The sequence below is a fragment of the Cricetulus griseus genome, chromosome 6 (assembly GCF_003668045.3).
Source record: "Cricetulus griseus strain 17A/GY chromosome 6, alternate assembly CriGri-PICRH-1.0, whole genome shotgun sequence".
Lineage (NCBI taxonomy): Eukaryota > Metazoa > Chordata > Mammalia > Rodentia > Cricetidae > Cricetulus > Cricetulus griseus.
This window is the reverse complement of record NC_048599.1, coordinates 72649683-72782978: the sequence shown is the minus strand read 5'-3', so window position 1 is coordinate 72782978 and position 133296 is coordinate 72649683. Positions and strand designations below refer to the sequence as shown.

Sequence of the window (133296 nt, the reverse complement as noted above, 5' to 3'; positions counted from 1 at the left end):
TGGTCTACAGATCAAGTTCTAGGACAGCCAGAGCTACACAGAGAATCCCTTCTTGAAAAACAAAACAAAACCAAAAACTTAAAAAAAAATGTTGTACTTCAAAACTGATATATTTCTTACTGTATCATTTAAATTCATGTATCATGAATTTAAAAAATTCAGATTAGCCAGGCGGTGGTGGCACAGGCCTTTAATCCCAGCACTCGGGAGGCAGAGGCAGGTGGATCTCTGTGAGTTCAAGACCAGCCTAGTCTGCAAGAGTGAGTTCCAGGACAGCCTCCAAAGCCACAGAGAAACCCTGTCTCGAAAAACCAAAAAAAAAAAAAAAAAAAAAAAAAAAAAAAAAAAAAAAAATTCAGATTTATTTACTTTACTTGGAATGTTTTGCCTGCATGTTTATTTGTGCACCATGTGCATACATGTTGAATCAGCTAGAATTGGGGTTATAGATGATTATGAACTGCCATGTAGATGCTGGGAATTGAACCCAGCTCCTTTGCAAGATAATAAATGGTCTTAATTGTTGGGCCATCTCTCTAGACCCCATAAAACATTTTTTATTATTTTTATTTTATATGTATTGATGTTTTGCCTGCATGTATGTCTGTGTGAGGGTGTTGAGTCTCTTGAAACGAGAGTTTACAGACTATTGTGAACTTCCATTTGGGTGCTGGGAATTGAACCTGGGTCCTCTGTAAGAGCATCCTGTGCTCTTAACTACTGAGCCATCTCTTCAGGCCTATAAAACATTTCTTGACAGTGATCCATAGTAAGAAATGTATTTCACATTCTGATCTAGTATATATACTATCTATATACATAGTTATATTGACATGTAATTAAAGATTTATAAAACATGAATATTACTGATATATTTTAAACTATTCAGATGATTTTTGTTTCATAGAACTATTACTTTCAACTAAGTTGATTCTATGTATTTCTAATAATGGTTGTGCATCAACTTAAAGGCATACAACAAAGTTTTCCCTCCATTATAGAAGATATACATACATACATACATACATACAAGTGTAGTGCTGCATACCTTTAATCCCAGCACTTGGGCCTGAGGCCAGCCTGCTGGTCTACTTATAGAGTTCTAGGACAGTGAGGGCTACATAGGTTCTGTCTCAGGAAAAAAAAAAAAAAGAGAACACACACACACACACACACACACACACACACACACACACACACACACACACACACGTACTCTTACTAGAAAAAAATGATTGAAGATAAAAATCACTGTTGTTTTTTAAAAATATTTTTAAAAAAGCAGGAACCTGCCATTTCTTCCTCTCTAAAACAAGTATTTAAACTTTTTTTCTGAGACAGAGTTTCTCTGTGTAACATCCCTAGCTGTCCTGGAACTAGCTCTGTAGACCAGGCTGGCCTCGAATTCACAGGGATCCACCTACCTCTGCCTCCCGAGTGCTGGGATTAAAGACATGCACCACTGTTGCCTGGCCTATTTAAACTTTCAAAAGGCTGATTTATGTATTCATTTAAAAATTGTTATTTTTAATTTTATGTCTCTGTGTGGGTATGTGCATGTGAGTGTAGGTGCCCACAGAGCCCTGGAGCGGGTTGTGAGCTTCCTGGTATGGGTGCTGGGAGTTGAAGTTAGGTTTTCTGTTAGAGCAGGACATACCCTTAACCACTGAGCCATCTCTTCAGTAAATAAATATTACTTTTTGAGACAAAGCTTACTAACAGAATTCTAGGCAGGCCTCAAATTCAATCTTTCTGCCTCAGCATCCTAAATGCTAGGATTATAGGCTCTTAGTTAATTCTTTAGACATTTGTTTCCAAATGTCTAAATAGTATTCTTCATTTTGCCAATTTTGCACATTATCCATTCTATAATAGAAAATGATGATTTAACTTTTTTCATGGAAATTAGAGCTTTCATATAATCCACTCAAAGAACTCTAAATCAGAATACTACATAGGCACTTACAAGGCTGTGTTTGATGCAGCACTACTCAAAATAGCCAAATTAGCTATACATAAAATAAAGTATGATTTTAAAACAGAACACCCTTCCAATACCCATGATATGGCATCAGTGTGTCTAAAGCAAAAAACAAACATCAATTCACATAGCTTTAATTTAAAGTGTAATTTTGATAAATGACTAACATGATTTTGATTCATCATAAAGACTATAGGAATATTTTGGTGGAAATAATTTAGCCTGTGTAGTAATAAAAATCACAATGAAAATGTAGTAGGCTTCTTAAATCATCACTTTATTTTATTTTATTTTATTTTTCTGAGGTAGGGTTTCACCTAATAACTCTGGCTGGCCTGGGGCTGGCTTTGAACACATAGAGATGCACCTGCCTCTTCCTACTTCATGCTAGGACTTAATTTTTCTTGTGTAACATTGGAATATAAGTAGTAGATATGATCTGTTAAAGAAAACACATCTATTTCTGATTAAATATGAGTAATATTTAGAACATTTCAAGGTGTAATGATGCACAGTTGTAATCCTAACACTTGGGATGGGGGGAAGCAGCAAGGGGATCATGAATTTGAAGCCTGTCTGGGCTACATGGTGGGTTCTAGCTTAGGTTATGTAGTGAATTCTGTATGCCATCTTGAACTACCTAGTGAGACTCTGTTCAACAAAACAAAAGTAACAGTAACAAATTACTGTTACTTAGAAAGTTTCTACAGTATAGAAAGCAAAATTAAACATAGGTGTAGGGTTTTTTATATTCTATTCATAATTATTTATTTGCCTGGTTCATTCATTAAAATGTGTTTTAACCCCACAATAGTCCTTTCATTATTTATTTATTTAAATCTGAGCTTATCTTTTTTGTTTTAAAGTTGAAGTTTATTGTCAGACTAAAGAGCCTGGGGAAAAATTAGTACCTTCCTTCCAATTACCCAATTGACAAATAGTCATTTTTACTTGTCTAGTCCCTCTAAACTCGGTGATTTTATTTTATTTATTTATTTATTTGTTTTTTTGAGACAGGGTTTCTCTGTGTAGCTTTGGAGCCTATCCTGGCACTCGCTCTGGAGACCAGGCTGGCCTCGAACTCACAGAGATCTGTCTGCCTCTGGCTCTGAGTGCTGGGATTAAAGGCGTGTGCCACCAACACCCGGCAGGTGTGGCCTTGTTAGAGGAAGTATTTCACAGTGGGAGTGCACTTTGAGGTCTCATATATGCTCAAGCCATATCCAGTGACTCAGACCACTTCCTGTGTCATGCAGGTCAAGGTATAGAATTCTCAGCTTCTTTTCCAGCATCATGTCTGTGTACACACCACTATCTTAAACCATGATGATAATGGACTAAACCTCTGAAACTGTAAGCCAGCCCAATTAACTGTTTTTCTTTTATAAGAGTTTTCAGGGTCATGGTGTCTCTAACTAGGTTATTAATGGGGAATAGTGATGCAGAACGAATCTGTGGGCCAATCTAAAGGAAAACCCAACAATTTTATTTGATTTATGAGATGAAGGGGGAAAGTGAAAGTGAGAATACAAGAGACTGTGATTGAGTGTATGTAAAGAAATGGACAAGAAGGCCAAAGGAACAGAGGGAGAGAATGAGAAAAGCAAAAAGCAAAGTTGTTGTGTTCACTGGGGATTTAAATAAAATATGTGACACCACTGAAAGAGATGAATTTAGAAAGAGTTGAGAAGGAAACCAAATCACAGATTGTGTTTCACTAAACATAGGCTGAAAAAATGCTCATGAATCCTTTGGCGATTGCTGAAGATGCATTGGGGAATCACTCACATCGTAGATATGTACTAGACTTTGGAGTTTGAAGTAAATTTAGAGGTAAAGTATTCCAGAACTGTTAGTTTATCTGTAGTCACATTGATACCTATTAACAGATTGTTAATTCACTAATTCCTAATCTGTTGCTTTTTAAATAGTAGTGGATCATTGACTTAATAACTGTAGTGTCTAGGTAAGCGAGGTAAATCCATTTAATGTCTAACCAATATTTAAGCTTTTTTAAAAAACAAATTTATTTTATGTGCATTGGTGTGAAGGTGTCAGATCCCCTGGAACTGGAGTTACAGACTCCAGTAAGCTGCCATGTAGGTGCTGGGTAATGAACCTGAGTCCTCTGAAAGAACAGCCAGTGCTGTTTTCCTTGAGCCATCTCTCCAGACCCATATTTAAGCTTTTCTAACACTTCCTATCCTAGAAGACACAGCATGACCAAAATAAATGAGCTCTTCTTTTCAGAAAGCAGGAAATATAAAGAAATAGTGCTTAAAAATTAGTACACGATTAACACATAAATTTGGATATTACTGAGTGTTGTAAAGATAAAGAAGGCAATGTGCTAATGGGTCAATAGGTGTGGTGCATACTGAAGTGACATTTAACCTGAGACCAGAAAGGCAAGAAGTTTACATGTTTTCATGTGGAGGTAGAGCTCTTGAGACAGGCAGATTGTCCATAGAATATAAACTGGGTATGTTTTCAAATTGAAAGAAAGTATGTTCATTGTCTCTCTACTCTGAACCTGTCATTAAGAAGACACTGGAGGATAAAACCATGAATGAAACAGCATCATGGACTCCCAGAACTAAGGGACAAAGACATCATCTAGACTTGGTTATACTACCAAGTAAAGTTGGGTGGCAGATTGATGATGCACTGTATAAAGTTATACTTACCAATTTCCTTATGTTATTCTCTCAGGGACTTTGTTGGGCATTTGTAAGATCTAGGACAGTAAAACCTTTTCTGGAACACATTTGCTTAGTTCTGTACTTGGAATTCATAGTTTTCACTTGCATTTTCAAAAGTACTTTGTCTGTGCTTCCATTTTAAGACTTAGTATATTGCTGGTTTCCCTATCTGTCTCTCCAGCCAGATTGTGAGCTCAAATTCCAGAGAAACTTTGTTGTGTTGTATATATTCTAGGAAGCTAATTAATATTTCTTTAATCAGCTAATATTTTCAATTACATGTTTTCCCAAGTTTATTTTGTGTTTGTATATATATAATATGTATGTGTAAGTACAAGTGTGTGTGTGTGTGTGTGTGTGTGTGTGTGTGTGTGTGTGTGTGTGTGTGATGGCATACATGTGGAGATCAGAGGACAACTTTTTAGACTTCATTCTTTCCTTCTACCTTTGAATTCTGGGGATCAAACTCAAGTCATCAGAATTGTATGATAAGTACCTTTATCCACTAAGGTATCCCATCGGCCTTACTCACTTAAAAACATTTATTTATTTGTAGAGGGTCTCCCTATGTAGACCAGGCTGCATTCTAACTCAAAGATCTACCTAACTGTGCCTCCTGAGTTCTGGGATTAAAACTATGAACCACCATGCTAATTACCTTTGTATTGTTTGAGGACCACTCTCATTCAGGGTGTCATTCTAGGCACACTACAATTTATATGATCAAATAGGAAATTGGTTTTGAAACTATTTTTGTTACCTGATCAGCCAGTAGTGAAGCCTGTGAGTCAATTAGCCTTTCCATTGATATTTTTACTGCATGCTTCCACTAAAACAGAAAAAAAAATAACCCCAGCTTTATTGGAGTGTGCAATCTGGTTGTTTTTAGTGTATTCACAGTTGTACAACTATCACCACAATCAGTTCTAAAACATGTCCTTCAAAGAAAACCCATGCTCATTGGTAGTCAGTTCTGAATCCACTATAATCCTCCTTCCACCTTGCTCTAGGCAACCATTGATACATTCTGTGTCTATGAGTTTGCCTATTCTGGACATTTTATGTAAATGGAACAAAATATGTCTCTATTGATTATATTCCTATAATGTATATACTGACTGAAGTCAATCAAAACTTTATTCTTTTCCATATAATATTGTAGTTTATATTAATTTCTCTTCAGATTTTTACAAGCTTCTGTTGCACACAAGCTTATTTCACCTTCACACAATACTATCATCATTTTATAAATCAGATGTAAGTTTACTCAGATATTTGCCATCAATTTTATTATTCTTGTATAATGTTTCAAACTTAAATCTCAATTGGTTTCATTCTTTTAAAATTATTTTGTGAAGGTCTGTCAAATTTGTTTCATTTTCTCTGAAAAAATGTGCATTTTCCTTGTGAAAACGTCTTATTTAGCTAGATATGGTGGAGGTGCACAACTTTATTTTTTTAATTTTTATTTATTTATTATGTATACAACATTTTGCTTCCATGGATATCTGCACACCAGAAGAGGGCACCAGATCTCACAATGGATGGTTGTGAGCCACCATGTGGTTGCTGGAAATTGAACTCAGTACCTCTGGAAGAGCAGTCAGTGCTCTTAACCTCTGAGCCATCTCTTCAGCCCCATTTTTTAAAAAGATTTATTTATTTATTATGTATACAGTCTTCTGAGGTGCACAACTTTAATCCCAGCATTTGGGAGGCAGAGGCAAGTACATCTCTAGGAATTCTAGGCTGGCCAGGGCCACATAGTGATACCCTATCTTAAAAAAACAATACAACCCCCCCAAAAAACAACAAAAAAAGGTATTTCAGAATTTCCTTTCTTTTTTTCATTCATTTAAGAATGTTTTTATTTTGTGTGTATGAGTATTTTGCCTTCACGTATATCTGCATAATGAGTATGCCTGGTGCTAGCAGAAGCAGGAGAATGTTGGACCCCTGGAACTGGAGTTACAGATGGTTGTGAACTGCCATGTGGATGCTGAAAACTGAACCTGGGTCTTCTGCAAGACCAGCAGGTGTTATGATAAAGCCCGAGGGGGACCTTGCGTCGGGGACCTTGGCGGATTTCATGGTAGGCGATGGTGATCAAGGCGGAGGGACAAACATGCCAGGCAACAGAGCTTAAATAAGAAGTTATATTAGAAAGGGTAGGAAGAGGGAAGAAAAGAGAGAAGAGGTAAAGACACACACACACACACACACACACACACACACACACACACACACACACACACACACACACACACACACACACACACACACACACACACACACACACACACACACACACACACACACACACACACACACACACACACACACACACACACACACACACACACACACACACACACACACACACACACACACACACACACACACACACACACACACACACACTCGGGGCGGGGGGAGGGGAGACAGAAGAGGAAAAGTCCTGTCTATCCCAGGGGAACAGTCAGAAAGACATGATGGGGTTGGGGGAGAGAGGAGGAGCTGGAATGAGAAGGGTAGGGAAAGAGAGGTACAGGCAAAGAGAAGAGAGCGTAAGTGGGCGGGTCTGTCTTTTAAAGGGGCCCTTTGTACCCGAGTGCAGACTATGCAACCTTGGAACCCTGGGCTGACCTGGGTACTGCCTGAGTGCATTCTGCCAGGTGACTGGGCCAGGCCAGCATAATGCCTGAATCCTTACAGCAGGTGCGTTCAATCTCTGAGATACCTCTTTAGCTTCCCCCCCCCCCCCCCCCCGCCTTTTAAATTCTTAAACATACTTTTCCTGAAACAGATTTGTAATTCCTTGAAATTCACACTTTTAAAACATACAGCTCAGTAGTTTTGTAGTAAATCCTAACTGAAAGTTGTACAACTACCACCACCACTATCAAATTCCAGAGCATTCTATCATCTCAAAAAGATACCATGTTCCTATTACTCATTCCTTGTCTCCCCTTGTGCCTGGAAACCACTTATCTATTCCTGTCTATATAGATTTGCCAGTTCCAGATGCTTCATGTCAGTGGAATCAAATGACACATGAAATAACACATAGCCTTTTGTGTTTGGTTTCTTTTCCTGAGCATAATGTTGTTGTGTAGGTCATCCATCTTATAGCATGTACCAATATTTTATTTTTTTATGGCACATACTGATCTACTATATACATATGCTGCATTTTTGTCATTTTGTTTATCCATTCATCAATAGATGGACATTTGAGTTGTTTCTACTTTTTATTTATTATGACTAATGCTGTGATGAACACTCATGCACAATCTTTTTTGATAGAGATTTACATTTTTACTGGACTTGTGCCTAAGGGTAGAACACTGAGTCTTGTTGTAGCTCCATGTTAATCTTTTGAGGGACTGCCAAACTGTTTTTCAGAGTGGCTCAATGATTTTATATTCCCACCAGCAATGCAAGTGATGTTTTCCTAGTCTTGACAGTACTTGCTAATCTCTCTCTCTCTCTCTCTCTCTCTCTCTCTCTCTCTCTCTCTTTCTCTCTCTCTCTGTGTGTGTGTGTGTGTGTGTGTGTGCGCGTGCGCGCGCGCGCGCTCATACACTGAGTAGCAGGGAGATGTTTGGGGGTTGAATCCAGGGCCTTACACATAGTACGTAAGCACTCTGCTATTGAGCTACATTTTTATTTATTCAGCTGTATTATCTTAATACATCTGAAATAGTGTCTTTTTGTGATTTTGGTTTTTATCATCTTAATGAGTAGTGATAGTAAATATATTTCATGTTGTTACTGGCTATATGTATACTATACTATACATATACAAACATATGCTTTGGAGGAAAATTTTATTCTAATCCTTTTGCTGTTTTGTCTTTTATTGTTTGATCATAGGAAGTTATTATATATTCAAATATATGCTTTGCAAATATTTTTCTAACTTTGTAGATTGTCTTTATTTTATTATGTTCTTTAAAGTACAGACATTTTAAATTTTTATGAATCCTGTCTACAAAACCAGATATCCTTATATTGTTCTTGTTCATTTTCTTAAAGGAAAATTCTAAGCTTTTTGCAATTCAGTACTTTGTTAATTACTTTCATTCTTGCTGTGGCCAAAATAGCTGACAAGTAACAACTTTACCAAAGGAAAGACTTATTTTGGCTTTTGGTTTGAGAAGATTCTGTACATCATGGTGGGGAAGGTCTCTCATATGGAGACAGCTAGGCTCCATATGTGGTGGCAGGACCTTATAGGATATATTCATTTTCACATGGCATTGACCAGAAAGCAAAGCTGTACTGTGATCCTCAAGCCCCATCTCACAATGACTCTCTTCCTTCAGCTAGGCTCTACCTCCTAAAGTTTTCACAAATTCATCCTAATAGTACCACAGCTGGGGACTAAACATTCCAACACAAGAGCCTGTGGGTAGCATTTCATATGCTATCAGTAGTGAATTTTTCATAGAGTCCCTCTATTAGGCTGAAATTCCTGCTTATCCTTAGTTTGTTGAGAATTTTATTATGAGAAGGTATTGGACTTTATCAAATACTTTTCTTGCATTTATTAAGATGATCCTATTATTTTTTTCCTTCATCCCATCAATATAGTTTATTACGTTGAATGATTTTTTTTAACATATCAAATCAACCCTGTATTCCTAGGATAAACCCTTTTTGGTTATGATGCATAATTCCTCTTGTGTATTTGGTAGAATTTTATTGAACATTTACATGTTCTTATTCCTAAGGACTGTTGATTTATGGTTTTACTTTCCTGTGAAATATTTGCCTTGTTTCAACATGAAGATAATATTGCATTTGTAAAATGAATTAGTAGTATGTCTTCTTCTCTATTGTTCTCTGAAAAGTTTTGGGTATTTATTCTTTAAATTTTTGGTAAAATTTACCAATAAACAATCTGGTCCTGAGCTTTTTATTTTGTGAGAAAATTTCTGATCACTAATTTGGTCTCCTTACTCTTGAGTAAGGTTTATGCATATTTTTATCTTGTGTCAGTTGGGAAGTTTATCTGCTTTGAGGAATTGCCCATTTATTCATCATACCTCATTAGTTGCTAACATCCTTTTTGATAGTAATGTGATGAAAAAAATGATTCAGTTCTCCCTGTGGGCATTTGACTAAGATCAGAGCAGTGTCCAATACTGTTAAGGTACTATTAATGTTAATCAATACCATTTTAATGCTCATTGTTTTTCATTAAAAACAGATGTTGAGGGCTGATTTGACTACCTAGTTGACAGGTGTTGGACCATTCTTTGGTATGGTGCCCCTCTGCCTTGAATGGAGGGTGTTCAGCAAAGAGGGTCCTTTTTAACAGCTGCTCAGACCTACAGCTGCTTTGGACACTCTATGGATGTGTTCAGTAAGCTACCCAGTGTGTGGCTCCAGAAGGCACTACAATTGTTCAAATAGCTTGGGCCAGGCCTTTTGCATTGCCAACCTCAGTGCACTTTTAGTTTTCCAGGGTGACCCAGCAGAAGACCTATATGGGGACTAACTACAACCCTCTATTTGCATGAAGGGGTGTGGAGTGACTGGTGCAAAACTCCCCTGCCACATACACCCTTACTGGCTACATAAGCAGACTTTTGACTTCCTTTTCAAGCCATCCTGGGACTACCATCTTAATGCTGTCTCCTGGTGGTGTATAATAGCTCCATTGTAAAGATTTTCTCAAGTGGTCTTGTTTCCTTTTGAACTTTGTAATTAGTAGAGCAGGCTGAGTTGGTAACATAGAAACAGAGGCAGCAGATCAGTAACTGTGGCAAAGGCAGCATGGAAAATGGTGGTAGTTATGTCTGTAAGAGTAGTGGTGGTAGCAGGAGGGGTTGTAGTGATATCTTGTTTATACTCTAACAAATAAAGCTTTCCCGAAGATCAGAGAGAGGAAGGAGCAAGCCATAGCCACACCTTACCTTGCTAGCTTCCCAGCCAAAAAGAGTGAAGATTCCTTGAGTACCCAGGATAATAGGAGAAACTTTATTTGCTTCTTCAAGGTTCTTTAGGACATTACCAATATGAAAACATTTAAAATTGTATTAATAGTTGGAAGTTTTTTTCACTTAACAAATGTATCTGAAATTAAGATTAAGATAAATGTTTGCTGGAGACTGGGAGAAGGGAATGTGGCAACAGAGGGGCCTGTGATAATGGTAGGATTCTGCATTTTGATTATGATCATAGTAACAATAAATGTGCACAGAAGTATGTATATATATAAATAAATCCATATATTACTGGTAAATTTTCTATTAAACTATGGATTGTAACCAATATCAGATATACATCTTAAATATTGTACCATTGTTATACAAAATGTTAGTACTGGAGATGACTGAATCAATGGTCCACAGGACTTCCCTGTATTTATCTTTGCAAGTGCTTTTGAACTTAAATTATCTCAGATTGAAAAATTGAAAAAAAATTCTTATAACCTGACTCATATACTTTATCAGTTGAGATGTTTAAGTGCCTGGGTTTTTAATAAAAGGCCAAAGGCCTCCTCTAATTTTATAGAGTCAAAAGTTTGCTAATTAGTGTGAACACTATCTCTGAAAAGTAGCTTCATGTGAAAGCAAAGTTTAGAAAGACAATGTGTGGCACCAGGCTTCAGGTGAAGGGTCAAGCCTTGCCTGCAGTTTTAGTGACCCAGCCTTCACAAGTTTGTTGTGTAGGGGCAGAAAGTGTGGTCTTAAAGGGTACTCAGGTACCAGAAAAACGCCTCAAGCCATGAGAAGTAGAATAGAGCTATTGCTGCTGAATGTCTTTCTATAAATATTGGAGTATGATGGATAGCAACATTGTTATTTAGTGTTGAACATGGAGGATTATGGGATAATGTTTTTATGGTAACTGTGGTTTTTCTAGAAAAACATAGATGAGTAATCTTTTTAAAGTTAAAACTCCTTTTGAATTGCAGGAAATGAAATAAATATTAATATGGAGGATAGTTTTGACACCAAATCATCATCATCTACCTTCACTCTTCAGAGTTCTTCAGAGACAATGACTTCTATTCAGCTCCTGGATTTCAGAACAAGTTTACTTGAAGCACTAGAAGAGCTGCGCATGAGAAGGGTGAGCCCCTTTTAAGCTTTTTAAGCTTTTAGATAGAAAGCCTTGATTTTTTTTTCCATTTTTTGAGAAGTCTAAACAACCTCTTATTTATAAAGAAAAAAATGTAGCTTTGTGGAGTTGGTTCTCTTCTTCCTCTCTACTTGGGTTCTGGAGATCAATCTCAGTTCAGTAGGTGTGCATGGCTAATACCTATGCACTGGGCCATCTCCATAGCTCAGTGAGAGAGACGGGGAGAGAGAGAAGAGGGGGGAGAGAGGGAAGAGGGGGAGACAGAGGAGAGAGAGAGGAGAGAGAGAGGAGAGGGAAGAGGGGGAGACAGAGGAGAGAGAGAGGAGAGGAAAGAGAGAGAGAGAGAGAGAGAGGAGAGAGAGAGAGAGAGAGAGAGAGAGAGAGAGAGAGAGAGAGAGAGAGAGAGAGAGAGAGAAAGGGGAGAGAGAGGGGAGAGAGAGGGGAAAGAGAGAGGGGGAAAGAGGAGAGAGGGTGGAAACAGAGAGGAGAGTTTGAGCTTAAAAATTATAAAAGGTTTTAGCAGGTGTGTTGGCTAGTTTTTAATGTCCACTTGACACCCCTAAGGTCATCTGAGAATTGGCATCTTAATTGAGATTGGCCTGTAGGCAGATCTGTAGGGCATTTTCTTGATAGACGTAGGAGGCCCAGCTCACCTTGGGGGATGTCACCCCTCAGCAGATAGTTCTGGATGGTTTAAGAATCTGAGCAAGCTACAGAGAGCAAGGAGGTAAACATCTGTCCTTCATGGCTTCTACCCTAGTTCCTGCTTCCAGGTTCCTGCCATTATGTCTTGCCTTGACTTCTCTTGACTACAGGCTATACAATTAAATGAACTCTTTCCTAAAGTTGCTTTTGGTCATGGTATTTGTGCTGGCTAATTTTATGTCACATTGACACAAACTAGAGTCATCTGAGAAGAGGGAACTTCAGTTGAGAAAATGTTTTCATAGAATCCAGCTGTAGGCAAGCCTGTAGGACATTTTTTAAATTAGTGATTGATATAGGAAAGCCCAGCCTATTGTGTGTGGTGCCATCCCTGGGCTGATGATCCTGGGTTCTATAAGAATGCAAGCTGAATTCAGGACTTTTGTAAAAGCTGCCAGTGCTCTTAACCTCTGAGCCATATCTCCAGTGCCTAATAAGTATTCTTTTTGTTGTTGTTGTTTTGAGGATAGTGTTTCTCTGTGTTACAGTCCTAGCTGTCCTGGAACTCTCTTTGTAGACCAGGTTGGCTTCAAACTCACAGAGATCTTCCTACCTCTGACTCCTGAGTGCTAGGATTAAAGATGTGTGCCACCACCACCACTACCTGGCTAGTATTTCTTTAACATTTGCAAAATCTTATATTCTAGACAAGGAAGGCAACATTCCTGTTCTGAAAATAAACTACAAGTGAGAAACATTATAAACTTTGTTCTAAGTTTTAAAATTATTGAGGGCTGGAGAGATGGCTCAGTGGTTAAGAGCACTGCCTGCTCTACTAAAGGTGGTCCTGAATTCAATTCCCAGCAACCACATGGTGGCTCACAACCATGTGTAATGAGATTTGGTGCCCTCTTATGGCCTGCAGGAATACATGCAGACAGAACACAGTATATATAATAAATAAATAAATCTTTAGAAAATTATTGAAATTCACTATTATAAATTTCATGCTATGTAAGCTACCTGTTAGTGTAATATTTTATATAAAATGTATATAAAGGTTATCTATTAGTGTAACAAAAATGTGTTTAAAGAAGAAAACCTGGAAATGGCTTGAGTAAGCTCTCTACAGAAATATTTTGATAAATTTAAAATGTTACCTTTCCTAAGTGACACAATTTCAAGACACTAAAACTTCATGTTTTATGTTTCAAACATTATATTTTGTTTGCTATTTTAAGCTTGAAATTCATGACTCTTTAAATGTATTCTGAGGGGCTGGAGCACTGGGTTTGATTCCCAACACCCATTAACAGCACATGTGATAACTAAAGCAGTTAATCCCAGGGAGTTAGAGTCAACAGATCAGAAGTTCAAGGTCATCCTTGGCTACATAGTGAGTTTGAGGCTAGCTTAGTTTGCATAAGATCCTGTCTCAAACAAAGAAAATTTTGCTATATTTAAAGGATAGTAAAAGAACAGTGCATGTATTTATTCAGTGTGTGTGTGTGTGTGTGTGTGTGTGTGTGTGTGTGTGTGTGTGTATGTGCATAGGTGTGTATTTATGCATATCACTTGTTTATATGTGTGTGTGTGCATATGTGTAGGGGCCAGAGGTCAAACTTAATTTTTTAAAAGTATGTGTGTACAAACATATTTTTTGAGATGGTTCATAGAGATTGCCTGCCTCCTAAATGTTGAGATTAAAAATGTGCAATACCATGCCCAGTTTTAATATATATTTTTGTTAATTCTTTGAGAATTTAATAACTTTACTAAAAAATGTATTTGTTATTTTATTTTACATGTATGAATATTTGCTTGCAACATGTGTGTACATGTATGCCTGGTGTCCCCAGCAAAGAAGGAATCAGATCCCCAGAACTGGAGTGAGACACCTGTGACCAACCATATGGGTACTGGGAATTGAACCTAGGTCCCTTGGAAGAGTAACCAGTGCTCTTAACTGCTGAGCCATTTCTCTAGTCCCTCTATATATGCTTGTATGTTTGGCCATCAACTGGAGTGTGTCCTATTTATGAGAAGCCATACCACTAAGGAAAACTTTGCCTCTCCTGGAGGCTATAGCTCCTCATCTAGGGGTGGGATTTCATGACTACTACCCTTTATATGTTGGGTTTTTGTCAAGCTTCAGCTTGTATATGATTTTACAACCACTGTGAATTCTTTTGTACAACCACCTTGTTATGTCTGGAAAACAGTTTTGCTGTAGTCATCTACTGCCTCTGGCTCTTATAGTCTTTCCTTTTCATTTTCTGTGTTATAGATGTCCCATTTAGGTCTGAGTACTCTGAAGTGTAGGCTGAAGTTTCTGTCCTACAAGCCACTTCCAAGTAATAAAACAGAGACTTAATATTAATTATAAATGCTTTGTCAGTAGCACAGGCTTGTTACTGGCTAACTCTTACATTTTCAATTAACACATTTTTTTTTATCTATGCTTTGCCATGTGGCTTGGTACCTTTTCTCAGCACAGCATATCCATCTGCTTCTCTCTGCATCTGGTCCTACTCCTCTGACTCTGCCCTTCTTCTTCCCAGCATTTTCTGTTTGGATCTCCCCCTAACCTTATCCTGTCCAGCTATTGGCCAGTCAGCTTCTTTATTAAACCAAACACAGAGATATATTTCCACTGTAAGGAATATTCCACACTGTGGTCTCATATTCTCTGCACCTTGTCAACTGTGGGTCTCATGTTAATTGCCATCTATTATAAAAAAGAAGCCTCCCTAATGACATTTGAGAGATGCACTAATCTATGGGTATAACAATAAATCATTAGGTTTAATACTATGTTCTGTTTGCAGATTAATAGCAGTAGGTTGTCCCCTATGGCACATGACCTAGCCATGTATTCCTGGCCTCAATAATGGTGCCAGGTATGGGTTCCATCTTGGGAACTGGCCTGAAACCCTAGAAAGGGGTTGGTTACCCCCATGACATTCATACCACTATTATACTGGTGGGTATGTTTTGTCAGGTTGGTCATTATTGTAGCTCATAGGTTTCATATCTGGGTAAAACTGATGCTTACTTTTCCCTTCTGGTAGTGTTCTTACCACTTCCAGCTCTATGAAAGGTTGTCATGGTCTAGACATGGGATGAAGATTTTGGGTCAATAGCAGTTTGATTTCTTCATGTTCTGTGACTCAAGTATGTGGCATCTTCAGCAACAGGGTCTTGCCATTGAGTTCTGGAGATTAACTAAGAGCAAACACTGCAATATTTGGTGGACTCTATGGGACTTCACTGGCCACCAACTACAATAGAAGTATCCCATTTCTGACAATTGAATTTTTGTTGGCCTGTGATTTCTAGTTGAAGCATCGTTGCCCTGCTATAGGGTAACTCCATAAACTCTTTTACATATGCATATGTTTATATTTAGAATGTTTTTTTGCAGAAGCAGTTTTCATAAGTCTTTAGTCTTAGTTATCCCTCCCTGTATCTCCTACTCTACCCTGCCTTCCCATCTCCCAACCTGTTTAATCCTTCCTGCTCTATTATTCCATTTTCTCCTTTATCTCACTGTTGTTCTTTCTTCCTTTCCCTGAGATCTCTGTGGGTATTTTGAATGAAACACATGAACTTATTTATTTTTCTTGTCACAGGTGGTGCTGTAGGCCTTTATTTATTTTTAAATATTTTATACAATACATTTTGGTCATATTCATTTCCTTCCCCCAAATCCTCCTATTCTGTACAGATCCAACTTCATATTATTTCTCTTTTAAAAAGAAACACAAAATCAAAACAAAAAATACACACACACCCCTTACAAAAAAGAAAGAAAAGTAAAAATGTGGAATCCATTTTGTGTTGGCCAACTATTTCTGAGCATGTGGTCTACCTTTGGGTATGGTTGATTATACCTGGTATCTTTGCATTGAAGAAAGATGATTTTTCCCTCTCCCAGGAGCTATCAATTATAGATAGCTTCTTGATTAGGGATGGGATCTTGTGCCCATTTCCTCTTCCACATGTTGGGATTCTGTCTGGGTTGCACTTGTGCAGATTCTGTGCAGTCTGTTATAGTCTCTGAGGTCATATGTATGCCAGCCTTGCTGTGCCTGGAAAACACTGTTTCCTGAATCTGTTATCTCTGGCTCTCACAATTTTTCCAGCCTCTTCCACATGGATCTCTGAGTCTTGAGGGGAGGAAGAAGCACACACTTAAAATTCAAATCTAGCACCCACAGATAATTTATTTTTCAGTTTTTAGTGACTAGTCTCACAATGTAGCTCTAACTGGCTTAGCACTTGTTATGTAGACCAGGCTGGCCTCTGTCTTGAAGGGATCCACTTGCCTGTGTCTCTCCAGTTCTGGGATTAAAAGTATGCACTACTGTGCTGGGCTAAATTGGTAATGATAAAATTTGAAAACAATAGGATGCTTTAAGTAAGTAAAGATATAAAAATTTAATAATCTGAATCAACAAAATAGTTCATATTAATCCATACTATTTGCATTTTAAAATTTTAACTCCTTTTCTTATTTACTTATTTTGAGGCTGTCTCCTGTGCTCCAGGCTTGAACTTGTAAAGGAAAGAATGGCCTTGAATTCCTGATCCTCCTGCCTCCATCTCTGAAGCGCTAGATTCTAGATGTGCACCACCAGTCCATGCTGGAGCTTGACCTCAGAGGGTTTCATTTATGCTAGGCAAGCTTTCTGTCAACCCCTCCAAAGTCCTAGATTAGATTTTGATAAATAACCTTTCAGACAGATCCATGGAATTACTTACTAGTAAGGAGAAGAGATGATCAATAATAGCACAGGGGTCACAAATGAAGGATTTGAGAGGTTGGCATGTGACTTGAGTAGGGTAGGAATTATGTTGAACTTTAGAACCTATATTGTATTGCATTGAAAACAACACAGAAATTCCTATTTCAATATGAAATCTATGGATTCTAAAAATTAGAAGGGGTTGAAAGTTTTTAAAAAAGATATATTTTTGATTCAAGTCAGTTGAATAAGGAGGATGAAAGACCTTTACCATGAGGCTTTAGAACATTAAAATATGCATTTACTTGATGTCCTTTTATAAACCATTTCTGAGTCTGTACTTTAAGAAGATTCAAGTTTTATAGGTACAACATGCCATGCTAGTTAACAACTGTGTTACTACATGCATTATGCATTATGATAAATGAATTATGATATGCATTATGCATTATGATAAAATTATAAATAAAAATTACTTTAAAAATCTGTTAAGTATCCAAATAGTAATGTCATTGGGTTCTATGTGAACAATAAATATAATTCAGTGGAATTTTGGATAGTCTGAAGTAACAATGATTTGCTAAGGAAACTGAGAGAAGTGTAGTGTAATCTGTAGCAAATAATTTTACATCACCTTTTGGTGCCTAAAGAAATCAGTGCATTACTATTGATTGGATTATTACAATCTGTAGAATACATACCTTTATTTTATATGGAATCTAATAAAGGGATACTAGCCACACTGCTGAAAGTAGCATTGTTACATACTTACACTTTCTTGGCATTTTAGCTTCAAGTTTTCTATTAAACTTATTTTTAATCTTTATTATTTAGCTTTTATGTTTTTCTTCACTCCATCAAGCAACTTTAAAAAGTTTTAATAAAAATTCCTATGAGATTGCCAGTGAAAGAAAATAAATTTAGCCAGAAAAATTCTATCTCCAAGTTCAATAAAGTATCCCAGAATATAGAATCCTAAGAGTGCTTATTTTTTATTAGCTGCCTTAGGACTACAAGGATTTAAGTGTTTTTATAAAAACAATAAAGGAGGAGTAATTTGATGGTTTATTTACTCTTTATAACCTTTAGAAAGTGTCGGGCATTTTTTTAAATGCTTGCTTCAGGCTGTAGTTTTACAAGATGGGCTGTGTATTGGTCAGAGCCTTTCAATTCTTGACCCTGAACAGATTTAGGGACCTAGCACATACAGCAGGCATGTGTTCAGGAAAACTGTAACTAGCTACTTTTACTCTCCTTTCAAATTTATAATCTGCCTATCTAAAATTGCTCAATTTCTCTGTGTTGTTTCATAAAATACTATGCAATTTTGTGTATATTTGCTTAGTCTAATTGGCCAAAAGTTGCTCAAGATAAATATCTCTAAATATTGGTGAAATGATCCAAAAGTTTATTTTTAAAATAGTATTAAAGAGGCTGTTTTTGTATTAACAAATTATTAGGAAAGTTTCTGATATGGAAACTATTAAGACATTCCTATTATTTAAACTATTTATTGTTGCTTTTAATTATGTGCATATGTGTGTGTCTCTTTGTGAATATGTCCATGTGAGTGCAGGTGCCAGTGGAGTCGAGAGGCATCGGATGCCCCTGGAGATGGAGCTACAGGCAGTTGTGAGCTGCTTGATGTGGGTGCTGGGAATTGGAACTCATGTCCTCTTAACCATTGTGCCATGTTTCAGCTCTCACCTCAGTTCTTAATTTTATGTTTTTCCATACAGCAACTATTTCTAATTTTTATTTGAAAATGTTCTTTCAAAATCAGAATATACTTATATATAGGCAAAAGGTCTTTAAAATGTGTGTGTGCAAACATGTGTCATGAAGTCACAGATCAGCTGGGCAGTGGTGGCACATGCCTTTAATCCCAGTACCCGGGAGCAGAGACAGGTGGATCTCTGTGAGTTCAGGGCCAGCCTGGTCTACTGAGCAAGTTCCAGGACAGCCTCCAAAGCTACAGAGAAACCCTGTCTCAAAAAAAAAAAGTCAGAGGTCAACTTTTGATAGGCTGCTCTCCCCTTCTATCATGTGGGTCATAGGGATTAAACTCAGGTCACCACACTTGTTCTGTAAGTGTCTTTACCCACTGAGCCATCTCACTGGCACTGATAAAGGGTTTTCTGACTTGTGTGGGCTATAAAGGATATGAAGGGTTTTTTGAAGCAGTGTATCATAACAATACCCATGTCTTATCATATCCACAAGCTCATAAAGATAACATAATTCAGTATTTAAGAAACTGTGGAGATAGATAATTTGGGGTCATGTACAAGCTCTAAACTTAAGAATGCCTGTAATCTCAGTTACTTGGGTGGCTGAGCCAAGAGTTCTAGACCAACCTGGGCAGTATAGCAAGATCTTACCTCAACTATAAAACAAGCAGACAAAACACTGGCTCACAGTGGACCTGCTGTGTAATGTTGAGTGTCATGGCTAGCTTCAGCTGTCAACCTGACACAAACCTAGAGTCACCTGGGAAGAGGGAACCTCAACAAATTGCCCAGAGTGATCACATTGGCCTGTGACCATGTCTGTGAGACATTTTCTTGATTGCTAACTGAAGTAAGAGAGTTTGCTCTACTATGGGCAGTGCCATTCGTGTGTTTGTAGACCTGGGCTGAATAAGAATGGTGGTGAACAAATGAGTAAGCAGCATTCCTCCATGGTCTCTGCTTCAGTTTCTGCCTTGAGATCCTACCTTGACTTTCCTTGATGATAGACTAACCTGTAAGGCAAATAAACCCCTTCCTCCCTGTGGTTAGTGTTTTGTAAGCTTGACACAAACTAGGGTTGACTGGGAAGAGGGAAGAGGAAAGAAGTTTCCCATATCAGATGGCCTGCGGACATATCTGTGGGACATTCTCTTGATGATTGATTTGGGAGTACCAGGCCCACTGTGGGTGCTGTCATCCTGGAAAGGTGGTCTTGGGCTAAGAAAGCAAGCTAAGCGAGCCAATAAGCAGTGTTCCTCCACAGTCTCTGCTTCAGTTCTTGCCTCGTTGCTTTCTTGGCTTCCCTTGATGCTGAAATATAAACTGAACTGAAATAAACCCTCTCCTCTCCCAAGTTGTTTTGAGAAAACAAACTAGGACACCGAGAAACTGCTTTTGCAGTTTGTCTCCTGGATCGATCAATATATACATAAAATGGAGAACAATATCATGATAAAATCTTACAATGTGCCCACTAAAAATAGTGTAACCACAGTGACATAGTGAAATCAGTATCTTCTACATTAAAAAAAGACTTTTTTAATTTTTAATTTTTAAGGATTTATTTATTGTATGTGTCTGAATGTTTTGTGTGGTGCTCTTGAAGTTCAGAAGAGGCTATCTGATCCCCTGGAAATGGAGTTAGTTGTGAGCCACCATGTATGTGTTAGGAACTGAATCCAGGTCTTAATTGCTGAGCCAATTCTCCAGTCCTCTTCTACATTTTAACACAACTGTTTTTGGAAGAAATGTATGCACATTGTGTATAATGCACATATATGTGTTTATTTATTTTTAGATAAGTCTCTCAATGTTACTCAACCCGGTCTTGAACTTGAAATCAGTCTGTCTCCCTCTTTCGTAGAGAAGTTTACAGGCATGTACTACCATCTCTGGTCAGTCAGTTTTAATTACAGATACATATTACTGCAAAAGATTCTAATGTCACCTTCACTTTTTATAGCATATAATGTTGGTATTTGTTGACATGCATTTTTTACTTGTTTCAATTTTAGAAAAACCCTGGTTATGTGTTAGGATTCACTTCTTACCTGTGTGAGTCAGAGAAGACCTCATTGGTAGCAGTTATTCATGAAGTATTCTTCCCTGCCCCTGACTGAGTTTAGAGAGTTCGTGCAACCCCATTATGGCAATGAGATAATAGGGCATTCATGCTGGGACGCTTCTGGGAAAGGTTATCTTTTTAAGACAACATTTTTTCTTTAAAGAAATTTCTATCTATTACTATGATGTGTGTGTGTGTGCTTATGCTACAGCATATGTGTGATAGTCAGAGAAAACAGAGAAAACGGTTTGTGGAGTAATTTCCGTCTACCTTTATGTGGATTCTAGGGATTGAACTAAAACCATCAGGTTCTAAGAGACTCATTTGCCTTTGCCTCCCAAGTGCTGGGAGTGTGTGCCACCATGCCTAACCCCTATCCAGATTTTAGATTACTTGATTGATGTGGGGCCACAGTTCTTTGCTGGTTTTATAAATTTAATTTGCAGAATGCCAGGTTTTTTCCTGTGAATGTGAAGGTGTGCCATTTCTGTCTCACTAGAAAGAGCTGGAACTAAATGCCAGAAGTTTTAATTTTCATAGCATTCTTTTTAATTTCAATTTAGGAAGCAGAGACTCAATATGAAGAGCAGATTGCTAAAATTATCATGGAGACACAAGAACTGAAATGGCAAAAGGTAAGTATTCCCCTCCCAGATTACCATCTTCAGCATCTATTTAAACACATTCCAGGGGCTGAAGAGATGGCTCAGTGGTCCAGACCACCTGCTGCTCTTGCAGAGGACCTGAGTAGGCAAAACATTTATACACATAAAATAAAGTAAATATTATATCCTAATATTTACTACAAAATTTTTATATTTTTTACATATATTTGGAGGTAGTGTAGCATTTGAAACATGGGCTCATGACAGTTACCACCAAAATCAATGATATTTGTTGCTTCAGAATTTTTAAGCTTTGTTATATAACATGGAGGACAATTCTGAAAATTTATGATTGTGTCTAACAAAAGTCATAGGAAATTAATGTTTTTGAAAGGTCAAGGCTAAGGTCATGTTGTCGTACGGTGTATCATGTAACCAAATAGAAAAAGTATAAGCTTATCTGTAATCTTATCTTCATTAAAGCATTCATGATAACACTTCTTATACCTTTCCATGAAATAAAGTTAACACCTAAAGAGCAAGGATTAAGTTGATGGTTCCTCTTCTTAGGGGTAATATCTCAGATTAACAATTCAAGTGACACAAAAAGACAAACATGATATGTACTCACTCATATGTGGATTTTAGACATAGAGTAAGGGATTACCAACCTACAATCCACACTACCAGAGAAACTAGTAAACAAGGAGGACCCTAAAAGAGACAAACTTTGTCCCCTAGAGAAGGGGAAAGGGTCACCATCCCCTGAGCAAATTGAGAACATGGGAAGAGAGAGGGGAGGGAGCTACTAGAATGAGAAGGGAAGAAGAGGAAGGATGCAGTGGTCATGAGGGAGCAGAAAGGTTGAGTCAGGGGAAGAATAGAAGAAAGGGTATGTGATAGGTAGGGTTTTAGTGGGGGGCATGGTAGGGGAGGAAGGGAGGGAGAAGGGAACTGGGATTGTCATGTAATTCAATCTTGTTTGTAATTCAAATATAAAAAATTTAAAAAAATATAAAAGTTTTATTAGGCATGTTTTATAAATGATATAATTGTTTAGCAGTACCTGTGTATAATTTATTCATAAGGCTATATATGTTTATATACATATTTTTACATAACCAAAAAAAAACAATTCAAGTTACAGAGTTTAATGTGACTAGAAATTATGGGAAATTTTAAGGTAAGGCTGGCCCACATTGTGGTACAGAATATGGGAGTGAGCAGGGCAGGATTATGTGAGGGACAGATCTACAGTCCTGTCCATAGAGAGAGAAAACCGGTGAATAAGAAGTGCAAATTGAACTATGAGTAGATTTTTAAGTATAAGTTGTGGCTGGTTTCTGAGTTTGTTTGAGACTTAGTCTTGCTGTGTGCTCTGGGCTCAAGGGATCTTTTTACCTTTCTGAGTAGCTGGAACTACAGGTATTTTCAGCTGTCCTGGTCATGTATCTTTTTTTTAGATAGGAAGAATCAACAGTATTTAATGCAGAATAGGAGGGGCTGGAAAGATTGCTCAGCAGTTAAGATCACTGACTGCTCTTCTAGAAGACCCAGGTTCAGTTCCCACTTCCCATATGGTAACTTACAACTGTTTGTAGCTCCAATTCCAGGAGTTACAATGCCCTCTTCTGGCCTCCACAGGTACTAGGCATGCAAGTGGTGCACAGACATACATGCAGGCAAAAAACTAAAACATAAAAAATTTAAATTTAGTAAATCAAAAAATTTAATATAATTCTTTTTAAAATACCAAGAGCATGCTTGGGAGTACTTAGGCTGATTCTGAGGCTTGTATAAACATAGAAGAGTAGCCTGGAAAGTGTTAGGGGAATTATGTAGTGGCACTTAGATCCTTAAACATAAATTAAATCTATAAAATAATTAAAATAGGGCCAGTGAGATGGCTCATCTGGTAAAGGCATCCACTGCCAAGCCTGGTGCTTGAGTTCAGTTCTCCCACTCCCCAGCCTGTAACCTACACACACACACACACACACACACACACACACACACACACACACACAAAGATTTAAAAAGTTAAAATAGTTTTGTTGTATATATCAATACATATTCGATAGATATACCATAATACAATCTAGAAAAAGAGCCAAATACATATGGCAAATTTAATTGATGATAGAATTAGCTTTCAAATCGACAGGAAGAATAGATTATTCAACAAATAGCATTAAAGCTGGATTACACTGGGAGAAAAATAAAGCTAGATTCCTATAGTACTTTACAAAGTTGTATAAATGAAGAAACTGGTCACACTGTTAGCAGTGTGAAAATTACTCTGCTGTGTTGATCAGAATATCATCAAACAACTGGTTAAGAACAACTCATTGTAGTTTGAACATTTTATGATTTCAAGGTTTCAAAAGAGGCACATCAGAAGGAGAGTATGGAGAGGATTTCTGGGTTTAGTCTCAAATACCTTTAGGTACATAATTTTAAGTTGGGGGGTTAATTAGGATTGGAAAGTCTGTGATGTGATGTTTTAAGATAGGTCAGGGTAACAACCTGAGGATCTTGAAGCTGTTTTTGAGAATGAAGCATTGATTTATAAACTAGGTATTTTACTCAAATAAACAAGTAGCTTAAAGCTTTTGCATTGGTCCAAAACAGTGGCAGTTTTATTGTTTTTTTTATGTTTTTATGAAAAACTACTAGGCACAGGTTTCCTGACACAAGAAAAATAGTGTTGATGTTGGTGTTCTCAGAACCTCTTAGTTTTGAATGCTCTGTTCTTTTTTCAAGTTTTTCACTTCTCAGTTCTTCTTCCCTTCTTCATCCTGACCTGGATAGGAGACTTATTATTTAGAATGCAATAAATCAAATCCACACTGTTTTATGAAGTCTTGGTAGCATGTATGATCAATCCTGGAGATGGCTGATTGGCTGATGGCTGTTTTATATATATATATATATATATATATATATATATATATGTCTTGATTGTTGGTTCATTAGATAGGACAGTATCTATAAAACAGTCCCATATTTGGACATGATAACATGGAAAAATACAAAGGAATCAATAGCTAAGAGTACCAGTTTAAATCAAGAGAACAGAAGCCATCTCCAAATCACAATTTCAGTCCTTTGTTGGACTCATCCACAGGTGGCCAAGAATTCAGAAAGCAATATTGAGGCTAATGATTAGAGATATCATTTAAGACAGAATGTACATTTAATCATTTGAGGTTTTAGATTGTCAATAAATAGGAAATAAAATATTTAGGCATGTATGAAGAATCAAGAACCTCATGAAGCACTGCAGTTGGTATATCAGTACTTATCCATAGCATAGGAATGGACTTTGGGAGCCCACTTCACATAGAAGGATACTCCCTTAGCCTAGATACAGGGGGGAGGGCCTAGGCCCTATCGAAAAGGATATGACAGACTCTGAAGACCCCCCCATGGAAGGCCTCACCCTCCCTGGGGAGCAGAAATGGTGGGATAGGTAGGATGTTAGTGGGGGGGAGGGGAGGAGGGAGGGAGAGGGAACTGGGATTGACGTATAAAACAATCTTGTTTCTAATTTAAATAAAAAAATGGAGAAAAAATTTTTAAAAATTGTGAAAACCATTCTTAGCTTACAGATCATACAAAACAGGTGTTGACCAAAGCTGGCCTGAAGGTCCTAGTTTCGTCGTCTTCTTTTTTTCTTAAGACCAAGTCTTACTTTGTAGACCAAGGCAGGCCTGGAACTGATAGAGATTCATCTACCTCAGCCGGGGCGTTGGTGGCACATGTCTTTAATCCCAGCACTCGGGAGGCAGAGGTGGGTGGATCTCTGTGAGTTCGAGGCCAGCCTGGTCTCCAGAGCGAGTGCCAGGATAGGCTCCAAAGCTACAGAGAGAAACCCTGTCTCAAAAACCAAAAAAAAAAAAAAAAAAAAAAAAAAAAAAAAAAAAAGAAAAAAAAAGAAAGAGATTAATCTACCTCTGCTTCCTTAGTGCTGGAATTAAAGGCACATAACAATATGCCAGGCACATTCTAGTTTCTTGACTCCTGATCTCGATCTAACTCTGTAGCCCAGGAATAAAAGCCATCTATATTATATTTTACTTACTGATCCATTTATTTTTTGATTGGGAGCTGTTTTTTTTTTTTTTGAAGACAGTCTGTTTCTACAATTTTTTAAAAAGCATTTTCTAGTCTTAAATCGCTTGGTAGCATAGAAACCTAGGCATTGGGGTGGTGGGGTGGTGGTGAAACCTAGTATCTGTTTATTTAGGAGATCCGAAGATCTATGCCCTGGATTTTAGATATTGTGCTAAAAGTAACTGATAATTTTTTTTCAATCATGGCTTCTAAGTATTTTGTTTTCTTTGGAGTCATTTCCAGAAGACATCTTTGAGTTTAAAAGTCATGTAGAAGAAATGTGCTAACATTCAGTGTTGATATGATTTTGAAACACATTTTATATAACCCTTAGAGTACTTTACTAGGTTTGTCTGAAGTAAGGAAATGTCTCATATTAGGAGAAATAGCCAGTTTTATAGGGCAACATCTAAGAAGTTTATGTGGTGAAAGGCAACGACTTTAGAGTATGTGGATATCACAGTCTTAGAAGTTGGAGGCGGTGGGAGAGCATGAGTGGTACTGAGATGCTATTGACCCTGTTTTTCCTTAAGACTGGTGATGTTGTAGACAGTGAGTTTATTAATCAATGACAAGGCATTACAAGGTTTTCTAATAAAAATGCTGATAAGCCAGGCGTTGGTGGAGCATGCCTTTAATCCCAGCACTCAGGAGGCAGAGGCAGGCGCATCTCTGTGAGTTCGAGGCCAGCCTGGTCTCCAGACTGAGTGCCAGAATAGGCTCCAAAGCTACACAGAGAAACCCTGTCTCAAAAAACTAAACTAAACTAAAATAAAATAAAATAAAAAATGCTGATAAAATGAGTACTTTGTCACTAGAGAGCCTGTTTAGAAGCACGATATCAAGAAATTATTTTTATTCTTAGAACTGAAGCTCCATGGCAAGAAGTTTCAGTCCATCCTGGGAAGAAACAGGCAATGATGAGAATACAGTCAGAACCCATTGTAGGGTTCATTTTAGGAAGCCCGTTTGTAGGAGCTGAGGTTAGGATTTGCAAGAATGACAGTTTAATCAGGAGGGTTCTGCTGACACAGGAAGGATCACCAGGGACAGCCTCAACAATCTTAGTAAAACTTCTGTTAGTGCTATAATTGAGTATGTTTCCAGTCTGTCCTTATTGTGTTGGGTAATTTCATGTAAATGTGTTTATGAAATTCCATTAAGGTCCTCTGGTGCCACCAAGTGTTTGTCTTGAAAGTGTCCTGAAAGATTCCTTGTGTAATTTACAACTACATTTTCTTTATAGCATGGGGACAATTGTGGGCATTCCAAAAGAGCCTTTAAAAATTTCTCAGAAGATTTGGTATTTGGGGTATTGCAGAGCCCAGGATCATTTATCATGAAGATTAGCTAGGGCATTTGCTAGAGCCTTTCTGTGCATATGGGTCCTCAGGAAGCATTAGAACATTGGAATGGTTGACTTTACAACTTGGATTCCTGCTGAAGTTCTAAATATAGATCCTCCTTTATTCTACAGTATTCTGAAGTCATGGCTATCTCCAGATGCATGCCTGATGATAATGTTAAGTCACTTCTCTCCTGATAATTGGCAAGCTTTGTTGAGTAAGATAAGCTCTGTCATCTTAATTAATTTACCTCTGTTAAGGAATCATAATATAGAAGTCAGTGGAAACTGTTGTAGCATGCCTGATGTTTTTCCTATATCAATTTGAAAACTTACTTACCAAAGAAGATTAAACATAGATTTAATTTAGGGAGACTACCTTAGTTAGGGGTTCTGTTGCTATCAAGAGACACCATGATCATGGCAATTCTTATAAAGGAAAACATTTAATTGGGTTGCTTACAGTTCAGAGGTTTAGTCCATTATCATCATGTGGGCATGGCAGCATGCAGGCAAACATGGTGCTGAGAAGGAGCTGAGAGTGGAGAAGGAGCTACATCTTGATCCTGCAGGCCACAGGATGTGGTCTGGGACAACGGACGTGGGCTTAAGCATGTATGAGACCTCAAGGCCCACCCCTACAGTAACACATTTTCTCCAACAAGGCTGTATCTATTGCAACAAGGCCATGCCTCCTAATAGTGCCACTGTGTGTGAGATTATGGGGGCCAATTACATTCATGCTATCACAGTGCCTAACCAGTTTGTATCATAGTCATTGCTTAGAGACTAGATCATTAGGATTTCTCCTTTGAATTATAAAGACTAACAGTCTTTAAAATAAAATTTAGCCCCATGTAGCCCTGGCTGGCCTGGAACTTGCTGTGTTTGTCAGGCTAGCCTGGAAGTCACAGAGATGTGCTTGCCTCTGTCTTCTGAGTGCTAGGATTAAAGGTGTACACAGCACTACATGTAGCTAAATTTTTTCATTTAAAACTATATTATATTTAAGACCTTATATATATATATAATAAATACCAATGTGTATATATGAATAATATATAAAAGTAGAATGAATACCCTCCCCCTCTGTGTGTGTTGTGGAAAGCTGTCCTCCAGGCACAACATGTCTGCTGCTGTCTTGAAATCACAACAGTGTGGTAACTGCATGAGGTCAACACAAGAGTTGGCCCCCAGTGGGAGAGCACATGCCAGCTGCTGATGTGCTGATGAGAAGGAGGTTCTGGCTTATCATTTCTTACTGATGGGGTGTGGTGAGGTGTAAGGAAAGAGAGTGCAATTATATGTGTTAAATAGCTCCCTCTGGTATCCAGAATTTTGGAACTCATGAAAAGAATTTAAAGAATTAAACATTGTTAAAAGAATTTAACAATGAAGAAGTAGAAAGTGAGGTAAAGTTGAAAGCAAGGGAATGAGGCATAAGGGAAATGGTGTGTGACACCCAGTTCACCAAGCTGGTTAGGGCTGTGTTTTCCTGATAGTTGGGAAGGAGGAAGTGGTTCTAGTATGGGTGTGTGGGAGTGTGTGTGGTCTTGCTAAACTCCATGGTGAGTTGTATGAGGTTAAAGAGGCTCTGGTGGATCTGGATTTGTAAATGCAGAAGTGATCAAGAGAGGATGAGAATAAAAAGACAAAAACAAAACAGAAAAAGGGCCAAGATTTGTATCAAGACAGCATATTTAGGAAAAAATAACAAGAAACCAAATTCAGTGCTTTTAAACCTCTGGAAGGCTTTTAAGCCCAAACAACAGTTCATTCACTACAGGAGTCAGAACAACAACAACAAAAACAAAAGAGGGGTGCAGGTAAAAAATGATTAGGGTTTCATAGACCTGGCTTGCCCTTTATAAAGAGGTCTCATTGTATATTGCTAACCTCTTTGAATGGCTTGCAGATTTAGAAAAGCATCTTAAATGTGTGCAGGTACACCTGAAGGAGCAAGGATGGGAAATCAGTGTGCACATGGTACAGGGCATAGCTGTGAGATCTTGGGAGTTTTGTAGTTGGGTAAGATGCAGTTGAAACTCTCCGGGCAGGCGTTGGTGGCCCATGCCTTTAATCCCAGCAGGTAGAGGTATGTGGGAACTCACTCTCTGTGAGTTCGAGGCCAACCTGGTCTCCAGAGTGAGTGCCAGGATAGGCTCCAAAGCTACACAGAGAAACCCTGTCTCTAAAAAACAAAACAAAAACCAACCAAACAAACAAAAAAGATGCAGTTGAAACTCAACCAGATGACTGAGAAAACCTTGCAGGGGTGCATGCCTTTAGATATAAAAGTATCAGCTAGGAAGTTTAAATGCAGAAGGTGTGTTGTGTGGTGGTAGAGGGTCCTCAGAAGAAAAGATTTTGCTGGTCAGGTAGGACCATGAGGCTCCACAAACAATGCAGACTGTTGCAACTGCTGTTGATTTGTGCCATAACCACATGGGCAAATTACTTCTGAACAGATTGCACTCTTTGGTTGCAGACCATGGAGAAAGAAAGCTGAACAGGGGAGGGAAGCTCCTTCCCTGCTTTTGTAGTATCTGTCGGAAGGTGCTGTGCAGACTGCTGGAGAGAATTATTTAATAGTTCTGAGTCCTGTGTGTTACCCTACCAACATGTCAGGCATGATGTGCCCCTGCTATAATAGTACAACTATTATGGATGTAAACAAATATATTTTGATTGTATTTAAGGTCTGCTTCACAGGAAGGGACACACATTTAGTTTTGTAAGCCATGGTGAAAACTTGTGGCCAGGAAGGACACAGGCACCAGCAGGGAAGCAGTGAAGCTATTACTGTTGTTTTGCTAGGTGAATATGATGCAGCTGCCTCTGCTTCCAGAGTGCTGAGATTAAAGGTATGTGCCACCACTGCCCAGCTTCTTTGTTCTTAACAGTGCTGGGATTGAACATGAGGCCTCATGCATGCTTGGCAGGCATTCTACCACTGAGCCCACTGAGCTGTATTCCCAGGAGGCCAACCTTTTCTCCTTCAAGCCTATTAAAAAAAAAAAAAAAAGAACAAAAACAAAATAAAAACCAAGAATGATTAATTTAAAAAGAAGTGTGTGGGGCTGGGCACAGTGGCTCAGGACTTAAATTCCAGCATTTGAGAGGCAGAGGCGAGTAAATCTCTTTGATTTATAGCCTATCCTGATCTGCATAGTGAGTTCCAGGACAGTCAGGGCTACATGGTGAAACCCTGTCTTGAAAATCTAAAACCAAACCAAATCAAAAGTGTGTGTGCGTGTGTGTGTGTGTGTGTGTGTGTGTGTGTGTGTGTGTGTGTGTGTGTGTTTGTCCCATGTGTGCAGCTATCCATGGAGGCCAAAAGAGCATTGGATCCCCTAGAACTGAAGTTCCAGGTAGTGGTTAGCTGCTGGATGTAGGTGGGATGTGCTGGGAACTGAACTCTGGAAGAGCAGCAGTATTTTTTGTTTGTGTGTGTGTGTGTGTGTGTGTTTTTTGTTGTTGTTGTTTTTGTTTTGTTTTTTTGAGAAAGGGTTTCTCTATGTAGACCAGGATGACCTCGTTCTCGGAGATTCGCTTGCTTCTGCCTCCTGAATTCTTTAGGCTCAAAAATATTTCAACTGTTTTCTATTTTATTTATTTCAAAGTTAAGGGACTACAGAGATTGCTCAATGGTTAAGAACACTGCTACTCTAGCCAGGCAGTGGTGGCACACACCTTTAATCCCAGCATTCAGGAGGCAGAGGCAGGCAGATCTCTGAGTTCGAGACCAGCCTGGTCTACAGAGAGTGCCAGGACAGGCTCCAAAGCTACATAGAATTGGACACATGGGGTTTCACCAGAAAAGGTGTGTGTGTGAGAGAGAGAGAAATGGGATCATGTAAGTGCAATAAAAAAAAATGTCTAGGGACTGGGTAGATGGCTTTGTGGCTAAAGTACTTGATGTACAAGCATGAGGACCTGAGTTTCGATTCTCAGAACCCAGCATGCCTATAATCCCAGCGCTTGGGAGGCAGAGGCAGGCGGATCTCTGTGAGTTTGAGGCTAATCTGGTCTACAGAGTGAGTTCCAGGACAGGCTCCAAAACAATACAGAGAAACCCTGTCTCGAAAAACCAAAACCAAACCAAACCAAAACAAAACAGAACCATAAAATCCAGATGAGGTAATGTATGTCTGCAATTCCAGTGCTCCTACAGGAAAATAGGGAAGTGGAGACTGGACAGTCCCTAGAAACTTGGTGGCCAGTTAGCCTGGAGTACAAAGCAGTGAACAAGAAACCCTGTCTCATATAAGGTGGACCAATCAATACCTGAGTTGTCTTTTGACCTCCACACTTGCCTTTGTGGCACACAAAGGCTTGTACTCATAACCCATACAAAGATAAGAGAAAAAAAAGTGAAATTATTTTCCGTGCTTTGGTTTTACAAAAAATAATTTGGTCAACTTAAAGAAGTAAATGTCATTGACCATATACACTTAGATAATAAAATTGGTTTCTCTGGAAATTCCAACCCCAATACTACAATTCTTCTTGTGTACTAGGGTTGTTAATTTTAATAAATTTAGATAGGATCCTTCCCTCCCTCCTTTCATTCCACCTTCCCTCCCTTCCTCCCTCCCTTTTTCCTTCCTTCTTTTCTTTCTTGACAGCTTAGGCTAACCTCAAACCATCTATGTTACCATGGTGGGCCTTGAATTCCTAATCTTCACCTCATTTATTATGACAGTGTGCCTCACTGTGTCTGGTTGTCATTAAAGAAAACTTCGAAGCCAGCTGTGTCTAGAGTCTAAAAATTTAAAAAGCAATGTATTTTTATTATGAAGAATCAAATGAAAGAAAATTTTATATATAATTCTATGACCAAAAGATAATTAAATTGGTTAAAGTCATATTTCAAGAGAATAAATAAAAATAAATGTGCTTTAAAATATCTTCATATTGATTATTTTATTATATGAGCGTTTTGTCTTCATGTATATATGTGCATCATGGGCATGCCTGTTGCCCACGGAAGTCAGTTCCTGGACCTGGAGTTACCAATGATGTGAACAGTATGTAGATGCTGAGCCTGGGTCCTTTGTAAGGATAGCAAGTGTTTTTAACCTCTCAGCTGTCTCCCCAGTTGCCTATGCTTAGCTTATTTTAATTGTAAACCTAATTGAGTTTTAAAGTCAGAAAACTTATTAAACTTTGTTTTAACTTCTTATAATGTTTTTTCTTTTCTCATAATTTTAAAAACAGGAGACTCTTCAGAATGAAAAGGAGGCATTAATAAAGCAACATAAAGAAGCAATGGGAGTTTTTAAAAATCAGGTGATTTTCATGATGGACTAACACTGCAATTTAAAACTTTCTATTTTTTTCTCTCTGCAGTACTATGACAAACTATTCTTTGCACACAGAAAGCAAAAGTGAGAGTGTTATGGAAAACAGGAAATAAAATGTTTATTTATAACTCACGGTAGTGTAGAGAAATTTGGAAAAAATGCTTTTTTGGTGATGTAGATATATCTGTCCTAAATAATTTTGATATGTGTTCATTCACCCTCTTTCTTTTGTAAAAGTATGCTATTATCTTACCTTCCCCATACAGCCTCTTTAATGAAGTCAGTCTGTTGAACCATGCATGGTTGATGGGTCAACTCACTAGTAACTAAAAACATTAAGAGGGAGATGTGAAGCCAGGCAGGGGGGCACACGTCTATAATCCCAGCACTCTGGAGGCAGAAGCAAATGGATTTCTGTGAGTTGAAGGCCAGCCTGGTCTATATTTTGAGTTCTGGGACAGCTGGAATAAGGATTCGTAAAGAGACTTTGTCTCAAAACCACCCCCAACGCCACCACCACCGCCACCAACCCCCCCCCAAAAAACCCAAAACAAACAAACAAAAAAACCAACAAAAATATAAAACCCAAAAGAAAGAAGGTGTGAAGGAGGGAAAAGAGAGGTAATCCTTATTTGCTCTCTGCTGAAGCCTCCATGAATAGCAGCAACCAGTAACTGAAAAATAAAGAAAACAAAACTAAACCATTTTGAAGAAATAAAGGCTATACCTTCATTAATTTGATTTCTATCATCTTTGACTTTCTCAGATTCATCTCTGCTTCTTAGAAAACATTAGCTTAGGAAAACATGCCCAGATACAATATCCTCTAGAATTTTTTCTTTATACCCACCCTTTTCATTTTTTCTTCCCTCTTTATCACTGTGTGGCATTCACAGCCCTGTGTTTATTTTTAAGTAAAGAACTATTGAATGTAAATGAATAGTGTGGGAAAGAGATAGAGACGTCTCAAAGAAAAAGTATTGACTATTTTGCTAAAGCCCTTAATGCTGCTTAGGATATTTTATTTTCTCTTTGGCATATTTACTTTCATCTTGCTGTTTTAAAGTGACATTTTTAAGATAATAAAAAGGTCATTTTTATTTCATTATCATAAGTATTTAATCAACCTCAGAATATAAGTACTGCTCATGTGAATACAAATGATGTGATTTCATAAAATTATACTTTTAGGAAATGATAGATGCTATTGCTTAGAAGTAGATAGTAAAATATTTAGACATTTAAGATTTCTGGAGAGTTAAACCAGACTTCAAAGGAATTATTGGTGTTTAAATGTGATTTAGCTATTTATGTGCTTCAGTGATTGCCTCTCCTTTGCTTTCATATATTTATATTTCTGAATGTGAGGACATGTTAGAATTGTATAAATTCAATATAGAAGTATAAAATGCTTGGTATTGTTACTGATCAGCAGAAATCACTAGTTTACTTACCTGTGTTTTAAACTTACCAGCTGCAAATGAAGATGTATGCCTTGGAAGAAGAAAAGGTAGCTATTAATTTTTAAAATATAGTTAAATAAATTTATCATCTCTGTTCACTATAATAGAAATGAGTGTCATTAATAAAATAATGGAGAACATTGATTGATTAAAATCTTACCAGCAGAAAGAACCTGAGGTCATCATGTTACTTGACTTTGATTTTATAATTGAGAATATTCAAGCCTAACAGATAGGATGACTTTACATGGTAAAACTGGGGCTAGAATTCAGGCTTGAATTTTCAGCTCCCAGATTAATGTTCATTCCTCCTGCTGCAGTGCTCCCTTCTACGAGTCATCCCATACTCTGGTGCAATGGCTCTCAACCTGCGGGTCAGGCGTCTTTGGAGACCACACAGCAGAGATCCTGCATATCAGATATTTTACACTGCTATTCATAACAGTAGCAAAATTACAGTTATCAAGTAGCACTGAAAATAATTTTATGCTTGGGGGTCACACAGCATGAGGAACTGTATTAAAGGGTCACAACATTAGGAAGGTTGAGAACTACTGCTCTAGTGCCTTTTCAGTGTGAGCACCTGCTTTAAATGTAAAACTCTTGAGATGATTTGTATCTGGTTGCCAGCTAACTGAGAGAGGAGTCATGACTTCTAACAAAACAAGAAACTTACCTGACACTAAATATTTTCTTATGCTAACAGTTAACATGTTTTATGCCAATTATGCCAATGAACATAGAATTTACAAGATTAATTTATACACATACTCTTTAAGCAAAAGACTTTTAAGGAAAACTCTCCCTTATTCTTATATTCATAATATAAATATACCTACATAATTAATTAGAATATATTTGCCCCTCTGCATCCACAGTTTTGTAGGCATGGTTCAATTTTAATTAAAAATACTAGTTAAGAAAAATTGCTTCTTTGATAGATATATAGATCTTATTCATGACATCATCTCATAAACTGGTGTTTTATAACAACTACTTATATAGAATTTATATTGTAGTAAGTATTATAAATAATCTGGAGATATTGAAGTATATAAGAAAATGTGTGCAGGTTATGTGCAAACACTATGTCATTTTATATAAACAGGTTCAGCATCCTTAGATTTTGGTATTTATAGAGGGACTCCTAGACTTTGTTCCTTATAAATTGTGAGAGATGATTTTATATGTAAGAATTTAATAACAATATAGTGTCTATAAGTTCTCTTAGAAGTGTTCTTATAAATTGGGTTGTCATAGTTAAAATACTTTATTTTATGATAATTATAATTATATAAAGGTTGTTGCAGTATTTTGAAGTTTAAAGGCTGTTAGACTTAAGTATACTTTGTTATGTAGATGTATGTTTAAAGTTTGTGAAGTATTATGTTAAAAATATAGGTTTTGGTTCTTGAGTTTTATTTTCTCTTTTTTTATTTAGACTAAATATAATATTGAGGTGTGATTTTTTTTTCTTAAAGGGAAAATACAAACTTGCTACAGAAATCAAAGAAAAAGAAATTGAAGGATTGAAGGAAACATTAAAAACATTGCAGGTAGAGTAACTTACTGTTTAAAAATAAATTTTCTATTAGCATTTTGTCAATAAAACACCATTCAACATGACTAACAAAGCTAATAATATTTATATTACATTATAATTTTATATAATACTTTTGCTTGGGTACTATAATTTGAATTTTTGTTTGATAAATATAATATATTAAATAGTATCTATATTTATTAAATAGAATACACATATTCATATAGTGTATGCATATTAAAGTAGCCTTCATTATTTGTTACTGTAATATAGGTGTCTTAGTTGGTGTTTTATTGCTGTGAAGAGACACCATGATCAAGGCAGCTCTTATAAATGAAATCATTTAATTGGAGGTTTATTTACAGTTTTAGAGGTTAGTCTGTTATCATGTTGGAGAACATGGCAGCACAAAAGCAGATATGGTGTTGGAGAGGTAGTTGAGAGTCGTCCTCCTGATTCAAAGGCGGAGAGATTGAGACTAGGTTTGGCTTGGGCTTTTGAAACCTGAAAGCTCCACTCCCAGTGACACAATTCCTCCAACAAAGCCACACCTACTCCAACAAGGCCACACCTCCTAATCCTCCTAAAATAGTGCTACCTTCTGATGACTAAGCATTTGAGCCTATGGGAGTCATTCTATTCAAACCACCACAATAGGTAAATAGCTGTAGTTTTTAACTTTTCATGTGTGAGGAAAACAAGTAAGGCTTATATGTTACAATTTATCTGTGGTCCTTAAAAATTAATATTCTAGCACTTGGGAGACAGAGGAAGGCTGAGTTTGAGACCAGTCTAGTCTACATAGTGAGTTTTAAGACAGCTGTGGCTACGTAATGGAGAGACCCTGTCTCAAAAAACAAAAAACAAAAAACAAAAAAACCAAAATTCTAGCATTAACTGAATGTTTGCTACATGTTATAAGTGTTACAGCTCTGAAGAAAAAGTTATCCTGGCTGTCAGAAGCCAGGCAATACCTACAGCTCTGAAGGAAAAGTAAGCCAGGCTATACCTATAGCTGGTCCCAGTTGGGGGTGGTGGTGGTGGTGAAAGTCTTCACCCGAAACTCATTCAAGAGATTTAATGGGAAGGACAAATCCAGGAGAGTGGCTGCCTCTGCCAGGTTGGAAAAAGGCAGCTCCCACTGAACAGGCACAGGGCTTGTATAGGACTCCTTAGGAGCTGAGCTGAGTTTTTCCAGGATGAAGATTTTCAGGGTGGAAATTGGTCGGATTTCAATCCCAGAGCTTGGACAAGCTCAGAGATTGGCTCAATTTTGTGCTCAGGGATTGATTGGTTTTTGTGCTGAGACAGAAAACCTCAGGTCAGGGGCAGAGTGTGTTTCCTTGGCTCTGGTTTCAGGGCCAAAGTGTGTTTCTTTCACTGGCGCTAGTTTCAGGGTCAGGGTGTATTTCTTTGGCTGGCTCTTTATCCTATACATGTGAAGTCCTGATTTTCTACAGGTTTAAAGACTAAGAAATTATAGCCTTTGCCATTAAATTGTTCAGTCTCATACTGGTAATTTATTCAGTATATGCTCATAGAAGGTCTGCTGTGTGTCAAACACTTTTCTTAGTGGGGCAGATAACAGCAGTGAACATAAAAGGGGAAAGATTTCTGCCTTGAGCCTACAAAAAATAAAATGAAGTCAAAACTGAAAGATTATTGCAGAAGATGTTTTCATGATTTCAAAGTATTACCATATAGACAGCATTACAAAGAGCAAATTAGAAGATTAAATATAAAACTGCTAATGTTGATTTCCTTAGGTTTAGTGTTACTGTTGACATAAGGAGCACATATCTGTGTAATTTTTTACAGAAAGTTTATATAAATCTAACACCGAAGAAACAATGAGACACTGTCTAAAAAAAAACACCAAAATTCTAGCATTAACTGAATATTTGTTATTTTTTGCAAATATAAAGACTAGGAAATTATAGTTTTGCCCCTAAATTGTCCTCAGTCTCATAGAAAATACAGAAGATAATCATAATTTGGGATATCCAATAAAACAGCTGACTTAGGATATAAAAATAGTCAATGTGAAGTAATAGTGGCACAAACCTGTAATTTTGGCACTTAGAAGGCCAAGGCAGGAGGGTTATGAGTATGATGTAATCTTGGGCTACATACATACCTTGTATCAAAAGAGAAAAAAATTATTGTTATGAAATAGAGTAGGGGCAGAATGCTTTCATGTAGAGAGAAACTATATGCAATATATGAACCTTGATTGGATCCTGTACCAAGGAAAGACCTGACCATACAAACAATTAAGGTTTCATTTGGGGAGATTTGGATAGGACTATTCTAACTAGTCTAACAACTATAAGAATTACTGTTACTATTTATATGGGTATAATTGGTATTAGAGTTATATAAAATAAAGTCTTTGTTCTTAGAAAATGCTTGAAGTATTAGGGGTGAAGTTTTATGATTAAAAATATGAAATATTGTTCAGAGGAATTAAATAAAGGATGAGATATGACATGATTATTGATTATGAGTCGGTATTTTTAAGACTTTGTTTTTTGTGTTTTGGTGAACTACTTTTTTCTTGCCTGTATTTCTTTATCATCACTGGAATTTTTAACTAAAATTTCCTCTAATTCATTCTTCATTTTAATTAGCAAATTTTTTGTTGTTGTTGTTTTTTCAGAGACAGGGTTTCTTTGTGTAGCTTTGGAGCCTATCCTGGCACTCGCTCTGGAGACCAGGCTGGCCTCGAACTCACAGAGATGGGCTTGCCTCTGCCTCCCGAGTGCTGGGATTAAAGGCGTGCGCCACCAAAGCCCGGCTAATTAGTAAATTTTGTTCTTTCATGATTTCATATGTGTGCTTATATATCCTGGTCCTGTTCTCTCCTACCCTCTCTTAGTTCCCTCCTACCCCAACCAATACTCTCCAATAAGTATCTTCCTATTTGCTAGTTTTGCTTTTGTTTAATGTCCCACAGAATTTAACTCAGGGCTGGTTATGTCAATCTGAGTTTTGAACTGACCATCAGAGCCTAGTAAGCTCACCAATGTTTACCCACCTGTATATAGTTCCCCTCTTCTCCTAAAATCTGTCAGTTGTCAGCAGATCAGCAGTATATGGCAGGACCCTGTGAGTTCATCTCCTGCTCCAAAGCTATTGTAGGGAGAGCCTGACTCTGTGATCTAGTGCTAATGTGCACAGCTGCTGAGTTTGTAATTGCTTTACAGGGTTCTGCTTACAAGATGGGATTTCACATGAACCCACAAATGCTAAAGACCTGATCTCTGTCTCCAAAAATCTAGGAAGAATTGAGGAGCCTTCACAGGCAAGGTTTCTTAACTGACCATTTGCTCCCTAGGGCACATCTTGCAGTGCCTAGAGCAGTGATTCTCAACTTTCCTAATGCTGGGACCCTTTAATACAGTTCTTTATGTTGTGGTGACCCCAACCATAAAATTTTTTTGTTGCTACTTCATAAATGTAATTTATAAATAATGAATCCTAATGTAAATATTTTTGGAGATATGTAGCTGGGTCCTAACAGCTCCCTTGGGGCAGGGGTAAGAAGGTGTGGTGTCAATAGAAGAGGAGACGCCATGTCAGTCAGAGGACATGTCAACTCAGGGCAGATGCTCCAAATTTTTGAAATCTTACACATCAAAGACAGCATAAACTTTAATGTTCACTAAGATTGTCTTTGGAATACCAGCTTGTGGTGTATGAACAGATTCATATTTTGTTAACCCTCCATGTCATTTCTCACCACTTACATAATGGGGTTCATTGTGACTCCATTTTATATCACATTAACTTTTCTTATTCCTCTTCCTCCTCCTTCTTCATTTTTCTTTTTCTCTCCCTCCCCCATTTCTTCCCCTTGCTTGCAAAGTTGAATCTGGGGCCAGGAGTTCTAATTGTAACCTCAGACTGGGATTCCAGATGGTGCTCTCTGAACTGGAAGCACCACTCCCCTTCCTCCTTTGCTTCCTGGTTACTTAGTTTTCCTCCTCTCTCGTCCTTTCATTATGTAATACTTTATCAGGTGCTGGGTACCAAGAATAATTGGATAGTACCTTTCATTGTGGAGCTCATAGCCAAAGGGCTTCTAACCACTGAATTATAAAACAAATAGAATCAGAAAACCATACATCCAAAATGAGAAAGAAATTATTTTTGTTCTGATAGATTAATTACATGTATTCCCTTTCTGTATAAGCATAGTGCCTAGTTGATTTTAAAGGGAGGGTTTACTTAACAAATGACTTTCCTTAAGAAAACAATATATCTAAAGGGCTAGATAACTTTTCTGATGTTTGTATATTACATATAAACTTATTATATAATGTGGCAAGACACACTCTTTTTGAACTTCTGGTTTCCTTTAAGTAAAATGAGGAAGTTGAATCATAAGTAATTCTCACAAAAGATCACATCTATAGAGTAATAAAGTATGTCCATTATCTACTCTGTAATAGGATTGAACAAGAAGAGGAGTCAGCTTCATTGACTCTCCAGAAGCATGATGAGTAGACTGTGATAAAAATGGATAGGGACTAAAGAAATAGATGGCCTCTATTGTGCGCTCTCTCTCTCTCTCTCTCTCTCTCTCTCTCTCTCTCTCTCTCTCTCTCTCTCTCTCTCTCTCTCTCTCCTTAACTTTAAACTTACTTTTCTGATAGACTATAAGACACTATTGACTCTTGCAGATCTGAAGGCATATTTAATACTTTCTTTTTCTACTATTGAAGCTTAATAGTCTTAGACATCAACCAATCACATTGATGAAAGAGAACAGAATTCTTGGAGCTGTATGTGTCTATATCGATCCATGAATAAGTCTTAGCCATTTGAATAATGTTTTCATCAGGAGGACAGAAGACATGTAACACAAAAGGTCCTGGTAGAAGTAAAGGTGGAAAACATCCTCATCAACAAATGATACCAGAACAACTGGGCATTCATGTGAAAAAATGGTTCTAGAAACAGACACACAGTTGTCACAAAAATAACTTTAAATGGATCACAGACCAAAATGTAAAATACAAAACTATAGTAGTTCTAGAAAATAATGTAGGAGAAAATCTATGTGGGTTTGGTAATGACTTTCTAGGTACTAGACCAAAGGAATGATTCATGCAGTGATTGGTAAACTGGGTTTCACAGAAATGAAAAGCTTCTGTTTTTCAAAAGGCTTTCAGCATAGTGAAAAACAAGCTACAGATAAGAAGAAAATATTTACATGAAGCACTCCTGATACAAACTGCTATCCTTCATATGAAGTTTTCTCTTAAAACTCAGAGGAAAAGAGGGACTATGTCATAGCTTTTAACAAAAACCTTTCCAGAGATACACGATAGATGACATATGCACATATAAAAAGATGCTCTACATCATACGCTATGAAGGAATTGCAAAGTAAAGTGTAAAACATAACACTATATTTCAATTTTAATAACCAAAATCTGGAATACCGAAGTGCTGCTGGCAGGGTTGGATAGCAACAGGAATGAACATTCATTGACATGAAGACAATTTGGCTGTTTCTCACAAAACTTTTCTTTTGTTAAAAAGCAAAGGAAATTTTGGACCCACTGCCAGTGGCCTCATATATTGTCCCAGCTGCACCATTGTCACCTATATTAAGGGAGTCTAGACCCCATTTGTGAGACCAGAGTCAGTGATCTCTCACTAGCTCAGGCCAGTTGATTCTGTGGGTTTCCCTATTATAGTCTTGACTCCTTTGTTCATAGCATTGCTCCTCCCTCACTTCGATTGTACTCCAGGAACTCTGCCCAATGGTTAGTTGTGGATTTCTGCATCTTCTTCCACCTGTTTCTGGAAGAGGGTTTCCCATTCTATATGGAGAGATACCTTGCTCAGCCTAAACATAGGGGTGTGGGGTGGAGAGGTGCCTTGGTCCTGCTTTAATGAGATAATGGGACAGGCTTAGTAGACTTCCTAGGGGAGGCCTTACCCTCTCCAAGGAGCAAATGGGAGGTGGCAGGTTGGGGGAGGAGTGGGGAAGTGAGAGGAGAGGAGGGAGGGGGAACAGGGATTGGAATGTAAAAAAAAATATTTAAAAATTTAAAAAAAAAAGCAGAGAAAAAAAATTAAAAAATAGCATGGAGCATGTTAATAATAGATACAGTGTTAATAGTAGATACTGTTTGTGTGCTGCTATAATGCCGGGTACATATCATTATCCGTTTGTCCAGACCCATAGAATGTTCAAGAGTGAACCCTGTTGTAAACTGTGGATTTCTGTGTCATTGTAGTTTCAGTAATTGTAACAGGCACATAATTTGTGCATGGGAAGGGAAGAGAAGAGGAGGGAGGGAGAGAGGTTGCTCATGTGTAAGAGCAGGGAATCTATGAGATATTTGTACTTTTCTCACAGTTTTGCTATGAAACCGAATATATATATTTAAAATCTTGAAAAAGAGACCTATAGCTCTCTGAGTGGAATAATAATAATTCTTATTACCAAAATATTTACCATCCTCCCAATTTCATGTAATTCAAAGTATTTATTTTTGTGAAGTAAAATTAACATTTTTCATCTTTTAAAAGTTTAAACTGTGATGGCTTCAGGTTTTACCTTCCCAATAATCTTCCTGTTTTCTCCTTTCCATTTTCATAGGAGATACATTTTGAATCTTCTTGGTGTGCTTACATGATTTTGTACTCTAACACTTTCTTTATCTCTGTGTGCTTGCTGTGTTTTATGCCATTTCTTTACATTTATCTTGTAGTTCACTAATTTTCAACTATGTTTTATTTGTCATATAACTTGTCCATTAAGTTTTTTATTTTATAACTGCATTTCTGTTTTATAGGAGTTCAATTTGGTACACTTTTAACTCTGCCTTTTTTATAGTGTCTTATACTTCCTCATGCTTTTTACATTGTCTTTTATGTCTTTAATCATATAAAATAATTTTATATCTTTGAGATTTTTATCTCTTATCTCTAATTATTGGGGGTCAAGTCTTCCTGTTTGCAGTGTCTGCAAACTGAGTTTTCCCCTTGGAGGTCTTTGTGTTTGATGTGTTTCATAAATTTTAACTTGCTAGCCCCTCTTCACAGGAAGTACATTTTCTGGTGAAATTATGTCATGTAACTTTTCCTGCAGAACTCGTTTATGATACTTCCTTCCCCCCCTGAATCTCAAAATGTTAGTGATCATCCCCTGTTTGTATACACATTCAGGGAGTGTGTATTGGTCCATCACGTGCTTTATACTACAGGTTTAGGGTTTCAGTTTTTCATGGGATAATTTTTATTTTTGAACTAGAGATCTAGTAAAAGCCAAGTTTCTTTGTGTTGTAGTGACTGACTTTGGAATTAGGAGCATCTCACTGTTTTATATGTACTAGCCTGTCTTCCCTACACCTTCCTCCTTTAGTTATTCTTGTCCCCCTAGTTCTACATCTACTTTCATGTCATATATACATGTGATTTCATATATCTGTGTAAAACATATGAACCACAAATGAAAGGAAACCTATGACATTTGTCTTTCTCAGACTGCTTTAGTTTACTTAATTTGATCATCTCCAGTTGTGCCCATTTTCCTGAAAACCACATAATTTAATTTTTTATAGCTAAAAATTCTATTTTTAATATATACCATTTTTCTTTACCTAGTCCTCTGTTGGTGAATCCCTACTTCATTTCATAACTTAGCTATTATGGATTGCTGCAGTATACGTTGATACACAAGTATCTCTGTCATATGTTGATATGGGTTTTTCAGGGTCAATACCCAGGTGCTATATAGCTGGGTCATATGGGAGATAGTGATTTCCATAGGATCTGTGTTGTATTCATACTGATAATATGCAAATGTTCCCTTTTGTGCACATCCTTGGGAACTTCTTTTTCTTTTCTTTATTTTATTTTTTTTTTTTTTGAAACAGGGTCTCATTGTGTAACCTTGAGTGGGTTGGAACTTGCTGAGTAGATCAGGTGATGGTCTTGAACTCACAGCCATCTGTTTCCCTCTGTCTTCTTAGTGCTTAGATTAAAGGTGTACACCACCATGCCTGAAATTATTTGTTTTCTAAATGACTGTCATTCTGTCTGGGTGGGATGGTATACATTTAACTTGTGTTCTCTGATAACTAGCAAGAATAAACATTTGTACTTCATCTTTTGAGAACCATTTGTTCATTTTATTAGCATATTTTTTTAAAAAACTTAGTTCTTTTTTAAAAAGATTTATTTATTATGTATACAGTGTTCTGCCTGCATGTATGCCTGCTGGCCAGAAGAGGGTACCAGATCTCATTACAAGTGGTTATGAACACCATGTGGTTGCTGGGAATTAAATTCAGGAACTCTCAAAGAGCAGTTTGTGCTCTTAACCTCTGTACCATCTCTCCAGCCCTTTATTAGCATATTTATTGAGTGGGTTATTTGAGTTTTTGCTAGTTTTTTGAGTTCTTTCTATAGTCTAGATACTAATCCTTTAAAAGATATATACACCTAACAAGGATTTTTCTCTCATGCTGTAGGTTGTAATTTTGTTGTTGTTGTTGTTTGTTTGTTTGTTTTTTCGAGACACAGTTTCTCTGTGGCTTTGGAGGCTGTCCTGAACTAGGTCTTGTAGACCAGGCTGGTATCGAACTCACAGAGATCCGACTGCCTCTCTGCCTCCCAAGTGCTGGGATTATAGGCGTGCGCCACCACTGCCCAGCTGTAGGTTGTATCATAACTCAGTTAATTGTTTCCTTTGCTGTGTAGAAGCTTTTTAGTTTTATGAGTTCCTATCAGTAGAGATGAAGACTGGTTTTTTGCTTTCATAGATATTATGTTTAGGCAATTGCATCCTGGTATTCTTCTAACCTGGGCTAAGGATTTAAAAGTGCTAATTATTCAGGTGAAAGTGGATTGCTTTATAGATACATAGGTAATTTTTAGTCTTTCATATGCCTCATTTTATTTATATAGTACTTATTTTATTTATACTTAGTATGGGTTTCAACTCTATTCAGAAACATTTACATATACTTTTGATTAAAATATGTATTACCTTTTAATGACAACTTTAAAACTTTTACTTTTTGTTCCTTGATAGTTTATTACATGTATATAATGAGTTTTAGACATTATGCAATTTTGGTTCTCAAGCATTATCTTTGCAGACGGCAGTATCATGTCATAATGTCATACAAAATAAATACATGTTTCCATTATTTGTATAAATGGCTGGCTGCTTACAATAATATGTATGTTATTGTATGTTCCCAGCATCGTCTCTGTTCACTCCTTGAGCTAACTTAAATCAGAGTAATCCTTAACAACAGCAAGCAGCCCATTTGCAAAAATCTAACCTCTGCCACAATTTACAAGGCTAACAATGATTTGCATTCTGCCATCTCAAGGCATCTTTTTCTATTTTTCTCATTTGCTTCCTTCTTTCCACATGAGCATTCTAGTTATTTGAAACCAAGGTTCAAGAAAAGGTTATTGACCGTGTTAAGGCCTTTGAACTTGTTGAAATATTCTTCCTTCTATCTCAAGACTTTAACCAAAAGTTGCTGTCTCAGAAGGTCTTTATTGACCAGGAAATTAAATTGCTTTTCCTGATTATTTTTCTTTAGCTTTTATCAATATCGATTATGACATGCATTTTAATTTACTTACATTGCTTACTGCTTTTCTTCCTCAGAATAAAAGTGGGCAAGCTTTTCCTGGGTCCATTGTTGTTACCCTAGTACTTATGTCAATGCACTTTTCCTTACAGGGGGCAGGTGTGAGGAAATGACTTACACATAACCTATTCTGTTGAGATTATGGCAACTGGCTAAGGCATTTGTTTCATAGTGAATGTGAAGCAGTTATATTATTTTTCTTAAAGTTTAACAAATCTAAGTATATTGAAGAAAATGAGAATTCATACATGGCTGGCTAGAGTTTAGCTTGGTCAGCTATTCTGGAGGACTAAGTGACAATTTTTGAAGACAAAAAATGTATCCAGTGTGAGCTGGCCTGCCAGAAAACTATGAAAAAGCAGAGTGACACTCCATTAAGGGGAGGCACAGAGAGGAAGGGCTTCTGCTGCTGTCTGAAAGCAGGGAAACAGAATGCCCATCATCTACTAGCCCCAGGGATTTGGAGATCTCGCAGCAGATGCAGAAAAAGGCAAATAGGGAAGACATGGAACCCCAGTCGTTCTGTGCCCTTTGCCTGTGTGCCTGGCACCAGGCCTGCCATACACCTGTTTCTTCCTGTAGTGCACACAGGTTCCAGCACGGGTGGCATTCCCTTTGCCCCGAGTCTGCAGCAAGTCCCCTGTGTTTTTCCTTCCTCTCAGGTAGCTTCTCTCCCTCTGGGACATTTCTGGGTGTGAGGAGCTGACTCCTTCCCAATCCAAAGTATTAGTAACTTTGTAATTTTTTTTTTTAAAAGAACAAACTTTAGAAATTCTTTTTGAAATTTATTCTATTAAAATGATGAACTACAAAATTTAAATATAATCACATTCCAGAACAATTCACAGTGTTAAAAAGCTGGCAACTAGTAAACTATGGTTAAACATTGGACTGTATAATTATTACAAGTTATAAGAGCCCTACAGACTGGGACATTTATTGCTATCATATTCCACTAATTCTCCTTTAAAGCACAAGTTCACTGAGGCCCAGAAGTACTAAAGTAGTCAGTACCCATTGAAGGTCATGAGACTCTTACTTAAAATAATTTTATTCCTGTGTTTATTTGTTCTTTAATATTTCTTTCAGTGAACAGTTAATATGAAGAATCAAACTCTACTAAATGTAGTTTTTTAGTTTTAGTTTTTGTTTTTTAGTTGTTATGTTTCTTTAACATGGTATAGTTCTTACCACTTACTGTCTGTCTACTACCACTGGACAAGAAAATACACTCTTATCGCCAGGGATCTGTTTCATTCATACAGTATCCCAGGAACATATGTAGTGATAGTAGTCCTATAAATATATTGCGAAATATATTTCAATGAATGTATTTTTTGAGACAGGATCTCAACTATGGTTTTTGTTTTGTTTTGTTTTTGTTTTTGTTTTTCGAGACAGGGTTTCTCTGTGTAGCTTTGGAACCTATCCTGGCACTCGCTCTGGAGACCAGGCTGACCTCGAACTCACAGAGATGTGCCTGCCTCTGCCTCCCGAGTGCTGGGATTAAAGGCATGCGCCACCAACGCCCAGCTAGGATCTCAACTATGTAACCCAAGCTGGCTTTAGCTCCTTCCAAATGCTGGGATTATAGGCACAAGACACTGAACTGGCTCGACTGTACTGTTGTTGTAAGGAAGAGAGTTACTATAAAATTTTTGAAAGAAATTCACTAAAAGTTGTAATAGAAGATAAATGCCACATTTGGTAGTATACAATTTATAGTAAAGAATTTTAATAGATTTTTCTCCATTTTTCAAGGTTTCTCAATATTCTTTACAGAAGAAAGTTAGTGAAATGGTAAGAAAATTATATAATATATATTTTGGCTACAAGATACACAAGATATATAGTAATACTGTATATAAATGTGACACTTTTAGTGAAAAAAAATCCTAGAAAGTTGATACTGGGCATTGTTCTGCCTGCCGAAATTTCAAAGTCATTATAGCTTAGATAAATTTTGCAAATTTCTTAGTGCATGCATATTATAAATAAATAAATAAAATATATGGCAAGTTCATCCTTTATTGTTCTACATTTAGATATGGTACTTGTTATTGTTTAAGTATTTGTTGTTTTTATTTTTATGCACATAAGAGTATTTATTTTACAGAATAACATTTCATGGAATACTTATTTGTTAATATTTTTCCTTGTAGCTGTATTTGATTCAGAAAGAAGTTTTTTGTTTATTGTTGGTTTTTTGGTGGTTTTAATTAAACAGGATTCTCAATAAATCTACTTAAATCTTCAGGAGGCTTCTTGGATGGGATTATGTTATTCCAATCTTCATTCTTTGGAATAGACTGTAAAACAAGTAAAATTAATTTTTGAGTATACTTTGGCTACCACATAGATAAGAAATGAAATTGCTGCTGTTACTTTGAATAACATATTAAATATTTTGCTTCTTGAAATTGTTTGAGGTATTAAAAATAAAAGAGCTCATAGGAAGATTGTTAGGCTTGATTGAATAAAAGATGTGAAAATTCTGTTGCTATTCAACTGGAGAGAATAAAGATAATATTGTCATACTATTTTAAACTGTGATTTTAATTAAGAAGCTGAAAAACTAGATTCCAGTTTATCTGTAAGTACCGTGACATTTGTGCTGAAAGTCATCTTCAACGCTACAGTGGTTTTACACAAAATATAGAGAAATTGAATAATGTGCCCTTTGGCCTGGGAGATAAGGCTACAAGTAAAGAATCAAAGGCCACAAAAAATGTATTTTATTTTATTCCAGTTTAAAATTTTATTGAACGGATACCCATAATCTTTTAAAAAAACACAGAAATATCTCTAAGTTTTTTGTTAATGTGTGAATGATAAGTTTATATTTTTTCCTGACAGTTGAAAGTATTATATCACTTTTCATTAAAATTATCTTATATATTGAGTACATTTAATATTTTATGCCCAGTCAGGGGCAATATTTTAATGTAAAAGTTAAAAAACATATTTTTCTAAACATTCTTATATATATATATATGTTTGTCTTATAATTCTTTATTATTCTTATATAATTCACATGACCTTTTCCTTATTCAATGTTAATCTTATTTTATGAAAGTAGTACATTATTTTCATACTATTTAGCACTAGGGCAAGCCAGGAAACAGGACAGACATTCCAATAGTGTCCAGAACTTGTTGAACATCAGAGTGTCCTAAAATAAGTAACTTAAAAATAGTATTGAGAAATTTTAATGATGTCCATGACTTCATTAGAGGTGAGCACGTAATTCCTAGTAAATGTCAGTCTACAGGGAGTTCAAGAAAATGACTTCCCTGTAAAGGTGGATTATAAAGGTGAAGCTATGCCCCTACAGAAACTAACACATCATGGATCAAACTATTTTTCTGGAAAAGTCATGGTCATCACCAATAAGAATGCAACAAAATATATTGGACATCAACTTAGCCATTACTACAAGTTGGCCACTGACGAAAATCCTATTGTATATAGTGTACCAAGTAGCTGATAGGGTACATAGTCAAAGTTACAGATGACCATCATGACTCTAACTGCTCTCTGCTTAATGATATAAAACCTTGTCCAATGCCCTTTAAGCTATGTTTGATCTCTCTTTTTGTATATTACTTTCCTTTAAGGAAAGACTTAGAAGAAAGATGTCTTTTTCTTTTTCAAATTAAAGCAGAGTTTAAGTGTTAAAAGCTTTGATATAGAGTATATTTTCTTTCAGAATAAAATGTTTTAGTTTATACTGTTGACCTGTATATATTTGTGTTTGTTGACAGTGTGTATGCTTTGTGCCCACCGGTTCAAATGGCCATATATAGCCCAGAGAGGTATAGGTACCCATGGGACTTAGAAGTCTTAATAGTATTTATTTATTATGACCAGTGAATAGTCTGGAGTATCTAAAAGGCAGAATTCTATCATGCAAATCAATGAAACTTCATTTTCCTTGGATTCCACTTTGGCATCAAGCAAAGGATTTTTGGAATAAGAATATTACAGTTTAATATGTATAGAGCTCTATGAATAAGGAGTGCCTGTGAAAGGAATCTCCAAACTTTGTTGCATTTTCACTAACAGGATTATTAACTTTTGTAGATTTTGACTGCCTACTTCTGCTTTTTAGCTGAAAGGTTAAGGAGACTGTTTGGGGATCATAAATTAATATGTAGTAGACAGTGTTCTCTTAAAAGCTGTGTAAGTATGAATTTAAAGTGAAAATGTTCTTGACTTGAAAATATTCCATTAGAATCCAGTGAAATTGTGTTAGATTTGTGCATATCTGCTACGAATTAGTGTAATTCTCTTGTGAATTAGTGGTATTTAAATATAGTTAATTATTTTCTATTGCTTAGTAATTGATAATAATGATGACCTAAGTGGATATAAGTTTTTACAAACTTATAGTAGTAGTGTTAACTCTTCTGAATAGGATTCAACTTTTACCAATTATGTCTCCAGTTTTGGTAGATTTTCTCTGGTATTACATTGTCTTCCTGTCATTGCAAAGTATTGTTCTTGGTCCCTATCATTCCACGTTTTATTACTTTCTTATTTGGGGGAGTAGGGGTGGAGCATTTGCTCACTTAGAGGTCTGAGGAAAACTTGTGAGAACTGATTCTCTTCTCCCACCATGTGGGTCCCTGGGATTGAACTCAGTTCATCAGGCTTTGTGGCAAGTGCCTTTGCCTACTGAGTCATCTGTCTGGCTACTTGTCATTATAATTTATAAATTATGTATTATTATTGTATCTTTGTGCATACATGTACATGCACATGGAAATCAGAGGAAAACTGTCAGAAATTGTTATACATGTATGCATATGTTTATTTTATATATAACTTTAAAATTACTCTTAAAAATAGGAACAAAAAGCCCATTTACACCATCTAGCTAAAGAAGATTATCACAAACAACTGAACGAAATCGAAAAATACTATGTTACAATAACAAATCAGTTTGGATTGGTGAAAGAGAATCACACAAAGTTAGAACAAAATGGTAAGTGCTATCTTATCTAGGTTTATATATATAGTAGGGAATATTTAAGTGGACTTCCTTATTATTAGTAAATTGAACTTACCTGATGCTAGTAATAGTAAATGGCAGTTAATGAATATTAAATTAAATTACAATTATGCATTGCATTAGGACTGTTTTCTTGTCCAAATAGGTGATACCTTTTTTGAAATGCACAATTTATATAATCCATTTCTAATATCTTTTATGTTACAGTACAAGAAGCAATACAATTAAACAAAAGACTTTCCACCTTAAATGAAAAACAAGAATCTGAAATAGACAGTTTAAAGAAGGTATGATTGACATATTAAGCAAAAACTATAGTCTAAAATAATTGGTCTTATAGGATATTATGGAATATTACTAGAAAACAGTTGAGTGGTTTTTTGGTAGAAGTTAGAAAATATAAATTCATAAGTGTTAGGTATGATTACAGCAAATATAATGCATTATTTCTTTAATTTATCATCAGTAGTATACATTCTTAGGGAAATAGAAATGCCCTGTAAAAACTTATTGTGTTAACTAGATAGTTTGTTTACTTTTCCTCTCTCCCTCCCTCTCTTCCTCCCTCCTTTCCTTTCTTCCTTCTTTTTTAAGAACTTGTATGTGCTAGGTAATATGTGGTACTGAATATAACTATGAATAATATAAAACATGCTCCTGCTTTAATGAAATTTATAGTATGTTTTAGTTTATTTACCTATTGATGTGATAAAATGTTCTGATAAAAGTGCTTTAAGGGATAAAGGGTTTTTTTTTGACTCACAGTCCAGTCCATCATGGTAGGGAAGTCAAGGTAGTAGGAACTTGAAGCATTTGGTCACATCATACCTACAATGAGAAACAAACCATGAAGAATGTTTGTTGTTGCTCAGTTCCCTTTTTTTTACTTATACAATCAAGGGTCATAGCCAAGGGAATGGTGTCACCCAAAGTGGGCAGATCATTTCTCTTCATTTAACCTAATCAAAATAATCTCCCAAAAGCATGGCCAGAGGTGAGTCTCCCAGATAATTTTAATTCTCATCAAATTGAGATCCTGGGGTCTCCATTGCAACTTAGGGTTCTTCCCTAGAGTACCATATAATGGCTTCTTAAGATCTCTTTGCACGGACTCTCATCCTGTCATTCATTGCCTGGCCTCAGCACTCTCTGGAATCAGGGATCTAGACACCATGACCCCTTCAATTTCGTATCTTTTAGGCCTACTAAACCAGTACCACTTGATCAATGCTGTCAAGTTCTGCTGCCAGATATGTATCTTGTCCTTCATGGACCACAACTCTATCAGCTTCTGTATGCTAACCCTTGGGAAACATTCTCCTGGGCAATTACTTTTGAAGAATAGGGAAATTGACATTCTCCCTTAACTACATCTTTAGTTCTGTCTCTCTCTCCTTTCAAATAAGTTTTTATTTTCACAACTTGGAGCTTTTGATGGGTTTTGTCCTTAGGACACTATTCCTATTGTGTGCAGAACTGGAGGATTTTTCTTCAATAGTGCTTATCTCTTTAACAATTACAGAATGAGTATGTTGATATCCACAAAACAACATGCTGTTTTGATTGATATTGCACTGAATCTGTAGTTCAAATTAGGAAGAAGAACTGACATCTTATCAAAATTGTCTTCCTTCCCTGGAACATGGATACTTTTTCCATTTGTTTAGTTTTATCACATGTCTTTCTTTGGGTTTTTTATTAATAGATATTAAAATATATCAATATAATGGGTTTCATCCTCATGAAACATTATAATGCACATATATGATGTGTTTTGATTATATGCAGCCCTCATTACTTTCTCTTGTTTTCCCCACACCACTGATAATTCTCTTCTCAAATAGTCTCCCTTCTATTTTCTTTTTTCACCAATGACTGTGAGGTTTGTTTGGGAGCATGGGCACCTTACTAATGGTTACACCACAGAAGATGTTTATTCTTCCTCCAGTAACCTTTTACTGGCTATAAATTCTCAGGTAGAGGCAGGGCCTTGTGAGCTCCTCCATGACAGGGTAATGGTTGCCCCAATCTTCTGCAAGTAATCACAGCTTCTGTAAGTTTAGGAGTTTGACAGCTATCTTATGCCTGGGAGTCATTTTCCACATGACTCCCTGCCCTTCTTCCAGGTCTTAATTCTTTCTACTCATTCTCCATGATGTTCCCTGAGCCTTAGAGGGGGTGATATACATCCCCTATTTATAGTCAAGCATTAATCTCGCACTTACTTTCATTTCTTTGGACAGTTATGCACTTTTGCAGTTACTGCTGCCACTGTAGAAAAAAGCTCCTCTGACCAAAGCTGACAGCAACACTAACCTATGCACATAAACATAGTTATTTAGAAGGCAGATTGCCCTTTTAGCAAAACAGCAGCTGTGGTTTTCAATCTTCCTAATGCTTCAACCCTTTAATATAGTTCCTCATGCTGGGGTGACCTCCATCCATAAAATTATTTTGTTACTACTTCGTAGCTATAATTTTGCCACTGTTATAAATTGTAATGTAAATATCTGACATGCAGAATATCTGATATGTATCCCTCAAAGGGGTCATGTCGAATAGGTTGAGAATTGCTGCTTTAAGGCCTGTGACCTCCAAACTATGGGTTTTTAGTACCAGCTGTGAATTCCCTCTTCTGGAGCAGCCTCAAATCCAATCAGAAGTTGTTGGTTACTTCTGAAACAGACTAGCCACTATTGCACCAGTGGGTACACTTTGCCTGGCCAGTTAGTAATATTGTATGCAGGTCATAGCTGAGCAGTTTTATGTCAGCTTAACACAACCTAGAAGGAACCTCAATTGAGAAAATGTCCCTGCTATATTGGTCTGTGAGCACAGCTGTGATACATTTTCTTGATTGATGATTGATGTGGGAGGGCCCTGCTCACTGGGTGGTGCTGGTGGTCCTCGGTGCTATAAGAAGGCAAGCTGAGCAAGACAGTAAGCAGCATTCCTCTATTGCTTTTAAATCCATCTGCCTCCAGGTTCCTGTCCTGAGTTCCCTGGATAATGGAATACAAACTGTAAGATGGAATAAACCCATTTCTCCCCAAGTTTTTTATGATCATGCTATTCTATCATACCAAGAGAAATTCTAAGACTCTCCCAGAAGACTATGTGTATCTTTTGGTACTCTGTGAGCTAGCCAGAAGGGAGGAGCTTTCAGTCCAGTTCCAGCATGATTTCTTGTATGTCTTATGACATAGTGTGCTGGCTAGTTTTATATCAACTCAATGAAAGCTAGAGTTATCTGGCAGGATAACTAACAGATAATGCCTTGTTGAGGGTCCTCTGTATTTGTTCTCATCTACTGTAGGATAAAGCTTCTCTGATGATGGCCAAGCAAGGCATTGATCTACCAGTATAATAAAATATTATTAGGAGTTGTTTTATTGCTTCATTCTTTTAACAGAACCATAGAATATGGTTTTCTGCTAGGTCCATGGCCTATCTTGTTTCAGGTTCTTGGCCACCTGGGGGTACTTTTTTAAAATAAAAAATTTTATTTATTTTTATACATTTTAAAAATAAGATAGAATTATATCCTTTATCCTCTTCCCTTTCCTCCTTCTGATCCCTCACAGGTCCCTTCTCTCCAACCTCTCCCATGTCCATCCCCCAATCTCAAATTGATAACCTGTTTTTTTCTGGATATTATTATTATTACATACAAAAAATACAACCTGATGAGTTTGCTTTTGTTGTATATGTGTACGTGGTTTTAGGAATGACTACTCTATATTGGATAACCAGCTAGGGGCTCATCCCTGGGAGAGGCTAATTCTCCCTCTCTCAGAAATCATTAATTACCTGTAATTCTTTGTCTTTCTAATATCAAGCATGATTTCCCTCCTTTTGAGTGGGCCCTGAGTTAAGCTAGTTTTTGGTTACCACCAATATGTGAATGCTATTTATTGGAACTTCAGTTACCCTGTCATGCTGGTTATTATTGTGGTTCATAGGTATTACAACTGGGTAGAACTATTAATTGCTTCCCTCCTTTGGTGGCTTGCATAATATTTTTCAATACCATGGAAGCTAGACTGTAGGAAGGGGGCTTTCAGGTTAGTTTCAGCTCTAATCACTTGAGTCTGATATCCTAAGTGTGAAGTGTCTTCAGCAATCAGGTCTTATCTTCAACCTCTGAGAGGTGACCAAGGGCAGCAGCAATCATCTATATTGTTTTAGGAGTCATTTGGACTACCCTGATTAATCATTTGAAAGGTTTCTGGTGCTTGGTACTGGGGTTTTGTTAGTCTGTGGTTCTTGTAGGGAGCTTTGTCAGCCCAAGTGACTTAATGTCCTTTAAGGTGTGTGTATGTATGCATGTGACTACATACACACTTATATGACATATGTGTTGTGTATCATTTTAGTTAAATATAAGATATGGTATGGCCCCATGTGTTTGAAGAGCCCATAGGAAGCTGCACTATTAGGAGGTGTGGCCTTGTTGGAGTAGTTGTGGCCTTGTTGGAAGAAATGTGTCTCTGTGGAGGTGGGCTTTGAGGTCTCATATGTTCAAGTTACCCCCAGTGTGACACATGAGAGTTTCCTTCTGCTGCCTGTGGATCAAGATGCAGAACTCTTATCTCCTTCTGCAGCACCATGTCTGCCTGCATGCCTCCGTGTCCCACCATGATGATAATGGACCAAACCTCTGAAACTGTAAGCAAGCCCCAGTTAAATGTTTTCCTTTATAAGAATTGCTGTGGTCATGATGTCTCTTCATAGCAATAGAAACCCAAACTAAGACATAAGATAATATGGTTCCTTGAGTCTTTATTAAACAACATTGGTATAATTTGTCACTTCTCTCTGCCCTCCTTCTGTATTAATTCTTCTAGTTGGAGACACTATCCTGCTTTTCTGTTGCATTAATCTTTTGAATTTCTTTTTGAAACTTACTTCCTTGTTTATTCTTGCATGTTATCTTTCTAATTCAAATATTAAGAGCTATTAATAAGAGTTTTTTAAAAGTTCCCTGTCTGATGATTCCAGCGTGTTTGCCATATCTGACTGGTTCTTATGCTTGTTCAGTCCTTTCAAATTTGGTTGTTTACCTTTCAGTGTACCTCCTAGGTTTTGTTTGGTCATGGTTACAGGGTAGAACTGCAGTGAGTAGACCTTTAGTAAAATGGTGGTGAGATGTCAGGGGAGAGGGGAAGATAACTAGATTTTGTCTTTTAGTGAACCTGTATTACTAATACTGTGAACTTTACAGTGTTCCTTCAATTGCCCCCTCCCCCTTGGGTAGGACAAGATGGCTGGAGAGGACTTGAGTTTGGTGTTTCCACTTCTTTTAGGTAGAATGGCCCTGATATATATCCTCTAGCAGGTTAGGCTTTAATAAAATAGTTTCCCAGAAGGCAGGCCTTGCTAAAAAGAGGATTCTGTAGCTTATTTAGAAATGGTTCCTTTTCTTTTTCTCCCTGAACAGGAAGAATATTCACTAGTATCCACTGTGAGTTCATGGTAGAGTTTCTAGAGGTAAAGCTAACAGGAGTAGGTCCACAGACCCTATCACTTATATTCTTGGAATTTCACACTGAACCTCCAGTAATTGGTCAATTACATTTAAGGTTTTCTTACCCTGGCATTGGTTCTTATAGAAATTGCTGCTCTGGTAGATGGAGATTCTTTGTGTTTGCCTGTCCATTCATTTCTAGGCTAGCAGTTTCTCCAGGATCTACCTTCTGTCACAAGTCTAAGAAGATCCATTGACTTTTTCCATTTGCTCTGCCTTCTACTTGTTAGAGTACTTAAGTACCTTACATACCCTTACAGAAACTAGAAGTCCCTCTGTCTGTATTTATAATTTTTGCTGAAATTAGTATTTTGTTAAGCATCCAAAGACATGGACATATGTTTTGAAGAATTTGGAGTCTTTCAGATGAACATTTTATGCTTTAATGCATAATTTAAACAAACAGGAAATTTGGCTCTTTTTTCTTGTCACTCCACTTGAAGAACAGCAGGACCTCTCCGGATAAAGATTGACATACTGTCGAACATTACAGCAGAGTTCAAAGACCATCTTATTTATATTTGTTACATTATACAATATTATTATAATATGTAAGTATTAGGTCTTTTAATGCCAGTAAATTAGTTTTATATTCTCTGACCTTTATTCTTATATCTGAGGGATTAAAGAGTAAAAGCACTAAGAACTGTAGAATACATCATAGTGAATAATCATATTTCTAGTCCTTAGAAGCCTTATGGCCAGGCATGATGGTGCATACCTATTATCCCAGCATTTATGAGGTTGAGGAAAGAACATCAGGTGTTCAAGGCCAGCCTCAGCTACATAATGAGTTAGAGGCAGTTTGGGTTACCTAAGATACAGTTTCAGAAGAAAAAAAGCCTTATGTGTAATTTAGGTGTGTAAGTGTTGCTTTGTAGTTTTGAGAATTTTAAGAATACATATTTTAATAAAAGAAATAAAGGGGTCGTCATGCGGTGGTGGTGCACGCCTTTAATCCCAGCACTCGGGAGGCAGAGGCAGGCGGATCTCTGTGAGTTCGAGGCCAGCCTGGTCTCCATAGTGAGTGCCAGGATAGGCTCCAAAGCTACACAGAGAAACCCTGTCTCGAAAAACCAAAAATAAAAAAATAAAAATAAAAATAAAAAATAAAAAAAATAAAGGGGCTAGGCATGGTGGTACATGCCTTTAATCTTAGCACTTGGGAGGCAGAGGCAGGCAAACTTTGTGATTTTGAGGCCCGCCTGATTTGCAAACTAAGTTCCAGAGCAGCCAAGGCTGTTAACACAGAGAAACCCTGTCTCAAAAAACAAAACAAAAGAAAGGAAGGAGGGAGGGAAGGAAGAGAAAGAAAGAAAAGGTATAATTAAAGATATTACCTAGAATCCCAAATCAAAGCTTTTAAAGAACCATTCATTTTCATCAATGTAAACTTCAAATGAAATAAGTAATTATCCAGTAGTTGTGAATAAGCGTGTTTTTAGTGATTATTGAATGACTTATTTTGTCTTGCTTTTACAACACTGAAATTAAATTTGGAGCCTCAAGCATGCTAGGCAAGTTCTCTACCATTGAGCTACACTGCCCCCTGACCTCAATTATTTATTTTAAAATTATTTTCCAATTAATTTTGGTTATAATATAAAATAATGGGTTTAATCTTGGCATATACATACATATGCATTATTATGCTCTTGTCCCCCTTCTGTCCCCTCCCTCTTTCACTTGGTACCCTTCTTCTAGTTACTCCCTATTATGTGTATTCCATGGCCCTGCTTCTTATTTCCCTTAAGATTTCTTCTCGGGCTAGAGAGGTGGCTCAGACATTAAGAGCACTGGCTGCTCTTCTAGAGGCCCTGAGTTCAATTCCTAGCAACCACATGGTGGCTCACAACCATCTATAGTGGGATCTGGTGCCCTCTTCTGGCATGTAGATAGACATGCTGGCAGAACACTGCATAATAAATCAATCTTTAAAAAAAAAAGATTTCTTCTCCACTCTCATGAGCCTTTCACTAGATCATTCACAAGCAAACATATATCTAAACACACTCATATACTTTAATTTTTCACATATAAGAGAAAACATCCAGTATTTGTGTTTCTGTGTCTGGCTTATTTTACTTAATATAAAGATGCCTAGTTGCCTCTATTTTCCTGAAGATGTTATAGTTCATTTTCCTCATGGCTACATAAAAATTCCATTATGTCCATTTTCTTCATCTATTCGTAATTAATGGGCATCTAGACTGGCTATTTTCTAACTATTGGAAACAATTGAGTAGTGCAGATATAAACGTCAGTGTGCATATATTTCTGTGTGTTGGCTTACAGTTCTTTAGGTATACATCCAAGAGGGGTATAAGCTGTAAGGATAAATCTTTCCGCCATGCTGCCTGAGCCCCTCTGCCACGTGGTTGCCCAAAATAACACACAGAGACTTATATTAGGTACAATGCTGCTGGCCAATGACTAAGATTTCTTATTTTCTAGCTCTGTCTTAAGTATCAACCATAACTATTAATCTATATATTTTATAAGACTTATCTTATTGGACACCAGCGACAGGCATCTTCTCTTGCTGGGATCACATGGTAGATCCAGAGGGGAGAGGAGGAAGAAGAGAGCGATTTCCTGCTTGTCCCTGCTTATATTCTGAGTCTGCCTGCTATGTCACTTCCTGCCTGGATCACAAGACTTCTCTTTACTACATTTCCCAGAATCATCCTCAACTCCTAGTCCCGCCTAACTTGCTTTCCTATTGACCAACAGTACTTTAATTATCAACCAATAAGACAAACATATACACAGAAGGACCTCCCCCATCAATAAGCTTTATCATACATTAGTTCTATTTTTAGGTTTTTGAGGAACTTCTGTACTAATTGCCATAGTGACCAATTATAACATCGGTAACTAAGGATTCATTCCTCTTTCCTAACATCCTTGCCAGACTTTGTTTTCTTTTCCCCCTCCCTCTTTTCTTTCCTTCAACAGGGTCTCATATAGCATAAGCTGTTGTGAACTTTGCTATATAGGTAGCTGAGGATGACTTTGAATTTATGATCCTTCTGAGTAATGACCAGGTGCTTAACACCACACCTAGTTTATGCATTGCTGAGGATTAAATCCAGGGCTTTGTGCATGTTAGCCAAGTACTCTACCAACTGAGCTGCATCCCAGTGCCCATTCGTTTTCTTCCTAATAATTATTCTAACTGGGGTAAGATGGCATCCCACCACTGTGTGTGTGTGTGTGTGTGTGTGTGTGTGTGTGTGTGTGTGTGTGAGAGAGAGAGAGAGAGAGAGAGAGAGAGAGAGACAGAGAGAGAGACAGAGAGAGACACACAGAGAGACAGAGAGAGAGATACAGAGAGATACAGAGAGAGTGCATAGAGGTCAACATTATGTATCTTCTTCAATTGCTCTTCACATTTCTTCCTTCCTTCCTTCTTTCCTTCCTTCCTTCCTTCCTTCCTTCCTTCCTTCTTTCCTTCCTTCCTTCCTTTCTCTCTCTTTTTTGAGACAGTTTCTCACTGAACTGGAGTGCAATGATTTGATTAAACTGGCTAGTCAGTAAGCTCCAGGGGTCTGCCTGTCTATACCCTGTGAGTACTAGGGTTATAGATGTTCTGGTTTTAATGTGGGTGCTATTGATTCAAAGTTGGGTCCTTGGCTATTTATATTTCTTCTTTTGAGAATTCTCTATTCAGTTCAGGAGTCCATTTATTGACTCAATGATGGAGTTTGTATGTTTAATTTTTATAGTTGTTTATGTATCCTTCATATTAATCTCCTGATGTGTAGTTAGTTGGTAGCTCTAGCCCTCCCATTCTAAAAGTTGTATTTTCACTCTATTGATTATTTTATTTGCTGTGTAGAAGGTTTGCCAGGCTCTTTAAAGGAACAGAACTGATGGAATGTATGTGTGTGCATATATACATATATATGTAACTTATTTAATATATATTACAAGGGGGTTTATTAGACTGGCTTAGGCTGTGATCTGTCTAATCCAATAATGGCTGTCCCCTGATGGAAAGGCCAAGAATCTGGTAGTTGTTCAATTCATGAGACCAGAACTCATAGAGACTTGCTGGTCTTTAGTCTACAGAGGACTCCTGAAGAAATAGGTTCTAATATCAGTGAAGGAATGCCTCAGCAGCAGGCGAAATGAACTTGACAGTGAGAGGGGAGGGCAAGCAGGCAAAAAGCAAAAGCTTCTTCCATGTCCTTTTATGTGGGCTGCTACCAGAAGGTGTGGTCTGCATTTAGGGTGTGTCAATGATCCAGTCAAGAAAATCCACCACGGAGTGCTAAGGCTTTAGTTGATTTTGGGTGTATTCAAGTTAATAAGTTTCTTAATTTCATTTCCTTCCATTTGTCAATTCCAGGCACAGTTCCATTGTTAATGGAGTTCTATTCCAAAAAAATCCTTACAGATATCTACATCTTAGAGTGTTTTCCCTGTGACTTATATTAAGATCTTTGGTCCACTTTGAACTCATTTTAGTATAAGGTGAAAGATAAAGATCAGGTTTTAGAGTTCTATATGTGGAAATTCATTTTCTGTAGCACCATTTGTTAATGAGACTTGTTTCTCCCATGTAGAGTTTTGATAGTTTTATAAAAAATCAGGTGGCCATACTTGAGTTAATTCTGGGTTTTCTATCCTATATGATTGATCTACATGTCTTTGTATCTGTACCAAGTTGTTTTGTCTACTTTGTCTCTGTAATTTAATTTGATACTGGTATCATGGTACCTCCAGTATCACTCTTTCCAATAAGCACCCTTTGGCCATTTGAATCTTTTGTGTTTCCACATGAATTCAGTAGTATTTTCTTTTACTTTCTGGGGGATGCCATTGGTATTTCTATGGGAATTGTATTGGCCTGTAGATTGCTTTAGGTAATATAGGCATTTTCACAATTTTAATTTGTCTATCCATGAACATGAGAATGTCTTTTTTAAAAATATTTTCTTCAGTATCTTAGCCTTATATTGTAGAATCATTTCCGCTCCTTACTTAAGTTTATCCCTAGGCATTTAAATATTTTGGAGCTAGGGTTTCCTCTTCTGATTTTTTTTCCTTCTCAGTGAGTTCATTATTAGTATACAGAAGAGCTACTGATCTATGTATATTGATTTGTGTTCTGCTGCTTCTCTGAAAGTGTTTTTTGGATCTAAAAGCTGTTGGTGTTTAAGTAGAAGGTCATGTTATCTACAAACAGGGAGGATATGACTCCTTCATTTCTTATTTGTATGTTTTTTCTCTTGCATTATTGCTCCAGATAAGACTTTGAGCACTGTGTAAACATGAGAAAAGAGAATGAGCAACCTTGTCTCAATCCAGATTTTAAAAAATGATTTCAGTTTTTCACTACTTATTATAATGTTGGCTATATATTTGCTGTGTATAGCCTTAATTATTCTGAGGCATGCTTCTCCTAGTTTCTTTAATGCTTTTATTACAAAGAGATTTTGAATTTGTGGAAGACCTTCTTTGTATCAATTTCAAGGATCATGTGGTTTCTGTCCTTAAGTCTTTAGAGTGCTGAATTACACATACTGGTTTATGTATGTGGAACAAACTTTGGTCCCTGGAATTAAACTAACTTGTGGTATAGGATCTTCTTAATATTCTCTCTCTCTCTCTCTCTCTCTCTCTCTCTCTCTCTCTCTCTCTCTCTCTCTCTTCTCTCTCTCTCTGTGTGTGTGTGTGTGTGTGTGTGTGTGCGCGCGCGCGCGCGCGCATGTGTCTGTCTGTCTGTCTGTCTCTGTCTGTCTCTCTCCTCTTACTATATATTCCTGACTGGCCTGGAACACACTATGTAGACCAGGTTGGCCTCAAACTCACAAGAGATTTTTCTCTTAGGTGCTGGGATTAAAGGTGTGTGCCATCACACTCTGATTTCATGTGTTACTTTAATTCTTTGACAAGTTTCATTCACACACACATGCACACAAAATGAATTTTAGTCATTTTTACCCATTTCCCTGTCTTATCTCTTTCCCTCTCCTGATGAAACCCTTCTTTTCAACAAGTTCCCTTCCTACCTTCATGTCTTTTGTGGTATGTGACTGTGTCAGGGTTACCATTGCTGTGATGAAACACCATCATCAACATAACTCCAGGAGGAAAGGGTTTATTTGGCTTCTGCTTCCACATCACTGTCCATCACTGAAGGAAGTCAGGACAGGAACTCAAAGGGGACAGGAGCCTGGAGGCAGGAGTTGATGTAGAGGCCATGAAGGGGTACTGCTTATGTGGCTTGCTCCTCATGGCTTGCTCATCCTGCTTTGTTATAGAACCCAGGACTACCAGCCCAGGGATGGAACCTCCCACATGGGCTGCCCTCATTCCTCATCAATCACTAATTAAGAAAATGTTCTGTAGGCTTGTCTACAGTCTAGTCTTATGGAGGCATTTTCTCAATTGAGGGTTTTCCTCTCAGATAACTATGGCTTATGTCAAGTAGACATAAAACTAGCCAGTACAGTGAACCACTGAGTTTAATTGGGGCGATTGCATCAGCATGGATGGAGGATTTTCACTAGAGCATAAGCAATCTATTAATGGGTAAACCACCAAGAAAGCAACTTTCCCTTGCTCTAGCACCTGTTATTCCAATAGTTTCTCAGGGAAGTATGAGTCCTTATAAACCCCTCCCCTTTCCAGGATGAAACATGGATAGGCCCGGTCTTGTACAGGTTATATGGCGATAGCTACAGTGAGTTGATGATTGCAGTAGCCATGTCATATCTAGAAGACATCTTTCTGAAGCATTTTTTCTTATTCTCTAGGTATTATGTTCTTTCTGCCTCCTATTCTGTGATATTCTGTGAACCTTGGAGGGGTGATCTAGATGTTCCTTTTAGGGCCATCACTCTGTAAGCAGTTATGAGTGTCTGCATTAACTCCCACCTGCTACAAGAAGCTTCTTTGACAAATCCTGTGAGTGGTGCTAGTTTACTAATGTAAACATGAGTATTCAGAAGGCAATTTGAAAGCATGCCCATTTAGCAAAACAGTAATAGTAGTCGTCGTCATAGTGTGGTTTTTGTCATAGTGGTAGTAGGGGGAGGAGGAGGGGATAAAGAGGAAGAGAAGGAGATGGCTCTCTCCAAATCCTATGACTTCTCCAGCCACAGTTTTTTGACAAGGTTTATAGTACTGGGTATGAGTTCTCTCCTGTGGAGTATGTCTCAAATGCAATCAGAAAGCAGTTGCTACCCCTATCCTAATCATGCTGCTGTTGCACCAGTGGACACATCTTGCCTGGCAGGTCACTATTTTAGTTGATATGGTCCACAGGGCCATATGCATGTACTGGTAGTTTATGCATTGATGATGATTTTGGTGACTCCAGAAAGCATTACTGTCAGCTAGCTCTTTCATACTTGTGACTAATTATCTGAATAAACAGTAGTAGAAATAATTTATTTTAGCTCAATATTGCAGAGGATTTAGCCCATAGTTCTTGGCACACTTGCTTCTGAGCCATGATGGACATGAAAACAACCTAACAGGGAGCATATGTGGAGCAGAGCAATTCACTTCCACTATGGACAAGAGGCAACCCAAAGCCATGACCCCAGTGATTTACTGGCTGGCCTGGACCTCACTGTGTAGATTGGCTGGCCTCAAACTCAACTCACAGAGATCTACCTGCCTCTGTTTCCCAAGTGCTGGAATTAAAAGTGTGTTCTTTCATATCCTCCCTCCTTTCCCATTTTCCCCTTTAAATCAACTGCATCCTGCTATTCCCATTTCAAGAGCCCACCCCCACCCCCATGGTCCTTTTTCCCTTTCCTGGTTTCTGCCATTACTCCAGGTTATATACTCACATATGAAAATACCACAAATGTCTTTCTGGGTCTAGCTTATATTACTCAATATGATCTTTTCTAAGTCCACCCATTTACCTGAAATTTTAATGATTCATTTTTCTTTATAGCTAAATAGTATTCTATAGTGCATATGTACCACTTCTTCATTATCCATTCATCAGTTGAAGGATGTTTCTTTTTACTAGCTATTTTAAATAGAGTAGAAATAATTATGGTTGAGTAAGTATCTGTGGGGTAGCATGTCAAGTCATTTGGTCATACACCAAGGAATTGTATAGTTGGATCATGTGGTAGATTTTTTTTTTTTAGAATTGTACACAATGATTTCCAGAGTGACTAGACCAGTTGCCATCCTATCAACAGTGAATGAGCTGTCTCCTCTACCCACACCCCTGTCAGCATGTGTTGTCTGTTGTTTTCTTGATCTTAGTCATTCTCACTAGGGTAAGGCAAAATATTAAAGTGGTTTTAATTTTCATTTCCCTCATTGCTAGGGATGTGGAACCCTTTCTGAGATGTTTTTTAGCTACTTTTGTTTCTTCTTTTGAGAATGCTGTCCAGATCCTTTGACCACTTTTAATTGGGTTGCTTGTTTTTTTGACTTTTTAAAAAGTTCTTTGTATATTCTAGCTAGTAACTCTGTCATATGTGTAGCTGGCAAAAATTCTCTCCCACTCTGTGGGCTTTCTTTTCACTTGGTTGTTTCCTTTGTTGTACAGAAGCTTTTTAGTTTTATGAGATTCCATTTGTCAGTAGTTGGCTTTAGTTTATGAAAAATTAGAGTCCTGTATAGAAAGTCCTTCTTTACACCTATATCTTGTAGGGTGCTGCCTATGTTATCTCCTAGAAGTTTCAACATTTTGGGTTTCACATTGAGGTCTTTGATCCATTTGCAGTTGATTTTTGTGTTACTTACGGACCTAATTTCATTCTTCCTCATGTGGACATTTTGCTTTCCCTGTATTATTTGTTGAAGTTGCTGTCTTTTCTCCAGTTGATTATTTCTTTGAATCCTTTGGTTGTAAAATTTCAGAGAGCTTAGACATTCTAAGTATATTATTTTATAAACTTTTACATAGTCTTTATATTTAATCTTTAAAAAGCCTTCTATTTGAAAATCCAGAAGCTAACCAACTAATCATATTGGTCATATCACTCACTTAAAACTTCTAATCATTAATTTTCTTAGAGATAATTTTGTTTCTTTTATACTGTTATGTGATTTTGTCCAGAACAGTTAAATTATTGGTTTGTGATAAGGTAGAATTCCTTTTTTTGTGTGAAGCAAAATGAAACAGATCAAACTTAGCTGATAGATAAACTAGGTATTGCAGCTCTCTATGTTGCCTCCACTGTTGTGGCAATCATGAAGAATCCTGATATTATCTATGGACAGCATTCATGACCTCTGCTGTTTGTCTGAGTAAATGTCAGACTCTCCAGGAGACTGTGATATTAAGCAGACTCTCTTGTGCTGGAAAGGGAGGGGTGGGGAGAAAACAGCATGGTATTTATGACTGCAGGAACTATAAGCTGTAATTTCATGAGATCAAAGCATGTGCTGTTTATCTGTTACACTAACGGCTTTGAATAAAATGGTTAGAAAACAGACAATGTACTAAAAGTTCAGGATATTTTAAAGCTTATAAAGGCTATAAAATTAAAAGCATAGCTTTTCAGTGGAAAATTATTTCATGGAGGTCTTTGATTTCAATTTATTATGCACTTAAGATTAATTTACATATAAGAAAGAGAAGACATGAAATAATCAGTTTTCACTTTTCAGTCATCTATTAGTTTTCTATACCCATTTTCTTCTAAATTCTCCACTATTTCATAACAATTATTTTAATGAGAATTGATACATTTTAGAGTATCCCCTACAGACAACTAATTCCAGCAGCTCCACTTTTCATATTAACTGTAAAATGTAGGAAAAGGACTGACAAGATGACCTAACCGGTACCGGCACATACCGTCAATTTAGAAAGACCTGAGTTCAATCCCCAGAACCCACATGGTAGAAGGAAACAACTGACTCCCACAGGTTGTCTTCTTACCTCCACATATGTTCTGTGGTTCACACACACCCCACACATGTACATAAATAAACAAACATAATTTAACAATGAAAAATAGAGAAAAGAAGTTAATTGCATTTTGTTGCCATAAAGAAGAAAAAACTCATTAGACCACCAATTCTCGTTTTATTCAGAGTTATAATATGTAAATGGCTTTATGCTTAGCTGTATACCTCTTATTAACAGGCCACTGAATCTTAGGAATGAACCTTGAACACATCACTAGTATGAAACAAGCCAACTTAATTTCTAATTTGTTTGAAATTTACTTAATTCAATTATATTTTGGTGTAAGGAAAACCAATATTAAAAAGCTAAATTTTCAAAACCCATTTTCAGTTTTTCTTTGAAAGTTATCTTTGCATAAGAAAGCAACCTGAAACTGTTTTTAGAAAGGCTATTAATATTGTAAGGAAAGATACACATTATATTTAAGTCAGTATCATTGGTGTCTTTAAAAAATAGAACCATTTGGGCCTAGAGAGATGGCTCAGTGGTTAAGAGTGCTAACTGGCACTTCCAGAGAACCTAGGTTTGATTTCTAGTCTAGCACCTTTGTTAGATGTTTGACAACTACCTGTAATGCAAGCTCCAGGGGACCCAGCAGGCACCCACACTCCCATACATAAACACATAATTAAAATGGAAGGGAAGATACTCTTCTTCATCCAGTTGAATACAAGAGATATTACTAGATTAAATAATGGATAGTATGAATGTCAGTCAAATATTCTGTAAATCAGAGTTGCGATTAAAACTTTAGTATCCCTTAGCAGATATTTTTCCTTTACATTAATTTTATACATTTTAAGACATTATATTATTGAAGCTAAATTTATCTTTCCTCCTGTCACTCTCCATAGTCATTTTAACTGGCACCCCATTTGGTTTTAAAAATGAATTGTTCAGTAAGTTCAGCTAAAGAATATTTAGCCTATGGCAGACTAAAATAATGATTCATTCATTATAGTGTTTGCTGACCAGAATTTACTTGAATCTGGACTTAAACTGCAAAATTATCCTATTTTAAACTCACAGTGTGGGGATTCTTGGTTTTAACAGTCAAGATTATTTCCCGGTCCCAAAATATAGTTTTTTGTTTTTTTTTTAAGTTAACACAATGCTGGTAACTCCCATCTGCTAAGCTTTGTTTTTCCAGTTTGCTAAAAAAGTCACTGGTTTGCTCATACTAACACCAGGGTACTTGTGTGTGACTGGATCTGAAGTTTTGTGTTGGTCCTTGAATGAGGAAAGCTGGCTGATTAGTCATAACCTCTCATCACTGTACTCATGCCTACTTTCTAAGCAGTCTTGCAAATTGACTGTAAACTATTGTGCCATTAACAATAATCTGTTTGGCTGACTTTAAGTGCTGTCATCAAATGTTTTTATTGCCATTTACTTTATACTAAATAAATCAAAGTTGATCAAATTTTATTTTAAACAAATGTAAGTCATATCTCTTTCACATTTCTCATTCTTTACTAAGTATATTCATTACCTCTTTTAGTTCCTCTTAAATTTCTGAAGATATTGAGGTATGATAGAATATAAGTTGTGAAAGAAGATACCTTTCCTCAAGGAGCTTATAGAGCAGTTGTTCTCAACTTTCCTGATGCTGTAACCCTTTAATATAGTTCCTATATTGTGATCACTCCTACCTATAAAATTATTTTTGTTGCTACTTCATAACTGTAATTTTGCTACTGTTATGAATTGTAGCATAAATATCTGATATGCAGGATATCTGATATGTGACCACTGTGAGTCATTGACCACCCGCAAGGGGTCATGACCCACAGACTGAGAACCACATTATAGAGGGGAATTCACTGACATTATTAGAGAGAATGAATCTTAATTCTTTAAATAAACAAAAGTAATCCCTAATTATCTATAACCTGTATATGTCATAACATATATGTCAGAGTACTTTACAAGTAGGAAACAATTATGCATTGTACTGCATCTGTGGCAGTCACAGATTCCCTTATCCAACAAAGTAGGAATAGGTAACAGCATCTAACACAAAGTAGGTGCTCAGCAAACACAAGTTTCTTATCTGCATTTTATAGATAAGAACATTGGAAGTAAAGTAGATTAAGTGACTTACCTAAATTTACACAATGAAAATAGAACCATAATTGGAATGCTGATAAATTTTGGCCTAGAACATATGATCTTAACTATTCCACAAATAATTAAAGCAGTATATTGTTTGTCCACACAACTTTGTGCATTAGCCACAAGAGATCATATATTTATCAAAATGGGATTGTGTTCAACTTTTAATTGCTGTGACAAAATACCTGATAAGAACATAGGGAAAGATTGTTTTCACTTACAGTTTCATAGGCTTCACTCTATATTTCTTGGTTCCATTGATTCGGGCCTGCAGTGAAATAGAACATATGGAGAGATCCTATGGCAAATTTACTTTTCTCATGGACAGAAAGTAGAGAGAAGTAGTAACAGGAAGGGACAAATGCAAGATGTAGTCCCTCCCCATTGGACCCCCACCCCCTCAGTGACCAACTTCCTCCAACTAAACTCCTCTTCCATAGTTCCACCACCTCCCAAGAGTCTATTCAGATTTTGAATCATAAAAACATAGTATTCATGATTGTACTATTTCTCTAAAGCTTGTCAGCTGACAGCTAAGCCTTCAGTACATGGGCCTGTGGGGAGCATTCCACTTTGCCTTCCAAAATATTCATACTCATCTCATAATGCAAAATGAAATGCCCAGTACAGGACTGGTGAGATGGCTGAGTAGATAAAGGGGTTTTCCACTAAGCCTGTAATTTTGCTACTGTTATGAATTGTAGCGTAAATATCTGATATGCAGGATATCTGATATGTGACCACTGTGAGATCAAACTCACCCATATTGTGCTCTGACTTCCGCACATACATACACATACACACACAAATGAATAAATGTAAAACATAAGAATTTCTCTGTGAAATTATAGAAACTAGAGTCACAATTAATGTCAACCTCTCATAAAGCCTTAGGGGCATGAACAAATTGTAGATAGATTCTTTGTCACAATATAACACAGATGTCTCAACATTTTTTGTTGCTGTAGTTAACACCATGGCCAAAGGAAACTTGGGGAGGAAAGGGTTTATTTCAGCCTACACATCACACTCCATCACTGAGTCAGGGAAGGAACTCAAGGCAGAACTGAAGTAGAGGCCATGAAGAAATGCTGCTTACTGGTTTGCTCAGACTGCCTTCTTAAATAACTCAGAATCATGTGTTCAGAGGGCCACTACCACCACGGGTCTGGGCCCTCCCACATCAATTATTAATCAAGACAAGACCCCACAGATTTGACTAAAGGCCAATCTTATGGAGGCATTTTTCTCAACTGCAATACCCTCTTTCTAAAGGACTCTAACCAAGGCAGACAGCCTCTATTCCAATTCTGAATGGAATGCTGTTCCCATCTGAAACTTCATAAGTATGATCTTTGCCCTCCATATTTTCATTAATTTCATGGTCTTCTAAGTTCCTATAGGAATCATTCATTAAACTCTGCTTACAACGTTCTAAGGCTTCTGTACCCCAAATTCCTATCACAAATTGGTTTTAAAGACTGTGGTGGTTTGAATAGGTATGGCCCCCTTAGACTCATGTGTTTGAGTGCTTGGCCCAAGGGAGTGGCACTATGAGGAGGTATGGCCTTGTTGGAGTAGCTGTGGTCTCAGAGGAAGTGTGTCACTGTAGAGGCAGGCTTTGAGGTCTCATATATACTCAAACTATGCCCAGTGTGGCACATAGCCTCCTTCTTCTGTGGATCAAGATGTAGAACTTTTGGCTCCTTCTCCAACACTATGTCTGCCTACACGCTGCCATGTTTCCCACCATGATGATAATGGAGTAAACCTCTGAACTGTAAGCTAGTCCCAACTGAGTGTTTTCATCTGTAAGAGTTGCTGTGGTCGCCGGGCATTGGTGGCACACGCCTTTAATCCCAGCACTCGGGAGGCAGAGGCAGGTGATCTCTGTGAGTTCGAGGCCAGTCTGGTCTCCAGAGGGAGTGCCAGGATAGGCTCCAAAACTACATACAGAAACCCTGTCTCGAAAAACAACAACAACAACAACAAAAAAAAAAACTAACTAACAAAAAAAAAGAGTTGCTGTGGTCATGGTGTCTCTTCACAGCAATAGAAACCCTAACCAAGACAAAGAAAGGCTGTCCTGGAACTTACTATGTAGAACAGGTTGGCATTGAACACACAGAGATCTGCCTGTTTCTGCCACCTGAGTATTAAAGGTGTGTACCACCATGGCTGGCTCAGAGGACCACTTTCTGTCAGTAAAACTATTACATGCTCATATCTCATATCTGTAGTCCTTTCATTCCAACTGTTTACTCCATGTTTCTCATTTATTCTTTTTCAAGTAAATCACTATTTCTCCTTTCTTTCAAAACTATGCTCTTTTTTATTATAATCATCTTAAAGAGATGTGTGACTTGATGCATACTGGTGTTGCTTTCTCTCCCCATCTTGTTCTCTTTTGTAGTATCATAATATATGCTATTCCTATTTTCATGTCTATAATAAATATAAAATAATGAAGTACACAAACAATCACCTCAGATGATATAACATGCTATAGAACTGCATGGAAGCACTGCAATTTACAAATGAAATGAGAGTAAGATTAAGATAGTTCTTATGGGCTCAACTTTTCTTCGTCGTAACTCCAAGTGGAGTGTTCAGCTGTATCGGCCCACACAATGGCTAAGCAGCATCATTCATTTCTAAATGTCTTCCCAGGAGGAGAGTCTGAAATTTCATCAGACTCATCAGTTGTTTGGCCTTCCTTCATGCTTTCTACAATGGCTAAGTCTGCAAATGATCTTGCACAGATCATCTAAATCTCATAGAACCACAGGATCATCTAATCTGCTGTCTTTCATTTTTTTTAAGCTGTGGAATGTTTTATGATGTGGGAGCTCAGCATTGAAACAAATAAATCTAAGGCTGGTGGACCTGAAGGGAGACTTGGAAGAACTCTTGAGCCGTACCTGTTAGTTCCTGGTTTTTTTTTTTTTTTTTTTTGTTCTAGTTTTTATAAGAAGCTCAGCATAGAATTGTCAGGACAGTTTGAAAGCATCTAACAACTTTTTGCGGAGAGAGGACCTGAGACCTAAAATAAGAGTTGATTATTCAATATCAAACAATTTACAAAAAATTCTCCCCTTGCCCTCACTTTATTATGGGTGTTTGTAATATTCTGAACAAACTGTAACCGTTACAGTGTTTAAAAAAAAAAAAAAAAAAAACTCTGGTCATGGATTTAGTGATGTCAGCAGCCATTGTTCTGCACACGATCAGTTTAAACCAGTCATTGTCACTCATTACGTATGCTACTGTGTGGTTCAAGCATGCGTATATGATCCAGTTTTGGCAAGGAAGCAAGAGGCAGTTGGAGGAAACTTTTTTGTTTTTGTAGAGTACCAAGAGCTGGCAGTGATGGTACCTGCTTACAATACCAGAACTTGGCTGGGGGGGGAGGGGGCAGGAAGATTGTGTTTTTAAAGCCACCCTGGGTTACATAGTAAGAGATCTACTGTCTTAAGAAACAAAACAAATATTATCTCTGAATGAGATAGTCTATATAATATCAAAATTGTCCTCTTGTTACAAGTCCAAAGAATAATAATCCCACAGATGGACATGACCAGTTATTGGTAATGTAAGTTGAGTGCCCAAATCAATAGATGTTAGAGCTCACCTTACTTTGTGCTCTCGGTTATGTGATGGAGGATGTCCTTATTATTTGGTGATTTAAGATGTGAAATGTGAGCATGAAGGGAGTAATGAGAGAGTGTACAAAGGATACCCCATCACTTCTATGACACCTATGCAAAAGTAACCACTTTAAAGGTCCTTTCAAATTCTAAAAAAAGGATTGTTCTGGCTTTCTGATTACTTCCCCTGTCATTCTTTCAAAGACTTTATCCTATGGTCCCTGTTTTTCTTTTTTTTCATAGTTTTTCTTTTAGTGAATTTATCTTAATTCAGTGTCAACTCCACAAGATGATTTCACACATCTGTTTCTAGCTTCATATTTCCCTTAAGCTCAAGCTTTCAATACAGCTCATCCATTGCCTCTCTCCCCATTCTGTTCCTCCTCCTTTCTCTATCCTCCTCTTCTTCCTGTCTCTTTCCTTCCTTCCCTCCCTCAGGATTTTGTTTTATTTTCCAGGCTAGCTTAGAAATCCCAGACTCAAGCTGCTTTCTTACCTCAGCCACCCAAGGAACTGGTCCTTTAACCCAGGCACAAAGTACCACACCTGCTCGTCTGCTATAGATTTTTAAACTGATTGGAAGGTAACTCTCTTTGTGCTTTATTGTAATATTTAAACTAATTGGTTAAATACTGGAGTTTTCACTCTCCCATTTTTGCATATCTGAAACAGAGAAACAAACAAAAACAAGTCTGAAAACGGCCCATCCTGTGACTGCTGTGACTATTGAATGTAAATTATCATTGGATTACCTAAAACTCCATTCTGGGAAATTTATCATGTGTCATCTTTTATACTTTGAAAAAATGTAAAAGGAACATTTCTTAGAAGAGTTAGTGGCTATGGATCAGGATTGTTGATTTCTGCCTTGGCTTTAAGTGTCTGTCCATACATTGTCTATCCCTTCTCTTAAACAGTTCATATGTACACCATGTTTTTCTCATATGTACACCATGTTTTTCTCATATGTACACCATGTTTTTCAGCAGTAAAGCAGACTTCTCATTTCCTTTCCATTTTTATGCTCCTTTTACATTTCATGGTCCCCCTTGTCATTTCTTCTAGCCTTACCTACTTACTCTGGAATCATCTTTGATTGATCTGTTTCCTTTATTTTTTCTTCAGTCTATTACATCTTCCTTCAGAGTGTCTTGTATTTTATATTGTTTTTTTTAAATATATAGACACCAGTGGCAGCAAGAATAGAGAGAGACACAGCTTCATTTCTTTCCTGCACTATCCTGAGAAGTTCCCTTAGTCTTTTAGGGACCTCAGTTCAGATAAAACCAGACCCTTGGATTCAACACATAAAAGGAATTTCAAGACGTGTCACTATGAAGAGGATTTGGAGTTTATTAAAAAAACAATAAGAAATGTACCCAGGGAAAGCACACCCAAGTACTTAGGGCTTCTCAAAGAAGAGCCACAATTTATTCAAAATCTAAAAATTATCACTGGATTACCTAAAACTCCATTCTGGGGAAATTATCATGTATCATCTTTTCTACTTTGAAAAAAGGTAAAAAGAACATTTTTAGAAGAGTTTAACAACTATGGATCAGGATTGGTGATTTCTTCTAGGGACCTATAAAAGAGTCACAGTTTATTCAAAATATTTTTAAACATAGATTCTAAACATGGGGGTCTCCAGAGAGAAAAAGACATGCCCAAGTGTGGGTATGGGCTTCTCAATTCAGTATTTTACCATTAGCCATGTATATAATTTTGGCAATCAAGTCACATCTTGAAAGGTTGCTTACCTGTCTTGGGGACCAGCCTCCAGCAGCACAGGGCTTTGAGAGTAATTCTCAGAGCTGGTATAAGCTGAGGGGGTTTAGGGAAAAGGGCATTCACACACTCTATTGATGGCTTCCTTCTTTATTCTCTGTTCTCTCATGTTCTTTCTGTGTTCTTTCTACTGTATACTTTTTTCCCTCCAGCATATATATCCCAACAAAGTTTTTCAGGCAATATAGGAATTACAATGTGGTTACATTCTGTTTTTCAAGTGAATGATTATAATGAATACAGATAAAAACATGTTTTTCATCTCCCTTACATGATTAAACATTTTATATATTACAGGTGAAAAACAAATTATCCCATGAACCCACATATATTCATACCCAAGCAACTTGTTATAGATTAACTGTGTGGGCAAGCAAGGTATTCTTCTTAGTTAGGTCTTATACTGGCAGGCTACATTTTGTAGTTACAAAGAAAGGGCCGATTACTTTATTACTCATCTTGAAAGGTAATTTTACAAGGAATCTTAAAGGAATCACAAACCTAAACTTTTATATATGAAAAAGAATCAGTCAGCTCTACTTTAAATCTTTAGGGTACATACCTATTCATTAATGGGTATAAGGAATTAATTATCACCTCTGATCATCAACCAATCCTAGCAAGAATGGTACATCAGCCAATGATCATTGGACTGCTTTGTTCTTGTTCCTTGACCTTAATGAGTTCCACATTCAACAGTATTCCTTTCTAAAACTTTAGATTATCTTCTTGGGTTTTTTCACCTCAAAGCCTCTAAGTCTAACTTTGTTATTTTCAAAGCTTTGTCTCAGCTGTGATGTGCTCCAAAACTTGTGAACACATCTCCCAACATTGAGGTTAAGAGAATTTAAACTAGTTGGACTACTGGGACGAAATTGTTTTTTCTTAATCACTAACTTGAGCTACAATCTATGCAGCTCCTTAGGTGAAACTCACAGGCCCTGGCTGTGAAACAACATATCTTTTTATGTATTTTTATTCATCAAAACTCTGTATAGGCTGTCATTATTATTATCAATTTAGACAGTAAAGTTGGGAGGGGTCATCTTTTTGAAAATCCACAGATAAAAATGCTCAGTAGAACAGGATGTTTCCAAGAGATAGACACACTACTATTACAGGCAGTGGAGATCTCTGCACATCCACTCACACCATGCTAAACACCAGAGGAATATTGCAGTAACAAGCATGCAAAGACACAGCAGAAGCAAAAGACATTTTGGGGTCTGTAGTCCCGTGCCATTGCCTAAATGAGATTCACCCATTAAAGAGTTTCCTCCTGGTGGGCTGACCTTAAACCTAAATTGCCACCTGCTGCTCCTCTGCCATGGCCATGGCAGTTGCTTATATGTCTTGTCTTTATTTTTTGATAAATAAGATTATAGGGTGACTCCAGAGATGACTCAGATGGATTATATCTGATAAAGTTTCCCTGATAAAGGGAAACTGGGAGCTCCTAAGCTTAATACATGTCTTTCACTATAAATGAGGTTTCTATTGAGATGCCTGGAAGCTTATAGCTAGGAAAGGAGAAAAGCAATAAGCAAAAATTAATCATGTTTGAATTCTTGATTTCAACTGGCAGGAGGCTTGTCAGAATCTTAGATGAGATATTTCTTTCTGTTCCCCTAGTCTTATAATTTCCCTACATTTCTAACCTGCCTCACTAATCATTTCATGGTGGGATTAATGCAAGATAATCAGTTAGCCATTATTCTTTTTCCTAGAGTTCTTCCACTCTTTTAAACAAACTAAATTTACTAAGCTACAAGCTTAAGATAGCACTGTTGTCACTTGACATATAGTAAGTAGTTATTAGATGTAGAAGGAATGTACAACTCAGTACTTCTTTGCCCGCCAAATCCAGTCTTAAGCTATGAAACCACGATTCCTCCCCCCTCTTCCACCCATCTATATATTCAATATTATTTCCTAGTTTTCTCTGTGTCTTGCTCTTGTTTTTCTGTTCCTCTCCTATCCTTAAATGTTCTTTAAAATTTTTACTTGTATTAAATGGAGCTGGAGCAAGAAACAGATGACACATTGGAGTTGGTAATGGAAGAGTTTAATGGGGAGGATGTTTGTGTAATTGTTGACAGAGTTAAGAGAACAAATAAGGGATGGTAGAAGCATCCTACAGATAAAAGTGGAGGGAAAATGACAACCACAGTCACACCTGAAATGACAGGGAGTGGAGCAGTGGGACTTGGAGAGAACTGTAGCTATGACACAGCAGGTTGAGCTGTGAATTCCTGAAGATGTAGGGCCGATACTACAGATTGTGGTCTGTAGAGAGGGAGCTACTACTCCCTCCCACAGATCTAGCCCTACTGGGCTCCAGAGGACAGAGGATTTCTTGTTCTCATAGAGATCAGTGATACAGGGCAGAGAGCAGTGTTTGAAGAACATGGCAAGTGAGTAAGGATGGTCAAATGGGGGGTATGCATTCATTTCACACATGTCCCTATTCAAGTCTTACTTCTGTTGTCTAAACTTGTTTTTCTGTTTTAATTTATTTTTCTTTTATGTGTGCAAGTGTTTTGCCTGCAGGTATATAGGTGCACCATGTGCATGCCTGGTGCCTGAAGAGGTCAGAAGAAGCTGTTAGATCCCCTGGAATTGGAGTTAGGGTTGTTTGTGAGCTGCCATGGGGGTGGGTGCTGGGAACTAAATTCAGCTTCACAGCTGAGCTATCTCTTTAATCTTGTTTAATTAATTTAATATAAGCTGAGAGTTCTTATTTTGCCTGACAGTAATCTGCCTACCTGCTTTTCTCAGAAAAGACCTGCTGCTTGATCCATATGGTTATTTTCACATTCTTTTATGCAGTATGCATACCCAAAAGTGGTGTATTAACTAAGACTAATTTTCATGATTTTTAGCATGGTTTTTAGATTAAGATGTAATTGTATGCAGCTGTGACATGTAGAGCTGAAGCATCCACTTTTGGTTGCATCCCTGTTTTCTGCTGCAGCTGTTTGAGCTTCCTGGATGCCACAATTTTTGGCTTCCTCCTCCCTCAGCTGACTGTACTTTTCAACCTTCTCTCTTGCCTCTTAGCTCATCTATGAATGTTAGGGTTCCTTGGGACACAGTCATTTGTCAGCTTCTGCCTTTCAATCATTTCTTCCCATAAAGGACTTTGATGGATCAGTAAATTATGCTGAACACTCCACCTTGGGATCCTTTCCACCAGATGCTCAGTCCAAGGGCTAGACCCAACAAATGCTATGCCCAGGCTTCAGAGAAGTGTCACTTTGCAGTGTACTGAAATTAAATGTACAGACACACATTGCTCCGGATGCTAACAATAAGTGATGGTTGAGGGCTTAGCCCTAAGTAGGACGTTTACACTATTTCCTTTAAGGCTCAGGAAACATTGTGGATGAGGAGGTGAAAAGAATGTAAGAGTTAGGAGATATTAGAGAAGGGTTGTAAAATATGATCTTCTGGGCATGACATAGCCATTTCAATCATGACCTTAGCAGCTATAGTTGCCTGTACTGGGCGTGTGAAAGACTAAGCCTATTGTCTTCAATCTTGGATCAAGAAGGGTCTTGTGTGATCATACCACATTCTGTCTAAAATACGGGCTGCTGGTGGAGTCTGGGAGAGAGGCAGTCAATATCTTCATTTGTGTGCCCACAAATGAGCCCACCAGGCTCCAATGTATAGTTCAAAGCCCATGAACACACAGAATGACAAGTTAAAAGTCAGTGTGTCAAAAGATGAGACAGAAAGACTGTGAAGAAGGGACTTTTAAGGAGGAGGGGTTTGACAGAGGTGGGAGGGAGATAAGAGATGGGGTATATGAGACAGTAACCAGAATATGTTCTATATACATCTATGAACTTGCCAAAAAGAACTTTAATAAAAGTTATATGTAAAAAAATTCTGTTGGTAAATAAAGTATAATTTTAAAGATTTGTAAACTCATGAAAACGTCTTGCTTTGATAATATATGTATACTGAATTTCCTTTTTGTTTCTTTGTTAAGGAACTAAAGAAAGTAGCTTCAGAATTGATTAAGTCCAAGGTCAAATGTCAGCATAAGATGGATGAAGAAAGTGTAGATTTGATAATTAAAGAACAAAAATATAAAGAGCTTCAAGAAAGACTTGACATGGTATTTGTTTAAATTTACTCAAGTTTATAAAATTGAATCTTACCTTATGAGAACTTCAGAATTATTGAACAAAATATTTTTTCTTTGTAAAGTTAATAGACATAGTAAAAATTAAGGTATGAACCTTTTTTAAATTGTTGGGCTTTTGTCATTAGCAAATAAATCTTACAACAAAATTCAGCTATAATAATTTTAATCCTACTCAAATAAAGCATCAGTAATTTTATGGCAGGGTGCTATCTCTAAATCGCTTTTAAGATGAGAAACTCTATAGTTTTAATGTTTATGTTTGTACTAGCTTATGTTGAGCTTCTTAATTCACCGGAGCCAATGTCTCAACACAAACATGGGTACTGAATTGAATATACAATTTACTGAATTTTACATCATAACTTTAAAAATTTCAACTTTGAAGGAATTGGAATTAAATAAGAAAATTAATGAAGAGATTGCCCACATTCGAGAAGAAAAACAGGTAAGCAATCCTCACAATTTTGGAAGTCAGTTAATGTTTCAACAACCAGTAGCAAGATGGGAAGCAGATATGGGATGATATTTGCCTTGGTGTGAAGCAGGCATAACTAACATGTACCGAGTGGACATATTTATATGATTTAGCCAACTGAATTTATACTTCCAATTTTTGTTATTAAAAATACTTTATTCATTTCTTTACTTGAGACAGGATTTCACTAGGTAACCCTAGTTGTCTTGGAATTGGCTATGTAGATCAGGCTTGACCTTAAACTCAGAGAAATCCATCTGCTTTTGCCTCCTGTGTTTAAAGGCATATACCTTTGCATTTAGTGTGTGTGCGTGCGTGTGCGTGTGCGTGTGCGTGTGCGTGTGCGTGTGCGTGTGCGCACGTGTGTGTGTGTGTGTGTGTGTGTGTGTGTGTGTGTGTGTGTGTGTGTGTGTATGTCTTAGTGTGTGCACTTGTATGTGCTCACATGTGAAAACATATATCTGTATATTCAGAGACCAGAACTCTTCAGTCCTTCCAAGGTGGAGTTACAGATGCTTGTAGGATGCCTGACTTGTTAAGTGGATGCTGGAGACCAAGTCTGGTCCTCAAGATTGTGCAGTAAGCACTCTTAATTGCTGGGCCATTTTTCCAGCCCTATGTTTTTCTCCTCTTCCTCTTCTCCTCTTCCTCCTCCTCCTCCTCCTCTCCTCTCCTCTCCTCTCCTCTTCCTCCTCCTCCTCCTCTTCCTCCTCCTCCTTCTCCTTCTTGAGTTAGGTTCTTATGTTGTAGTATAGGATGGACTGAAGCTGACTATATAGCCCATACTGGCTTCAAACTCATTGGCAGTCCTCCTGTCTCAGTCTCCCAAGTGCTGAGGTTACAGGCATCAGCTGTATATTTCCTAGCTAAATTTTCATTTTTCAGAAGTAGTTTTATTATTTGCTAGATCAGAGGTACCTTAGCAAACAATTACTGAAAATGTACTTATATACCATGTATGATTTTAGAATAATTTCTTATTTCAATCTATTCTTGTGTTTAAAAAGTAGTTTGGGAAAACTACAGTTATTTTAATTTTTTTAGATTTATCTTATGTGTATGAATGTTTGCCTGCATATACATATATGCACCATGTGTGTGCCTGGTGCCTACAGAGGCCAGAATAGGGCATTGGATCCCTTGGAATTAGAGATACAGATGGTTGTGAGCCACCATGTAGGTGCTAGAAATTGAACCTGGGTCCTCTGCAAAGACAACAGTTTAGTGCTCTAAACTGCTGTGCTTTCTCTCTAGCCCCTCTTCTTCTGTTTTGTCATTTCTTTTCCTTGGTTTACCTTCATTTGATTGGTGACACTCTAAGCTACAGAATCATTTTATAATATTATAGTTCATGTGAAATCTTACTAGGGATATATTCCTGTATCTGTAGGCGAGCAAGGCAACAAGTTTATTTTATTTTTTAATTCTTTACCTTGTTCAGTAATGTGTTAGAATTTGTGGTCCATTTCAAAAACTTACTTTAAATGTTAGGGGACTTTTAGAAATAATACTTAATCGAATTTTTATAGCAGTAGTTATTTTAGATAGTAAATTAGAGATGTGCTATTAGCTTAATATTAAAGTATCAAAATTAAGCTGTAACAATAGTACCTTTAAAACTAGAAATGTGGGGGTCTGGAGAGATAGCTCAGCAGTTAAGAGCACTGACTGCTCTTCCAGAGGACCCAGGTTCAATTCCCAATACCCACATGGCAGCTCACAACTGTCTGTATGTAACTCCAGTTCCAGGGATCTGATACCTTCACACTAATGCACATAAAATGAATTTAAATACATTAATTTTTAAAAACTACAAATGTGCTGGGCAATGGTAGTGCACACCTTTAACTCTAGCACTTAGGAGGCAGAGGCAAGTGGATCTTTGTAAGTTTGAGGTCAGGCTGGTCTACAAAGTGAGTTCCAGGACAGCCAGGGCTCTGTTACACAGAGAAACCCTGTTTCAAAACAAAACAAAAATCCCAAATGAACAAACAAACAAACAAAAAAACCCCTACATATGTATCTGGATAATGAACTTAGAAACATGATCTATTTTTATGTTTTTGAAGGATATCATCGTTTCTTTTCAACATATGCAGCAATTACTTCAGCAACAAACTCAAGCTAATACTGAAGTCAATGCAGAATTGAAGGTGATGAGAGAAAATACTCAGGTTATGTATATATTGTTTAAATATATTTTACTCCCTGTTTAGTTGCATTTAAGTATCTTGTTCTCTCATTTGATTTTAAAATGTATGATGCTAGATTCTTTCATCAGTTTTCTATATCAGTGTCTAAAGTAATAAATATATTCTTAACATTTGAGTAACTAGTTAAATGTTAAATTTTATCAAATATTTTGACTTGATTTTTTGAGACAGGGTCTTTCTAATATAGTCCTGTCTGCCCTGGAACTCACTGTAGAACAGACTGGCCACGAACTCAGAGAGATCCATCTGCCTCTGTTTTTAGTGCTAGGATTAAAGGTGTGTGCCACCATGCCCAATTTACTAATGACTTTATTTTGTAATGGAGTAAGTGGAAATTTTCTTTGTTTTAGAATTGTGGCCAAGGTCAAAATCAAAGATTGAAAGGAAAAAGTGTCAGTCACGTTTTAAAAGAACCAAGTCTCAGAATCTGGAGGCCTGTCTTTATCAGAGTATGATCAAACTACCATTGTTAGCTAGTCATCCCAACATCATCTTCACAGGAGGTAGAACATGATTGGAAGGGAAAGACATAGGGTTACTAATATTTTGGACTTTATACTCCAAAAGAAGAGGCTTCTCTCTTGCCTCCCTCTTTCATGGAGGATCCAGTTAAATAAGGTGTCTGCAAGGAAGATTCATCGTGAGACAAGAAGTGGGAGGCTACTTTCTTATTCCCTGGCTGGGTGCTTGAGGTACCATAAATAACGGGGGTCCCCCCCCCCACTGTTACCTGTAGAGTAATGCGAAGTCAATTCATGTGGAAATTTACCAAGAACAAGAGTGATGCCCAGGTCTGATCTAGAAATTTAAAAGACTTTCAAAGTTTGGGAGTAATCTGTGTCTGAGAGGGTTGGCATGTATTGTGTTCTAGTAGAATGTGGCCTTAGAAAGGTGAACAAGAGAACTTTGTTGGTTTTGTGCTCACATGAAGGAACATAGGGATGAGTGAAGGACGGGAACATGCCTGGGTTTAACTGTGCCAAGTGATGAGATGACCATTCAATTATCTCACAAGGAGCTGGGGCATGTTCAAATGGGATGCTCAATACAAGCTGTTTACACCCTTCTGAGGGGGCTCTCTTAGCAGCCTATGAAACAGTAAATTGGAACATTTCCTATGACAACTATAGTCATCTCCCCTGTAGGGACAGTTATCATAGAGATTTAGGGCTAACTTCATAAGTGAGCCCTAATTGAGTGGTTACAGAGGGAATTGCACTTACAAGTGTCTTCCTTCTGTTTAATTTTGAACTCATTGTCTTGAAGTTTTTAATGAATATTTATCTTTTGAATTTATGTTTTGTAAATTAAGTCTCTTGGTACATGGAAGTATGTTATGTGTTGGAAGTTCGGAGCCTCAACAGGCATCTTCTTGTTTCTGTTGTCTCTCAGTCTTGGTTCTTGGCTGCTGATTCTTCTGTCTTCTGGTGCCCTGGTCCCTTGCCTAACCACCCATTCCCTGCATCTTTCATTTGTTTTGGAAAGCCTTACTTTTTACTGAATGCCTAGGTGCAGTAGAAGAGGTTTGATGTGGGTACATGTACCTTGCAGTACTCTGGGGAGGCATGGCAGCAGCTCTTCCTGGTTCAGGTCGGCAGCACCTTGTCATGGGCAGAGTGAGTATCCAGTTTAGTGCTGAATGAATACCTGCCTAGCACTTTGATCTTGCAGCAGTTACCCTCTGCCATGGGTTTATATAAAGAGCCCACAGAAAGGAAAGATTGCTTCCTTTTCTGGCTAGAATGTGATGCATGGTTCGTGAAGCAGGTGACAGGAAGAGGTGGGGTCCAGAAGCTAGTGGCTCTTGCTCATGCTGAGTTGTCATGAAGCTTTTAGGCATCTGTGAGGGACTTCATTTGTGCTGTGATTTTTCCCTTGCCCAGAGAACCATGCTATTAAATAGAAAATGAAATGTCCTGTAGCAGAAAGACAGAGAGAGAGAGAGAGAGAGAGAGAGAGAGAGAGAGAGAGAGAGAGAGAGAGAGAGAAAGGAAATTTTTCATATTTTAATGCCTCTGATAACATGTTTACTCTGCCTTTTTGTTTTGTACCAGGCCACACAAATTTTGTTAGTCCATCATTATTGAATAGAACTAAACTTAAGCAGAGCAAAGTAATTAATCTCCTTGCCATTGATGCCCTCTGGCTTATCATATAAAGGGTTCTGCCTGTCTTCTGTTATATAGGAATTAAAATGTCAAAGATACAGAGGGAGAAAAGTGGACTGTTAGAATTAAGCTATTCATTCCCTTAACCTTTTCACTTATCCTTATAAAAGACAAGTAGAAAACAACTTTTACAAGCAGGAGCCTCTTCACACCTTCTCCCAAGAGCATATGATTTATTTTATGGAGATACGGTATCACTTTGTAGCCCAGGTTTACCACAGCCAGAAGAATGCTAGGTTTATAGGCATGTACCACCATGTTTGACTCAAATTCATTATGAGTAGCTGTTACCAAGGTCATCTGGTAATCCATGTAAAGGAGTTTAAACATAGTTTTAGGGGTGAGCCAAGTATTAGAGGTTAGCTAATTTATTCTATGATGGAATAGAAACCCAGAAAATGTAAGCAGTATTGTTTGGGGCCTTGTAAATTGTGGGAAAAAAACTATTACAGCTTTGCTATGGTTCCAATCCAGCACTATTTCTCAGTGTTGTATGTTCAATTTTTTAAAAAATTTTTATTTTTAGAGACAGGGTTTCCCTGTGTAGCTTTGTAGACCAGGCTGGCCTCGAACTCACAGAGATCTCCCTCCTTCTACCTACCAAGTGCTAGGATTAAAGGTGTGCACCACCATAGACCGGCTTCAACATATTTTTATAGAAGCATAAGAGCTATTAAATTTGTGGTTTTTTTTTTTTTTCAACTTGATATGAATGAAAGTAGTCTGGGAAGAGGAAACATCCCTTGAGGAATTGCCTCCATGAGATTAGCCATGAACATGTCTGTGGAACATTTGCTTGATTAGTGATTGATGTGGTTGTGGGGCAGTTTAATGTGGTTGGTCCTGAGTTGTATTAGAAAACCAACTGAGCAAGCTGTGCAGAGTGGAGAGCAAGCAGTGTCCCTCCATGGCCTCTACTGCAGTTCCTGGCTTCAGTTCTTGCTTCCAAGTTCCTGCCATGGCTTCCCTTGATGATATCTACTCTAACTTGTAAACCCAATAAACTCTTACCTTTGATCATGGTATTTTTCACAGTGATATAAAATAAACCAAGGAAATTTGTTAAATTGGTTGTACAAAAATTATACTAAAATTTTGTGGTATTTATAGTGGTCATTGCTTTGAGCTAATAACCAAGTCTGTAAGTGTGGCCCTAGGATCTTTTAACTGTGTTTACCAATATGTTAAATATTCAAATTCCTTTCTCTTTAATTATTACAATTATTACCTGTCTCTTGATATCATATAGAAAGCTATATAATGTCATAGTACATTTCAAAATATTGTCAAGTGGCCCACTAAGAATGCAAACATCATCATCCACCATCACCATTGTTTTATAAAACAGAACACTTTAAAATATATTATTTTAAAGATAATCTTGGGATAAAGGACACATCATTATAAGAAAAGTCATGCAATCACATTTGGCCGTGGATGAGAGAAGTTTGTCATGGATCAGTGCTTAGCTGCAGACTGATGTCTAAGAACCACTGATATATAGCATAACAAAATATTAATGCTGAGCTCTTGCTAAGGATTACATTGCTTAGATATGGCAAATGTTTTCTTGAGGAGCATTCTAATTCCACCTGTACTAAAAGGGATCATTGCTCTTAATAATGGCTGACTGGTTTTCAGTGCTCTGCAGTTATATTGTCATCTGTCTTACGTTTTTAGTTGTAAATTTAGAAAGATCATAGATATCTAAATTCTAGTTGTAAGTTTAGTTATATTCCTTTAGTCATAATATTAAGAGTAATTTTCATATTTTATTCCTGAAGTTATTGTATTATTAATGCATTAACTAGGGGCAATTTACTGTTTTTTGAAGATTAAAGCATTTAACAAATGATTTCAGCGTGACCTCTGACTGTATCCTTTTTTTCACAGATGATTTGTTAAATCAGTTGGAAATAATAACAGATTTTCATGTGTGTTTATATGTACAAGTTTATTTTCATGGTAGAGTGTAAACTCTATGAAGACAGCAGCATTGTAACTGAAAGATCATTAAGTGCATGAGATAGTGTCAAGCATGCAATAGGACCTTACTAAATGCTATTAAATGAATAAGTGCTATCCCATGAATAAACTCAGGCTTTTCCTAAGTCAGAAACTACCTGGTTAGGACTTCAGCTGAAGACGATTAATTAAACCTACATTCACTTCTGATGCCTTGTAAACTGTTATATAATGGCAATTAATCCACAAGGACATGGAGATGATGGAAGAAACATAAAAGACTAAGTTTTAAAAGTAAACTAGATTTACAGTTAGTAGAAACAGGAAATAGAAAACTAATTCAAAGTCATGGAAATGAGGCCTGGGATGTAGTTGAGTGGTAGGGTCCTTGCCTAGCATTATGAGTTTTATGTCAGCCTGATATAAACTAGACTCATTTTGGACAAGGGAACCTCAACTGAGAAAAATGCCTCCACTACATTGGCCTGTGGGTAAGCCTGTAGTGCATTTTCTTGATTGATGTGGGAAGTGCTATTCCCTGGAATGGTGGTCCTGGGTGCTATCAGAAAGCAGACTTCGGGCTAGAGAGATGGCTCAGTGGTTAAGAGCACTGACTCTTCTTCCAGAGGCCCTGAGTTCAATTCCTGGCAGCCACATAGTGTCTCACAACTACCTTGAATGAGATCTTGTGCCCTCTGCTGGCATGCAGGCAGAAGACTGTATACATAAATAAAAATCTTTAAAAAAAAAAAAAAAGGAAAGAAAGAAAGAAAAAGAAAAGAAAAAGAAAGCAGGCTTCACTTGGCAGTGCATGCCTGGTCTACAAAGCAAGTTCCAGGACAGGCTCACTACACAGTGAAACCCTGTCTTGAAAAAAAAAAGAAAGAAAGAAACAAAAAAAGAGAAAGAAACAAAAAAAAAAAGAAAGAAAGGAAGAAAGCAGGCTTTATAAGCCGTGGGGAGCAAGCAAGTAAGCAGTGCTCCTCCATAGCCTCTGCATCAGCTCCTGCCTCCAGGTTCCTGTTCTGTTTGAGCTCTTGCCCTGATTTCTCTTGATGATGGGTTTAGATATGGAACTTTATGCTAAAATAAACTATTTCCTCCCCAAGTTGGTTTTGGTCATGGTATTTTCTCACAGGGATAGAAAGCCTAAGACAGTGAGACACTGGATTGTATCTCTACACCACCAAACAAAACTAAATCCAGAAATGGCCAGAAATTGTAGTATCCTGTGTCCTTTGAAGTGAGATATGTAGTTGAAAGATCCAGATGAGAACACCTGTGTAAGACTCCATTGCAACCTCACATTCCCCCTTCCACCTCAATATACTGGTTCTCTCCTCTTTGGTATAGGCTTGGAGGTGTATGCTTAGAGTTTGAGAGAAAGCCGAGGTTGACAGGGATCTAGTGTGGTATGTGCTGGGGCTCCCTTATAGTCGGGAAATTAGTTGTCAAAATAGCAGTGGCCTGAAATTGACCATGTCACTAGCAGAAATAGCAGCTATTGCAAATTAATTCTTCTCTCTTCCCCCTCACTCTCCTCCCCTTCCCTTCTCTTTTCCCCCTATTTTCTGTCCCCTCTCTCCCCTTCTCTTTCCCTCCTCCCTTTCCTTTCCCCTCTCTTCTCCCCTCCTTTTCTTCATATCTCCTCCCCATTCCCTTTCCTCTCTCTATTTCTCAGTACACTGTTGGAAATATTATAGTGAAAATAAGGCGGGGCGTTGGTGGCGCACGCCTTTAATCCCAGCACTCGGGAGGCAGAGGCAGGCAGATCTCTGTGAGTTCGAGGCCAGCCTGGTCTCCAGAGCGAGTGCCAGGATAGGCTCCAAAGCTATACAGAGAAACCCTGTCTCAAAAAAAACAAAAAAGAAAAAATAATAATAAGGTCAATAGTCTAGCCTGCCAGTGTAGGACAACTATTCTAGTTCCCAGGAATAAGAATGGGAGATTCTTTTCTGGGGAAACTAAGTTGGCCAAAAGGGAAGACCGTGGTTGCTTCAGTTATGTGTTCCCAAAGAAATAGTTCAGCCAGAACTCCCTACAGTGAAGTCCAGTGTTTGACAAACTTTTGAAGATCTTTTAAATACCTCATTCTTAAGTATGAGTAGATTTATTAAGGATTACTGGATACTTGCAGAAAGTATCTCATGTGACAACCAGACAAAAATAGGAGTCTAAAAAACATGTAAAACTGCTTATAGGAAAAATACTAACCCACAGGACAAGAATTAGAAATTCATAAACATAACATGAGAAACACTAGTAAAAATATAAATGCAATAGAAAGATTGTTAGATTATGTTGAGATAGTTGTTTAGAAGTAGAATCAGCAGATGCATGGATAAAACTGGGAAGTATCAGGCTGGAAAGATGGCTCAGGGGTTAAATGTACTGCCTGTTCTTCCAGAGGTCCTGAGTTCAATTCCCAGCAACCACATGGATGAGATCGGGTGCCTTCTTCTGGACTGCAGGAGTACATGCAGACAGAATACTGTATATATAATAAATAAATATATCTTCAAAAAAAACCCTGAGAAGTAGCCAAGTGACCTGAGTTAAATTCCCAGCACCCATTAAAAATCCAGAAGCTCTGAGCTGGGCAGTGGTGGTGCATGCAGAAGCAGGCAGATCTCTGTGAGTTCAAGGCTAGCCTGGTCTACAGAGACAGTTCCTGGACAGCCAGGACTACACAGAGAAACCCTGTCTTGAAAAACATAACAAAACAAACAAAAAAACCAGCCATGGTGGTGTGTGCTCCCCATGGCTGGGAAGCAGACAGGGGTTTACTGGCTGGTGAGCCAGGTCACCCTGCCTGGTTGGTGCTCCAGTTTAATGAGAGATGCTATTTCAGAAAAGCTCCTGAGGAATGGTAACACCTGAAGTGAACCTCTGGTCTCCCTGTGCATACACACATATACACACAAGGTAAGAAGGTGTAAATGAGAGGAAAAGAGTTTGGGAGTCAGTCTAAGGAGTATGGTATGTTTCAGAAAAAAAGAGAACCATGAAAATAGAAGGAGAAAGAATGAATACAAAAAGTTTCACAGGCCTGCAGAGTATGAGTTCATTTTGCCTAATATTTGTGTATCATTGTAAAATATACATTACATATAAAGAGATGATCCTAGAACTGCAGAAAAGTATGGAATGCAAAGAATTAAGAATGAAAATAAAACATTTGCCTTAGCTATCTCATTGGCAAAACTGGACAGTAAAAAAAAAAATATAGCTGTGTCTGCAGAAGTTGGGAAGAAATCTCCAAAGCAGAGTTGTTCTGCACTCAGCTAATACAGTTTCTAGTAGATAAGGAGGATCCCAGAAACAATTACCATCTATGCCTGCTACATCATGACAGTGGTTTGCTCTACCCAGAAAAGGAAATCAAGAGGGGACCATGGGATCTAGGAAACAGGAGACTGAAGGAGAGGAGGGGATCCTCACTGTTTGACACACCTAATATGCACTGTTTTAAGAACATGACACTATTGGTCATTTATTGTTCCTAGAATAGAGATTGTGGTATGTTCTCTCATCTCTTTCCTAAACATTGAACTACTTTCTAAATAGAGTATGCTGTCCATATAAATAGATACTGTAAAAATATTTACCAGAATGCTAAAATGCTAAGCACCTATTAATTATTCAACACTAAATATTTAGAAACTACCTATTATTATTATATGTAACTGTGAATTAAGGAAGTATGTATTATGTGAAAATGTTCACATTATCCTGAAATAGAGTAATCTAAATAGGTGTTCATTTAAGTGTTTCAAAGTGCATTGCTTCTAGTGGGACAGAGAAGAGTGTTCTTGTCACAAATTGCAAAATGTTTTTTATTAGATGTGTTGTCATAATTTCACAGACATATTTACACACTGATGTTCCAGATAATACTGAGAACTGTTTAAATGGAATGTTCTTAAGACTTTCAAGTGAGATGGATTTGCATTTAGTAGTATGGGAGGTAAACCGGAGATAGTTTGCATCTAAGAAAAGCACATTGCAGAGCAGTAAGGATGTGTGATAGGGTTTTCAACTATGTGTAAAGATGTTTTGTCCACTTTTCCTGCTATGAGAACCTCTGACTACAGAAACTTGTAAAGTGCTGACTTTAGAGAGGAGAACTCAGAGAGACCGCTTCCATCTTTCCCTTTTATATTGTTTTGTGTAGCTGGAAATTTTTACCGAGTATACATAGCTTTATGAATGATAAATAGATGAACTTAAAATTCTAAATGCATTAGATAATATAGATACTATTTTCAGTTTTCTTAAATTACAGATGGTAAAGAGACCTATTAATATTAGTGATAGGCACGTGACAATATTTTTTTATTATTTTTAATTTTTTAAAAAAACCTTTTATTCTTTGTTTCATTTACATTATATATACATATATATATACAAATATATATATTAATTTTTGTTTTTTTGAGAGAACAGGATAGGGTAATTCTATTACATTAGTTCAATGAAGTAACTAAGTGATGTGTTAAATAAGTTAGGCTAAAAAGTATTAAGTTGAAATTAGAATTGTTTTTTAAGGGTTTCTAGCCAGTTAATTTCTAAAATAAACAGGTAAAAAGTCTTCTGGTAGTTAAAATTTTTAGTAGATTAGGTTGGATTATGCTACATTTCATGCTTTTCAATGCTGTACTTTATATTACTTTTTCAGTACATTAAAACTTATGCAGTGAAACTGAATAATGGCAATGTTTTTATACCCTTTTATAGCCGTTTCTTCATCATAGCCTCCCCCTATTTCCTGTTAGCTAAACTCTAAGCACCTTTCTGTTAATTTATGAAAATTATTGTCGAGGTAGCACATTATCACTGATCTGTATGGCACTTTCAGCATGTTCCACGCAAAGGTCTGAGTAACATAAAACACATCAAAATTCATTAATGTGGTATTGATTATTTTTTGGATAATTAATTTTATTGCAGACCCTTGAAAGAGATAATGAGCTGCAAAGGGAGAAGGTAAAAGAAAATGAAGAAAAGTTCCTTAATCTTCAGAATGAGCATGAGGAAGCACTAGGAACTTGGAAGAGACATGTAGGTTTATTAAATTATAAAATATTAATGTATTTAAAATAGTTATAGACATTTAAAATAACTATTGAATGCTAAAAAATTACAAAACTGATAAGTCAAACACATTTTCTTCTTGTACTCATATTTCCACCAAAGTGAGTGTATTTTTAAAAACTAAATTTAATAAAATTCCCTTTAGTGGTTTCATGCATGGAAGACTATATGTGTATGTGTTTATATATATGTATAAAGCATATGTGACTATATAGAATAGCTATTAATATGTGACAAAGAAAATTAATTTCCATCTAAATAAAATGATTCAGTGTATCTTAGTGAATTAAAATCATATGTAAACTATTGGTAGCTGGGCATGGTTGCTTTCCTCAGTAGTTTTGTTGAGATGTGTCAGAGCCATGTTAGAACATGTTTGCAGTAGTTGAGTTCTGTTATACTAATACTTTATTATGAGATTATATATTGTAAACAGCTGCTTCCTTTAAGTCATTTTATCTTTTGCAATAAATGTTAATTTTGATAAAATATAAAAAACAAATGTAGAAAATGATGTAAATTAAAGTTGCAAACCAAAATTTTCCTTCAAAAACTGATGGATCACAAAATTGGATTTTCTATCTTAGTACCAATTTTCATTGCCTTTTCAATTCCTTAGGAAGGAATTAAGATAATTGTCTCAAGCTATGGTATGGAAAGCATGGCTTTAATCACTCTTTTAAAAAAAGAGTTAACACAGTAGAAAGTCACTGAGTTTATGGAACTATAATTTAGAAATATATGATTCTATTTTAAACTACTGTACTAATTATACCATTTTATTTATTATACTAATGTATATCTAAATGTAAGTTTATAACATTCTCTGTATATTATTTTATTTGATTTCTGATATAGAAAACCCAATTTATTTGTAGCTAATAAGTTTTCCTAATTCAGAGTTTCAAGAGATCAACTTGATCATTTTTGGTTTTTATATGCCTTATTTAAATTTAAGAAAAATATTTCATACTTACATCACAATACTAAAATTGATTACAATATTTCATACATCACAATACTAAAAATTGGCTAATAATCTCCACCAGGAAAATGTATCATCAAGGAACAAGTACAGTGCATTCCAGGAGCTTCAAATTAAATATAACAAACATGCTGCAAAAACTGGTGTGTGTGTGTGTGTGTGTGTGTGTGTGTGTACAGATGTTTGTATCTGGAAACTGGGCTTCCACCACCTGTGCAGTTAAGCAAAGCAAACTAATGTTCATTTTCTCTTCTGAGAATACAATAGTGGCCATCTTCCAAGGGCAAATGAATGATTAAGAATGGAGGAAATGGGGCTGGAGAGATGGCAGATCTGTTAAGAGTCCTCTTTCAGGCTTAGTTCCCAGCACCCGTACTGGAAGGTTAACAACCAGGGTTTCTGATGCCCAATTCTGGCCTCCATGAACACAAACATGTGCACAAGTACACATACAAACAGCTAAATAATACATTTTTTAATAAAGGAAAGACAACTTTATTGGTAAAACTATAATTTGTAAGTTTAAATAAAATAGTTTACCATAAAATTTGTAGACTATGCAATCATAAACTATCATAAACCACGTATCATAAACTATCATAATTATAATCATAAGTCAAAACTATAATAAACTAAGCAGAATAAGAGAAAGCCACTTTGGTTTTGTAAGAATATTTTTAACTGGAGAGCAGATCTGTATAGTCTGTGTGTGTCTATGTGTTTGTAATCACTTGTGAAGTTTCTATGGAAGAGCATCCCCCCACCCCCAGCCACCACAAGAAATCGATTGTGAGCTGCACATGCTGTGGAAACCCAGTTTCCAGATGGAAACGTGAGACTCAGGTACCAGAGTACTTAGTATTCTGCATCTCCAGCTATCTCAGCTAAACTCTGCATATCAGTGTGCAGCGATGAAGATTAAAATCATACACGTGGAACTTTTGTAGGATTTTATGACTAAGGTAAAAAAAATTATAAGAAGGTTTTTAGGGGCACAGGCCCTAGATTCAATTTTGGATTGCAATGGAAGGTTTTTAGGGACACAGGCCCTAGGTTCAATTTTGGATTGCAATTGTGACTGCTCCTTTCTGTCTGCACTAACTTGGTCAAGTTACTTAATCTTAAGTCTCACATTTCTCAAAGAGTATGAATACACAATCATGTTTGTTAAACACTCATCACTATTACAATGTTATTTCTTAATTCAAGTAGTTAATTTTGTTATTATTTTTACTATTTCATAAAACATTAATTTTCAGGTAATATATATGCACTTGCTCATTTTGGCTTAATTTTATCCTAGGTTGAAGAACTTAGTGGAGAAATGAATGATATTAAAAATGAGTTGTCATTACTTAAGAAAACTCATGCTAAGTTGCAAGAACATTACAACAGATTATATGATCAGAAAAATAATGAATGCAACAAGTTTCAGGTAAAATTTGTTTGGGGGTATTAACTGTAAATTAGGACCATCACTGGTGATTTTTTTCCATTTTATATTTTAAGTTGCTCAGCTTTTAACAAGTTATAACCATGTTGTTTGTCATACAGTTTTATTTGACTTCTGTGTGGAGTTTAACATAAGGTTCAAGAGTCCCTTGGATTTAGATTTTTAATTATCCTGTGGCCACATTTGTTGAAAACCCTGTTCTTGCCCAGTATAGTGGCTCACACCTTTAGTCCCAGCACTCATGAAGCAGAGGCAGGTGAATCTCTGTGAATTCAAGGTCAGCCTGGTCTACATACCAAGTTTCAGAATAGCCAGGACTGCATAGAGGGACCCTGGCTCACAAAAAAAAAAAAAAAAAAAAAAAAAAAAAAAAAAAAGTAAGGAAGAAAGAAAAGAACTTTTGTTCTTTCTCTCACTGTAGTTTGAGACTTTCTCTGAAATCTGTGGGTCTATTTCTAGACTCGTGTTGATCCCGTTATTTATTAGACACATAAATTGATGCCAATAGAACAGTATCTATATTAGCGCAGTTCTTTGTTTTCAGATGTTTTTATTTGAATTAAAAACAATATTGTTTTACATGTCAATCCCAGTTCCCTCTCCCTCCTCTACCATCCCCCCCAACTAAAATCCTACCTACCACATACTCTTTCTGCTCCCCAGGGAGGATGAGGCCTTCCATAGGGTGTCTTCAGAGTCTGTCATATCCTTTGGGGTAGGGCCTAGGCCCACCCCTGTGTGTCTTGGCTCAGGGAGTATCCCTCTATGTGGAATGGGCTCCCAAAGTCCACACCTATGCTAGGGTGGACCTCCTGAACTACTACAGGAGGTCCCGTAGATTTCTGAGGTCTCCTTACTGAAACCCACGTTCCTGGGGTCTAGATCAGTCCCATGCTGGTATCCCAGCTATCAGTCTGGGGACCAAGAGCTCCCTGTTGTTCAGGTCACCTGTTTCTGTGAGTTTCACCAGCCTGGTCTGGACCCCTTTGCTCATCACTTGTCCTTCTCTGCAACTGGATTCCAGTTCAGTTCAGTGTTTAGCTGTGGGTGTCTCCTTCTGCTTCCACCAGCTGCTGGATGAAGGCTATAGGATGGCATATAAGTCAGTCATCAATCTCATTATCAGGGGAGGTCATTTAAGGTAGCCTCTCCTCTGTTGCTTAGATTGTTAGCTTGTGTCATCTTTGTAGATCTCCAGACATTTCCCTAGTGCCTGATTTCTCTGTAAACCTAAAATGTCTACCTCTATTGTGGTATCTCCTTTCTTGTTTTCTTCTATTCTTCCCCAAACTCAACCTTTGTGCTCCCTCATGTCCTCCTCACCCCTCCTCTTCTCCCCTTCTCATTCTCCTAGCTCCCTCCTCCTCCTCCCATGCTCCCAATTTGCTCAGGAGATCTTGTCCCTTTCCCCTTCTCCAGGGGACCATGTATGTCTCTCTTAGGGTCTTCCTTGTTTACTAATTTCTCTGGCAGTGTGAATTGTAGGCTGGTAATCCTTTACTCTATGTCTAAAATCCACATACAAGTAAGTACATACCATGTTTTCTTTTTGTGATTGGGTTACCTAGCTCAGAATGGTTTCTTCTAGTTCCATCCATTTTCCTGCAAGTTTCAAGATTCCATTGTTTTTTATTTCTGCTGAGTAGTACTCCATTGTGTAAATGTACCACATTTTCTCTATCCATTCTTCAGTTGATGGGCATCTGGGTTGCTTCCAGGTTCTGGCTATTACAAATAGTGCTGCTATGAACATTGTTGAACAGATGTCCGTGTATGAATGTGCTTCTTTTTGGTATACGCCTAAGAGTGGAATTGCTGGATCTTGGGGTAGACTGATTCCAATTTTCCTGAGGAATTGCCATAATGATTTCCAAAGTGGCTGTACAAGTTGGCACTCCCACCAACAGTGGAGGAGTGTTCCTCTTTCTCCACATCCTTTCCAGCATAAACTGTCATTGTTGTTTTTGATTTTAGCCATTCTAACAGGAGTAAGATGGTATCTCAGAGTTGTTTTGATTTGCATTTCTCTGATGGCTAAGGATGTTGAACATTTTCTTATGTGTCTTTCAGCCATTTTATATTCCTCTGTTGAGAATTGTCTATTTAGGTCTGTACCCCACTTTTTAATTGGATTGTTTGGTGTTTTGGAGACTAGCTTCTTGAGTTCTTTGTAAATTTTAAAGATCAGCCCTCTGTCAAATGTAGGGTTGGTGAATATCTTTTCCCAGTCTGTGGGCTGTCGTTTTGTCTTTCTGACTGTGTCCTTACAGAAGCTTCTCAGTTTCAGGAGGTCCCATTTATCAATTGTTGACCTTAGTGTCTGTGCTACTGGTGTAATGTTCAGGAATTAATTCAAGGGTATTTCCCACTTTGTCTTCTAATAGGCTCAGTGTGGCTGGATTTATGTTGAGGTCTTTGATCCATTTGGACTTAAGTTTTGTGCATGGCGATAGACATTGATCTATCTTCAGTCTCCTGAATGCCAGCATCCAGTTATGCCAGCACCATTTGTTGAAGATGCTTTCTTTATTCTATCATATAAATTTAGCTTTTTTGTAAAAAATCAGGTGTTCGTAGGTCTGTGTGTTAATATCAGGGTTTTCAACTCTATTCCATTGGTCTACCTGTCTATTTTTGTGCCAATACCAAGCTGTTTTCAGGATTATAGCTCCGTTATAGAGCTTGAAGTCGGGGATGGTGATGCCTCCAGAAGTTCCTTTATTGTAAAGGGTTGTTTTGGCTATCTTGCATCTTTTGTTTTTTCATATAAAGTTGAGAATTGTTCTTTTAAGGTCTGTGAAGAATTGTGTTGGGATTTTGATGGGGATCACATTGAATCTGTAGATTGCTTTTGGCAAGATTGCCATTTTTACTATGTTAATCCTACCTATCCAAGAACATGGGAGATCCTGCCATTTTCTAGTATCTTCTTTAATTTCTTTCTTTAGAGACTCAAAATTCTTATGGTACAGGTCTTTCACTCTTTTGGTTAGCGTTACCAAGGTATTTTATGTTGTTTGTGGCAATTGTAAAGGGTGATGTTTCTCTGATTTCTTTCTCCACAGATGTATCATCTGTATATAGTAGGGCTACAGATTTTTTTTAGTTAATCTTGTATCCTGCCACTTTGATGAAGGTGTTTATTAGCTGTAGGATTTCCCTGATAGAGTTTTTCGGGTCACTTATGTAGACTTCATGATAAAGGTCTAAGAGAGATCAGGGATAACAGGAACATACCTTAACATAATAAAAGCAATATACAGCAAGCTGACAGCCAACATCAAATTAAATGGAGAGAAACTCAATGAAATTCCTCTAAAATCAGGGACAAGACAAGGCTGTCCACTCTCTCCATACTTCTTCAATATTGTTCTTGAAGTTCTAGCTAGAGCAATAAGACAACAAAAGTAGATCAAGGGGATACAAATCGGAAAGGAAGAAGTCAAACTTTCACTATTTGCAGATGATATGATAGTCTACATGAGTGACCTGAAAACTCTACTAGGGAACTCCTACAGCTGATAAACACCTTCAGCAAAGTGGCAGAATAAATATTAACTCAAAAATATCTGTTGCCCTACTATATATAGTGCATTTCTTAAACACATAGAGTAGAAGTTCTCAGTTTTGTTGTTTTATTTATCAGTTACCTTTTGCTGTCGTAGATTTCTTACAGTTCCATTTCACTTTTAAATTTTATCCAATTCTGCAAGAGAATTCCCCTCTATTTCCATTGAGATTGTGTTAGTTTTTCTCAATTTGATGCAAACCAGAATCATCTGGGAAGAACTCTCAGTTGAAGAATTGCCTCTGTTGGAAGTCCATGGTCATGTCTTGATTACTGACTGAGGAAGGGGACAGCCCCATGTTGGCAGAGCTGCCCCTGGGCAGGTAATCATGGGTTTTATAAAAAATGGCAGCTGACAGAGCTGAAGAGATGGCCCAGAGGTTAAGAGCACTGACTGTTCTTCCAGAGGTTCTGGGTTCAATTCCTGGCAACCACATGGTGGCTCACAACCACCTTGAATGAGATCTGCTGCCCTCTGCTGGCCTTCATGGCACATTCAGGCAGAAGACTGTATATTTAAAATCTTAAAAAAGAAAAAAAAAGGCAGCTGAGGAAGAAAGCCTGTCCTGCCAGCCAGCTCCCAATGATGACACAGAGACTTCTGATTAATCATGGAAGCCCAGCCTATAGCTTAGGCGTGTTACTAACTAGCTCTTTAACTTAAATTATCCCATTTATATTAACCTATGTTCTATCATGTGGCCTTACCTCTCTTCCATCTTGCACCTCCTGTTTCATCTCCATGTCTCCTGGCATCTCCTCCATGCCTAGATACTTCCTCTTTCTTTCTCTCCCCAGAAATCCGGCCTATACCTCTTGGCTGTTCAGCTTTTTATTACAACAGCATCTTCACACAGTGTAAAATATCCCACAACACAAGCCAGTAAGCATTCATCAGAGGTCTCAACTTCAGTTCCTGTCTCCAGGTTCCTTCCTTAAGTTTCTGCCTTAACTTTCCTCAAAATGGACTGTGATCCTGGATTTGTATGATGACATGCAGTTTTTCCTCTAAGTTAGTTTTGGTCAATGTTTTAGCATAGCATTAGAGATGCAAAAGGAGGACACTGAGTGTTTTTTCTTTTTCTTAAAAAGATTTTATTTATTATGTATACAACATTCTGTTTCCATATATATCTGCACACCAGAAGAGGGCACCAGATCTCATTACAGATGGTTGTGAGCCATCATATGGTTGCTGGGAATTGAACTCAGGATCTCTGGAAGAGCAGTCAGTGCTCTTAACCTCTGAGCCATCTCTCCAGTCCCGAGTGTTTTTTCTTAAGACTCAAAGTTGTCATGGGATATGTCCCTAATTTGTTAGTGAGTTCACTGATAAATAGAAAAAACTGGTGGTTTTTCTGTGTTGATTTTGCCCTACTTTGCTGGATTTGCTTATTAGATATGAGTTTTTAGGAAGAGTAGTGTTTTTCTCAGTATAGGCTTGTATCATCTACAAGCAGGGATAATTTAACTTCTTCCTTTCCTATTTGTATCCCCCCTTCCTGCCTTTTTACATTATTAGAGGGCATGTTTTCAGTATTTCCCCTCATTGAGTATCATGCTGGCTGTACAGCCTTTTTATTATATTCATGTGTAATCCTTCTGTGCTTAGTTTCTTCAGGGTTTTTAGGAAGGATGTTAATTTTTCCTAAAAAGCCTTTTCTCTACTTATTTAAATGATCCTATGATTTTTATCCTTGGCTGTATTAGTGGGATATGTTTATTTGCTGTATATGTTGAAACATTAGTTTTTGAATTTTTAAAATTTATTCTACATGTTTTTCACATCATATATCGTCATCCCATTCATTCCCTGTCCGTTTACATCTGTCCTCTACCCCCGCACACCCCCCCAAATAAAACAAAATTCGAGAGAGAAAAGGAAGAAAATAAAATGAGAAAATACAAAAGGGAAGGAATTAAAAATCTCATCATGGAAGCTGCAGTGCAACCCAACAAGTCATGCTATATACCCCTTTGTCCATTCATCTCTACCTGCAAGTTTTCATTGCAGAGAGTCATTGGTCTGGTTCAATACTGGGCCCCCACTAGGACATCTCCTGCCACCCTGTGTTGTGGAGATCTTACAGCTTTGGGTCTGCAGGTCAGGTCCCTTCACATGATCCAGTAGATCATAGATGGGGTAGATGTTGGGGCAGTCCCAGTCATAACCCTGAGTCTGGACCTAAGCAGCTGTAGGGCTGGTCCTCCAGATGGGAAATGGGGACAGTTTTGCCATGGTCACAGTTTGGGGGCTGGCTTACTTACACCTGAGCTAACAGTGTTGGGTCTATTGTGCTGCCCTGACAAGGTACAGGGCCTGCTCTCCTGAGTGTTGCAGCTCGTGGGGGTTAGGGATGGGTTTCCCACTCTGTTGAAACATTCTTGTGTCTCCAGGATGCATCTCAGGTGACTGTGGTGTACAATCTCTGTAGTGTGTTGTTGAGTTCTGTGCCAGGTGAGCCTGATGTCTTATTTACACAGCTACTACAGTGTATGTTTTCCATTGTTTTTTATATCTTGACTGCATATTGGAATGCAGCATTATTTTTGCCTAGTTTTGAATAACCAGTGTTCTTTGAGTGGCTGATAAAATTAAGCATGGGTCTGTCAGGTCTTGGGCATTTTATTGTTTTTGCTGGATTTTAATTATTATTTAGATCTCACTGTGTGTTATTGATTCGCTTAGGTTTTCTTATATCTTCTTGGTTCAATTTTAATAGGTCATATTTGTCTTGGAATGTTCATTTATTTTATGTTTTTAGAATGTATTGGATTATAATTTTTCAAGATAGTCTCTAATGATGATCTGGACTTCAGGGATATCTGTTATGTTCATTTTCATTTCTCAACAGTGGGAATTAGAGTCACTTTTCTTGATCAGTTTGTTTAGAGGATTTTCTGTTTCTCTGGCCTCTTCAGAGGACTAGGCCTCATTAGTTTCACATGCATTTTTGTTCCCTTGCTCCTTTGATGTTGCTTTCTTATTTTCTTCATACCAGTTACTTTGGATTTATTCTTTCTCTCTAGCTGCTGTTTATTGCAACTTAGAGTATTAATTGTTTACTTATCTTGTTCTCTAATTACAAGCATTTAGAGCTGTGAAGTTTCCTCTTGGTGCTTTTACTTGTATTCTATAGACTTTGATATAATTTTCCCTCTCACTCAGTACTGTGGATTGAATCTAGAACTTGTGCATGCTAGGAAAACACTCTGGCACTGAGCTACATCCCAGCCCTTGTAACTTTATTTTTAAATTATGATGATGATGATGATGATGATGATGATGATGATGATGATGATGATGACAGAGTTCCCTGGTGTAGCCCAGGCTGGCCTTAAACTTGTGATCCTTCTGACTCCATTTCCTGAGTACTGGGTTTACAGGTATGTGTCACCATGCTTAGCAGTTCAAAGTGTCTTAAGATTTTTATTGTGGGATATTTTTTGACTCATGGATATTGGTATGATTCTTTAGAAGCATGTTGTTTAATCTCCAAATATTTGAGAATTTTAAAATTAAATTTGGTTGTGGTAATATAACACTTTATGTAAGATTTTTTTCATTCCTTTAAACATATCAAGACTTGTTTTATGATGAAGCATATTGTCTATCTTGGTGAATATTTCATGTACCCTTAAAAATAAAATTATATTCTGTAGCTTCTCTGATGAATGGTGGATAAGTGTCCACCAAGGTGAGGCAGCTGCCAGTGATGCTCAAGCCTCTACTACCTGAGTTGTTTGTGCTTTTGTCCCACCTTAAGTTTCAACTGTGAGTTTCCTTCTCTTCTCAGTTCTGTTCAGTATTGCTTCATGTATTAAACTCAGCAGGCATTTTGTTTATGACAGTTAGGGCACGTTTATGATTGTTACACCTTCCTGATTAATTGGTCTTTATATCATAATAAAGTATCCTTCTTTATTCTGGTAAAACTTGTTGTCCTAGGTCTAGTCTATTTGATAATTAATATATCAACTCCATCTTTATTACTAATGTTTTAAAATTTTTATTTTAAAATGTTTTTATACAGTATATTTTGATCATGTTTTCTTTTCCTCCAACTCCTCCAAGCTCCTCCCCATTTTCCTATCTACCCAAATTCATGTTCTTTCTCTGTCTCAAAGAAAAAACAACCAAAAAAAATTGAAAATCAAAAAAGCTTTAAAAAATCAGTAAGACAAAAAAGTCAAAACAAAAATGATTAGTGTTTATAGCTTTATTTTATTACTTTAATAGAAATGTTTATTTTTCTGTATTTTCTCCCCCCCTTTTTTTGGTGCTGTTGTTTTTTAGACAGGGTCTTATATAGCCCAGGCTGCCTTGAACTCATTGTGTAGCAAAGGATGAATTTGAAGTTATGATCTTTCAGCCTCTGTCTCCCAGAGTATTGGGGTTCCCAGCATGCACCTCCATGCCAGGATCCCTGTTTCTTTTTGTTATAAAAAAATAGTGGGAAGAATGCCATTTATTTATTTATTTATTTATTTATTTATTTATTCCTAGAGGACTATTACATTTTATTGTTATGGTAATATATATATATATATATAGCATCAAGTTTGCTATTTTAACATTTTATATACACAGCTTAATAGTGTTAAGTACATTTACAATGAATATTGTTCTGTAACAATAAAATCATATGCATAAGAACAGGCGTGAGCCTGGATTTGGCCCACAAGAGGTGGTTTGCTGCTCCAGAGTTTGTCATACTATATTTTCAAATAATATACCAGAGCTTTTAATGGGAAGAAGCCTCTACAGCCATGTTGTCCTTGTTCTCCTTCCTGCCCTTTGTGTCATTGTTACTATACACTTTGCTTCTACATAATTTATGGCCCTTACTGTATAATGTTTCTCATTTTGCTTTAAAAATTACTTTAAGTGCTGGATGGTTGTGGCGAACGCCTTTAATCATAGCAGAGGCAGGTGGATCTCTATGAATTCAGGGCCAGCCTGGTCTATAGAGTGAGTTCCAGGACAGGCTCCAAAGCTACATTTCAAAAAAATGAAACAAGACAAAAAATTACTTAAGTAATGACCTGGCAAAGAAATAACAATTAGATAAAGTGCCCTCCATACATTCCCATGCTGGACCATTCCTGTCATTCTTCATTCCCACAGGGATAGCTTGGGTAACTGTAGAAAATTTTCCCTGAAAGAACAGTTTTCAGTATAGTCCTTTGTCTGGGTGATCTTATCTCATATTTAATATACTCATCTAATAATTTACTTTCAAAAGGCAAGTTCAAGTTATTTTAGCATGGCCAGAAATGACAGCAAATGTTCTAGAAATGTATATTACTTGAAAGCACTTTGTAGTTAGTTCTACCCAAATGAGAATTCTTGTTTTGTTGTGCTTAATCTTTTCATAAAACTGGTATAACTAACGTGTGCTTGTTCACAGATTCCTTAATTCTTTTGTCTGTAACTTATTTGGTGAGCATTCACTTGCTGTAGTCTATGTGCTACACACTGTAGAAAATGATGAAAACATGCAGAGAGATACATACAGGTGTTTGTAGGAACTTGTGCTATTGAAGGAGGAACAGGGACATGCATAATTATAACTCACTGAGAACAGCTCCTGAGAAGAAGGAGAGATCAACAGAAAGGGCTGCTCAGAGTAGATCTCACACCTTGGAAGAGTTTTGTGAGCTGTCGACAATAAGAACATTCCAGGCAAAGATAGTACATCAAGTAGGTGAAATAGTATGGTCAGAAATCAGAAGCATAAAACTTTATTCTTTGTGGACCTAGTAGTTTAGTGTGGTTCCAGAGGATTCTGGGAATACAGTCAGTGACAGGAAAGCTTGAGAAGATAGGCAGACAGCACAGTAAAGAGAGGAGGACCAGCCATCCATAGGAGTTTGCTTTTTACTATTTTGGCTTTTTAAACAGAAGAGTAAAATGGTCAGATTTACTTCTTTTCATATTTACTTTTTTGAAAGATCATTGTGAGATGCATGAAGCTCTGAGTTCAGCTCCCAGCTCTACATAAAATTGGGCATGGGCTGCAAACCTGTAATCCAACTTAGGATATGGAGGCAGGAAGATCAAAAGTTCAAGGTCAACAAAATCCTACAAACTGAATTCAAGTGTACGGCCCCATGCCTGGCTTTTTGCCAGTATTAATATGTATTTTATTTTAATGTGTTTGTCAGTTAGGTTTTTCCCCTGGGTTTTAGTTTATGTTTTCACTTGCAATTAAACATTTTCAGCTATCTTTCACATCTCTAAATTTACAAACCTTCAGCCAAATTAACCAAAAGAAATGATCCAAATTAATAAAACAAGATATGAAAATGGAGACAACAGATACCAAGGAAATTCAGAGATCTGTAAGAACGTACTTTAAAAATCTATATTTTGCCAAACTGGAAACTCTAAAAGAAGGGTTAATTTCTAGTTTTTAAGGCTAAAGTCAAAACAAGATGAACTTAATCTCCAAGCTAAAAAAACTCCAGGGCCAGCTGGATTTAGTGCAGAATTCTACAAAACCTTCAAAAAGAACTAATGCCAATGCTTTTTTATTCTGCAAAATAGGAACCAAAGGAATGTTTCCAAATTCTTGTTACAGAGTCAGTATTGCCCTGATACCCAAATCAGACAAAGATCCAATAAAAAAGAAAATTATAGGCTAATCTCTGATGGACATAGATGTACAAAATTCTCAACAAAATACCTACAAAACTGAATTCAAGGATACACAAAAATGATTATATACCATGATCAAATCGGTTTCATCCTAGAGATGCAGGGATGGTTCAACATATATAAATCAGTAAACATAATCCAACACATAAACAGACTAAAAGACAGAAACCATGTGGTCATCTCATCAAATGTAGAAAGGCCTTTGACAAAATCTAGCATCCATTCATGATAAAAGTTCTAAATCTGTCTCTAAGGCTTTCATTTCTATGTTGAGCCACATTTGCTGCAAAGCAACTCATGTTCTTTTTCTTTGTTACTTCTATTCATTCTTAAGCACAAATCAATCTGGTTTTGTCACCCCAGCCCATCCATCAATCACTACATCCACTGGACACTATGCCAGCAGACACTGTATCCAACATATACTTTTCAGTCTCTTTTAAATGCTTCAGATTTTCCCCCTTCAATTACCCAACTCCCTTTTCTCTACTGTATTTCACTGCTTTGTTCTTTCCCTTTTCCCTCCTAGGCTGCCCCTTAAAATGGAAAAAAAAAAAAAAAAAAAAAAAAAAAAAAAGCTCTTATTACCAGTAACTGAAGACAGTGTGCTGTAAAGGTTTTGTATATATGATTTACTCTTGACAGCATTTTCATGCCATGGATGAGAAAGCAGGCACACTGGAGTGTGAGCTGGGTTTAGTTAACTAATTTAGAATGAAAAGTGAAGGATATCTCTAAAAGTATGCATTCATCTCCCTCTGAAGCCCCTTCCCTGCTCTCCTCATCCTCACCTCATCTGTGACTCCTCATCATACTTCAAAGCAGGGTTGTGGGATTCTATATGCATTCATAGTGATGTACATTCCCTACATTTTAGTAAGGTTGTCTTATTTCTTTTTTAGTATGCATACCAAATTTTGAGAGTAGGGACTGTGTTTTGTTCATTATTGAATTCCAAAGCTTAGTGCAGTTGCATCATGGGTCATGTGATCATTATTTTATGTGAGAAAATGGATTTTTTTTTTTGGAGACAGGGTCCACACTGTAGTCTAGGCTGGCTCCAAATTCCTGATGATCCTGTTGCTCAGCCTCCTGAGTGCTGGAAGTGTAGGTATGTCCCACCACTCCCAGTTTGTTTGCTGTCTAGTAGGTATATAAAATGCTACTTGAACAATTTGCCTAACTCAAGTTAATCCTACCCCTAATTTGCCTGCCTGTGTGGTATGATAATGTGATAGACATGTTTGAAAGCATTTTGAGCTCTCCAGATTGTTTAAATGTAAGACTGTATACAAGGAACTTCATAAGTTATTTGATTTTCAAATAGAAATTGCTGAATAGTTGAACTAAAATCCACTTTTATCAACAAAATTTGCTCAAATATTTAGCACATTTAAACAACCTTTTTCTATTTTATACTAGAATATTCCAGAACTAAATAATGAAAATAGTGATGAACTATCCAGTAAAAAATCAGAAAACACCAGTACACAAAAATACAATTCTGGTCAAGAAATATGGGGGAAAAATGCAAAGAATTTTTGTTCAGATACTGATTACTACAGAGAAAAAGAAAAAATGAAAGACCTACCTGTAGAAGAAATTGCAGAAGGTAATCTTAAAAGTACATTGATAAAGCCCCATGGTGGGCCTTCCCTGTCAGTTACAGCTTTGCTTTAGGGCCGTCCAGTACATTTGGGAAACACCTCTTCATGTGTGTGTAAATAAGCATTCTGCAAGTGAATCTTTAACAGAGTCTGCAAAGAGCATCTTCTGTGTCACTGGCATACTTCTGGTGAGCAGCAGGTCATCTTGCTTTAGATGCCCACAGTAGCACTGAGATGATTTCTAGTTTCTCCACTATGAAGAACTGCTTAAAGTAGCACTGACTGAGGTGTTCAAGTAAGGGTGAATAGCCACTTGGTGGAGATGTTGGAGAAAGAATGATTGAACCAACACAGCCCTTTAAGATCTGGAGTTTATGTTCTAAGTTATTTTAACTATATTTATTACATGATATCTATAGTTACAGCAAAGATGAATAAGATTTTCTTGGGTAAGTAGATATTCTGTGAATTGAACCAAAACTATTCCAGAATTTTAAAATACAGGGTAGTAAACAAAAAAATGATGATTGTCAAACATAGAAAAGCTAACTATCAATTTCTGAATGTTGTTAGACCTGGGTTGTAATGGAGGTTACTATATACATTAATTTTTATCAGTTATGTGTTCATATAGGATTGTATTTTGTGCCCCCAAGGAAACTATAGGAAAAATAAAGACCATTGTATAAATATTTCATGCTGCTTGCCCCACTGGGTAATACCTCATGCTGCTTGCCCCTTTTAAACCAAAGTGATTTTGCTATTGTGAACTACAAAGTTTCAGGGCAGAGCCAAGAATTTAGCATCCATATACTTGCTTTAGTATAGGAACTCAAAATTTGAATAAAATTAATGTCATGTTTGTATGATTAATGTCCAATAGACTATTAAAGGCTAAATATGTTTTCACAAAATGTGGTGACACGTTATAAACAAACTTTACTGAGTTTTATTGTGTCCTCTTTATGACAGATTTACAGCCTTTTGAAACAAGTGCCAAAAACGAAATTAATACTATGGTATTTCAGGACAGACACCAAAGTGGAATGTCCCCAAGCAAAGCCCTTTGCCTAGATAAAGATGTACGTGATCAAGAACAAGCCCTGAATGTTACTGACTGTAGAAAATCAGTCACTGTAGAAGTAAAAGACAGGGTGTGCTTGGAAAAAGACAATGGATGTTCAGAACTGAAGTCACTGAACAATTTCTTTTTAGTGGTAGATGAATCACTAGAAACAGAGAAAATATGCCTAGAAGGAATAGAAGGATTAGGTGTTCTCCACAGTAGTGTAGATGTATCTCTGGAGACTCGAAGTAACAAAGCACCCTTTAATGGCATTTCAAATGAGATGGCCCACAAAAGAAACACAGATGCGTCTGAAAGCAAGCCATTCAAAGAGCAATTCAAATTGCTCCCAGCAGATCTGGAAAATGCTACAGAGAATGAAATTACAAATCATGACAAAACCAAAGCAGGATTAGATTCATTTTTAGATATAAAACTAAATCTTAATCAGTGTAAGAAACATGGCTTACATGATTCTAGTAATGCTGTGTTAGATGATAAGTACCAAAAAATTAAACAAACCTCACGTGAAGAGAGTGAGTGCAGCATAGTACATTTTTCATGTAAAGCTGCCCAGATGCCTGAAGCAACTGTTGTCTCTGCTACGGTGATCAGCCCACCCTGTCCATCTGTCATCTCTGATAATTTGAAAGTACTTAACAATTCAGAAAACAGTATTAATACTATGCCAACATTGGGGAAACCCACCTCAAGTCCTGCAGAAACAACTATAAGGAAAAATATGAATAACATACAAAACAGTCCTTTTATGAACCATTTGGGATCTTCAGAAAGCAGTGTGAACATCTCAGATTTTCAGGTTAACCAAGGGGACAGTCATGCTTCACAAGCCAATGATTTTAAATCTGTAGTTCCCATGACAGAAAAACAGCTTTCCAGTGAGAATCAGATAACCAAAGCTACAAAAAGTGGTCTCTTTTCTTCGGTGGATGTTAAGGTAAGACAGTGCATGTTGCTAAATGATAGAGAGAAAGTAGAGACATTAAATGACACCCTGTCAGAAGGAACATTCAGTGAAGGTCAGTTGGAAGAACCACGTTTGTCTCATTTAACACCATCTGCAGACTCAGTAAACACAAGTGCAAGGTCGGCCTTTGATCTTCCCACTCCAGATAAGAAACTCAAGAAAACTCCAGGATACATGAAGTTTGTAGCAGCTAGTCCTTGGTCAAAAATAAATCAAATTAAAACAGTGGGCACTTCACCTTCCAGCTTTCCTTTATTGCTGAAGGAGAGACCAGTAGGTCCAGAAAGCAAAGTGATTACTCAAGTGACTTTTTGTAAAAAAGTTGGTCTGGATGACACTAGGAAACATATTGAGCCAGGTAAGAAAACATGGCCATGCTTGAATTCTTTTTTTTTTTTTTCTATTACTTAACTGTTCTGGACAAAGAATCTCCAGATTTGTTTAAAGTGAAAAAGAATATACATGTGTTTATATATATAAGTTCACCTACGCATAATACAGTGCATACATAAATGGAATGGCTTTCTTTAGATGAGTTATTTTTAACCTAATCTAAGTAGTAGTATCAGAATATCATCAATCACATTTGGAAGTGTTTTTCATTGTCAAAGTATGACACCACCAACAGGTCTAGATCACTGAGTTTAAATTAGGAATAACAACCTAGTGAATCTGTCTCTGTCTCTTTCTCTCTCTCTCTCTCTCTGAGTAAATTGGTCTTTTCTCTTTCCCTATTTTTCCTTTTATACCTGTTCCTTCACCAGCATTACAAACCCAACTTGTTCCTCATTTTATTGGCAAAAGTAGAACAAATGAATTCTTTTCACATCATTAGGTTTTGTTGTTATTGCTTGAAGCACTTTAACCCTTTAATAAATATGTACCTGTTATATTTACGTTAGAGATTAGAGGGTCCATTTTCTTAAAGTAGTACATGAATGACAGAATAACTTTTAAAAATAACTCCAGGAAATACAGGATTTGGTAGAGAAATGTAGATGTTTGGGAGTAATACATTGAGGTTCATATTCCCTGCTTTTAATTTTTACTATAGATATTTTAAAATGTACTACATATTGGGCTGTGGAAGTAGCTTATAAAGGCACTTGCCATGTGAAAGAACCCAGTGTTTGATTTTCAACACCAAAATGCTGGTGGGTGTGGCAGCCCACTTAAATTACAGCACAGTCCCAGGATCCTTGGAGGCAGCTAGCTAGCCAGATTAGCTGAAAAGGGCCAGTTTTGTGTTCAAATGAGCACTCCCTACCTCTGTATACAAGATGGAGTGAATGAGGAAGTCAACTGATGTTGGCCTCTGCCACACACATGTACACATACGCAAACATGCATATATGAACATACCATACATGTAAAAAAACTCCGTATGAATAGCTATGTTAAATATATCAAAGCAGTAGTTTGTGATGGATATGAAGAAAGTATGTTTATTCTGCTAATAGTAATCTCATAGTCAACGTTATTGAGGTTGAAGGCATTCTTAAGATTTCTTGGACAGTCTAACTGGCACTGAACCCACTGGCATCTACCAGCTTTGGCCTCTCTAGTCCTGGAGTCTGAGTACTCAGATTACAGATGTGTGTCACCATGCCTTGCTAACTAGACTTTAAGGGAACTTTATGGATTTAACACATTGAAGAAATGTAGGTTACAAGAAATGCTTTGTATAGTCCACAGATTTAATAGGCTTCATTCAAAAAGAAAATTGAGAAAAATTTAAAAAGAACAATAGGGGCTCAGAAACAAAGTAAATATACCTTGCTTACTAGCACCATCAATGTGTGTGTGTGTGGGGGGGGGGGATCACCAAAATACTGTGTAGTCTTATTTCCCAAACTGCAATTTTACTGTTAAGCATAACTTTAGGGGCTGGTCTAACATTCACTATTTTCTCAGCACATTTCAGTGGCATAAGAGATATCTAAAATTCAAAAACTGAAATTATATTCTTACTAAGCATGTCTTTTAAGACTTACCAGCTCTGAACAGCCCTTTGTGGCATTTTCTGGTAACTAGGAGATGAGAACATTTTGTATGTGTGTGTTTAAGAAGGTGTTTATACCTTTCTTAATGATTTAGCAAACAGCAATAATACAATCTTGTTTTCTGAAATGAAATGCCCAAGAGGAAAGTCTAGGAAATGGTAATATCAAAACTGACATGGAAATTGCTGATTTTTTAAATATAAAAATATAAGATCAGAAAGTTCAGTCATTAAGATATGTCCAGAGAATACAGTTCAGTTGTTGTCATTTCCTGTTTATCAATCAGATACTTCCAGCATTAGCAGAGTTGCTGACACTGTGGGTAACTGGAGTATCCATCCAGATCCCAAGGGACAGCCCAGTGAAGAGAGGAATGCAACTGCAAAGACGTTTTATGATTCTCCTTTTCCCACAGAACATGTAAGTCAATTAAAAATATTGCTGAGTAGACCTCAGTGAGCTAATTCTCCAGATATGTGTAGCACTGTATGCATCTGGATACTATAAGCCCTAACTGATCTTCAGAATAATATCAAGAGGGCAACATGGCACCATTTTTCACAATTAAGGCTGATAGAAAACAGCAGGAAAAAGTCACAGTGTATAAATCAAGCAGATACAATCCAGCCTGTTTAGGGGACTGAAGCATCATTTATATACTCCTCTCTGTCACCTCAGCTTAGAAATAGTTGATTTGAACATCCAAAATTTTTTTTATTAATACGCTATCAGATTGATTACTTTGAATTATTTTGGAAGTGTATGAAAGGATAAAAATCTCCATAATGCAATGATAGGATATATGCATTAGACAGAGTATTTGTAGATATAATATGGCTTCTAGGAGCCCATTCAGTGTAAGAAGAGCAACTAACCAAAGCTGACAAGTTATTTGGTTAAATTTCTAAGTTTTATATCTTAGCGTATAGAACTTTACCCAAGTTTGTATTGTTCAAAGTCTTAACAAACAAATTCTGAACAGTGCTGGTGTAACTGATAAAAGATAAGCAATGGATACTCATGAGACTACCATAGAAACATATTCTGTGTATCTTTGAGCATTTACAGGCATTAAACAATTCTTTCACACTACAAAAGCTGCGTGCTAGCTCAGTTCAATGTTGTTTTTCTCAACTTTTCACAATAGAAAAAAGGTTTGATTTACTGGAGCATGTAAATCAAACTTCCTGTGTGAAGTGGTACAATGAGCATCATTATCCCTCTAAACTTATTAGTTATCACATAATATAGGGAAAAAATCAGAAGTAGATCTTCTAGAACAAATCACAACATTCATGCCTCCTTTAAGGGTAAGAAAAATGGTATTAGAGCAAGGCCACACTAACACCCTTACAGAGCCTGGAGATCATGACAGAACTAAGCTGGGAGGCAGTCTGGCCTGCAAAGTCAAAGTACTGACTGGTGCTTTACACAAAGTTCACCATCCTCTTATACATGAAGGGTGATGTTACAAGGATTAACAGTCAAAAAAGAGGAATTTAATTTTGTTTCCCTCATCAGTTCTGTAAATAAATTTAGGTGCCAATCCAATTTCCCCATGGCTTTAGAAGGTGCTTTTTATTCTTGTTCTGGAGTTAGGTGAAGAATCTACTGCAATCTTAACTGTATTCAGAAGATGCCAAGGGCCCAGAATAAACAAAGCTATTGACTTTACATACCCAGTACCACAGTTCTTTCAACAAGTTACAGGAAATACAAGGTGGAAAGAGGAAGTGGGAAGTGGTGGATTCTAAAGACATAGGAACAAGGAAAACTGACAAATCTGAACAGCTGGAACTAAAATCATTGCAATGGGCTGCAGAGACCGTGTTGCTAAGTCAGACTAGATCCAATCTGTAGTCAGTCTCCCTTCACTATGGCCAGTCTCTGGTCCCACCCCTTTCATGTGAGAAGAGACTGTCAGTATCTGCCCTTTTCTGATCAAGAAAAAAAGTGACAGCAGGATTTTAGTAGATTCTAATCAAGTATTTTGGTGGCAAAATAAGTGAACTAAATCATGCAGATAAGTCTTTTACTTCACTTCAGGGTTAGAGTTAGATTTGTTCTATTCCCCTACCCTCCCTAGTGTCTTGTGTGTGTGTGTGTGGGGGGGGGTCTTGAGCTAACTCAAGTACTCAAGTATGTTGAGCAGAAATTATCAGATGTATATACTTATATACACTTAAATTTCATACCAGATTTTAACTTCACAGTAATAGTGTCTAAATTCCTTAAGAAGCTAGTGGGAAAACCAAGGCCCAGAAAAGTTGAATAGGACTTGCTCAGATCCAAGGTCCCAAACTCAGAGGGGAGTAGAGGAAGACTACAGAATTTTACACAATATAGCAATTCTCCGGGGAACTTTGATTCGATTCTAAACACTGAACTCATTTAAAAATTGTTCTTTACTTTCCACTAGAATGAAATGTTACACACATGCCATGCTTACCAAAAATAGACTTTTAATGTTAGGCACCTCAAAGATCATTAACAAGAATCAATGAACAAAAGATAACAGAGTCCATGTTCAATGACAAGTGGTCATTTCCTACAATTTAAGTGGTTTACTCTATACTAAATTATGGGGTATGGAACATGGTGCTTGTCTTTTTTTTTTTTTTTCAAGACAGACAGGGTTTCTCTGTGTAGCCCTGGCTGTCCTGGTCTGTAGACCAGCCTGGCCTCAAACTCACTGATCAACCTGCCATTGACTCCTAATTGCAGGGATTAAAGGTGTGTGTCACCACTTCGTATCCTCTTAATTTCTAAGGCCAGAAGGAAATAATTGTTTCTACTATAAACAATGCTATGATCTAAATATTAAAATAGCTAAACTTAAGGTTTATATTAAAATGTTTACTATTAGGTTGGGATCTTAGGGTTTTAATGTAAATTATTTTGTATTTAAAATATACATGTAAATCCCTCACACCAACACAGTAACCACTACCCTAAAGCTATCTAATTTTCTCTTAAAAAAAAATTCAGAATCTTATCTGAGGACCAATTTTTTCCTCATGAAACCACTTCAAATTTATTTGATAGGGATAATTTGGAAACAAAATATTTAACTCATGATAGTTCACATTTGTAAAAGGTACTGTTTTTGAAGCTCCTTTACACAAATTTTTTTTATGAAAAAAATTTCATGACCCAGGAAAGTGCTTACAGAAAAAGGCAAGATAAAGACTGTAAAATAATCAAGAACACTTAGAAAAGGAAGACTACCATGTCTTCCTGGGTAATGGAATAAAAACAATAGTTTCTTCATATTCCTATTTTTAGTATTTCATCAGACAAAAATCTCTTAAAAGAAAAGTTGTTTTTTGAACATGGCATTCAGATTTAGTATAGTGTCTTGGAGGCATGCCTCTTCTGTCTCAGTGTTCCTCCCTGCCCTTCTCAACAGTGTCAGGAGCCTGACAGAAAGACCTTTTCTTTTTAGATTTATGTTTGAATTTTTATCTTCCCCCATTTTGACAGAAGTTACCAAACAGACATTTTTGGGAAGGGAGGTTATGGGAGACACTGACAGCTATCTGCATTTTAAAATTTATTTCATCATAAGCCCAAGACCTTTCAGAAAACATTTGTGGTATCCCTGGGACGCACGAAGTGCTTGAAGAGTTACTACATAATAAGCCTTCTATTCACATTAGGGACCGCTGCTGCCAAATTACTACAGTAACTCTAAGTCTACCATGAAATAGCTTATTCTATACTCCTAGTTGCAGGTGTTTTGGATTTTCTTTACTGTCATTTGTATGGTAATTTTGGTGGTAAAATAAACGTGGTCTTTCCTAGGTGAAAGGGACTTGGATTCCAACTGTGCAACAAAGCCATTCCCAGGCAAAGGAAGTTACAGACAATCTTGATCTACTCGCCTTTTCTCCTGGTAACAATGACTGGCAGAGCCTTATGATAAACCAACTAACTGAAATCGAAAAGTTACTAAGCTTAGAAAATGACAACCAGGTCAAAAAAAGAAAAGCAGAAGAGATGCTAGAAAAACTAGGTGACTAAATGTTGGTACATCTTTAAGTAGTGAAACTGATGTACTCGGGTGAAAGACCATTCATCTAAGCTTCACAGCTAGCTGATTCACTTCACCTTTTCCTAGTATGATGAAAACCCCCATCTGTATTTGCATAGCCTGCAATTAGCATCCAGGCCCCTTTATCCTTTATCTTCCCTTGGTGTATTTCCTTCAAACACTGTTTGTTAGTTCCTATCTTTACAGAACTCAAGTATGATTAAGCAAACTGACCTTTTTAATATTACTCTGTTTTCTAGTGTTTATGATATTCCTTAAAACTTAAAAATAAATGGCCACACTAGTCAATTTTAGTTGATAATGTTTTTTACTATGACTTAGAACTTTTTTTCCTCAAAGAAAGAACAAAATTATTTGTATAAAAATTCAGGTATCTGAAAGACTCAAAAGGCTATTTTTCACTTTGTTCAAGTTTAGTTTCCAGGCATTTAGAGTGTCGTACAGCTGCTGCCACTGCTGTTTTCCAAATGTCCGATGTGTGCTGTGACTAAAAATTAAGAACAAAATATTAGTCAACCTTTTAATTGTTGAGTATTCTTTCAAAATGTTACACAGTTGAATCTTCCTCAAATCAAATTTAAATATCACTTTAGAGTTAAAGGAGAATTTAGCATTAGGTTATTTATTTTTAGAAACTCTTTTACCAGACTGATTTCTTTAACAACTATAAAGCAGACACAAAGTCATTAGTATTCTAGCCAGTGCTTAGCCATTAAATGAAATGTGCTGGAAAATAGGACTCTTTCATTAAATAAGCTAATCACATTCGGTCTGAACCTTAATAAAATTATGATAAACAGCCACTGTTTAACTACAGCCAACTGGTAAGGACACTTCCTTGGTTCTCTTAAACATTTAAGTGAAATAATCAGAACAAATTAAATTGTACTACAGGAGGAAGCAAAGTATTACAGTTCTTACCTGACAACTACTTTTCTCTGGGTCTGATCAATTTTGCAGTAGACCATTTTAGTTCTTACAGCTGAAAGAGATTTTTACATGTTGGTAATACAAACTCAATTGCTATGGAAAAATAGCTAAGGTATGACCAATTGGTGAGAATAAAACTCTGTATTTGTAGATAACATTATTTTAAAAGATCAGCTCTTTGAACCTAACACAGAAAATGTAACCAGGAGGAAGGTTATATGGTATCTGATAAATGCTGAAGCAAATACAGTGTTATAATGTTTTCACTGGGCACTCTAGTTCAAAAGGCAGGCACAGTGGCTCACAGACCTTGGGAGGCTGAGACAGGAGAGCTAGCTGTCTTGAGTTTAATTCCAGCTTGGGCCACATTTTTGACCCTGTCAAAACAAAGAATTCTATTCTTTAGCCTTCAAATAAGGTATTACTTCTTTAGACGACTACTGGAAACTTAAGATTATTAGAAACCAAGCCAACAGTTGTATACATTTTACTAACAATACAATCTTTCCAATTTTCATAACTAAAAAGTTTGGAAAAATATTCCTGGTTAAGTTATATCATTCTATTGCATTAATGTTTTTATGATCACAAATAACGTACACATTTCTGTCCTACAGGAAGGCGTAGGCTAAAATTTCTGTTGTTTTAAGACAGTCTTGTATATACTCCTGGTTGACTTGTGGTAGTCTTCTGCCTCAACCTTCAAAGTGTTAGGATTATAAGTATGCATCAGCACCCCCAAGGAGACATCCCTGCTTCTAACCACTGCAGGTAGCATACTGTGAGATTTTGGAAAACAGGACAAAAGCCTAAAGCCACAGAATTTATATATTCAATGACTTTTCATTCTACAAATAAATGTGTTACCTGCTAAACAAACATATCTACCAAACAAACCAGCATTGTTAGAATAATGCTTATCTTCAAGATAAAAATCTTAGGAACCATATCTAGATATTCTAGAAAGCAGTAAGAATGTTCTATTGTGCCGGGCGTTGGTGGTGCACAACTTTAATCCCAACACTCAGGAGGCAGAGGCACATCTCTGTGAGTTCGAGGCCAGCCTGGTCTACCAAGCAAGTTCCAGGACAGGCTCCAAAACAATACAGAGAAACCCTGTCTCAAAAAAAAAAAAAAAAGAAAGAAAGAAAAAAAAAGAGAAAGAAAGAAAAAAAGAAAGAAAAAGAATGTTCTATTGCCTTACCATCAATAACAAATGCTTCAACATCATCAGCTCCAATCTGTAGCTCTTGTTGCATTGTATCAAAAGAAATCTCTTTATTTTCCACTGCCATTCCCATGAAAGTGAGGAGTCTCATTTTTGCCATATTTTGTTCATGTAACAGGCCTGAATAACAGAACAATGAACCTCGTTGAGTGACCACACAAAGGTTTGCACAATCATACTTATGATGTAGTTGTCACTATGTGTGAGCACTTACATAGAACAAACCTGACAAGTTATATTTGGCATTAGAGCACTGATTTTTTTTTTTTTTATAAACTATATTATCTTATAGTAATGAGAAATAGAATACAGGTGATTAGGTCTAAAGTTAAGTATGGGCTACAAATACTTTTTTTAGCCTCTAAAGGTTTTGTTTATTTTTATAATGTTTTAGATGAAAAATATATAGCATATTTCATAATCAAATTACCTAAAGCTTATGTTCACCAAGAGCTCTTCATTTAAATAGGTTCTGTGTCACTAGTACTAGAAAATAAGTAAAGAATCCTGTTATTTAAAGTGAGGAGCTCTTGATGAACATGTTTTGTATTTTTGATGGTGTAGTGCTTGCCTAACAACAATAAGGCACCGAGTTTGGTTCCGAGTGCTTCACACACACATACACGTCTTAAACTTTTAACTTATATTTCCCTATTTCCCTCCTTCCTTCCTTCTCTCCTTCCTTCCTTCCTTCCTTCTTTCCAGACAGAGTTTCTCTTTGTAGCCCTGGCTGTCCTCGAACTCAGAGGTCTGCCTACCTCTGCCTCCTGAGTGCTGAGATTTAAAGATGTACACCACCATGCCTATCTCTTTTTTTTCCCCTCAGTTTTTTGAGACAGGGTTTCTCTGTGTAGCTTTGGAGCCTATCCTTTGGTCTCGCTCTGGAGACCAGGCTGGTATCTCTTTTTTTTCCCCTCAGTTTTTTGAGACAGGGTTTCTCTGTGTAGCTTTGGAGCCTATCCTTTGGTCTCGCTCTGGAGACCAGGCTGGCCTCGAACTCACCTGGCTCTGCCTCCCAAGTGCTGGGATTAAAGGTGTGTGCCACCAACGCCTGGCTCCATGCCTATCTTATTAGGTTATATTTTCATATACCATTTCCCTTCTGGTCCCTCTGGATTTAGTATTTGCAAAACAGGACTGTCAAAGTTTGTTTATCATCTAATGGTAGACTTTGGGGAGCCCCTTTTGAGGGCCTTACCCTGCCTGGGGAGTGGAGGGGGGATGGCTAGGGGTAGGTGGGTTGTTGGGGGGGGGAGAGGGAGTAGGGATTGACATGTGAAACATGGTTGTTCCTAATTTGAACTAATAAAAGAATAAAAATAAAAATTAAAAAAAAAGTTTATCATCTAACATTTACAGGCCTATATACTCTGTATTAAAATTGTACTGTTAGCAGATTTGCATGTTTGTTAAGGCCAAAGAATAAAATTGTACAAATCATTTAGTATTTATACTATAATCTCTAATGATACACACTTATTATTCAGATCACAAATTGTTAGAAGTAGAAATAAACATAATAAATTATCTTATCCTTTTTCTTAAAAAAAAGAAATCAAACCAAAAGAGATCAAGTAATTAACAGTTACAAAGTAGAAATTGTAGGCAGAGAATTTAAGCCCATTTATAAAACAGTGTAAAAACACAAAATCATCTACAAATTCTAAAGCTCTTGGGATCTCCCCCGCCTCCCTTTTGAGACAAGATCTCTCTACACAGCCCTGTCTTGGAACTCACTATGAAGAGCAGGCTGGCCTTGAACTCGGAGATCTGCCTGACTCCGCCTCCCAAGTGCTAGGAATAAAGGTGTGCACCACCACACCTAGATAGTTCTTTGAATCTTTAACCTGGTCCTAAGCAGAACTCTAGCAGAGTGTTAGGTACTTGTTTTGACAGTCTATATTATCAAAACGAGTTTTAAAAATAGACTTATCTCAAGTGTATTGTTAAAAGTTATTTAGGCACCCACAAATAAAATGTCAGTTAAAACATCCATGTATTAGTTGAAGACTAGGGAAGCTCGTTAATACAGGGCATGATCATCTGTTAATTAGATGTAATTGCGATACAGGCTTCCGATTTGGCACAGATTCAACAAAAAAACATGATCATCATAACTCAAATGAATGAGGTACACAAGTAAGTATTGCTGAGTTTAATGGTAATCTACAAGCATCAAAAAATTAATTAGTGCACATTAACCCTAATTAACAAATGCAAATAAGATGATGATTAACTTTCTGAAGCAAGAAGGTAGCAACTGGGTAACACCAGATTACATGTGGACATGTTAGGGCAATTTAGGTGACACAAGATAATGATATGATTGGCCCAAGTTGTCAGTGTTAATTAAAAAAAAAAAAAAATGTTTTGACAATCTAATACCACCTGTGGAATATAATACTTTTAACTTGATTTTCACTGTAATAAATACCTAATAATACATATAAAACTGCCAACATAAACATGTAATAACATTTCTCCTAAAGTATCTGTTAAATAAAGCCAATTTCTAGTTGAAGATGTCAAAAAAAAAAAAAAAAAGACAAATTAGGGAATTTGTTTTTTAGTTGGCACAATAAATTAGCAGTTAGGAATTTGTTCCTATCAAAAAATATTAGAAATTTCTTTAAAATCCCTTCACATTCTCAGTTCTACGTGCATAAACACAGGCCTCTGAATATGAAAAAACAATACAGACTTTTCAAATTCTGAAGGTCTGATTAAAAACTGCATGCACAGGAGCCTGTGCTTATGGAAGAGGTTAGTAAAGCTGTGTCTCCCACTATACCTTCTCCACCTTGAGAAAAGGCTCTCACTGAACCTGGATCTGACCATTTTGCAGACTGCCTAGTCTGCAGACCTTGAGATCTGCCTGTCCCCGCATGACCAACACTGGGGTAAGACAGACTGCCTTGCCCAGCTTGATATGGGTACTCAGATCTGACCCCGTTCTCATGCTTGCACACCACGTACCTTTACCCACTGAGATCTCTCTCTAGCTTCTAAAAATACCCTTTAAATAGTTTACTGATGCTCTTGTGCAGGGCCCCTACTGTAAATGAAAACAAATGTATCAAAGGAATAAAGATTATTCCTGTAATGAATTGCATGAAATCATTTATTTCTGTCTAAATAGCTTGCTTTTAAACAAGGAACCAAACATGCAGCCTTTAGAACTCCTGTTCTGAAAAGGTAAACTATGATGCAGGTGAAGCTTGAGTTACAGATCTGAAGGCAGCAGCACTTTGGTTTATGAACTGGGCTCCCTTCCTAGAGGAAGGCTCAGGGCTCTCCATCGTATTTCAATTTTAAAGTTATAAAAAATCTAATTTTATGGAAACATTTATTCATTACTAATATGTCAAAACCTTAATGCAGTAATAAAAAAATGTGCATCATTGAGCAATTTCTGCATTGTCACTGACCCTTGTCTTAAAATGCTGCAATATAGAAAACGCAGTTTTAATGCATGCAATAGCTTATGAACCAGTGCTCCTTTGAAACAGTCAATTACACATCGATGGGGGAGTGTCAAAGTGTTAATTACTACTCCTTTTGCCTTGGTGCGTAAATAAAGAGGTTGCTGACATTAACATTCCATCACACGGCTTCATGCCACAAAGCAAATTAACTGGGACAGAATGTGGTTTTCTGGGTCTAGTGCACCTGGTAGACTATTCTACACAGACACTCATGGGTCTATTTAATCTTGGTGTATTTCAAATGCCTTATGTTCAAATAAAGTCAACTTTCCCCCAAACCAATAGCTGGACAGAATGTACAGGTGACTGGAATTAAGGTTAACCAAACTACAAAATAAGTTTAGTCAAATAAATTCCAACAGTCATCTTCAGTTCCTATATCTCACATAGCTAAAAAGGTTAAATCATTTGACTTAATATGAAACACAAATCAACCTCTACTGTATTTCAATTGCTGCCTACGAGGAAAATAAAGTCCCTTTATTTCAGCTGCCTTAAGTATTTAAACAAAACCAAAATCTGTGAGTTTTAGAACATTTAAAACCTGTTCAAAGGCTGGCTTGGCTAGGAAAGACACTTGCTCTCAGGCTTAACAACCCAAGTTTGAAACCTAGAATCCACACACAGTAGAACAGACTCCTCCAAGTTGTCTTCTGACATTATACATGTATGTATACGCACACATACACCAGAAACTAAAATTTTAATTAAAACCACAAAACAAAACCACCTGAGATAAATTCAGATTTCTTACACTGTCTTCCAAATGTAGTTCAGAGCTTTTATTACTGTGCAAATATCACTACATATCTATTTAGCAGTGGAGTCAACCATACATGGAATATTATTTATTAAAGGGGGGAGGAGAAACTTGATACAATTCTGCAACTACATTATTTTTTAATACCTCATCATGCATTACAAACAATAATGTTTAAAAAAAATCTATTTTAACCATTAGCCTTTCATCATCAAATCTTGCCAGCTTTTAAAATAAGTATGCCAGGTGTAATGGCTCATGCTCATTCCTGTCTTTCCCTCAAAACAAACAAAAACCAACCCAATCAAAACCCAATACTTACCAAGTGAATCAATGAAATCTTTATTATTCTGATAGAACTTGACATATGATGCCAATTTAGCACTCACAAAAATGGTTAATAACTATAGAGATAAGAGACAAAATATTATCAAGACAGAAGCTGGATGTACATTCAGGACATTTTATGGCACTGACTTCTAACAATAATTCTCCATGGTTAGTGTGGAAGCCTTCACCAGGTTACTGCCCAACAACCCATCTAGTTCATTAAAAAAATAAACAAATCAGGAAGTACACTGAGCTCTAAACTACCTAGCACAAATGGAAAACAATACAAAAAATTAGTTGCCTTCAAAACTACGAACATGGATTCTTTTGTTTCTAAGAGAATGTCTTGTTATATATAGTTCATGCTGGTGTTAAACTTTTGATCCTCTTGCTCCAGCCTTCCAAATGCTGGGACCAAGACTGGATATTCATGTATTTTATCTTAATCTGGGGCAGTAATATTAAGTAATAAAAAGAAATGTGTATTACTGAAGCTCAAAATGTCCAGACTAAGAAAGAAGATAAAGGTACAGTGTTTAGTAGATAGATAAATCTGGTCCTAATCCTAATACCAGTCTGTTCCCAACAGAGGGTAGGGTCTCTCCAGTAACCTCCTGCATGAATTCCAAACAAAGGGGACTGCTGCTTCATTATGTAAGACTCCAGAGAGAACATTATTCATACCAAAGAACAAATCACTTACATCATGGATAAGCTCGCCTTCCAAAAATTTGACTGGCTTTAGAGTAAGAAGATGGTCAAAAAGAAAGGCATTTGGATCCTTCAGTGCCCGCACAATACACCTCGATAAGAAAACAAAAAGCCTTGTTTTACTTACAAAAAGGACCTTGGAATCCTAGCTAGTCTCTCATTACTGTGCAGATCATAAGAATTTTAATTCAGAAAAACTAAGAGTTCAATATTTCAGCAGAGGATACAAATTTGGGTTAAAACAGGTCAGTATGTTTTTATTGAGATGTGCTTTGTTAGCTGTAATGCAACCAAAGAGCTCACAGGTGTCACATCTCATTCACCCTTATACACTGTTCTCATGACCGTGTTAGAGATCATGAAAGATACTCAGAAAAACAAGAAACTCATCTCGAAATACAACTTAAGGTCCGAGGTGAAAGTTTAAACACTGATAATCTAACTCCAAAGCAGCGATCTTTGCCACTATCTGTGTGCCAACCCCTACTGTGTCCAAGTCTATGGGCATTAATAACCCTATATGGAAATGTCATAAAAATCCAATTCCAGCCTGTTATGTTAAATCTAGGGCTATGAGAATCCTTAGTTTCTCATTAGCAATTAGCTAAATCATGACAAGTAACCAAACTTTTCCGTCTACATACCTTATTAAGAGAAACTGACCTCAGAATAAGTTCTAATTCTTCAGCTGTGCTTATTAGTCACAAACAGCCTATGCCTGTACAGTAAACACCAAGTGGCTATTTCACATGTATTATCAATCCTCAATGTGCTACTGACTAGCTCTGGCCTACTGGCGGTTGCAGAGATTATGTCAGTTGCTGAACTGAATTCTATAGCTCATCTAGTTGTTGGCAAGTGCTCACCCAAGCAATGCTCAAAGTTACCTGTGGGCATCAACTCGAGCCTGGGAAGCATTGTCTTCTGTGTAACTCCCCAGCAACTCCACCATGACCTTTGATGCAGCATCACTAGAAAAAGCATCATTTTAATAGTTTGAATTTTGTTAGTCAATCATCCTCTACAAATACATGTGACCAAGATGGCTGCTCCCAAGGTAAGCTGAGACCCAAAATAGAAATTTCCCTTTACGGTGAAACAAGTTAAGGTGAAAGGCAGGGCAAGATAACTTGCCAGGTAAAGAGGTGAGTGTAAAGGCTCAAGACAAGTTGTCAGGACAGTATGGCTGTTGAGTAAATAGCAGGCACTTAAATCACTGCTTAAAATAGCTTTCCGATTTCAAATATCCTTAAAATTAATTATGTGGATGGTCAATTTTTACTATTATTAAAAGGGATAGAATAATTGAATATATTTATTCGACTTGGATGCTAATAAAATGCTTATCCTGGCTGGGGATGTAGCTCAGGGGTAGAGTGTCCTATAACCTCCTAAAATCAAGCAAACAAACCCAGCATTTATTTATCTTTGCCCTTTCTTATTTCATTTCATTTGTGAATCTTCAGCCAGTTCAGAAATTATTGTTAAGCGGAGAAAAATTAGGTTCCCCCCTTTCTTTTTCTAAAAATTTTCCCATTCCTATCTACATTCAACGTTAAGCAGCACTGAAGAACTATGTTTGCCTTAAGTGCAAAGACAAACATAAGCATAGTTATGTGGCACTTAACATCTTTTTTTTCCCCCCCCTGGTTTTTTGAGACAGGGTTTCTCTGGGTAGCTTTGGAGCCTATCCTGGCACTCGCTCTGTAGACCAGGCTGGCTTCGAAACTTAGAGATCCGCCTGCCTCTGCCTCCGGAGTGCTGGGATTAAAGGCATGCACCACCAATGCCTGGCTGGCACTTAACATCTTAAACACAGTGCTCTAATTATAAAAATCCAAAGGAAAGCATTAAGAAACCCCATGACTACTCATAGTTAATTATCTTATTCTCCATCACAGGCATACCATGTCTTTCAACTTTAGCAACCAGAGTATACTTAAATCTAGCACATCTCAAACAAGACTTTTTATTAAAAATCAAATATTCCATTTTAAATGAACAGCATGGCAGGACATAAAGGCTTAGCTAACTAGGATCAGTCTTTAAAATATAGACACCCATATGGTAAGCAGACATAGACGTAGGCAAAATATCCCTACACATAAAAATAAAACAAACACACAATAAAGTTTTTTTAAAAATAAATAAGAGGGAGAAAATATTCAGTAGTGGTTATGTGTATTTTAATAGCTAACACCAGATCATATCCAATAGCCCTGGCAGATGTCACTGACTTACCTTGATTTCTCTGAGAAAAGCTCTGGAATTCAATTATTTCCTTTCTACACATAACAGACTAAGAGCCAAACAAGCAATGATGAAGAAAAATTTTTCAGGGAAAAATTATCAACTCCAGCAAGTACCTGACATTCACAGCCAATCAAATACCTATCACCTAAAACCACTGTGCTAGAAAAAAATCAGCTTAATTCCTAGCTGGGTGGTGGTGGCGCACACCTTTAATCCCAGCACTTGGGGGGCAGAGGCAGGTGGATCTCTGTGAGTTTGAGACCGGCCTGGTCTACAAGAGCTAGTTCCAGGACAGGCTCCAAAGCCACAGAGAAACCCTGTCTTGAAAAACCAGAAAAAAGAAAAAGAAAAAGAAAAAAGGAAAACCCACCCCACCTCCCAAAACCTCAATTCCTAAAGGAGAACTTAAAAATGAAACGTGTTAACAGGAAAAGATAAGTCATATTCAATGCTAACCAGTGTTTGCTTAGTAATGAAGCCTTTAAAACCCCATCTGTGATGTGACCTGAGGCAAGGAGTGGTAGTGGCAAGGAGTGGTAGTACTGTTTCTACTTTGAGGTTCTACAGATACACTAAGCAGTCTATTCTATTCAACATCTGAATTCCAGAGGCCTGACACCACAGCCTAAACACTGAAATACACACCTGTCCTCTTAAGAGTCCGAATACACTCCATCTGAAATGATCTTTGAAGTAAATACTTCCTCTCACCCCTTTACTGACAACTGGTAAAAATCTTGTCACAAGCAGGCTAGTATGGAGTAAACTACCCACTGCCAGGATCAGAGACCCACACCACCACATCTGGTTTAAGTGTTTCTTTCTGGGTATGTAAGTCAGGGCTTCACTCATGCAAGCACTCTACTAATTATGCTCTATCCCCAGCCCTGACCCAGTTAGTCTTTGCAATTATCTTTTAACTTAGTAGCTAAAAAGGAATAGAATTCTGATGACTGTGGAGAATGAAGGAAAACTACTGGCTCAGCTTGTCTTCAAGAAATGTCCCCACCTACTTAAGCAGCTGGGGAGATCATCAGTATAGTACTTCTGAATACCTTTTCTTACAATCCACGAGTGCCTCATAAAGTAGTCTTAAAAGGGTGTGTTTCTTTTCAGTGGTGAGCTTCCAGTCGGAAATCCATTTTCTCACCTACAATGAGATTTAGGAAAGAACTTATTAACACAGCTAAGCAGCACATGCTCAGTTTAAAACACAAGGCAGAGTGGGCAAGAGGATCAGTTCAAGCTCATCCACAACTACACAGCAAGTCTGAGGCCTGTCTCAAAGAACTACAGCCCACAAGCCACAACCTAAGTAAGCAATGTTTCCTACCAACAGAACAGGCACTCCACAAAACACTCACTTGATCCAGCTCAGTTGGGATGTACTGGATGGCCCCACACGATGCTGCCACCTTGATGAGGCTGCAGTACACTGTGTATCTTACAGGAGTGTTCTTATCCATCCCGTGGAAAAGGTTGCTGAGCCTGGTTAACAAACAAGTAACAATGTCTGAGGTCAGCAAGCAAAGTACTAACTGAAGTTATCTGCTCTCACAACAAGCCTGAGGAGGCACTAATAACTACTTCATAGTACAAAAAAGGGACCTGGGGCACAGAAAGTTAAGAGACTGCCCAAGAAAAAGCTAACAAAAGTTGCTGACAGTCAAATCCCTAAATTCCTGCTTTTAACATCCCAATTTATACCATACAAACAGCCCTTTGAGTGCTTGTTTCTAAAAGATTTATCTTTATTATTCTAAAGTGTGTGTGTGTGTGTGTGTGTGTGTGTGTGTGTGTGTGTGTGTACTTGCATGTGCATACTGCCTGCACAGGTACTAGCAGAAGCTGGCCTGACATGAGAGATAGGAACCAAACTCAGGTCTTCTGCAGAGCCATCTCTCCAGCCTCCAGTTTTAACTTACAATTGTAGTCTCAGAGACGGGCGTTCACCTTCCCGAAACTTGACTAACTTTTCACACAGACTTTCAATCAATGCTTCTTGCTTGTCTGGTTCCAGGATCAAGAGGAGGGATACCACACTGTTCATCACACTTTCAACATCTACATAGGCAACAAGAACAAAATCAGCAGACACAACATTTAGCATGGCTAGCTAGTTCAGTATGTATTTCTAGTGTTGTAATACAAAGACGCTCTAAAATAGTTTGACTATTGTGAAAGTTTAAGACACTTGATCTCAGGGAGAGCAGTAAGTATATAGCATCCATGATTTTACACTGCACCAACACCATTGCAAAGCCAACATTCAGAAAGCGGGTGATCATTTACATGTTCATTTATTTTTCTTTTATGATTTTTATGATTAGCATAATATCAATAATCTTGAAATAACAGGCTGGATTTTAGGCCAGCATCTCTCAACTAAAGAAAACTTTGTAGCTCATGTAGAGAATTACTTAGAAATAAAAGGCTGTTTAACTTCTAGCTGGCTAACTCACTTTCAAGTATTAAAGATATTAATTTCACATAGTTTAATCTTTCAACTTTAACAAAGATTTCAGAACTCACAGTATAGAAATTCTAGCTGTATATCAATAAATGGGGAGCAGCCTAATATATATTACTTGAAATGCTCTCTTTGATTGATGTCTATCCAACCTCTTCAGATCATTTTAAAACAATCAACATCTAGTATTTGTAGAATAAATAAATAAAAGGTGTCCCCCCAAAATGGCATACTTTACAGGTCTAACAGAAAAAAAAATGAAATTATGAAAAGATTACATTAAAAACAACTGCTTGGAAATCTTTAATTTAAAAACTATTTTCCTATATTCTGATTATATCCTTTCCCTTCCACACTGTTTAGAAATCTTAAAAGTCTCAAACTAAAGCATACAACTGACAAGAAAAATTTTAAGGTAGAGAAGTTCTTATGGTTAATAAGAAATATTTTGTAGAAAAAATTAAAACAAACCTTTATCATCTTCCTTCAGACACACATCACAGGCTTCAATAATCTGAGCTAAATCTACATGAAGTCCACCTTCCGAGTTCTCTTCTGAGATCTCAGCTCCTTTTGATTTCAAATAAGCACGAAGTTCAGCTGCCTGTGAATCAAATAGGGTTGCTAAATCTCTATGTTCATTTGTAAAACAGACTCATGACAAAACACTTCCTGTTCACTTTGAGTTGTGTTGATCCCCTCACCCCTCCCTACAGAGCCCATGCAGACACACTTCACAAAGATCATCTTCAGTTTCCTGTCACCTGAATTCTGCTCAAAGCAAATGCTTTCTCATATAACCCAAGGGATTTCCACTGGGAGGGACAGGGACTGCAGAGAAGTCAATCTGATTAGGGTCATCAGAGCTTTTGGTTCTATCACAACAACTAATTGCTAAAGTAAGTAATTTCTGCTTTAGTCCCTAATTATGATCTTTAAACATGATTGCAGATGATTTTTGAAATCTAATAAAATAAACTGAAGCAGCAGAGAAAAGAATTTCACTAGAAAATGCACAGGTGGTAAGGAGTGGAACTGTGGTTTCAGCAACTGAGACAGAGGCAGGGGGATCTCCACTGGTTCCAGGCCAGCCAAGGCTGTGTAGAGAAACCCTTCTCACAAAATAACAATAAAATAAAAGAATTTTGAGATAGGGTTTCTCTGTGTAACAGCCCTATCTGTCCTGGAACTTGCTCTGTAGACTAGGCTGGCCTCGAACTCAGAGATCCTCCCACCCCAGTGCCGGATTTAAAGGCATACACCACCACTGGCTGGCTCAAGTTTAATGTTTTTATATCATTCTTGCTGGTCACAAGAGGTTATGGGGCAGAAATGAAAGAAACCACAGACAGATAATTCCAGTCAAACGGAATTTTATCAAACATAATGGTGAAGCAATCAAATTATGTACCAGAAAGTAATAACTATTGTGAAATTCATGCATTACCCAACAGTAACATAAGAAATGGCATTGTTGCCAGGCAGTGGTGGTGCCCTCCTTTAATCACAGAACTCGGGAAACAGAGGCAGGCAGATCTCTGGCAGTTCAAGAGCTAGTTCTAGGATAAGCTCCAAAGGTACACAAAGAAACCCTGTCTCGAAAACCAAAAAAAAAAAAAAAGAAGAAAAACTTAAAAAGAATGAAAAGCAGCCGGGCGTTGGTGGCGCATACCTTTAATCCCAGCATTTGGGAGGCAGAGGCAGGCGGATCTCTGTGAGTTCGAGACCAGCATATTCTACAAGAGCTAGTTCCAGGACAGCCTCCAAAGCCACAGAGAAACCCTGTCTTGAAAAAAACAAAAGAAAGGAAGGCAGGCAGGCAGGCACAATACAATATGACCAACGACAAAATGACAATATTCACACCCTGGGGTAAGTACCTTTTCAGTAAACATTAGCCAATTATTGGTAACACACGTCCACTGCTATCAAACACTATATCTTCTGCATCTTTCTATGTGTGCATAACTCCCTCTCAGTTCTTAAGTTTAACATATGAAACCTCACATTTCTGTCAGTGGGTATCACAACACGAATAAGACAAACGTCTTCGGAAGAGAGTCTACTAGGTTACCCAAGACTCTCAACAATTACATTTCTGTTATGGGGAAACGAGCAGTATCTGTCCTGTATACCGAAGTGTAAACCTCAACTGGTAAACTTCAAGAGTCGGGACGGCACGCCAGGTGCATCTGCCTCACCGCACGCACGGACGTGGGGCTGACAGGTGGGACTGTGGGAACAGGAAACTCCGGCGAGCGCATGAAACACAGGCCGCTGAGGACACGCCCTTAGATGCTAGCCCAAAGTCTCTTTTCGCGGACTTCTCGGGCACCGTTCCTGGTCCACGGCAAGTTCTAGTTCTTCATCCGTGACTTCGTACGAGTACGGACGCCCGCCAGGCCTGCGTCCTGACCGCCCGCCGCGCGCACGCCGAGACCCGGGCTAGGAGAGCGCGCCCCGCCTCACGGCCTGAGTCCCGGAGGTCCCCCACACCCGCCGCCCCGCGGGCCACGCCCGCGCACCGCACCTGGTCTTCCTCGCTGATGTCGATGAAAGCCGGGACGCTCATGGTGAAGGCGCGGCTGCGGAAGACACTCCGCTCGAGAACCACGCCGACCGGAAAAGGGAGCGGGGCCGCGCGGCGTTACGGACAACCACTTCCGGGTCAGCCAGCTAGGGCCGGTCTCGTGGGCGGAGCCCGTAGCGTTGCTTCCTCCCGGCAGACCTCTGGTTCTGCGTTCTGTCTCACCTCAGCGCGGGCTCCTGCCTAAAACCTCCCCCGGAAACTTAGGTGGGTTGGACTAATTTGTCCCCAGCCCTCCCGCTGCGTGTCAAGCTCTGCCCCAGGCAGCCGCCTGAGCCTGCCTCAGCTACACCTAAGTGAGCTCTAGCTGACTCTGACAGTCTTCCTTTAAAGCCCCTGTCCTTAAAGCCTTGGAACTTTTGTTTTTCTCTGTGTTATGCTTCAACCAGTTTGCTTATCCAGTTGCTAAGCAATATTCCTTGCTACTTAAGAGTGACTAGTTTTCAAAGAATGCTCCAACTTAACGAATACGGACTTATCCAGAATACACAATATCACAGTACCTATTGGTTACCTGTTAGGGATTGCCTCCAGGATCTCCCCTCCAAAGATGCCAAAATCTATGGGTGGTCAAGCCCCTTATGTAAAAATGGCTTAGTGCGTGTCTATTATTACCTCTGTGTATCCTTCTGTATACTTTATCTCTAGAATACTTAAAATATCCAATGCAATGTAAATTCTATGTACTGTGCTTTCTAGGGAATGACAAGAAAAGTCTGCGAAGCTAGTACAAATATTTTCCTAGAATATTTTAGTCTGCAGCTGATTGAATCTAGATGCAGAACTTGGAGCTATGAAGGGTCAATTAAATAAAGAACATTGAAAATGCAGCAATAAAGGGGAAATGCAATTAAAAAATGGGCTGAAAAAGTAAAAACAGATCTCATCAGAGAATATGCACATGATATCTTCAGTTAAGAAAATGTCCCATCAAATGGCCTGTCAGGCATTTCCTTAATTAATGATTGATGTGGGCCGGCCCAGCCCTCTGTGGGTGGTGCAGCCCTGGGTAGCTGGCCCTGAGCTGTATTAAAAAGCAAGCTGAACTAGCCATGAGGAACAAGTCAGTAAGCAAACCTCTCTTTCAGTTCCTGCCTCCAGGCTCCTTCCATGGGTTCCTGTCCTCACTTCCCTCAGCGATGGAGGGATGACCTGAGAGTTTTAAGATGAAATAAACCCTTTCTCCCATGTTGTTTTTGGTCAACGTTTTATCACAGCAATGGAAAGCAAACTAAGACAATCTTCCAGGGGGACTGGGTTGCAAAGTAGAATGAGCATCAAATAACACTCTCAAGGAAGAAAAGGAGGGAGGCTAATTGAAGAGAGGGGAGCAGATTTCTGAGGGGGAGGAGAGGGAGAGAGAGGAGAGGTGAGGAAGAGGTTGGAAGTGGGGGATGTTAGAATACTCTTCTCAGAAATGTAGATGGGAGAAGATTCCCAACAGTCCTGTAAAAATGTTGATATACTAGTTAATAGTTAAATTCAAAGCCAGGGTACAGAAACTGGAGTGCAATCTTTGCTCATCAGCACAATAACCTTTGCTTTGGTATTTTGAAAGGTGACATTTTCTCTGAGATTAATACTTTTCTTTTTTTTTTTTGTCTGCCTTTTTTGTTTGTTTGTTTTGGAGGCAGGGTTTCTCTGTGCAGCAGCTCTGCCTGTCCTAGAAATCACTTTGTAGACCAGGCTGGCCTCAAACTCACATAGATCTGCCTGCTTCTGCCTCCCGAGTGCTAGGATTAAAGGCTGTGCCACTATGGCCGTTGAGATGAATACTTTTCAACCATACTTGCAGTTTGTTTCCCTTTTCTTGATGAAAATTTGTTGATCCAATTGTTTTCAACTTTAGTGTTACCTGCTTTTTCTTCAATATTTCATTTTAACTCATCAAAAAAATCTTTCTTTAAAAATACATATATATTGCTGAATATTTTAATATTAACACTCCCCCTTTTTAGTCACTCCTCTCCCTTTTTTTTTTAAACCACTTAACTATATTCTGTGACTTTGGGAAGTAAAAGAATGTGACTTCAGGGGATTCTCAAGAGGGAGATAGTGAAAGGATAAGGCCAAAATTATTTGAGGCTTCAGATATTTACTCGTTCATTTAAAAAAATTTTCAATCTCTCTGACATAATTAGGTAACAGGCACTATTGCAGGTTTTTGAGCTGCCAGGGAGAACAAAATTAAGGCGTGCAGCTTATTTATTGTTTATGTTTGCAGAGACAGAATCAAACCCATGGTTTTATGTATGCTAGGCAAGCTCTCTATCACTAAACAATAAACTGAGTTCTTGTCTTATTAGGGTTACTGTTGCTGGGACAAAACACCATGACCAAAAGTAAGTTGAGGAGAAAAGGGTTTATTTGGCTTATACTTCCACATCATAGTCCATCTTTGAAGGAAATCAGGACAGGAACTCCAATAGGGCGGGAACCTGGAGGCAGGAGGGAATGGAGGGGTGTTGCTTGCTGGCTTGCTCCCCATGGCTTGCTCAACCTGCTTTATTATAGAACCCAGGACCACCAGCCCAGAGGTGACACCACCCACAATGGGCTGGACTCTCCCAAATCGATCACTAATTAAGCAAATGCCTTACTGGCTTGCCTACAGCCTGATCTTATGGAGGCATTTCCTTAATCAAGATTCCCTTCTCTCAGATAACTCTAACTTGTGTCAAGTTGACCTAAAACTAGCCAGCTCAATCCTCTACAATTTTTGATGATACTTTTTATCAAATTTATTTTTTAACTGAGTGAAAGACAGCATTATTTTAGTTAATAAAATGTTTTCTGATCGGGGCTGGAGAGATGGCTCAGCAGTTAAGAGCACTGACTGCTCTTCTAGAGGTCCTGAGTTCAATTCCTAGCAACCACATGGTGGCTCACAACCATCTGTAATGAAATCTTTGTGCTCTCTTCTGGAATGGAGGCAGAAGAGTGTATACATAACAAATAAATAAATCTTAAAAAAAATGTTTTCTGATCATGTAAGATTTTTTTCCAAATAAAGCTCCCTTTATTCAGACAAATGGTGCAAGAAATGCTATCTACTAAATAGCAGGAGACATTCTGAATGTTTCAGAAAAAAAATTAGAGTCCATTGAAACTGGAATTAGCTGGTTCCAAGTCAATGCCGGACATAAAATGGAGGTCTCTGGTGTGTCAAAAACAATAAAGTAAGAGTTACCACTTGCTACCACGATGACAACCTGTCACTACTATATCATATCCTTGGGACTTTCACAAACATGTCCCCAAAACAGAAGGAACAGAAAGTTGAACAAAACCCTAAATATTCTAGAAAGCAATGCCATTTCTTCAGCTTATATGGGTGTTGGTTTGCTTTTAAGTTGGGGGTCTCATGTAGCCAAGATTGACCTCAAACTCATTGTGTAGCTGCAACTGACCTTGACAACGTAACTCTTGTTTCTACTTCCTGAATTTCAAGCATACTGCTTATGTGAATGCTGGGGACTCAAACTCAGGTACTGGTGATGACAGAACAATTGCTCTGGCACACTGAACCATCTCGATAGCTCTCCTCTGTTTAATTCTTTATTCTTTCTAATTAAAAGTTCTGGAAAACTTGGATTTGGCCTACCTGCCTCCATCTGATTTGGGGATGTGAGTCTGTGTTGGGGGAGGGCCTGCGGGGTTGCAGGCCCATGTGAATGTGGTGTTTAGGAGATAACTTTTGAACTCAGGTCCTTTGGCTTGCACAGTACCCATTGAGCCATCTCAAAGGCCCAGAGCTCTTTAATTTTACAAGGCACCACTTTTTTTAGAGCTGACTCCTTTGCTTTTGTCTTTCTTCCTATTTTGATGTATAAAACATTTGATGGTAGGAACTGTAGCAATCCAACTACAACTAAAACCTAGCTGTGGCCTTGAAGGTAAAAGTCACAGTAGCAGGGAGAGGAGGGATATGCCTCATGTCCTGATACCAAGAAGATCTGGTGCCAACCACAACTGCCTTTCTCTGGGCTTGTTTGAACGAAAGAGGAAATAAACCTCCATCCTGTTTTCATGTGCTATTACATGGGCTCTGCCTCACACACAGGAACCTAATTTTGACTGACTTGGGAAAGTTTGAAGTCTGAAGTCATCATTTGGTAAATGAAAGGCTTATTTTGTGAGTCAGTATTGCTGGTTTTTATTGTGTGCATTTATGGTGGGAATCTTGGACTCCACTGGCTGTTGTGATGTAATGCTGAATTCAGAACACTACTGTCCTTTTAGGATCGCAGAGTTTTACAGCTAATAATTAAGTTTTATACTAGTGAGGCAGCATATGATTACAGCGACTTTATAGGGAAACAACTGGTGTGGAGTTCAGCTGATGGGCACCTTACCGAAATAGATTATTTCGGTTCATGAGCTACAACAGAATGAGTTCAGAGCTTGACATCTCAGACCCACTGACCACTAAAAGCACTGTGTTCCAAACAGCCTCGGTACAGGGGGAAATGCCTCAAGTTCACTTCATGTGACACAGACAGCTTTGGAAACATTTATGAATCTGTTGGGTCTGTTGAAGAAGACATATTTATCATTCATGTTTTTAAAGTGATTTTAGAAAGGCATGCATAGCCCAGTGGGACGAATTCGCTGTTTGTCAAGAGCCTTAGTGGCAGTAAATGATGCAAATATAAGAGGAGATTTATACACTAGTCATGTTTAATTTTTCAAGGAAAAACCCTTATTATTCTGAGCTCCTATATGAGCCACACCAACCATAACCTTGGTATTTGTCAGGGTTCTCTAGTACAGCACTGAAAGAATGTGTGTGTGTAATTACAGGAGGTGATTTATTAGAGCTGCCTGCACCATCAGAGACTGGGGAAGCTCCTGGAGAGCTCAGAAAATCAGGAACTGCTCTTTCTAAGAAGCTGAAAACTTGGGATGGAGAGGGCTGAAAGGTGCAGGCTGGAGGCCTGGAAGCTGAGTGGACTTGCATAAATGCTAAGGTAGCTGCCGCCTGAGCTGGGGCCAGCACTCACACAGAATCAAACTTCCCCTTCTTCTGTTGACGTAACTGAGCCTGAGGCCTACTAGACAGGGCCACCTTTAATCCTAGCATCATGCCTTTAATGAGGAGGCAGAGGCAGGTGGGCAAATCTCTGTGAGTTCAAGGCCAGCCTGATCCACAGATCAAGTTCCAGGACAGCCAAAGCTATGCAGAGAAACCCTATCTCAAAAAAATAAAAAATAAAGGAATGTGTGAACCCTTCACCTGTTACAGAGCATGTACTTCTAAGTCTTTGTATTGAAGTATAACGTATGCTTAGAAAAACACACGAGCTGTGTAACACACACTACAGTGAGTCACCAGGGGTCTCCACCCTGTGTACACTGATCATAGGTGTACAAAATGCAGGATGCTTCTTTGGAAAACAGTTTGGCAGTTTTTAAAAAGTGAAATGGTGATTCTGCCCATAAGTATATATCCAAGAGAACTAAAAAGAATATATTCACACAAAAGCTGGAGCATGATGGCTAAGGTGGCAGCTTGTGGTAGAAATGAAAATCAAAACAAACAAACAAACAAACGCAAAGTTCAGCCATACACATACGTGCATATTGTAGTTGTATTGTCCATAAAAAGAACAAAATGTTCATAGTAGCCAATGTCCATCATTTGGTAGACACACAAATGCAACATATTTACACAATGGAATATGATTCATCAATGAAAAGGAAAAATGACGTGCATGCTACAACAGATGTGTACCTTGGTGACAGTATGCTAAATGACATGTGGACCTTGGGGGGACATTTAGGAGCCAAACTATAGATCTACCAGAAGGGCACCATTTCCTGTTGGGTTTTTTTTTTTTTTCAGCTGGGGCATAGATGTAACATCTGGTTAATAAACGAACAGGAAAATTGCTATGTGACGATCTCTAGAAAGTTCATTAAACGGGAGCAGATTTACCTTTCAGGACCCTTACTGTTCCTCCATTTCCTTCTTACATTGGTGTAAATGGGACCTGGAGGTGAGGCATCCATTTTTGCAGCCCCAAGGTAACAAATGGAGGATGGATTCTGTAGCACTCAAAAGCTAAAAGCACCCCGGTCCTGGATCCTAGGGGAACTGCCTTATCAGTCCCGAGGAAATGTGTCTCCAGACTTGTAATTTTCCAAGAATACACCACTTATCTGTGCAAGCCACAATATGTCCATTTACTTTTGTTCCTTTCAGTCAACCTTACTAAAAACATGTGTGAGAATTGGAGGGCTTCAAGTCACAGGCCCTAAAATCCAGCATTGGCTTAGTGAGTAAGAGGGAAAGCCTCCATAATGAGGACCCGGCTGTGGGAGCTGCAAAGTGCAGAGGACTCTTGTTACACGGTGTAAAAACATTCCCGGTGGAAAACTGTCTCCTTTTGTTTCTTGGGACATAAACCATGATGTTTTATGTTGTTGTTGGGGAAAGAGTAGATTTTAATTTATGTTGTCAGTGCCTGGTTCCTTCTTGCTCCTATCAGCCAAGTCCCAAAGGATGGGGTAAATTCAAATAAGAGCTGGTCACTTTGTAAGTAGAGATGACAGGTAAGACTGTAAGGCTGAGCGCCACTATCTTAATTCACAAAATACCCGAGGTGCTGTGTTTTATGAGAAAAGAGGTTTGTTTAGCTAATAGTTCCAGAGGTCCAAGATCAGGGAACCACTGTTCTTGTGAACTCTCAACTTACTGTATCCCACCATGGATGAGAAACAGAAAAGAAACTAGTGGCAAGCAGAAGAGGCCAAGGATGTGGGGATCAACTTGCTTTGTAACAACCCAACCACCCCAGAAGCCAGCATTACTCTCATCCAAGACCTATGACCTCACTACCTAATTACTTTGCATTGTGTCCCACCTCCTAAAGTTTACCCCATCTCAGCAGAGCCAGGGTTTGCAGCATGAGCACAGTCCCCTACCCCTCCTTTTCACAGGGCCTGTGTGAATGGTCCAGCTGTAGATGACTTTACAGCAACAGAGCTGAAGCTTAGGGTACCTTAATTTATAATACACAGTAAACATGGCTGCACTTGGCTTGGTATGAAAACTTTGTCCCCATCCTCCTACTCTGTTTGTTGTACAAACATCACCCACTCATTTTGAA

The 133296-nt window shown here is 37.5% G+C and overlaps 2 protein-coding genes across 2 annotated transcripts; one reads left to right on the top strand and one right to left on the bottom strand.

The window, feature by feature from the left end:
- The first annotated feature begins 11617 nt into the window (after positions 1-11617).
- On the top strand, positions 11618-111679 carry Ccdc73 (coiled-coil domain containing 73). Its single transcript, XM_027422330.2, has 17 exons — positions 11618-11769; positions 21530-21601; positions 32253-32324; positions 33813-33848; positions 35283-35357; positions 46741-46779; positions 49831-49966; positions 50201-50280; positions 76972-77100; positions 77516-77575; positions 79675-79779; positions 88902-89012; positions 91334-91465; positions 103135-103324; positions 104292-105731; positions 107663-107796; positions 111181-111679. The coding sequence occupies exons 1-17, from the start codon at positions 11632-11634 to the stop codon at positions 111397-111399; spliced, it is 3168 nt and encodes a 1055-aa protein (XP_027278131.1). The 5' UTR covers positions 11618-11631; the 3' UTR covers positions 111400-111679.
- A 35-nt stretch (positions 111680-111714) lies between these two features.
- Eif3m (eukaryotic translation initiation factor 3 subunit M) lies at positions 111715-126284 on the bottom strand. Its single transcript, XM_027422329.2, has 11 exons — positions 126128-126284; positions 124069-124201; positions 123053-123191; positions 122492-122615; positions 122183-122277; positions 119762-119845; positions 118867-118966; positions 118156-118237; positions 113565-113708; positions 112352-112412; positions 111715-111917 (listed from the first exon to the last, which is right to left on the bottom strand). Exons 1-11 carry the CDS (start codon positions 126167-126169, stop codon positions 111797-111799), a joined length of 1125 nt encoding a protein of 374 aa, XP_027278130.1. The 5' UTR covers positions 126170-126284; the 3' UTR covers positions 111715-111796.
- Between the last annotated feature and the right edge of the window lie 7012 nt (positions 126285-133296).

Coding starts and splice junctions, on each gene's coding strand:
- Ccdc73 (XM_027422330.2), top strand. CDS start 11,632: ATGGAGGATAGTTTTGACACCAAATCATCATCATCTACCTTCACTCTT. Junction 32,325..33,812: donor TGGGAGTTTTTAAAAATCAG/GTGATTTTCATG, acceptor TAAACTTACCAG/CTGCAAATGAAGATGTATGC. Junction 77,576..79,674: donor ACATTCGAGAAGAAAAACAG/GTAAGCAATCCT, acceptor ATGTTTTTGAAG/GATATCATCGTTTCTTTTCA.
- Eif3m (XM_027422329.2), bottom strand. CDS start 126,169: ATGAGCGTCCCGGCTTTCATCGACATCAGCGAGGAAGACCAG. Junction 122,278..122,491: donor TCCCAACTGAGCTGGATCAA/GTGAGTGTTTTG, acceptor ATCTCATTGTAG/GTGAGAAAATGGATTTCCGA. Junction 112,413..113,564: donor TGAAGCATTTGTTATTGATG/GTAAGGCAATAG, acceptor AATCTCTTTCAG/CTGTAAGAACTAAAATGGTC.